At 49.6% G+C, this 136,861-nt stretch overlaps 8 protein-coding genes and 1 pseudogene across 21 annotated transcripts; 4 read left to right on the top strand and 5 right to left on the bottom strand.

Annotated features, from left to right (window-relative positions):
• Positions 1-2,799: 2,799 nt before the first annotated feature.
• Positions 2,800-13,019, top strand: SLC17A7 (solute carrier family 17 member 7; the record flags this gene model as incomplete). The annotated part of the gene is made up of 12 exons (XM_080829113.1): positions 2,800-2,861; positions 6,760-7,012; positions 8,040-8,158; positions 8,430-8,544; positions 8,623-8,710; positions 8,866-8,952; positions 9,045-9,187; positions 9,830-9,979; positions 10,151-10,283; positions 10,919-11,029; positions 11,255-11,382; positions 11,592-13,019. The coding sequence occupies 12 exons, from the start codon at positions 2,800-2,802 to the stop codon at positions 11,883-11,885; spliced, it is 1,683 nt and encodes a 560-aa protein (XP_080685239.1). The 3' UTR covers positions 11,886-13,019.
• A 310-nt stretch (positions 13,020-13,329) lies between these two features.
• GFY (golgi associated olfactory signaling regulator) lies at positions 13,330-15,632 on the bottom strand (the record flags this gene model as incomplete). Its single annotated transcript, XM_080829068.1, has 3 exons — positions 13,330-13,529; positions 14,011-14,184; positions 14,453-15,632. 3 exons carry the CDS (start codon positions 15,630-15,632, stop codon positions 13,330-13,332), a joined length of 1,554 nt encoding a protein of 517 aa, XP_080685194.1.
• Positions 15,633-18,168: 2,536 nt separating this feature from the next.
• PTH2 (parathyroid hormone 2) lies at positions 18,169-18,975 on the top strand (the record flags this gene model as incomplete). The annotated part of the gene is made up of 2 exons (XM_080828855.1): positions 18,169-18,293; positions 18,801-18,975. 2 exons carry the CDS (start codon positions 18,169-18,171, stop codon positions 18,973-18,975), a joined length of 300 nt encoding a protein of 99 aa, XP_080684981.1.
• A 3,320-nt stretch (positions 18,976-22,295) lies between these two features.
• KASH5 (KASH domain containing 5) lies at positions 22,296-46,383 on the bottom strand. 2 transcript variants are annotated; one of them, XM_080828784.1, is made up of 19 exons: positions 46,358-46,383; positions 44,167-44,304; positions 40,099-40,203; positions 39,426-39,612; positions 38,890-38,954; positions 37,635-37,701; positions 37,202-37,363; positions 36,634-36,751; positions 36,241-36,291; positions 30,968-31,045; positions 30,650-30,706; positions 30,358-30,417; positions 29,680-29,744; positions 29,429-29,516; positions 28,995-29,117; positions 26,393-26,451; positions 24,581-24,626; positions 23,654-23,718; positions 22,296-23,570 (listed from the first exon to the last, which is right to left on the bottom strand). In XM_080828784.1, the coding sequence occupies exons 2-19, from the start codon at positions 44,207-44,209 to the stop codon at positions 23,183-23,185; spliced, it is 1,827 nt and encodes a 608-aa protein (XP_080684910.1). In that variant the 5' UTR covers positions 44,210-44,304; positions 46,358-46,383; the 3' UTR covers positions 22,296-23,182. The 2 variants fall into 2 exon arrangements, with proteins under 2 accessions (XP_080684910.1, XP_080684909.1); XM_080828783.1 differs by lacking the exon at positions 46,358-46,383 and having other exon boundaries at positions 28,995-29,132; positions 30,650-31,045; positions 44,167-44,315.
• Positions 46,384-50,701: 4,318 nt separating this feature from the next.
• On the bottom strand, positions 50,702-54,882 carry DKKL1 (dickkopf like acrosomal protein 1). 2 transcript variants are annotated; one of them, XM_080828505.1, is made up of 5 exons: positions 54,695-54,882; positions 54,224-54,431; positions 53,587-53,727; positions 53,372-53,464; positions 50,702-51,098 (listed from the first exon to the last, which is right to left on the bottom strand). In XM_080828505.1, the coding sequence occupies exons 2-5, from the start codon at positions 54,410-54,412 to the stop codon at positions 50,787-50,789; spliced, it is 735 nt and encodes a 244-aa protein (XP_080684631.1). In that variant the 5' UTR covers positions 54,413-54,431; positions 54,695-54,882; the 3' UTR covers positions 50,702-50,786. The 2 variants fall into 2 exon arrangements, with proteins under 2 accessions (XP_080684631.1, XP_080684632.1); XM_080828506.1 differs by having other exon boundaries at positions 54,257-54,431.
• Positions 54,883-56,098: 1,216 nt separating this feature from the next.
• On the top strand, positions 56,099-70,858 carry TEAD2 (TEA domain transcription factor 2). Of its 6 annotated transcripts, none has more exons than XM_080829186.1 (13): positions 56,099-56,118; positions 57,814-58,051; positions 58,377-58,441; positions 58,898-58,960; positions 60,107-60,118; positions 60,343-60,450; positions 60,555-60,613; positions 63,547-63,611; positions 64,661-64,809; positions 67,651-67,824; positions 68,383-68,544; positions 69,237-69,389; positions 70,094-70,858. In XM_080829186.1, exons 2-13 carry the CDS (start codon positions 57,820-57,822, stop codon positions 70,205-70,207), a joined length of 1,356 nt encoding a protein of 451 aa, XP_080685312.1. In that variant the 5' UTR covers positions 56,099-56,118; positions 57,814-57,819; the 3' UTR covers positions 70,208-70,858. The 6 variants fall into 6 exon arrangements, 5 of the variants coding, with proteins under 5 accessions (XP_080685312.1, XP_080685314.1, XP_080685311.1 ...); XM_080829185.1 differs by having other exon boundaries at positions 56,109-56,158; XR_013968338.1 differs by lacking the exon at positions 56,099-56,118 and having other exon boundaries at positions 57,820-58,051; positions 70,094-70,266; positions 70,484-70,858.
• CD37 (CD37 molecule) lies at positions 70,635-76,572 on the bottom strand. Of its 6 annotated transcripts, none has more exons than XM_080829193.1 (9): positions 76,352-76,572; positions 75,611-75,685; positions 75,410-75,482; positions 74,378-74,502; positions 74,186-74,260; positions 73,570-73,674; positions 72,700-72,936; positions 72,236-72,319; positions 70,635-71,244 (listed from the first exon to the last, which is right to left on the bottom strand). In XM_080829193.1, the coding sequence occupies exons 2-9, from the start codon at positions 75,677-75,679 to the stop codon at positions 71,167-71,169; spliced, it is 846 nt and encodes a 281-aa protein (XP_080685319.1). In that variant the 5' UTR covers positions 75,680-75,685; positions 76,352-76,572; the 3' UTR covers positions 70,635-71,166. The 6 variants fall into 6 exon arrangements, with proteins under 6 accessions (XP_080685319.1, XP_080685318.1, XP_080685320.1 ...); XM_080829192.1 differs by having other exon boundaries at positions 75,611-75,766; positions 76,352-76,496; XM_080829194.1 differs by having other exon boundaries at positions 75,611-75,747; positions 76,352-76,496.
• Positions 76,573-94,020: 17,448 nt separating this feature from the next.
• On the top strand, positions 94,021-130,160 carry LOC308358388 (orphan sodium- and chloride-dependent neurotransmitter transporter NTT5-like; the record flags this gene model as incomplete). Its single annotated transcript, XM_080828572.1, is given in 14 exon segments — positions 94,021-94,031; positions 100,808-100,909; positions 102,654-102,880; positions 102,883-103,158; positions 103,530-103,687; positions 103,882-104,008; positions 104,218-104,390; positions 104,817-104,927; positions 105,090-105,331; positions 126,758-126,944; positions 127,279-127,480; positions 127,609-127,780; positions 129,534-129,726; positions 129,939-130,160. Coding segments are annotated over 14 exon segments (2,403 nt in total).
• On the bottom strand, positions 125,727-126,069 carry LOC308359018 (large ribosomal subunit protein eL30-like; annotated as a pseudogene). Its single transcript has one exon. The product of its transcript is annotated as a large ribosomal subunit protein eL30-like (transcript).
• Positions 130,161-136,861: the final 6,701 nt, after the last annotated feature.

The raw sequence follows: 136,861 nt of genomic DNA, 5'->3' as shown, positions 1-136,861 counted from the left end.
CTTTTTTCTTTTTTTATGAGAGAGAGCACAAGCAGAAGGAGGACTAGAGGGACTCCCTGCTGAGCAGGGAACCCAATGGAGGGCTCTATCCCAAGTCCCCACGATCATGACCTGAGCCGAAGTCAGATGCCCCTATGCCTCATTTTATTCCTATCCTTCCTCTCACTCAGTCTGTTTCCTCCAGTAAAACCCAGGAAATGTCTAATTGTCTTGCCCTCCCAGGGGACCTTTCCTGAGTCCGCTGGTCATCTGATGCGTGCCATCATCTCTAGCCTCTCCTACCTCTCATCCTGACAAGCTTCCTGTTCCTGGAATGGTGCTTCAATTCACAATCCCACCAAACTGTGTCCCATTTCCTGACTCTGCAAGTACTGTTTCCTCTCCTGTGGGCCCTCCGCCCCCTTCCAAGTCATCACTTTCATTGAGCTTTCTCTGGGAAGCTTTTCAAACTTCAAGCTTTCTCTGATCTCCCCTGGCTGAGTTAGAATCTTCCTCTGGCCGTGTCTGGCGTCCAGTGTTACCTCGTTGAATATATACCCCTGTGGTGTGATAATGCTTTAGAATTTGAAGGAACTCAATGAATGTTGAGTTAATGCATGATTGACACCTCTCTCCTTCCATGAGTCCTAGGAGGATAAGTAAGCAGAGGAACCTCAGTGGTAAATGTTGGAAGAACAGCGAGATTAGTGTGGTTAGAAAGGACTGAACTGGGTAGGGAAACAGGAACAGATGGATGGTGAAGAGGTGAAAAGGTAGGGGGATAACCTCCGATGTGGGGTCTTTGGACCTATGAAGGACCGAACGTGGCGCTTCGTCCACCAGAGGGCGTCTCGCAGCCTCGGCCTGGTGTCGCAGAAAACTACAACTCCCAGCGGCCCTCGGAGAGCGCGGCTCTTCCGAAGCAAACGGTGAGCTCCAGTGGCCACTGGGACTTGTAGTTCGCACGGGGACCCTCCGTGGGAGGCCGAGGAACTCATTCCCAGGGCCCAGAAAAGTGTGGAGCTGGGTCCTTTCAGCCTTCTTTGGTCTCCATGGTGATGATTCCGGCGAAGGCCCGAGATTTGGCAGCGGCCGGCGCCCCCCTCCTACTCCCTCCTCTTCACCATCTGCTCCACCTTCACACCTGGCCCGGAGCCGCGGCGGCCGCCGCCTCCGCACCCGGGTCGGGAATTCTGCTGCCACAGGGTGGTGCTAGTGGACGGCTCCGCGGGCTACTCTTGCTCAGACCCAGGAGTCCGGGTCTCCAGCCCCTCCTCCCTCAGACCCTGTGGTCCCAGCCCCCAACCTCCCCCTCCCCGGGAGTCCGGGGGTTCGCAAACAGGCAAATCTGAGACCCAGAGACCCAGCGGGACAAGGCGAGAAACGGGAGGCCGTGGCGGGCAGTGGCTGCTGGGCCACTGGGTCCGTGGCGCCCGCCCGCCGCGCCGGCTGCTCCCTCCCTACCCCCTTGAGAGCTTGTGCCACATCATGAAAATTTAATCCCAAATGCATTTGCGGCCCGACTCAGGGAGGCTGTGAGGAAAGGAGCACCCTCCCGGGGATTGGATCTGGAGGTGGACTGAGCGTCGGGGAGAAGGGCTGGTCTGGCGAAAGGAGCAGGGGCAGGACCTGGGCGGGAGAAACAGTCCGGGTTCAACCCCAAAGGGGCAGGGCTAGCAGAGATGGAGTAAGAAGGCGGGGACAGACCCCAGCAGGAGGGGACACAACTCAGGGGGCGGGGAAAGAAGTCAGTGGGTGGGGACAGAACTCCGACGGACCGATTCCAGGGGGAGGGGGCAAAAATTAGGGCAGGGACAGATCTCAGGGGAGGGGACCGAATTCAAGGGGCGGGAAGAGAACTCAGGGTGGGGGGCGGGGGCGGGGAGTAGGGACGGAACTCAAAGGGTGGGATAGATTCCAGGCTGGTTGGGAATTATGGGGGTCGCTACTGGGGACGGGCGTGTAGCTGTGAGAGATGGAACTCAGAGGGGAAGGAAATAAAGGATGAAAGAATCAGGAGGGGCGTGCGCCCCGAGAGGAAATAGAATTGGAAGGGGATAGAATTTAAAAAAGGAAAGATGGAAACAGTGGATGGCAGCCAAGAGGGAAGAAATCGGATGGGGGAAGAACTGGAGGGGACAATGGGTGGATCGAAATGGGGGTCGGAATTCAGGGGGAAAGAATTCCCTGAATGAGAAAAGCACCCTCTGAATGAGGAAGTTAGAACTGAGGATGACGAGGGATGGGGATGGAAATCGGGGGGCGGGATGTAGAACTGGAGGGCACAGAAACTCGCAGGGATGGGCTGGGAGGATGAAAACGCAGAAGATGGAACCGTAGGGGACGAAAAGCAAGGACGAAATTAGGGCGAACTAAAAAGGAGAGGGAAACCTCAGGTGAGCAAGAGAACTCGGGAAGAGAGAAAAGAAAAGGAGCTGGGGGGATGGAACGGGGAAGTAACTCTGGGAAGCGATAGAACTGGGGCGATGCAACTCAAAGGAGCGGGTTCAGAGCCCAGAGGCGTGGTCTTGGAATGAAAGGGCAGGGGCAGAACGGAGCTGGAGGGCTACGAAAGGGGGCGGGACTAGAACGCAAGAGGCGTGGTCTATCGGGGATGGGCGGGGCGTCTCCACCGCCCGCCCCGCCCCCGACGCTGAGTCCAGCTACAGCCCCTAGGCAGCCAGCACACGCAGCCTCCTTCCCCCCGAGCGGAGCTGCGGGGCCGGCCGGGCCGGGGCGGACCCCGGGAACCCGGACGCGGCCGCCCGGGCCCGCGGGCGGGGGGATCGGCGGGGGGGACCGGCGGCAGGGGCAGCCACCATGGAGTTCCGTCAGGAGGAGTTTCGGAAGCTAGCGGGTCGCGCCCTCGGGAGGCTGCACCGGTGAGCGTGGTGAGGGTCCTGGGCGGGAAAGAACCCGAGGGTCCGCGGAGGACGCACATTCCCACCCGGGCCTGGACGGACAGATGGACGGGCGATACCCGTGGGTTGGGGTTCCACCCATCTGTCCGGTTTTCTCCCTCCTTTTTCCATGGTCCCCTCTCCTTGGTCCAGTCTCATCCATCACCTCATTCATTTTTCTGTGCCCAACCCCACCCCACCCCAGACTTTATCCTTTTTTCCTCTCTTGGGTCTCTGACCCTCTTCCCCACTTTTGGTCTCCGTTCACTTATCTTCACTCTGCCTCCTTTCTTTGGATCTCTGCCCCCTTTTGGGTCTCTGTCCCCCACCCCCCAAGTCTCTGCTGCCCTCTCTCTAGGTCTCTGACTCTTTCCTTTTGGGTGTCTGTCCCCCTCGCTCTGGGTTTTTAATCCCCCATCCTGGGTGTCTCCATCTCCCTGTGTCTTCTCAGTTTCCATCTCTCAGAGAGTTTAATCTGAAGCTAAAGCGGATTGGGGCCCATTGGTCCTTGTCCTTGAGGAGAGCTAAGCTGGGAGGAGAAGCCAGGGTATCCTGGGTCTCTGGGGGGGAAAGAAGTTGCAGGCCAAAAATGAGGCTCCTGGGCGACGGGAGACTTCCCAAAGGATATAGCCTAGAGCTAGGAAGGACTCCCTTTCATCCAGGGAGATGACCCCAGTGACCTGAGTCTCTCCAGGGCAGTCTGGACACCTCCCCCCAGCCTCTCACCCCCAACCCCAGCCCTGGCTTCAAGTCAGAGAAATTACTCAGCTGCGGAGAAGCCTAAAAATATCTGGCCACATTGCGGGGAGGAGACGGCCCCATCAGCACCATGCCCCTGCTGCTGTTCCCTCCGACCCTGTCCCCTTAGCTCTGACCCTATCTTTAGTTGACCCTTAGCCCATCTCCTTAGGCTGTGCAAGTCCTTCTCTAAGATGAACACTAGTCCTGCTCGCCGCAGGTCACCTCCTAGCCCCAAAGGTCCCCCACCCTCTAGGAACTGGAGAGATGGGAATAAGGCTGGACAGAAGGGAGGGGGCAGGAAGATGGTGCAGTGGGGGGAGGGGGAGCTGAGATAACCTCACCCCTTCTTTTCCCAATCTTCCAGCCCCTCCCCACCCTTTTTCTCGCCTCCTTTCACGAGTTTCTCAAAATACATCAGTGCGAAGTCAGGAGAGGGAGAGAGACGTGCTGACGGAGGGGGCTGGAAGGGGGGGTGGTAGCAGGAGGGATGTGCTCCCCAGGCCCCCTCCCTCAGTCCCTGCTTCTCAACTTCTCATCTGTGTCTGGGTTTCTGTCTGTCTGTTCCTAACTTTCACCTCTCTGAGCTGCCTCCCGAGCACCCCCCGAAGACCCCAGAGCTCAGAGCTCCCACCAAGACACTCACCAAGGAGGTGGAGTTTGAGAAGATCACTGCATCTGAACCCTGGGGTTGCCCCATATCGGGCATAAACCCCTGATTCCATTCAATCCTTTAGACAAAACTGGGGAAACTGAGGCTCAGTTCGAGAAGGGGGAGAAATCCACAGATAAGTGCAAGTGCCATCATTTGAACCCAGGCCAGCCCCTCCCAAGCTGGGGATGGAGGCTACAGTTTCCTCGAGATGAGATGAGCGATTCTAGAGTGGGTGGGGAACTCCCTCAGCCCAGGAAACAGGCGGTAACCCAGAGTGACTTGGGGCAAGGACGCAGGAGGAAGGGGAATGCAGGAGAGACAGGCACCAAGGTGCCTCCTTCCTGAGAGCCAGGCCTTGGTTGGGGCGATCCCAGGGGGCCAGGAGATGATCAGGACCCATCACTACTCTGGTGTGTGACCTTGGACATGCTATTTCTGCTTTCTGAACCTCCGTTTTTCCTTAGCTGTGTAATGGGAAGACAGTACCAAGGGATATAAGGTTATAGAGGCTTGGGGCAGCAGGGGAGCGGACAGAGAACCCCAGAGAAGCAAAGACAGAGACACAGAGAGGGAGACTGCGACACCGGCTTCATTTTGGTGAACTACTTCCTAAGGGCAGCTTCTTCCTCCTCCTCAAGTCCTCAGACCTGAGTTCCAGGCTCCCAGGAAAGGGAGGAGGGTCTCCCTCCAGGCTCTCCCCTCTCTCTGGTGGGGAGGGGAAGCACTTGGGTCACGTCATCTCTGTGCCCCTGGTTCTCTTATCCTGAGAGGATCAGTATCACCCGGAGGTTCCCTCTCCGTAACCTCACGTTCTACCCCTGCTCCCATTTTCTGGATGTGGGAGCCCCCACCACACCCCATTTAGAAAGCCTTGGTCATGGGGCGCGTGGGTGGCTCAGTCAGTTGAGCATCTGTCTTCGGCTTCGTTGTGATCTCAGGGTCCTGGGATTGAGTCCCGCATTGGACTCCTTGCCCAGTCCCCACCACCCTGCACTGTCATTCTGGGGCATCTATTCCCTCTCTCTCTGCCTCTCATTCCTCTACCCTCCTGGGTTCTGTCCACTCCCCCAGGCTCCTTCTCCCACCCCCGTTTCTTAGCGCCCCCCCCCCACCTCCTTAAGTTCTAGGATGGGGAGGGCGGCTGTGTTCTCTCATCTCTTCCACCCGCCTCCCCCCAGACCGTCTGGCTGTTCTTTCCTCCCCCGTCCCAGTCTCCCTCGCCTCCATCTGTTCTAGCCCCTTCCTGGGATCCAGCCCGATCCCCTGGCTGCGTACCCGCCTCAGAGAGGGGCCGTATCTCACAAATCACGTCGCTTCTCGGTCTCCCGGTCTCTCCATCTTTCTCTCAACGTTCTGGTCTCTGCATCTGTAGCCTCTCTTTTGGGTTTCTGTCCCCACCTATGTTTGGGTCTCTGGGCCCCCTCCATCTCTGAGTTTCTGTCCCCTTCCCTCCTAGGGCCCCTGTTCTGTTCCCCCTTTTCTCTCTGGGTCTCTGTCCCTCCATCTGTATCTCTGATCCTTTTGTTTCTGCCTCTGTCCCCCTTCCATCTCTGTCACCCTCCTTTTGGGTCTTTGCACACCTGTCTCAGGGCACCTCTCTTTCCCGGCAACCTCTCTCTGGGTGTGAGGTGGCTCTCCAAATACGCTATCCATCATCACAGACTCAATCCCTGTTCCAGAACGGGCGGGGGCGAGAGCCACACTGGGGACTGAGCCAATCCCCCTACCAGGGCCATCTGTCCCTTGCCAGGACACCACCCGCCACTCCCCCCTCCCTATCCCCTAGCTGACAGCCTGAACTCAAGGTTCCCCAGGGATGACTGGCTGGGCTGCTGGATTCCAGGGACCCTGACTTCTCCTCCGCCCCAGGGAATGAGCTTCTGGTGTCTGAAGGGCATCAGCTGGACGTCAGCCCCACACCTGGGGCTTGGAAGCAGGGAAGGGCACGCCACTGGGGGCAGGGGAGGAGGGCGGGCGGTATATATAGCAGACGTGGCTGAGAAGCATCTGTTCTTTTGACACCTTTGCTGAAGCATCTCCTTAGCGCCTTTTGCTTCCTCAAATAGACTCATATCTGGGAGAGGGGGCTGGAAAGAGTCTCTGGGCCTCGGGGTGTGGGCTGGGGGCACAGGCTCTTGGATCACCAAGTGTAGTTTGGGGTCTAAAACTCCCGAGTCGAGAGATAATGGGGCTGGGGGAAAGGGGGTCTAAGGACCTCCACACCTGAGTCTGCAGGAGAAGGGGGCTGGCAGCGTGAATTTCTGGTCTGAAAGGGATGGAGAGAGGGGGTCCAGCTTCCTGGATCCCGGGTGGGGCGTGGGGGGAAGCTAGAGAAGTTCCTGGACTCCCGGGGGAGGAGGGAGTGCGGGCTTAGAATCCTTAGGGTCTTGAAAAGCAGCAGGTTTTGCCCTGGACTCCTGTGTCGTGGGGGAGGAGGTGGCCGGCGGACTGGACTTAAGAGAGTGTGGGACTCTTGCTGCCCCTCAGGCTTCTGGAGAAGCGACAGGAAGGTGCAGAGACGCTAGAGCTGAGTGCCGACGGGCGCCCAGTGACGACGCAGACCCGGGACCCGCCGGTAGTGGACTGCACCTGTTTCGGTCTCCCTCGTCGCTACATTATCGCCATCATGAGCGGTCTGGGCTTCTGCATCAGCTTTGGTATCCGCTGCAACCTGGGCGTGGCCATCGTCTCCATGGTCAACAACAGCACGACCCACCGCGGGGGCCACGTGGTGGTGCAGGTAGCTCAGGGGCGTGGCCTGGCACGTGGGCCCACCTAGCTCTGCCCACGCTCTCTGATGACGTCACGCTCCTCCCGGCCAAGCCCTGGCCAAGCCTCTTCTAACCCCAGCCTGAGCAGCCCCGCCCATCCGCGCGTCCCCTACCGGCTGGCTCCCTTCTGCCTCAGGGCTCTCCCCTTCCTAAGCTCCGCCCCTATTTAGTTCAGGCCCCTAATTTCTAAATGCAGACTCTGCGCCAGTACTGGGGTTCCTGCGTGTTGCCCCTGCTCCCTTGTAAGGCTCCTAGCAACTTTGCTCCACCTGCCACTCACGCCTGTCCCAGTGTCACAACCTAATCCCAGTCCCACCGCGGGCTCCACACTGAAGTTTGATCCTGGCTTTTCTGAAGTTCGGTCCCCGCTACATCCCGCTTCATCTGCTCTGGCCTTTACCTAAAGGCCGCCTCATCTCAGACTTTCTCCCTATTTTTTTTAAAAATATTTTTAATGTAACATTTATACTCAACCGGGGGTTCAAACTTACAACCCCAAGATCAAGAGTTGCATGCTCTACCGACCGAGCCAGCCAGGCGCCCCACTTTCTCCCTATTTTAACTCTGGTGTAGGCCATGCCCCTGCCTCCCTCAGGCACGGGTCTACCTCGCACCTTCGCACCTTCGGCTGCTTCTCATCCCTGACTAGACCCCACCCAGTCACTCCGCAAACAGTTCGTAGGTTGATTAAGAGAAGTAAGTGGAGACACAGTACCCACCCCATTGACGGGCCCCTAGACATTCAGAGAAGGGGCCCTGGAGCCGGGAAGCAGGCGGAGCGAGGGTTCCAGGCAGCGACAAGCCGGGTTGCTGCGGTAGTGCGGCCCGGCAGCCTGGGCAAGCTGAACCTGGAGGACGGCGTGAGCTCTGATTGGCAGGTGTTTTGTCGTGAGAGGGGTCCTTGTTGCTGATTGGCTGAGGGAGTAAATCTGTCTGTGCTGATTGGTGGAGGGTCAGAGCCTGGGCCACTGATTTGACATGCCTTCTGGCCCGCAGAAAGCTCAATTTAACTGGGATCCAGAGACTGTTGGCCTCATACACGGCTCCTTTTTCTGGGGCTACATTGTCACCCAGATTCCCGGAGGATTTATCTGCCAAAAATTCGCAGCCAACAGGTACATGGCTGGGGTCTCAAGGTGGGCGCGAACTACTTAGAAGGTGTGGCCGGGCATTTCCGGGCTGGGGGGGATGGGAGGGGCCTGGGTTGGGGGCGGGTCTTAGAGAAAGGCGGGGCTTGTGGTTGTGGGAGGTGAGGGTTGCAGAGAAGGTGGGGGCGGAAGTTGTGGGGGACCACAAGGCCTGGCCCTCCGTGGGCAGAAAGGACAGAATCCTAGCTTTGGTGGGATCGCTGGACCCTATTCTCGTACTATGGACTCTTCCCACCAGGGTTTTCGGCTTTGCCATTGTGGCTACATCCACTCTAAACATGCTGATCCCCTCGGCTGCCCGAGTCCATTATGGCTGTGTCATCTTCGTGAGGATCCTGCAGGGGTTGGTAGAGGTAAAGCCCTGCTCCATATGACCCTGTGCCTGTTCTCACTCCGCCTCTTCTCGTTGACTTTGGTTTTTTCCTTCCTAGGGGGTCACGTACCCTGCCTGTCACGGCATCTGGAGCAAATGGGCCCCGCCCTTAGAGCGGAGTCGCTTGGCAACAACAGCCTTTTGCGGTGAGAAGAAGGGGCTGGGATCCAGACATGCGGGTCTGAGGGAGGAGGGACTGTGGCCTGTACTTCTGTGTCCCCCGAAGGCAGGGCCTGGGAGGCCCCATTCCGGGATCTGAGGATAGATGAGCCTGGTCTACACATCGCGTCCTCCCCCTTAGGTTCCTATGCTGGGGCGGTGGTCGCGATGCCTCTCGCCGGGGTCCTGGTGCAGTACTCAGGATGGAGCTCTGTGTTCTACGTCTACGGTGAGGGGCCCGGACGCCTTGGTCTGGGTGGCGCAGGGGCGGAGCGAGGCCGGTCGTCACCTCGCTTCCATCCTTCTCCTGACCCTCCCCAGGCAGCTTCGGGATCTTTTGGTACCTGTTCTGGCTGCTCGTCTCCTATGAGTCCCCGGCTCTGCACCCCAGTATTTCGGAAGAGGAGCGCAAGTACATCGAGGACGCCATCGGCGAGAGCGCCAAACTCATGAACCCGGTCACGGTCAGGGCCCAAGCCTGCGGGGGCGGAGGCGCCATGGGGCAAGGAGAGATATTCAGGCAGGGAGGCAGGAGAAGAGGGGGCTTCAAACCTCCACAGTGTGTGGATCGTGGTGGGTTCCCCGAAACTCTCAGAGGAGACCAAACTGGGAGGTGCGCTGGGCGGCGCTAGAACCTAGGAGGCGGAGCTAAAGCGCGGGGAAGAAAGGATTCGCAGGTGCTGAGGACAGAACCGATGTGGGGCGTGGTTAAGCCAGCAGAAGCCGGATTTGAATGTGGAGGATTCACTTAGACCTTGGGATGAGTGAGGCTAGAATTAGGGGGCATAATGGAATGGAAATAGATTCCCGGGCTCACCTTTACGGGTCCCTGAGGGTCATCGTGGGGTCTGGACACCTATGCACCTGTGGGGCACTGCAGAGGCGGGACACCTGCCTCCCTGAAGTGTCACTGTGAAGCTAGGATGCCGAGGTCCCCACAGGGACATGGCCAAGTTGGCACTCCTGCGCCCCTGGAGGTTTTTGTGAGGTCGGGAAACCTGAGTCTCTGTGGGACTATGATTGGGTACCTGAAGAGACACGGAGAGAGCCCAGCCCTGGTCTCTATCTTAGCGACCTCTCCTCTCCACCTCCCCCCACCCCCACAGAAATTTAACACACCCTGGCGGCGCTTCTTCACGTCCATGCCAGTCTATGCCATCATCGTGGCCAACTTCTGCCGCAGCTGGACGTTCTACCTGCTCCTTATCTCCCAGCCCGCCTACTTCGAAGAGGTGTTCGGCTTCGAGATCAGCAAGGTTGGGCCCAGGAAGGAAAGGCTGGGGGCGCAGCGGGGGGAGATGGAGCAGCCGGGACTGGATCCCAAGAGGTTGGAACGAGGGGCAGGGAGGAGCCAAAGGTACAGGAAGCGGGTGGAGATGCCGGTTCAGCCGCCCCTGAGCCCTCGCTCTGTACGCTCTCTGGCGCAGGTGGGCCTGGTGTCAGCGTTGCCCCACTTGGTCATGACCATCATCGTGCCCATCGGCGGCCAGATCGCGGACTTCCTGAGGAGCCGCCGAATCATGTCCACCACGAACGTGCGCAAGTTGATGAACTGTGGAGGTGAGTGGGGCGGGGCCCTGCGCGGGGTCTGGGCCGCCCGGGGCGGGGCGGGACCCCGGGAGGACGGAGGTGGGGTCAGGGGCGTGTCCAAAAAGGCGTAGACGGGGCGAGGCCCGGCTTGGATGGAACAGAATCTCCAGCGGCCCTCTCGAGGCCCACCGGGTGGAAGGAGGACAAGGCGGGTGTGACCATCCCGGTGGAGCACCGGGGAGACCAAGTTCGGTCTGGCAGGGCGGGGCCTGCACGGGACTGGGCGGAGCAGGACGGGAACTGGGCGATCTAGAGGGGCTATGAATGGGGGACCTGGAGAGAGACGAGGTCTGGGGGGCGTGCTGCCTTAATCCGTGAGAACGGAAGGAAGGTGGGGAGGTGCATGGGTGGGGCTCGGACCCTGCGTCTTCAGCCCGGGGCCTAGGTAGGCAGAGGGGCCATGGAGGGCCCAGCCGGGGCCGTGGTGGCTCTGGGGCGCGTGGTCACGGACGTTAGGGAGGTGAGGTTTTGGTTGGGACGGGCGCCGGCGGAATGCGAGACAAAGAAGGCGGAACGGGACAGGCATGGAGGTGGCCGGGCTGGGGCTGGAGGGGCGGTGTGGCGCCGCGGACGCTCAGATGACACGGCCCTCCGGCCCTCCGCAGGCTTCGGCATGGAAGCCACGCTGCTGCTGGTGGTCGGCTACTCGCACTCCAAGGGCGTGGCCATCTCCTTCCTGGTCCTCGCGGTGGGCTTCAGCGGCTTCGCCATCTCTGGTGAGAACCGCGAGTCCGCAGCTTGGCGGACTCGGGACAGCTCTGTAGGGAACTTCCTGGCTCAGGAAGGGGACCTCCCAGCCTCGCCAAAGGCAGCCTGGAAAGAGCAGGAGGGACGGGGGAGGTTGCGATGGGAGGAGGAGCGGCTTGGCGGCGGGAGTCGCCCGAGTGAGGTTCAATGGGGAGTGAGTGATCTGGAGTGACGCCTTCTGGCTGCCTCGCCAGGGTTCAACGTGAACCACCTGGACATCGCCCCGCGCTACGCCAGCATCCTCATGGGCATCTCCAACGGCGTGGGCACGTTGTCAGGCATGGTGTGCCCCATCATCGTGGGTGCCATGACTAAGCACAAGGTCGGTGCGCCAGCCCCGACCCACGCGCCCTCCCAGTTGGTGTATGGGGCCTCCCTGACCAGCTTCACCGTCGCTGGGCTGCATCCCTGCCCTCTCCTGGTCTCTCCGCTTCCCTCTGGATCTCTGCCTGCCTCCCTGTGCACTCGGGTTCCCGCTCCACCTTCTGTTTCTCTGTCCTCTGACCTCACCTCCCCCTTGTCCCCCCACAGACTCGCGAGGAGTGGCAGTATGTATTTCTAATTGCCTCCCTGGTGCACTACGGGGGTGTCATCTTCTACGGGGTCTTCGCTTCCGGGGAGAAGCAGCCGTGGGCGGAGCCTGAGGAGATGAGCGAAGAGAAGTGTGGCTTCGTTGGCCATGACCAGCTGGCTGGCAGCGACGAAAGCGAAATGGAGGATGACGCTGAACCCCCTGGGGCTCCTCCCGCCCCCCCTCCTTCCTATGGGGCCACACACAGCACATTTCAGCCCCCAAGACCCCCACCCCCTGTCCGGGACTACTGACCATGTGCCTCCCACTGAATGGCAGTTTCCAGGACCTCCATTCCACACATCACTGGCCTGAGTGACTGTCAAGGAACCCCAGTTCTCTCTGTCCTGCTGCAGGCCTAAGAAGCACTCGCCCTCTTCCCCAGTGCTGTCAAGTCCTCTTCCCCTCCCAATCTCGTCTCTCAGGGGTAGTGAAGCTGCAGACTGGCAGTTTCAAGGATACCCAAATTCCCCCCAAAGGTTTTCCTTCTCCACTTGTTCTGCCTCAGTGGTTTCAAATCTCTCCTTTCAGGGCTCTATTTGAATGGACAGTTCAATCTTTTACTCTCTCTTGTGGTTTTGAGGCACCCTACCCGGCCCTTTCCTTTAACCCCCCCCCCCCGACTCTCGGGCTAACCCCCACCCCCACCCCCAGACTACTCAGCCTTCCTCGCCTTTCAGAAACATTCAAGGTCTTCCTCTAGAAGTTACAAACCTCTCCCCATTCCATTTTGCATTTTCCAGGTTGGATTAACCAATCGCCCATCCCCGCCATTCTAGGGATCGATTCTCACCAGCGTTTCTGAGGGAGAATGGCGGTTTCAAGCCCCCTCCCCCCTCCCCGCAACCCCCTCCCTTCACCAGCAGGTTCTGCTGAAGCACCAAATTCCCCCAAGACCTTCTCCCTAGCTTAGCACAATGTCTAGGGAAGCAAGATGATGGTTTTAACACTACGCCTCTCTCCACCCCCATGCACTTTTTCTGACATGTTTTCAGGTCTGAATAGTGGCTGCTCAAGACCATCGACTCAATGGTGTGAAGCCACCATCATTGAACTTCCCTATGGTGGTTTCCAGATGCCCCTCTCCCCCTTAATTCCTTGCACTTTATTCTCCTGGGTGGTTTTGAACTACTCTTGTTTTCTCAGTGGCCATTTGTTGTGTCCCTCAGGGGCTAAACGACTCAAAATCTGGGATCCTTCCCTTCTCAGACTCCCCTCTTTCAGCTTAGAATTTGGGGACCATATGCAGGAGGAGTCATGGAATCCCGGAAAGGGAATGGGGCTGGGAGAGAGGGGTGTTTTCCCCTGGAGCAGGGTTGTGTCTTTGTGTCTCCGTCTCTGTGACTGTAAACCCTGCCTCACTCCCAATAAAATGCTTTGGTGTACACACTCAGCCGTCATTGGCCTTGGCAGTCAGAGAAGCCTGGGCCCCCAGCTCCCTCCTGCAGTCAGACCCAGAGTCCCAGGGCCCCAGCCCCGTCCTCTCCCAGGAAACAGGCCAGAGTAGGGGTCTAGTCAGGGGAACACTTGATTTATTCGGCCTCAGACGGTGTTCTCCGGTCACAGCGAAAGCATCTCGGTGTGTTGAACGTCCTATCCGAGAGGACTACTATGCAGCAAAGCGTGCCGGGAGGAAAGGACCTCTGGGTCCTTCCTCCGTTCGGGGATGGCGCGGGTCTGGCAGGACGCGAGTGGGGCTCACACGAAATTGTTGGGGAGCGTGGCGGGGGAGAGCGGCTCCAGGCTCTGGGGGCGGTTCCCGCGCGGCGGCGGGGGCAGCTTGGGCGGCAGCGGGGGGGTGGGCGGCGGCTGTTTAGTGGCGATGTGTGAAGGGACCCAAGCATCCGGGGCATAAAAGTAAAGGTCGTAGGGGTCCTTCGGGGCTTCCAAATGCATAACTGTGGGAGCAAAGGGGAGAGGGCATCACTAGGCAGACAGGGGTCCTGTCCCCTCTGCTGCGCGGCTGGCCAGGGAGGAGGCGGGAAAGAGGATTCAGATTGTTCTCTGGGCTTGGGTTTTCAAATTAAAGGGCGATGCCCCCGAGAATCGAAGAGGGGGCGTGGCGTCGGAGCAGCGGGGCGGGGCCTGCAGTGGAGAGGGCGGGGTATATAGGGCTCCCCTGGGAGGGGGGAAGGGGCGGGGCTTGTGGGGATCCGCGGCTCCCAGCCTGTTGCCATTCCCAGCTGGACTGGGAGCTGCGCTGGACGTGTCGCCGGGAATTTCGGAGAATTGGGGGGCAGAATCATGGAAGGGTCGGGGCTTCTACTGACCTTGGTTGGGGGACCTGAGTTTTGGCAGGGCGCCCTAAAGTGCCAGGCGAAACCGCGTTAAAGAAACATGCAGTCATTCAAGGAGAAGGGCGCTGTGAGGGTCGCTCACCAGGTTCATCTCCGTCGTTTGGAAGCCGGTGGTGTGCGAAGGGCCGGTGTCGAGCCGCCCGGCGGTAGAGACACCAGAGCAGCAGGAAAATGCCGATCAGCAGTCCGGTCCCCGCGAGGAAGAGGCAGAGGGCCCCGCCCGTCGCACCCCGGGGGCGCCCCACCAGGGTCACGCCTGAAGGACCAGGGTTCAAGGATTGAGCAATCTAAACTCCCAGCCCCTACTTCCAGAGACCCAGGAGCCCCGGCCCCCGGCCCCCGGCCCCCCTCCACCCTCACGTCCCCAGACCATACCTCAGCCTCCTCCTGCCTCACACTCAGGAGCGGGGGCGGTAGGGGGAGGGAGGGGGGTGTTCCCTAGGCCGCCCTCCCTCAGACCCAGGAGTCCCGACCCCCAGCCCCCTCCTCCCTCCGACCCAGAAGTCCGGGTCCTGGCCCCTCACCGGTCTCCTCCACTCGTTCCACCACGATGATAGTGCTGACTCTCTCTCCTCGGCTGCGGCGCTGGGGGGCCCGCGGAGTGGCAGGGGCCGGCTGACTGGGGGAACCCAGAGGAGCAGGGGGGCCCGCAATCCGGGCTGAGGGAAGAAGGGCATCGGCCTCTTTAAGGCTAGAGTTCTGGGAGGCCTTCAGCTCAACTGTCCCAGGAGAAACTGAGGCGGGCAATTTAAGGGACTCAGGCTGGGTCACTGCAGGGGTTTCTGGTTTGGGACTCAGGGGCAGCTCATTTAGGGCAGTAGCTTTGACCTTGAAAGGTGCAGTCGTTTCTGGGTGAGGACTTGCAGAGATCTGAGGGTCAGAAGTCATGGGGTTCTCTGTGGCATCTTGGTACTGGGGTGTGGGGGATTCTGTTTGGGGCATTTCAGTGGGGCTGGGATTGTGAGTTCCATGGGATTCTGGGTGGGGGATCTCAGTAGAGTCGGGATGGAGGGTCTGGAGAAATTCAGAGTTTGGGGTTTCAGTGGTATCAGGGTTATGGGTTTCTGGAGATTTGGGGTGAAGAATCTTGGTGGGGCCAGGATGTGGGGTCTCAGGGACTTCTGCAAGTGAGACTTCGGTGGAGTTAAGTTTGGGAATCTCTGGGGATGCTTGGTGTGGAGTTTGGGTAGGGTCAGGGCTTGGGGTCTCAGGAAATTCTGGATATGAGGTTTTGGAGGGATTAGGTTTGAGGGTCTCAGGGGATTCTGGGTGTGGACTGTCAGTCGGGTCAGGTTTGGGGGTCTCAGAAGGTTCTGGATCTGTCATTTCGGAGTGGTTAATTTGGGGAGTCTCCAGGGAGTCTGCTATTGAGGTATTGAGTGAGTTAAATTTAGGGTTCTCAGAAGACTCTGGATGTGGGGTTTCTCGGAGGTCGTGGTTGGTAGTCTCGGTGAAGTCAAGGCGGGAGGGCTCAGGGGAAACTGCATGGGGTGATTTGGAGGGCTCGGGGTAAGCAGTCGCAGGGGAGTCTGGGTTAGGCAGGTCTCTAGTGGCATTCTCAGAAGCAGGAGGGGAGGTCTGAGAGGGGTGGCCCATCTCAGGGAAGTCGGAGTCTGTAAGTGGCGAGGCCGAAGGGTCGGCCTTGGAACCCAGCCGGGCGAGGAGGAAGACGAGGAAGAAGAGGATCGGGCTGGGGGATTTCATAGTTCTGGGAGACGCTTATAGCTGTGGGGGAGCGAGAAGAAAGGGGTTAAGGTTGGAAGCCTGCCGGGAACCCCGGCCCACTCCCAGAGGCCACGCCCACCTCGGAGACCACGCCCCGTCCCCCAGGTGGGCCGAGATCCCTCCCAGCTCAACGCCCAGGAAAGGGGAGGAACCCAGCTGCAACTCCCTGAAGGCTGTGGGGCCGTAGCCGCCGTGGCTAAGGGAGACGAAGGCGCGGGGCTTCTTGGGAGTCGTAGTTAATTTCCTTATCTGTTTCCCCGAGGGGGTCCCAGAAAAATTGGGAAGGACCTCAGACCCCACCAAGGCCTCAGACTTCCTCTCCTTCTATTTCAGAGGGTGTAGACCTCCAAGGGGACATAGGATCCCTTCCTCTCCCATGGCTCCGCGGACACCTTCACCGCACAGTTGTTTACAATAGAGGAGGCTTAGAAGGAGTGGCTGCGGGCTGGGGGCCCGACAGACCTGGATCTGAGGGAGGAGGGAGACTCCTGGGACCTGGGAGAGAAAGCTGCTGGGGGTTCACCCCCGTTTCCAGAGGGTGGATGGGCATTGTGGGTCTAAATTCCTAGTTCCTTAGAGAGGAGAGCCCTGGAGGTTCAGATGCCTAGAATTTTGAGGGAGCAAGATTAGGGGATCTGGATTACAGGGTAGAAAGGAGACAGGTGTCTTGAACTCTAGGGGACTGGAAACTCGAGTCTTTGGGCCTCAGCAGACAGGGGTGTAGGGTTCTGGAAGGGGCAGGACTCTGGTCACTCTGTTTATTGAGGATGGCGCTGGGATCCCAGACTCTCAGGACTGGTCTGGGGCAGACACCTAGGTCTGTGCTCAGGTGGAGGTGGGGGTGCCAGATACCTGAGTAGGACACGGTTATTTGGGGCCTGGGGTCTCTTACCTGCTTAGTGAGGTCCAAGATAACAGCAGATGAGCAGAGCTGGACGCAGAGATCGGTGAATGCTGCAGAATGGCTCCAGGAGGGGCAGCAGGAGGTAGGGTCCCAGGGGCGCAGGTGACGCACCTGACCCTGTCTCTGGGGATCCTGGGAGCCTGGCTACAGCCTTGTGCTCTTAAAGGGACAGAGATAAAGAACATCATCTCTGGAACGGGGAAGGGAGTTGGGGTTGGATCATCTATCTGGTGGAGGGATATGGCCCAACCAAGCTATCTTCTCTTTGAAACCAGGCGTCCAGGGGTGCCTGGGTGGCTCAGTCGGTTAAGCATCTGCCTTTGGCTCGGGTCATGATCCCAGCGCCCTGGGTTCGAGCTCTGAGTCTTGCTTGTGCTGTCAAACAAATAAAATCTTAAAAATAAAATCAAAAAGAAAAAAAAAATAAAGAAACCAGGGATCCAGAACATCTGCCATCTCCTGCATGCAAACCCAAGTCTAGAACCCTGGGTCTTACTTGAAGACCCAGGAGTCTGGGCCTCCAGCTCTCTCCCCGCAGATCCAGGAATCCAGGTTCCCAGGCCTCTCCTCTCTGGGGAAATAAGAGTCCAGGGTCCCATGTCTTGCCAGTCACGTACCCAGATTGCTACTGCCCTTTAGGACTTCTGCATCTTGGCCCACCTCCCCCCAGTGTGTAGAGAGCACCCTCTTAAGAGCCAGTGTGAGGGGACTGGGCCTTCACAACGCCCCCAAACTCCTCCCCAGGAAGGCTTAGCCTCATGCACAGGGTAGCCTGGGGGCCCTGGCCTGTCTTTCCCCTCTTTGCAGATTTGTCTGTCACTTCACCTGCCTTCACCCCACCCCCAGCCCCCATTACCTTTTGCCTTCTGCTGCCTTTCTCCCCCTCTATCTCGCACTCTATCTTTTTGGTTCTCTGCGGCCTGGATTTCTCTCTGGGCATCCCTGTGCTAGCTGGCTGTCTTTCTGTCTCAGGGCTTTCTCGGAGCCCCTTCCCTCCATCTCCAGCTGGCTCTTTGTCTCCCCGCTTCTTCTTCTTTCCTTCCTCCTCTGTTGCTCCCTTTCTTCCCCTCTGCCACTCTTTGTCCTTCCCTCTTATGGTTACTTCATCAATGTGTCTCTGCTTCTCCCCATCAGTCCCTCTGTTGCTTTCCCTGTCTCTTTCTCTGTGTCTCTGGCTTCTGCTCTGATGGTCCCTCTGCCGGTCTCTATTTTTATCCCTCTGACACACCTCCTGTGTCCACTTCTCTGTCTGTCTGTCTCTCCCCCTCCTGCTTCCCCTCAGGTCCCAGCTCCTGGTCCCAATTAGTTGGTGGCTGCCAAGGCAGAGGCAGGGCCCCCACTCCTGGCTCCTCATTACCGCTGGCGGCTCCTAATGAGCCGGGGCGGGGGGAGGGGGGGAAGCTGACCCGGCGCCCCCAGCCCCCTGGTCTGCGTCACTGCCCGCTGCGGGGGCTGTGGAGGCGATATAAGGGGGCTGCTGCCTGGCTGGGCGAGCCCACTGCGCGGTAGCGGGCCCTGCAAACGGGCGCAGGAGGTGGGTGGGTGGTGGGATCCGGGGTTCTGGGCCAGGACGTGGGCCTCACTGAGCTCTTCCCTGTCTCTCCCCAGGTGATGGAGACCCGCCAGGTGTCCAGGAGCCCCCGGGTGCGGCTGCTGCTGTTGCTGCTCCTGCTGCTTGTGCCCTGGGGCGACCGCACAGCCTCAGGAGTCGCCCTGCCCCCAGCCGGGGTCCTCAGGTACGCGCGGCGCCCGGACACCCAGGGAGGGGCGGGGATTCAGACAGGTGGGACCAGACCCAAGGAGAAAGGGGCACAGAGCAGAGGAGGATGGAGAAGAGGAGGACGGAGAGGAGGACGGAGACCAGGGTGGGAGAGAGGTGGAGTGTGGACAGGGAATCAGCGCGAGGAAGAGGTACAAGAAGATTCTGAAAAAAGCGTTGAGACGTTCGAGAGGAGCCGAAGCAGCAGCGATTCGTTCCTTGAGCGAAGTTTACTGGGTTCTTAGTGTGCATCAGGCCGGGCTCTGAGCGCTGGGGGTGGACACAGGCATCGACTCCGTCTCTACTCGGGGAGCTTCGAGCCCGGGGAATAGACAGAGACCCGTACAGAGGGAGGCAGGGGGACAGAGGACAGACGCCGAGCCACTCCACAGACAGTGCAGGGACGGGGCTTCGACTTAGACCGCGGGGTACAGGTGGTGGCGGTCGGGGATCGCGGTAACCGGCTCTTTTGGTCTCGTCGCAGCCTCCGTTCCCCCGGCCGGGCCTGGGCGGGAACCGCCACCCAGCTGTCGCGGCGGAGCCTGGCCCTGGCTGACGACGCGGCCTTCCGGGAGCGCGCGCGGCTGCTGGCCGCCCTCGAGCGCCGCCACTGGCTGAACTCGTACATGCACAAGCTGCTGGTGCTGGATGCGCCCTGAGCGCCGCGCCCGCCCCACTTGAATAAAGATCCCGCAGTGCGCTCTGGTCTGCGTCTCCTTCCTGCGCCCGGGGGGTGTGTGCGGGATACGCGGGCGGGGCTTGCGTCGCTACTCCGGTGTATCTCATCCCCTCAGTCCCCTCTCTCTCTTCTTCTCCCCTCCCCCTCCCCCAATCATCTTTCCCTCCCTCCACTCCTATTCTCTGTCTGCCTCCTGCTCTGGCCTCCCTTCATGCCCCAGCTCTGTCCCCTCCTCTCCCTCTGGGCTTCTGTCCCTCCCCACCCGCGTCTCTGCTCCCACCCCACTTGCGGGTCTCCGTCCTGCTCTCTGGGTTTCTTTCCCCTTCTCTTGTTCCCTGCAACCTACCAGGTCTCTGGTTTCCCTGAGTCCCAGTCCCCTTCTCTAGGTCTCTGTCCCTCTCTGGGTGTCTGTTCGCCATCTCTCTGAGTCTCTGCACTTCTGTCTCTTTTCATCCTCCCGGCTTCCTAATCCTCTGCCTCCTCTCTCTACTCTTCTTTTCTGCCTCTTAAACTCTTCCTTCCATTCCTAATCGCTTTCTTTTTTCTCTGCCTGATTCCCTCAGATCTTTTCTTTCTTCTGCTGTTTCCCTCTCTCGCTCTTCCAGCTCTGATGTTCTCCGAACGTTGCCTTTCCCGCTCTCTCCTCACTTCCCGACTTCGCCCTGGGCGCAGTGGAAAGATGGGGCGGGGGTTGCCTCTGGGGCGAGATGAACCTGCCATTCAAGACCGGGTTCCCCCAGACCTCGCTGTGTGGTATTGGGAAGGGCTGCTTAACCTCTGAGCCTTTTTCCCCTCATCTGAGAATGAACCGAGATACACCATGAGACTTCAACCCAGTGCCCGCGAAGCAAAACGCGTTTGTTAGAAAAGGGTTTCTGCCCCTCTAGCAGCAGCCTCCCGAAGTTTGTTCAGGGTTTTGACTGCGCCCGTCCCAGGAGACCGCTGGGGCGGGAGGAGAGGACAGAGGGGACCAGACGTCAGGCTCCCGGAGGCACAGGGCTGAGGCGCAGGTGAAGCGAAGAAGCAGCCAATCAGAATCCGTCTCCGCTTCTCTCTCGGTCTCGCTCCCTGGCTGCTCCCGCCAGCCTTCAGTCCCAGAGCTCAATGGTGACCATGGCAACCCGCTCCGAGGGGTACGCAGAGGGCTCCAAAGAGCGCGCCCTGGGCGCGGCTCGTGCGGATCGCGCGCTGATTCGTCTAGAGCAGAGGGCGGGGCTGGGCGCGTGGGCTCGCGGGAAGGGGGCGGGGCTGGCGCTGGGTGAGTGGCAAGCCGTCGTGTGGGTTGTCTGTCTGGGAGGCGGACCGCGCCCTAATTGGCCCTTAGGCTGTAGGGGTGGGCCTGCTTCTCTCACTCAGAAATACTGAATCACGAAGGGATAACTGTATTCCTCAACACCATCTGGAGTTGGCCAAATTTCTTAAGTAAGACTCTGAAAGTCAAGAGTAATTTCCCCAAGTTGCCGGCGCCAGGAAAGGACAAAAGGGTAACTGGAAAGCAGATCTGTGAGACTTCCAGTCTAGACCTTGCCTTCACTCTCCTGGAGAAATGGGAGCAGAGTTACGAGCAGTTACCACATGCCAGGCCCCCGTCTGAATATTGCACTCCTCTCGGCTCTTTGAGCCAGCCTCACAACCACCCCGTGAGGAGCTTCACTGGCTTTTGGCTGGAGGGCCTGCTAGCTGGGTCTTTGCCTGAACTCCTTCCATATTTCCTCCCTAGATGTCTTCTGCATGTTTGAGGCTTTTCATAAAATGGTGCCTTGAGGCCCTTCCCTCTCCACTCTACTCACCTCTCCCCAGGAAATTTCAGCAGTTCCCAACAGGCAGAACCCCATTTCCAGACTGTGGGCTCAAGCCTCGGGGCTCTGGCCACTTATTGGAACACTGACATTCACCCCATCCCATATGAGCTTGGTGTTTCCCCAAACCCACTATTTCTCATGGGTTCCCATTTTGGAACCAGTCACTGGGTCAGATCGACGTGCTGTCCTTGCCCCTTCCTTCATCATCCTCCTTCACAGCCATCAGTCTCTTGCTCTGACCTTCCTGCCCTGCCTCTCTCTGCCCTTCCTCTTCTACCCATCCACATGCCCAGCTCAGCTCAGGCCTCATCCTCTTCCACCTGGACCAAGCCCCAGCCTTCTCCCTACCTCCTGCCTTCTTTCATATTCATCCCCCATGCAGGCTCAGAAGCTCTCTTCCCAATCCTCCTTGCCCCAATCCTTTTTTTTTTTAAAGATTTTATTTATTTATTTGACAGAGATCACAAGTAGGCAGAGAAGCAGGCAGAGAGAGAGGAGGAAGCAGGCTCCCTGCTGAGCAGAGAGCCCGACGTGGGGCTCGATCCCAGGACCCTGGGATCATGACCTGAGCCGAAGGCAGAGGCTTTAACCCACTGAGCCACCCAGGTGCCCCTCCTCTTTTCTTTTTAATCCCAGCAGCATGGTGGTTCTATGGCTCTCTGCCCACAGAGGCACTTTCCCACCACCTGGTCTTCACACACACACTATTCTCTCTGCCCATGACACCCTCCTTTGGTCCCTGCTCAATGTAACAAACTTTACTCATATTTCAAGACTGCACACAGATGTTACCTAATAGGGACAAAATCCCTATCCTTCCAGGACAGGTTAAGTGCATTTTCTGGGTTCCCATGGAACCTACAGCTACCTTTATCACTATCTGCCTTTATTTTTTTTAAAGATTTTCTTTTATTTATTTGACAGAGAAAAGGAGATCACATGTAGGTAGAGAGGCAGGCAGAGAAAGAGGGGGAAGCAGGCTCCCTGCTGAGCAGAGAGCCCCATGCAGGGCTCAATCTCAGGACCCTGAGATCATGAGATCACGACCTGAGCCGAAGGCAGAGGCTCAACCCACTAAGCCACCCAGGTGTCCCCACCATCTGCCTTTAAACAGGGGTGACTCTGACCCTCCCCTGCCCAAAACTCTCCCAAGGAGAGTTTTGTGGTGCTGAAATTGCTCATATCTTGACCCGGGTTTTGGTTTTGTGGTTGTTTGCATATGTGAAAACTCATGCACCTAATACTTAAGATTTGTCCATTTATCTGTATGGTTCCATTTTTAGTGTATGCACTGCTGAAGCAAGCACGTCCATTTATCTGTATGCAAGCTGTGTCTCAATTAAAGCATAAATAACAAAAACAAACAAACAAACAAACAAGCAATAAAGTTTCTGAAATCTCCCATCATCCTCAGGAGAAAACCAGGGCTCTTCAGCCTGGCATTGGAGGGCCTGATTTTCTACAGCTTTATCTTCCTTTCTTTAACAAATAACTTAATGAATTTTTGAAAGATTTTATTTGAGAGTGAGAGAGCATACAAGCATGAGTGGGCGAGGGGCAGAGGGACAAGCAGACTCCCTCCTGAGTGGGGAGACCTTGCAGGGCCATCCCAGGACCCTGAGATCATGACCTGATCCCAAGTCAGACGCTTAATGGACTGAGCCACACAGACGCCCCCACGGCTTTATCTTCTAAGGTCTAACCGCAGCACATGAATGAGCAGTAAGTGATGAGTAAGCTAGTGGCACACTGGTCCATTTCCTGCCGGCTGTTTGCCCTGCAGGGGACATCTGTGATGTGTGCTCGGCCCATGTGTCTCTCTCCCTCTTTCTGCCAGGAGAGGGGAGAGGAGCTCAGTCTCCCAGCCTCTCTTGCAGCTAGGAGGGGTCATAACAAACACTTCCGGCCAATGAGACATGAACACAGGTCTGCTGCTGGCTCTGGGAAGGCCACGTCTTTTCTTTATAAAGAAAGGAAGCGACAAGTCCCCTCCTTCCGACAGATGTGACGTATGAAGCCACACCTACCGTCTCCGAGCAAGAGGGAAGGGCCGAGAGGATCACAGAGAATCATAGTTCCCTCATCCCCCAGGCTGTGGCGACTGAGCTGTGGACTCATAGCTGCCCTCCTCCAGACTTGTTTTAGGAAGAAGATAAACCCCTAGTATTTCACCCATTGTTGGGTGTGTTTTGCTATCCCTCAGAAATGTAGTCACCAGTGTTAAAAAACCAAAAAACTTCACATAAAAACCCAACACAGGGGTGCGGATCCTGGAGCACTGTATCTAGGGTCCCCAAACCGGAGCCCTCCCAGCTAACGGTACAACAATGGTAATAACAGTAGGATTCCCCGGGAATTCTCTGAGTAGACCTTGCTCTGAGCGGCTCACACTGGGGGGGGCTGGAGGTAGCAGAGCTGGAGGTGGGGCCAGGTGGGCGGCGGGGACTGGCCCAGCAGCAGGACGGACAGCAGCAGCAGCAGCAGCAGACCCAGGACAGGGGCTGGGATCAGCGGGGGCCGAGTGATCCCGGTGGGAGGCAGCCCAGCGCTCAGGGAGGGCCCCAGGGCGGGTGGCTGCTGGGGCTGTCTCAACAGGGGGCAGTGCCCCAGCGTGTGCCGGCCACCCTCATTCTGGAGATGCTTCGGGGCGCACCTGAGTGGCTCAGGCTGCAGGGGGGGCAGGCACAGCTGGCCCCAGCCCGGTCTCCTGATGGGGACCAGCTCTCTGGGCACAGGCACCAATGCTTGCTGTGGCTCGGGCTCGGTGGGGCTGCTGGACAGAAAGGAGGGCGAGGCAATCACGCTGACCCTTTCCTCCGCCTCCAGGCCCCTTCCAGTCCCGGTGGGTTCTGTTACCTCTCAGGAGGGCTTCCTAGAACATCTTCGGGATGTGGGTCCCCCAGAGGGCTGGGGAGATTGGCCTGGAGGGACAAAGGAAACAAACTCGAGACTGGGTCCTGGATTGGGAGAGGCCCTTGGTTCAAGCCACTGGACAGAAGTGACCCCATGGGAGGGGGTGGAGTGCAGTGTGACACCCCGCAGGGTTGGGTTCCCAGCTCTGCTGCCAGCAGCTCAGGAGAGATCATCCATCAAGTCAGCTGCGAGGAAACTGAGGTGGGGTCCAATCTCCGTGGAGGGAAGGGGAGGTAGGCTTTGGGGTCAGGCTGCTCAGAGAGACCCTCTTGGAGGGTTTGGACCCCAAAGGGGCCCAGATGCCTGGCACACATTTGGGCTCTCATATTCCTACCCTGAGGACCCCAGGCTTCCTGCCTCTCCTCCCCGAGCTTCCCTCCCTATCCATGCCTGAGAATGGGGATGGGCACCTGCACCACGCCTTGCGGCTCGGAGGAGCATAGCAGCTGGTGTGAGTGGTGCCAGGCGGGGGAGCTGTGACAGGCGCTGTGCTCCAGGGAGTTCTGGGGCTGGCTGGGGCCGGCCCAGCCCCTTCCTGTGTGTGGGTGCATGTGCGTGTGCATTTTCGCATTCCGGGGGTGTAGCCACGTCTGTGAGGCCTGGGGCTTAGCTGCTGTGGCCCTTTGTGTGTGCTTGGGGGGTCCCCCGGGAACATTCTGGCCGCCCACTGGCCCGCAGGCCTCCCCCCACGGCGCTGTCCGCTCTCATTAGCTGTAGCAAGGGCCTTGTTATCTCTCAGCCAAATGATTTTTCTGTCTGCTGGGGAGAAGAGGGGGTGTGGGTGAGGGCTGGGAAGAGCTGCCACTGTGTCACCCTCCTCAAGGCCCCGGAGTGGGTGGGGACTGGGAGGGGGTGCTGGGGACTGCCTACCATGATCTGGGGCACTGCTTCCTCCTCTTCCTCTCTTCTGGGCAACCTGAGGGGACAACAGAGTCACTGCAAGCATCTTGCTTCGGCCTGGCTCCCGTTTGCCCACTGTAGGGCTGGATGAGCCTTTAAAGCAGGGGTCTTAGTGGGGAGCAGGCATCATGGATGGGCCTGGGGGTGTCCTGGAGCCCCAGCAAGCTGCTGGGTGTAGGTCTGTTGTGCATATTTTGCAGGGGAATTGTCAACAAACTCTCAAAAGAGTGTGTGACCCCGAAAACGGGTAAGAGGGTCTTTTGATCAAACTGGTTTTCTCTTCCGCTATCTGATGCTACAGCTGGGAGCTGAGGCTTCTGCTCTCTTACTCTCCCAAACACCAGAGACTCGGAGCGGAGACTCAGGGCAGGTGTAGACTGGCCCCCTAATTGTGCCTGGGGGGTTGTGCCGCTTTCAGCGAGTGTCAGTCTTACTGGGTCTTCCTTTAGGACCGGGATTCCAGAAGCCAACTGTGTGAGCAAGTTCCCCCACAAATCATTTCTCTTCGGTGGGCAAGCCCTCAGCTCCTGCCCCTCTGAGGATTGCAACTGCCCAAGCCCCTGAAACACCCCTCTGGGACTCAGACCTCAAGCTGCCCAACCCAGATGTCCCTTGGAGACCTGGACGTCCATACCACAGGCTACCACCTTCACTGGGGACCAGGGGTCCAGCCCTCCAGCTGCCGCCACCTGATACCCTCAGGACACAACTGTGTCTTTAACTAGGACCCAAACAGGCATCTCGGCTGGTAAGCCCCTAGTCTCTGCCTAGTCAGCTGTCTCATCTCCTGGGATGGCCACTTGGGCCCCCGGAGGCTCCTCCCCCAGCGCCTCTCAAGGTCCAAGCCCTCACCCTGGTCAGCTTTAGGGGCCATGGGTTTCACTACCTCCTTTGCTTCCAGCTTCCCAATCTGTGGGTCATACTGCCCTGCTCCTGGGAAATTCAAATGTCCAGCCCCCACCCCCGCTGCTGCTCAGCCCCTTCTCCCTTCCCTTCCCCGGTGACGCGGGGTGGGGGGTGGGGTCATAGCTCCGGAGCCCCCCTCCTGCCCAATCTCAGCTTTCTCAGACAAGTCCAATTAGAGGCCAGTGGCAGGCGGCTCATTAGTTGTTGCAGCCGAGAGCCTGAAGGGGGGTGCAGCGGGAGGCATCACAGGAAACCACAGGCCCCGAGGCCAGGCCTGAGGAGGATAGGTCCAGACATCTCGTGCTTTATCTCTCCCCAGAGGCCTGCCGCTGAGCTTCCTAACAATCACAGGGCTGGAGCTCTGGACAGTAATGCTCACAGCACCCCTATCACGGGATTTGAACCCAGGCTGTCTGATTCCAGAGTCGCCGACTGTCTCTTAACTACCTGGGTGTTCTCCCTGGGCCAGTCTGGGTTTCCTTCATCCCAGGATTCCTTGGAGGCCTTGGGAGAGGTGTGTTCAGTGACACTGACCCAGTGACTGAGCTGTCCCATCAGCCAGACAGCTGTCTTCTTGTCTAAGAGTCTCCTATATGAGTACTGCTCCTATGGGACCCCATTCAAGCATCATGTCCCCAGGAAGCCTTCCCCGCCAGATGTCCTCCCAGAACCGGCTGGGTCAGAGTCTGTCTCCCTCTAGACCAGGAGATGCTGAAGGCGGGGGTGGCTCATCCTGGTTCACAGGCCAAGGGTCACTTCGGGGGGAGGGAATGATGTGCAACTCCCCCCAGGGCTTTTCCAGTCTTTGTACAATGTCCAAGAATGTGGTGTCACCCCAAGCCAGGGGGATGGCTCTGGAAGGAAGAAGCTTCTTACCACATCGATCGCTCCTTCCTTCCTCCCTGAAGGTGCGCTAGCTCTCCCTGCAAGTGTCTCTGTAGGAAAAGGCGAGGGTAAGTCTCCTGGGCTGTGACACATGCAAGAATTACCCACCTGCTTCTAAAGCCTGCCCTCCTCTTGGGTTCCCTCCCTGGGTCGGGGGACCTGGCTCTACACACATCCCCCCCAGGAGTAGAAGCCAGACTCCTTTCTCCTCAGCACCCAGGACTCCAGGTCCCCCAAACCTCTCACACTCCTACAAGCTTCTCTTACTCAAGTGGACCTAAAGGAAGCCCGGCATTTCCTTCCTGCATCCCCTTCTCCTCCCACGTTCCTGGTCTGGGGGCAGCCCCCCCGCCCAGCTGTTCTCTCTTAGGACCCAGGTCCTAGTTTCTCCTCCTTCCCTGCGGCCTCAGTCGCCAACCTGACACTGTTTCCTACATACATCCCTGAGCTCCAGGCTTGTGCACCCACTGACCCCAGGAAGCTCCCTGGCCATCCCTCAGGACCCCATCTCACTAGGCTGCAAGGTAAGTTGTTGTTCTTTTTGTTTTAAGATTTTATTTATTTGTCAGAGAGAGAGAATGAGCACGAGCAGGAGGAGGGGAAGAGGGAGAAGCAGACACCCCCGATGTGGGACTCGATCCAGGACCCTGGGATCATGACCTGAGCTGAAGGCAGATGCCCAACCCACTAAGCCACCCAGGTGTCCCTGCAAGGTAAGTTTGATGTCTCTCTGTCTTCTCCCTTCCTAGCACTCCAGACCCCCAGCCCCATCTCTCCTGCCCCATTTCTCTCTGCCCATCCCTCCTCCTCTATCCCAAGGCCCTGGCCTGTCTCAGGCTTTATCCTCTGGACTCTTGCCCCAGCCTCCTTCCTGGCCTCCCAGCGTCTAGTCAGTCCCCATGCTCTCCATATAGGCTCTCCCCTCCCCCGTCCCCACCAGGGATCTTTCTAGAGGGATCTTTCTATATTGAGAGCTGACCACCAACCCCTCCCTGCCCTCAGCCATCCTGGGACTCGATGGAGAAAAGTACCATCTCCCTGCTTGATTTACAGGTAATTCCTGTTGTGATCGGGCCCCATGGCTCTCCAGCCACCCGCCACTCCCTCTGCTGCCCAACCGTGTTCTATGCTTTCATGCCCCACATCCTCATGTGTGTGCTTTTCCCTGCCAGGAAGGCTTCTCTCTCCTGACACTGCTCAGCTTCTCTCTCTTCTCCGAAATAAACTCAAGTGTCGGTTTCCCAGTGACACCTCTCCAGTCTCCCACCTGACACAGGTCTTCCCTTTGCTGGGCTCCCTCAGGGCCTGGCCCCCACCTCTGCACACCCATCACTCTGCATGGGGATGGCCCATTCGCACGATCTCCCCACCAGGCTCCGAGGGGCTCTGCGCCTTAGTTCTAGGACCCAGAGCTGGTAGCACCCTGAGGCCTGGGTCAGTGCTCCTTTGGATGGGGTGTCGAGAGCTCCCAGAGGAATTCACTCTGACTCACAGCTCCTCAGAAGGATGTGACTCTGCCACCCATAGGCTATGTGACTGGGAACGTGTGACCTCTCTGAGCCTCAGTTTCCCATGGGTAACAGGATGAGGGGTGAGGATGCCTACCTTGCAGAGATACTGGGGGAGGTAAATGAAAAATCAGGGGCACCTGGGTGGCTCAGTTGGTTAAGCTGTTAAGCATCTGTCTCTTGGTTTCTCCTTAGGTCATGATCTCAGGGTGGTGAGATGAAGCCCCCTGTTGTCTCCGTGCTCGGTGTGGAGCCTGCTTGAGACTGTTTCTCCCTCTCCCTCTGCTTCTCCCCCAACTTGCGCTCGCACGAGCTCTCTCGCTCTCTCAAATAAATAAACAAATCTTAAAAAAAGAAACCAAACAGCACAGGCATTGAAGGGAAACGCAAAAGCTTCTCTCAACCCAGGGAGAAAATGAGCAAAGAAATGAGTTTCTCCTTTAAGAATGGGGAACCGTATAATTCTGAAGCTGTCTTATTTTCAAGACAATGTGTAAGCTGTTAGCAATATTTCCTTAAAAAAAAAAAAAAAAGACAGACAGAGAGACTTCTGGCACTAGTAGATTAAAACCTCACTTTTCTGTTGTGGACACTGAAGATGAGTTGTCTCGGTTGTTTCGAAGGATGTGGAAATACTGCTCAGGTAATTACAGAAGTCAGAAAACAACCGCCATGGCTGAGTTCAAGGTCTCCACATGGGCTTGCTAAGCTGTGCTTAAGGTATGTGCTTAAGGTGTGCTTTGTATCCCCAAAGTAAAAGCTGAACGTGTCCGGAGGAATGATTCACTTCGTGGCTTCCCCGCGCAGGACCATTGTAAACGCAGCACTTCCTGCCAGTGCTTTCTTAACGACAAAACTACCACTGTGCAGTTTGCATTCACTTTGTTTGCTCTTGTCTACTCGCCTGGAGGGCCATTCCCCAGAGGGCAGGGATGGTGTCCTGCCTGGCTTGGGCCTGTGTCCAGGAGGCCCTCGGTCAACGTTTGCCCATGGAATGGGCAGCAAGCCCGTGGCACATGGAGTCCCAGGCCCCTCGCCCAGCTCCTGGACTCTGGTGGTTTCGGAGCCCCCCCACCCATGCTCACCAGTGTCCCAGCTGGGGCTTCAGGCAGAAACTCCACTTCCTCATCCGTCTCAATGATAACCTCCTCCCACTGCCACACTCCACACAGAGGGCTGGAGAGAGCCGCAGCTCCCACTTCTTGTTTCTGGGAAAGCAGAAGCTGTTTCTGATGTCAGGAGGGCCAGGCGAAGGCAGAAGATGGGTCAGAGATGGGGAGGGACACATGCTGAGGCAGGGGGTAGGAGGAGCTGGGGGGGTGCGGCAGGGGTGAGGCTGGGCTGGGGAGCAGGTGGAGGCAAGACCTGGGAAGGGTTTGGCAGCAGGACCAAGGACTGGGGTAGGGATGAGGTAAAGGACTGAGATGGTCCTGGGGGGAGACGGGGTGGGTGAGAATCAGGGCTGCGTCAGAGCTGTGGCCGGCAGTGGGTTGGGATGTTCCCGAGGAGCCAGGCCTACCTGCCGAATGGCCTCGATCTCCACGCCCAGTGACGGGGGCAGCAGCCTGGTCCAGCCCACTCTTCTCGCCTGGGCCCCTTCCAGTAGCCTGGCCACGTGGTCAAGAAGGGACGGCTCTCTCCGCGCCTGCCCACTACGGGTCAGTCCACCCACTCTGGGGTGGCAGCTCTGCCCACCTTGTGGCTGGAGGTTGGGGGCCCCCTGCCTTTGGGCTCCCCTCCTGCCTCCTTTACCCCTGACGTTCTACTCACTCATCCGGCCCCTCGTGGGTCTGACTCAGTTGCTCCTCCAGATGTGAGATTTCCAGCCTCAGTTCCTGCAAAGGAGGGAGTGGGGGACCCCTGTCTTTCCGTTCTTCTGTATCTCCCAGCCTTGGGCTCCTCTTACAGTCAATTCCACTCCCCTGACTTCTTTGGGCTCCTCCAGACATGTATTGCCGAGGGACAAGGGGAAGAAAGCAGTGACAGAAACTTAGGAAGCCAAAGAGAGACAGAGAGCAGCAGGAACAGAGAAGGTAAGCCAGCAGCCCGGAAAACTGAGAACAAGAGACATGGACGGACACAGACTCACAGAGAGGCAAAGACATGCGAGGGGCAGGAGACTCCTAATGATCAGGGACCAACGGAGGGTAGAGTCACCCCTGGAGACAGACAGACTAAATCAAAGAAAGGCAGACGCACAGAGAGATGGGCAGGGGAAATGCATTGACAAGACCCCCACAGAGAATGAAAATGGACCGGAGGTGGAGATACATAGGGAGAGAGAGAGAGAGAGAGAGAGAGAGAGAGAAAGGAACAGAAGACAAGTGAAAAGGCCAGAGACACACACACTCCACAAGACAGACTGGGGCAGAAAGAGGCATCGAATCGCAGAGATGGCAGAAGGGCAGGGCCAGGCAGCGGCCCGAGGGCAGGAAGGCAGCAGGCTACCTGGGTGGTCGTTCTGTACTCCTCCAACGTCTTGGCCAGACTCTCCGCATGGCGAGTGCGCTGGGGAAGCCCAAAGCCCAGTAAGACGAGGCCCAGCTCCGCCAAGATGCAGAGGCAGGGGTAGGGGAGACGGGCAGGGTGAGCTTGGGGGAGGAGCTCTGGCCTGAGGGAGAACATCAGGTTTCTAGGTCCTGCAGGGACAGGCTTGCTGCTTATCCAGGGATAAGACCCAGACATTGGGGCAGGAGCACATGGAAAGCAAATGTCCCCTTGCCACCCCCAGGCCCCTCACCTCCGAGAGGACAGCATCTCGTTGGCAAATGAGGCGTTCACACTCATAGAGCTGCCGCTGCCGAGGAAGGAGTCCATCCATCCGTCCAGCTTTCCAGGACTGGCCTCGCCTCAGCTGGTGCTGTCCTCCCCAGCCCACCCAACTCTCCCGAGCCCCCCTCCTCAACCTCCCGTGATGTCTCTGGACATCAGCCACCCAGAGAGGGATTTCAGCCGAGCTGCCTGGAGCCCTGGGAGCCTGGCGGCTCCATGAAGTCCCCGCCCTCGCTCGGCTGGAGCGACTGAAATTGGTAGAAGTGACACTAGGACGGGGTGGCACCTTCAAAACTTCCTTCTCCGTGGCCAGCTCCTCACTCCTCCTTTTGACTCCATCCCGCTCCGCCAGCAGCTTCCCGTTCTGGAAGGAAGGAAGGACCACTTCAGCCAACAGCAATGTTAGCGCCCGCAGCTGACATTTCCTGATCACCTGACCGGCAACGACAAGCCTCGTGCTGAGCACGTTATGTATTTGGGCCCACTGAATCCCTCCACCCCGCCTACGAGATCTCAGCCGTGATTTCTCTGTGTGTCACGGGTGCTGGTCTGAGGAGACAGGACCCACTCATAACAGTATCTGCGAGCACGTCTGAGCACCTTGCACGTGTTACCTCGTGTCTCCTCCTGCATCGTGCAGATAAAGGCAAGTGTGGCACAGAAAGGTTGAGACCTTTACCCCTAGGCTCCTAGGACCTCCTGAATTACAGGAGGTAATTCATTGCAAACACATGCTACTCTATGTTAATAAGCACAGAACATTTAGAGCAGTGCCTGGCACATACCAAATGTTCAGAAAATACAAAATATATATTTTAAAGATACTTTCAAAACTTCTCATTCTAAATATTTCCACACACATGTGAGTAAAAATACCAGTATAATGGACTGCCACTGCCCACCAGCCAGCTTCAATAATTATTTATATTTTCCTAGTTTCTTCCCTATTCTCCAAGTTTGGTTTTTTTGTTTGTTTGTTTGTTTGTTTGTTTAACAGATGACTCTAAACCAAATGCCATGTAGCCTGTGATTTCTGCCTAGAATGACTCCGGCATTTTAATTTCCTACTTAAGGGACGCCTGGGTGGCTCAGTTGGTTAAGCGGCTGCCTTTGGCTCAGGTCATGATCCCAGGGTCCTGGGATCGAATCCCACATCAGGCTCCTTGCTCAGCAGGGAGCCTGCTTCTCCCTCTGCCTCTGCCTGCCTCTCTGTCTGCCTGTGCTCACTCTCTCTGACAAATAAATAAATAAAATCTTAAAAAAAGAATAATTTCCTACTTAAGGAATTTTTTACTTTACCAAACTCACAACACCATGATCACGCTTAACAAAAGTAATAATTCCTTACTATAATCTTATATCAAATTTGTGGATTTTTCTTTTTTTTTCCATTTTGCTTGTCTCACAAAGGTCTTGTCACATTTAGTTTGTTTGTAGGAGGATCCAAACAAGGTTGACTGTGGCTTTTGAAATGTCTCATTTCTTTTCCTCTGACAAATGGTCGCCCACTTGTCCTAAGCCAGGTACTTTTTGGGGCACGTCTTTTGGGGAATACATCAAGTTATTTGTCCTGTAGAATTTGTGCATTCAGTTTTGGCTTCCTGAGTTCTCATTCCCTCCACAGGACGTTCATCATATTTGTCCAACCTCTTCATTTCCTTGGAACTGGTGGGTAGATCCAGGACCCTGTCCAGGCTCCTGTTCAATTTTTTTGGGAGGAAGATTTCCCGGGTGCTGCTATGCATGTCACGTTGTGCCATTCGGGAAGAATGTCATGTCTGGTTGTTAATGTTTTCATTGGCTTCACCTTCTGATTTTACAGAGGAAATTGGTAAGTGGAGGGGCTAAGAAACTTGGCCAAGGTCACTTGGTGAGTGAGTGGACTCACCGAATCTGACTCTCTCTGGGGTGAGACGCAGCCCCGGGTGAGAATGGGGAACAGCTTCATCTCTGGCCTCAGGGAGCTCATCGCTAGAGGTGGGGACCGGTGCAGAAGCAGATGATAACAACTCAGGAGGCAGACTCTGATGAGGCCTAGGGCCTGGGCCCTGTGCAGCCTGGATGAGGGGCTTTCTGAAGTGGCAAGGCTGGGCCACCCTGAGTCCTCCAGGGGGAGAATTATCCAAGAAAACAAGGGGGCCAGGAAAGGGGCAGCCCATGCCAGCTGTGAAATGGGATCTGACAATAAAATGGCCCCAACTCCAGTCGAGACTTTCCAGGCACCAAAAACGTAGCAACTTGTGCTGACTTCGATGTGTAGCAGCCATGGGCAAAAGCATTACAGGGCCGAGAGGCAGTTGGAGTTCCCTTGCCACGCCCCTCCTCCCCATGCCCCTGGGGACACCACGGCCAGTTCCGCCCTCTCTCCAGCTGGCTGGGCTCCAAGTCCTCCATCAGCTGTCCCTCCTCCTTGGTCTCCGCGAGCCTGGGCTGCCAGGTGAAGGGCAGAGGAAGGACAGGCCAGGAATGCTGTGTCAACATCTGTCCACCTGGTGGGGATTTGGAGGCTGGATTCTGGGCTGCCCAGCAGGGAACCTGGTTACTCAGCCTCTCCTGCCTTCTTCTGCAGTAACCCGAGCCCTGCTCTGAAGATTCTCTATAGGAAAGCCGAGTATCCTGAGTGTCCCTTACACCAGCATTATTCTCCTGTAACTTGAGAACTCCATCTATAGATGCTCTGTAGGCTGCTGTGGGCAGGGGAAAGGTAGGGAGGGAGGCAACCAAGAATAGCTCCGGTTTATCGAGCGCCTAGGATGTCCCAGGCGCTGCTCAAGGCACGTGACCTGGCAGCAGGCCTTCTGCGCCGGGAGGAGGCAGAGATTGCTGGCTGCAATTCACCCTTCTTAGTCCTTCTGCTTTCGTTGGGGGTCCACTCTCCACGTGGGCAGGCGGGTCCTAGCCCCACTCTGGGGGGGGAAGATTCGGGAGGTCTCGGCAGATTCAGGAGAACTGACTGGACAGCTGACCCAGCAGCCATTCTCGCCCCCTCTCACTCGCTCATCTTCCAGTCCAGAGGCAGAGGAAGGTCAAATATTCTCCCAGCATCCCTTGCAGCTGGGGATGTCATGTGATCCGATTCCCGCCAGCGTGATGGAAGAGAGGTATGCTGGGATGGTGGGTATAGTGGGGGTGCTTTTCCTTCTGATGAAAGGAGAGCCATGGGAGGAGCATTAGCTGGGCCCGCTGGCCCCGCTTTGTCCTGCTTTGAATAAGACCACGAGGGTGGAGCTGTTGCAGCCATCTGAGATCATGAGGCCAACGAACAAGCCCGAGTCACCAAACCAATACAGAGAACTTCAAAGTCTCTTGTTAAGGAAGTAAGTGTCCTTCAGATTGAAGCCACCATTTCCTCAGTGTTCTCTTCCTTGGAGCTGGAAGTGTTTTGGCCCATCCAGGGTTGGAGTGCCCATGCCAGGGAGTGGTTTGGCTATAATCATATAATGTCACTTTGGCCAATAAGATATAAGAGGGAGGTTCTGCCATGGGGCTTTAGGGAAAATTTCTTCTTGTTCTTTCTTTTTTTTTTTTTAAGATTTTTTTTTAAAGATTTATTTATTTGTCAGAGAGAGAGCACAAGCAGGCAGAGCAGCAGGCAGAGGCAGAGAGAGAAGCAGGCTCCCTGCTGAGCAAGGAACCCAATGTGAGACTCGATCCCAGGACCCTGGATGGGATCGTGACCTGAGCCAAAGGCAGCAGCTTAACCGACTGAGCCACCCAGGTGTCCCATCTCCTTTTTCTTAAAAAGAGATGTTCTGGAAGAAAACAGTCACATCCTGCCTGAACCCCATGCCTCACACTGTGGCAGCCATGCCATGGTGAGATTCCCATCATCCCAGTGGACGGAATTTTCTTGGAGGAGCCAGAGAACAATAGTGGAAAAATTTTGGATTTAAATGTAAAACCCAGGGGTGCCTGGGTGCCTCCGTTTGTTGGGCATCTGCCTTTGGCTTGGGTCACGGTCTTGCGGTTCTGGGATCGAGTCCCACATTGGGCTCCTTGCTCTGCAGAGAGCCTGCTTCTCCCTCTCCCTCTCCCTCTGCCTGCCGATCCCCCTGCTTGTGCTCTCTTTCACTATCAAATAAATAAAATCTTTTTTTTTTTTTAATAGTAAAAGCCATAACACAGATGTAGGACAAAGCGATTTGGGGGGATCGGGCAGAATCAGTACCATTGTCTGGACTGGGTAGAAATCCTTAGGGCAGGGGAGGGGTGGAGGAGGGTCAAAGAAGAAAGTAGAGGGAACACAGGCCCTGCGCCAGCCCCAAGCCCCGGGTTAGCTGCGAGGGGTGGAGAGCAAGGTCGCAGTTGAACCACACTCCCGCTGGGATGTCTGGGAATCCGAGAGGGAGCATTTCTCAGCTCAGTCTCAGAACCAGCAAGGCCTGTGAGTAACAGAATGGAGATGGCTGTGTGAGGACTGGAGGCAGAGAGGCCCAACAAGGCCCCTTGTGGCCACAAAGAGTCTCAGGAAATCGGCTAAGCCTCCTCTGTGGCCCTGGAGGGGTGTGGGAGGGGCTGAGGGAGTACCCCAGAGGCCCTCGTGTCTTGGGGCTCCAGAGGGCCACCGGCAGCAGATGCAGTGAGGACTGGATGTCCAGAGACCAGAGCAATGCCAGCCTCCCAGGGGACGCCAGCGTGTGGCGGTGACTAAGGCTGAGGACCAGATGGGATGATGAGCGTCAATCTTGTGACCAGCAGAGAGAACAGACGTTGAGGGAGGACGGCAGCCTCCTGGAGCACTGAGATGCCGTGTGGGTCTTCAGCCACTTAGATGCCACCTTGCAGAGGGGTGGTGACGAGTTTCATTGACTGATGAGTTTCCACCTAAAAAGGACTAGGTGGGCCCAGATGCACTAAGATCATGTCCTCTGTGTCAGACAGAATGGGGCTCGAATCAGACATGTGGTTGAACTGGGCCATTTCAGACACTGCGCTAGGCCCCCGGCTGAGTGCTGTCATTTATTTCTAAGACAATCCTGCCGAACAGATAGTCTCCTCCCATTCTCAGAGAATAAAACAAAGGCTCGGGAAGGGGGAGTCACATGCCTGAAGGTGGCCTGTCTTGTAAGTGGCAGAGATGGGATGTGAATTCAGGGCTGACTTCAAAGCCTGTGTTCTTTCCACCATAAAAAATGCTAACATATGAGCAACAGGGGTAAACTTTCAGCAAGCACTGCCCATGGGTCCTGCCTCCTGCCCAAGACTACAAGCATCCCCGTGTTTAAATCCCACACCACCCAACGAGGGAGATTGTTATTTGGCCACTGCTACAGGCGAGGTACAGAGAGGAGATGGACCGACCCATGCTTACGTAGGCAACCCCAGCACGAGCCCAGGCAGTCCGCCCCATGCCCCACAGTCTTACCAACCAGGGCACGCAGCGCCGTGACCTTCAGAGACACTCGTACATTACTGAGATTCTGGGATCTCCCTCTACAGACTGTCAGGGTATTTGGGTGCAGGCTGCCGGAGGTGTTTGGGGGCAACAGGGGTAGGGCCGGAGATTGCCAGGACTGGGGAAGGAGTAGGGGTGGGGGTGGACACTGGGCCTCAGCTCACCTCCTCCTGCAGAGTCTCCATCTCGGCCACCAGATGCTGCTGTTCCTTTTCCTGAAAGACCCCAGAGAGAGGACAAAGGCTTCTATTTGGGCCTCCTGGGCCTCCTTGCCTTCTCCCTTCTCCCACACCTGGGAACCCATCCTGGGTCTGGGTCATGGAGGAGCAAGGCTGGGAGAATGGGTCTGGGAGCCCTGATGGCTCCTGTTGTCCCCTCTGTCATGAGAGGGGTGGCAAATAGGTCTGCACCCTGAGTCAGATCAAGCAGGACCTGGAGTCAGGGAGAAAGTCGGGGTAACCTCTGCCCCTTCCCATTCCACTGTCAGGCTCTGTTGCTCGGACTCCGAGAAAGGGGGAAGGGAGAGGGCACCTTTGTATCCCTTGCCCAGAACCCACCGTCTGCCGGGCCTGGGCCAGGAGGCTGCGATTCTGCTCCTCCAGGCTCTTGGCCAGAGTCTTCAGGTCCTCCAGCTCCTCGTCCACAGCCTTGGCACACTGCAGAGCCTGCTGGGTGCTGAGGGGGGCCGCACACGAGGGAAACAGAGACCAGAGAGACAGAGCCTCTCAGAGAGTCGGAAGCAACAGAGAAATCCTGACAGGGACCTGGGGGGTGGGGTGGGGTGGGGTGGCGTGGGGCACAGAAACCCAGAGGGACAAGCGGGGAAAGAACCTAGTACAGGACACAGAGACCCAGTTTCTACTTAAAAAACTAAGGGGGTGGGACAGAAACCTGGGAAGAGCAGGAGACTAAAATAAGGGGAACGTGACAGACACGAGAAAGAGCACAGGGCAGGCATAGGCTGCTGATATGGAGACGCAGAGAAGACTAGAGAGGGGAGTCTGAACCCAAGAGGCTGAGAGACGAGAGCCAGGGAAACACAAAAGAGAAAGAGGAAGAGCAGACGGGGCAGTGCAGGGTGGAAGACAGGGCAGGAGGGGCAGGGAGAGCACGTGGACAGCCCACCCGCGAAGCTGCTTGCGCAGGGCCGCGATCTCCTCCCCGAGGCGCGTGGACCCCTCCTCGGCGGTCTCCAGGCTGCGCTGGAGCTTGGCGTTCTCCCCGGCCAGCCTGCGGTTGCTGAGCTCCAGGTCCTCCAGGCTGCTCAGCAGGTCGGCGGTGGCGGGCCTGGGGTCAGGGAGGGGATGGTCACCGGCCAAAGCTCCCACCCGCCTCCGTTCCCAGGTGGGGGTGGCGGTGGTGGGGAAACAAGGCTCTTTTGGAGAATGAGGAACAGGAGAGAGACTGCCCTGCGCTCCCAGGCCTAGCAGCACGGGCGCCCCCACAGCCCATCCCTTACCCACCACCCCCCACCCCCGAAGGACCCCACCGAGCCCTGTGGCAGGGAGGCTGGAGGGCATGGGCTGTGGGGAAGGTGCGGGGGTTGGGGCATAGGTACAGCTCAGCTCTGGGGTCTTCGCCTCCAAAGCTCTCCAGGTTGGCTGGCTCCTCAGCTTCTGGGCATCCTGGAGGGAGAGAGACAGAGGGTGGTGGGCTCCCCGATGACCTTAGGTGTCGGGGAGCCCCAGGACTTGGGCTTGGCCTCCATTAGCCTCACCCTCGCCTTGGGTCATCTCCTCTGCTCCTGGGGGTACGATTATATCCACCGTCTGAAAGGCCTCTTGCTCACTGATACCCTGAGCTCAGGCTGGAACTCTCTCGAAGCCCTGAATTCATCACAGCACTGGGCAGCAGCACCTTAGCTACCCCCAAACCTGTTCCTCTTCCCGATTTCCTTCCCACCCACTCACCCGCTCACTGGGCTGTCCTGGCTCCCTTGTTCCTCCCCATCTCCACAGTCCCTCCCATCCCAGGCCCTGATCCTCCTCCCTGAATCTGCCCCACGCTCCTCGCTGTCTCAGCCAGTCCTAGCTCAGGCTTCTCCCTCTCTTCCCGGACCCTCACCACAACCTCATCCCCAGCCTCCTGGCCTCCAGCCTCCTCGTCCTGTCCCTTCCCCCACGCAGAGGGGTGTTTCCCTTGTCCCTTGACCTTGCTGAAAGAGGTCCAAGGGAACATCAAGAAAGCTGTGATTATTATTATTTTGCTTTGTTCTGTTTTTGCAAGGTGTAACAGGGACACTTTTTTATGGAGCACCTCATATGTGTGAGGTCCTGGGGATAAAATGGGGGAAAGGATCAACTAACCAAACAGCAGAACAGGGAACTGAATCAGATGGTCAGATTTCTCCAGGAAAGGAATGCGGGTCTGTGAGTGAGCCCGGACAGCCAGGGACCACAGCCCGGGGCACCACAGCCAGGTGTGGGAGGTTTAGGGTTCGGAAGAGCGTGGTGGGCAGGCACCTAGTGCATTCCAGGCTGAGCCAGGAGGCCTGAGGGAGCAGAGACTAGAGAGCAGGCAGGAGCCCAGTGATGGCTGACAAGAAGTAGGCAGGGCCTCGCAGGCCTCTATGATAGGGCTGCAGTTAGGAAGAGGACTTGGAACCAGCCCCTGAAGAAAAAAAAACCCCAAAGCTCGGGGAAGGTGGGGACACAGCCATGGAGGTGCCTAGAAAGCCAAACTCACAGCTCTAGGCGAGAGCAAATGTTCCAGGGGTCCCACCCAATGTCCCTGGCTCCCATCCCCAGGTGGGAAGTCCCTCCCACTGTCTGACCCTGGGCCTGCCTGCTTCATTCTATATATAGTAGTCTCACCAGATGGCGGTTGCTGGGAGGTCAGGGCCCCCTTGAAGGCTGTCTCCTCTTCCAGCTCTAATCCCCTGTATCAAAGGGATGAGGCTTAGAGCCCCCTGCAGCCACCCCCAATCCCGACCAGCCATGCAGGGGGATTGCTGGTGGCGGGAGGAGGGGCCAGGTCAGGTGAGAGCAGGAGCACTGACAACACCACGGTGGGGAGGACGGTAAGGCCAGATGGCAAGAGGCCTGAGCCAGATGGAAAAGCAGGAGGGGCAAGGACTGGGTTTGGAGAAGGGATGGGGAAGGGCCTCTGTCAGCCCCCCAACTCCCCCACATCTTCCCTTTCCTGCCCCTTTTACTTCTGCCTCCTCACCCCAGGAACTTTGTCTTCAGACCCTCCACCCCATCCCCCCAACCCCATCTCTTCACTTTTCTCTCATCCTTCAAACCACATTAGGTCCCTGTGCCCAAAGGATGCTGGCTGCGGTAGGCAGTCGTGAGGTTGGATCTTAGGAAGGACTTTCCGGGGGAGGGTTGGAGGTGCAGAGACCCACCCATCCAACTGACAGGTAGCGATCCAGTCCCTCATGACGGCCAGGAAGGTGTCCAAGTCCACGGTGGCCTGAGGGCCCTCCCCATTGGGGTCCAGGTTGCAGGCCAGTGTTTGGAGGCGTGCATCCTGGGGGTCCTGTCCTGTCACAGCCTCCAGGTACGCTAGTACGTGGGTCACAGCCACAAGGCCTGGGGACAGAGCATGCCGTGAGGGAGTCTGGGGCAGGTGGGGCAGGGGCAGGTGATGGCTTGAAAGTAGGACACCAGTGGCTGGGCTGGTGGCACCCCTGTACCACAGCTTAACCCAGACAGTTTGGGCAGGTCCTTCCCCTCCTCTGAGTCAGCCTTTTCACCTGGAAATGGAGCCCAGCCATCGTCACTCACAGGGTGGAGCACGAGGACCTGCTGTACCCCATCAGGTCCACAGTGGCTGCTCTCCCTCCCTCTCCCCAGGCCCTACCCTCTTCCATTAATGTCCTCACCCTGAACGGCCTCCATCCCTTTATCTACCTTCTTCCCAAAGCTTCCCACAATCACCCACCTCACCCTGCAGGCCCCCCAAGAAGAGCCCCTTCTCTACGGCTTCCCAGTTCCCAGCAGCCCCCTCTGTCCCTTATTACTCCTCATGTCTCCCAGGCCCACTGCTGCCTGGCCCCCATCCTGCCCCCCTCCAACCTGTCCTCTGGGTGTCACAAGCTTCGAATGTAGAGTTGAGTATTTGCTCCTCCAAGCTCAGCAGCGTCCCGAGGTTCCCCTCCTCCAACTGGTCCCAGAGGTACACTGGGGAGACAAGAGGGTCAGCCCCACCCATGAGAAGAGGGCCAAGAAAGAGTGACCCTAGGTCCCATGCTCCTGCAGAGGGGAGGGAATTTATTCTGAGCTACTTGGGAGTTGGGGCTGATGGGGAACAGCCAGGAAGCTTGGGGCGGGAGGGGAAAGCAACTTAAGGGTCTCTGAGTGGCTTCTGCACTCTGCACCCTGAGGATGTGGACCCCATCTTTCATGCCAGGAAGTGCCCCATGCTGTCTAATCCTTTGTGTCCAAGCCACTCAGGAGCCCAGAGGACAAAGGCTCTGAGATCACCCTTTCCTCTTCTCTTCCCCTGCCGCCCAGGCTCTGCTCAGAGGGGGGCTAGGAGCGGAGGAGGGCAAAGAAGAGAGGATTCTGGGAGGAGCTGAGGGTGAAGAGGGGCTCAGGAGCCAGGAACAATCCAATAAGGCGCGGGCAGCCTGGATCGATTCTGCCAGCCACATCTCCGGTCTCCCCGCCTGCATGAGGCGGGGGAGGGGAGGCGGGTCTCTCCTACCTGAATCCCCAGGCCAGGCTGGCATCATTGGCGCCCACAGCCAGGGGCCTGAGATGAGAGGGGGTGGGTGATCTAGGGAGGGCGGGGGGTGGGTGATCTAGGGAGGGCGGGCGGTGGGGGAGCAGTTAGGAGCTCAGAGCCCAGCCACATGACTATGGGCATGTCAATTCTCCTTTCGGAGCCTCAGTTTCCCCACCAGTAAAATGGGCAGGTAGTGATCCTTTCCTACCTTACCAGGGCTGGGAGGGCTGGGTTTGTATATGGGAACAGCCCTCCTGACACGAACACACAATGTGCGTGTCCCCGCAGCAGTTGGTTTACTGCTGTATCCACAGTGTCTGCATATAGTAAGCACTCAATAAATGCTCCAAGATACAGGAGATCCTCCATCCCAGGAGTCACTGGGACTGGAAGTGACCTTCCAGACTCCCTGCCCTGCCCTTGAACAACTTGGTATAACAGCAGGCCCAGCACAGACTGCGGGGTCTGACAGACCCAAGGGGAGGCCTGAGCAAGGAGCATAGACACTCTGAGCCACAGTTTCTTCCTCTGGAAAATGGGGGTGTTCCCCCCCTCTTACGGGAGAACTGAGATAAAATCTAGAAAGGCCTTGGGCCAAAGGCCTGGCAGGTGGTGGAGGATCAGTCACAGAGCTGAATATTTATCTAGCAGTTAGTAGATGCCCTTCCTCTTCTGGGACTTTTCTATGGACCATGGTAGCTGCTATTATTATCCCCACGTTACAGATGAGGAAACTCAAGGCACAGAGAAGTTAGGAACTTGTCCCAGGTCACCTGTTCAACATAGGAATGCTCTTTTTTTTTAAAAAAAAAAAAAAAAAAAAAAAAAAAAAACATGGGCCCGGGCGCCTGGGTGGCTCAGTGGGTTAAGCCTCTGCCTTCGGCTCAGGTCATGATCTCAGGGTCCTGGGATCAAGTCCTGCATCAGGCTCTCTGCTCAGCAAGGAGCCTGTTTTCTCCTCCTCTCTCTCTCTCTCTCTCTCTGCCTGCCTCTCTGCCTACTTGTGATCTCTGTCTGTCAAATAAATAAATAAAATCTTAAAATAAAAAAATAAAAATAAAAACATGGGCTCTGCGGGGAGCCTGGGTGGCTCAGTGGGTTAAAGCCTCTGCCTTCAGCTCAGTTCATGATCCCAGGGTCCTGGGATCAAGCCCCGCATAGGCTCTCTGCTCATCAGGGAGCCTGCTTCTTCCTCTCTCTCTGCCTGCCTCTCTGCCTGCTTTCGATCTCTGTCAAATAACTAAATAAATAAATCTTTAAAAAACAAACAAACAAAAAAACCCCATGGGCTCTGTTCCCAATGTGGGACTTGAACTCATGACCTTGAGATCAAGAGTCACACAGTCTACGGACTGAACCATGCAGGAGCCCACAGGCCCTCTATCTAATTCCTTCTACTCTCCGGGGTTCTTTGTAGAGAGCTAAAATTCAGCTCCCTCAGGTTTGAACGTTTGAACCCACGCTCTTAGGGAAGGGGGGAGGGGACCCACAGTTAGGGGACACCAGGGCCCCTCCTGGGGCTTTATCTCTTCTTGCTGTGCTCCCCAGGTTACCCAGGAGGACCGGGAGCCCAGTGAGCTCACTCCCCAGGGCTGCTCAGCCAGGGAGAGTGGAGCCAGAGTCAGCCCTGGACTGTCTGGTGCAGGGGCTTCACATGGGTCTACGGTCCCTTCCTGGGGCCCCTCAGGAACAAGTCACTGCTTCTCCTATTCTCTTTCCTTCATTTCCGTCCTCAGTGGCTGTACCTCTCTCTGTATGTCTCTGCCCTTCTCTAGTTTTCTCTCTGACTCCTCCTCTCCATCTTCCTCCCCATCCCTCTCTTTCCGGATCCCTGCCTCTCTATTTTCTTCGTCCTCATTTCTCCATCTCTGGGTTCTCCATCTCTGGGTTCTTTTCCCATATCTTGGTGACTCTCCCTTCCCCAAGCCTCTGTCTCCTTCCTCCGCTGTCTCCGCTTCTCTCCCTCCCACCCCCAGCCTTCCTCTGTCTGGCTCCATCTCTCCCCGGTAGGTCCTTCCTTTTCCTTCAGGAGCCTCCCAGAGCTGGCTCAGCCCTCACCCACGGGAACGGTGGCCGCACGCCCTCTGCTGGTGCCCACGAAGTTGCCATGTCAGTCACTCTATCCACCTGCCCTTGGGTCCTGACAACCAGGTGTCTGCCCTCCTGCCTTCCCCTCTGGAAGGCCTCCTGAGGCCAGAGTCCAGGCCTGTGGCCTTGAGAAAAGATGCAGGCTCTGCTGCTGGACACGGGGAGCCTTGAAAAAGCGGCCCTGCCTCTCCCCTAGGGTGGGAGCCTCCTCCCCCATCACAATGAGTTCTCCCACCTAGCAGGTGAATTTCAGAGAAGGCCACCCAGTGTCTTGTCTCCCTGCCTCTTCCTCCTGAAGCTGGTTTTCATGAGGCTTTGGTTTGCATCCATCCAAACAATCAGGGACTATAACTGAGCACCTACAAGTTGGACATTGTTTTAGGGCGGCCACTTGCCACATGCCGTTCTTGAGTATTTGAACTGTGGCACGTGTGAATTGAGATGCTCTGTTACTGTAAACTACATACCAGGTCTTGAAGCCCTGGTATGAAAATCAAAAGACTATCTCCAGTACATTCTTATATTAATTATACGCTGAAAGGTTACCATTTTGGATATAGTAAGTTAAATAAAAATCTATTGTTCCCATTTTGCCTGTTTCTTTTTCTTCTAAATGTGGCTACTTGGGGCGCCTGGGTGGCTCAGTTGGTTGGGAGGCCAGGTCTTGATTTCAGCTCCGGTCATGATCTCAGGGTCCTGGGATCACGCCCCGTGTTGTGCTCTGTGCTCAGTGGGGAGTCTGTTTGCAGGTCTCTCTCCCTCTGCCCCAACCCCTCCACTCTCTTTCTCTCTCAAATAAATATATAATTTTTTTTTAAAATAAAAAAACCCCTAAATGTGGTTACTAACAAAATTTAAAATTACATTTATGGCTGGCATGTGGGACAGCGCTGCTCTAGGGACCGGGAATACCAGAGTGAATAAAACAGACCCCACCTCATGGAACTCAAGTTCTAGTGGGAGAGACAGAGATGAAACAGACAAACAGATGTCCGTGCTATGAAGAGAGGCGGGAGAGGGGAGAGAATGTGAAAGTAACCTTTTCGAAGGAAGCAGAGATCTGAATGAAGTGAGGACCGAGCTGGCAGGTTGTTAGGGAAGGGTGCTCTGAGCAGAGGTTTCTGCTCTAGCTGCCCCAGAGCCAGTGAGATACACAGTGTCCAGACAGTTGGGACACAGCTCGCTCCCCCACTCCCACCCTGTGCCAAGGTGGAGGCTCAGACACCCAAGCCACCTCTCCCAGGTCCCCGAGGCACAAGCTGGCACCTGCTCCCCCACTGCTCCCTCCTCATCCTCCCACGGGGTAAACAGGGGGCCAAGCCACCTACTTTTTGCAGCGGGGCCACCTGCCCGACTCTCTGGCACATCCATGGGCCACCCTGGTCGTTCTGCAGCTGCTGGAGAAGCTAACAGCCTGCCTCCATCACCAGGAGGGGCTGACAAAGGCTCTCCGACTCTGAGCGCTCCTGGAAGGACAAACGGGAATGGCCTCCTCAGACCAGCCACCCTGCCCCACCTGTGCCCCAGGCCGCTCTGGGTTCTCAGAACCTGTTTGCCCACCCCTGCTGCGACCAGAGCAGCTCCCGCTCAGACCTGTTTTATGGATTGGAGGTGTGGGCTGGGAAAATGGGGGGCCGAGAAGCGGGCAGCAGAGATCAAAGAGGGGGGCTAGTGGATGGGGGTCATTGCCTCCTTGCTTCCCCCCTTCCACCCTTTCTCCCCATAGCCCGTCAAGTCCCCAACCTTGTCCTTCCTGCCCTATGACTCTACCCATCCCCTCCTCTCCTTCCCTACAGCTCTGGGCCAGGCCCCATCCTTTCCCCCTGGACCCTCATCCCATCCTCCTCCCTCGCCTCCCAGTCTCGAGGATCTCCCCTCCAGTCCATCCGTGCTGGGTCCCAGAGCTGACCTGCCCATCCCCTGCTTAGTGTTCTCCCATGGCTCCCCAGCACCCCAGGGACTGAGCCTAGACCCTGGATCTGGCCCTCCATGGCCTGGCCCTGCCTGCCTCCCTGCCCCAAATCACTCTTGCAGTTCCAGGAGCTCTGAACTACATGCTCTCTCCCAAACTGGCCTGCCTGTTCCCACCTCTAGGTCTCTGCCTGGGATCCTCCTTTTAGCCCTTCCAGTCTTGGCTCACATGTCCTCTCCTCTGGGAAAATGTTTCTGAATGAGCTGCTATCCCTGGGCTCCCACACCGCCCTGGGTGACAGACATTCTGCCGTATCAGCCTGTATTTGGAACTGTTGGCCTCTTGTGTGTTTGACCCCATCTTTCTCCTACTCCAACTCCTGCCATGGATCCCTGGTGCCCTCGGGACTAAGTCCCAGCCCCTCTGGCTCATATGGGACAAAGTGCTCCCTGCAATTCCTTGACTCATTTTGTCACTATTCTCCCCACTGGCTGACCTCCAGGTCCCTCACCCTCATCACAGCCATGGGAACTCTATATCTTTCCACGGTCTTCCCAGGCCCAAATCACATCACACACACCACCCTCACCTATGGCCACTTCCCTGGCTCACAGCCTCCCTGGGGAGCCTTCCTTGAGCCCCTGGACCAGTTAGGAACCCTCTCCTCTGTGCCCTAACAATGACCTGTCCTGCCTCCCTTATAACCGGGTTGACTGGTTGTCCAGTATGACTTATTGTCCCAAGTCCAGGGCACTTTTAAGGGTGAGAAGGGTGTTATTAATAATTACACTGGACAACAGTGCCCACTGGAGCTGAACTGGGCACTCTGCGGCACATGGTCAATACAGAGTCACCTGGGGCCTGTCTGTCCTCACCCCACCTGCTCGTCACCCCTTCCCTCACCAAGTCCTCCCTCGACCCTGATCTCCCTGGCACCTGCTGGGTCCACACTTCTTGGCAGCTTTTAGAATGTCCTAGAAAAAGCGGCCTTTGAAGGGAGACAGGACCAGGGTTTGGACAACGGGTGATGGCTGTGGGGCACCAGTGAGGGAGGGTCCAGCACTGGGAGTCCCTGACAGGGAATGGAGGGTAAACTCCTGGTGAGGGAGTGAGGGAGGGTCTTTGACAGGCAGGTTTGAGCAGGAGGGGGCTAGAGGCAGGATTTAAGGGGGTCTGGATCTTAAAGGGATCTCTGACCAGGTTTCTGGGGGTGTTTCTGGATTTCTAGGGTGTCTGGCTGGATTTCAGAGGTCTCTTGAGAGGATCCGGGAGGGGAATATGACAGGACTTTTGGCGGGTTTGACAGGCTTCTGGGGCTCTCTGAGAGGACTTCGGGAGAGGGGAGGGAGCATAACAGGATTTGGGGGGGTAGTCTGGCAGGCTCTGAGGGAGAAGTCTGACACAATTTCGAGAAGGTTCTGACAAGATTTCAGGGGTCATCTACGGACTTCTTGCTGAGTCCTTCTCAGTATTTCTGAGGGTATCTGGTCAGGATTTCAGGAAAATTTTAACAATATTTGGAAGGCCTTGATATTGGGGACGCTCCCCCACGATGAGGGGGCTCTAACAGGGTTTCTCTGGAGAACCTCGCCACAGCCAGGGCGTACCTGGGCCCGCGTCCCAGTCCCGGGACACCGCGGGGGACCACGACTGACCAACGGCAGTTGCAGGGAAAGAAAACGCGCGCGCGTCGTCCCCGCCGGGAAAAGACGAGAGAGCGCAGGGCGGGGCCGAGAGCGCGCGCGGCCTCTAAACCCCGCCCCACCTGGGCTCCTCCCCGCGACGCAGGCGCGCCCCGGGGAAAGGCTCACTCTAGTCTTGTCGGTTACCTGCCACCACGAGGCCGCGCATGCGTAGGGCAACAAGGTCGCGCACCTCGCCTAGTGGAGCGGGCGCATGCGTATTGGCCGAGCGCGCCAAGTCTGGAGGAACCTGGGCGGGTGGGGGAAGCGGGGGGCGTTCGCGTCCCGTGTGCTGGGGTCTTATCTCCCGCCTCAAGCTTGGGTGCAGTGGGCCCCAGCAAGGGAGATTTGGATTGAGGGACCCCTGGTCCATCCCCCACTTCTTATCAGCTACTAAGGCATGCCCTTTCTGCCGTTTGTTCCGTGCCAGGTCACCGTCACAATGATGTCCTACCCTCTCTTGCACTATTACTCCCACGCCCTCTGGCTCTGGTCCCGGAAAGATTCTTTGTCAAACCGTCTCAATCATTCCTTATAAGAGAGAGTGGGGGAAAAATATTCCCAGTTTTCCAGGCTAGAGAACTAATCCAAAATCGACTCCCAAGAATACGGATTTCGGGGGCGCCTGGGTGGCTCAGTGGGTTAAAGCCTCTGCCTTCGACTCAGGTCACGATATCAGGGTCCTGGGATCCGAGCCTCTCATCGGGCTCCCTGCTCAGCAGGGAGCCTGCTTATGCTTACCCTCCCCTCTCTCTCGGCCTGCCTCTCTGCCTACTTGTGATCTCTGTCAAATAAATAAATAAATAAAATCTTAAAAAAAAAAAAAGAATAGGGATTTGGGGCACAAGATGTCCCATCTCCTCTGCCTTTTTGCTAGCAGAGACACAGAAAAGGAGTCCTGCATCCTCCTGTTCACGCCACCACCATTCATTCAGTTTTCACTTCCTCAGAGAGACCTTCCCCTGGCACACTGCATTAGGCCCCCATCTCACTAACCACTTACTATTTCTTAGTGGTCCTGATGGGGTGTCTCACAACGTGACATGTTGTATATCCGTGTACTAACACCCCCACTGGAATGTGAGCTCTATGCAGTAAGAAGCTGCTTTGGGGCTAGGACGTGTCTGGCTCAGTGTGAGTGCTCAAAAAAAAAAAAAAAAAAAAAGTTGAATGAATGAACGAACCAATGGATGGAATCCAAACTGCTTAACTCCCGGGCAATACAGACTTTATGACAAGACTATGGGCCTGGCCTGGAGGCAGACGTTCTTGGGTTTGAATTTTGGCTCCATTTCTTCCTTGGTACAATGGCTCTCCTTCTCTGAGCCTCAGGTTTCTTCCCAGAAATGGAGCTAGTAATTGCTTCCTAGGTTACCTTGAGGACTTAAGGTGGTAATCGCTGCTAATTGTTATTATTATGGCTATTAGACGGTGACTTGTCATAAGGCCTGGGAAAGAACCTGTTTGACAGGTGATGTGAGCAGTGGTTAAAAGTGTGAGATATAGAATCAGACAAAACCAGTGCCATTGCTGTGTGACTTTGGCAAGTGACCCCACCTCTGTGAACTCAGCTTCTCTAAAATGGGAACAAATAGTACCCACCTAAAGGGGTCTTGAGAGTTCAATAAGAATGTTTGCCAAGTGTTTTCTAAGCACAGGTTGTCTAGTGGTGGACTCCTTGGCTTTATTAGTATAAGTTCATTCTTTCTGTTTATTTCTTCAGTATTTCTTATCCCTTCCTCCTTCCCTCCCTTTCTTTCTTCCTTTTTGAGGTGTGGATAATTTTGTAAGACCTAAAAATTTTTAAAAAAATTATAGTTGTAACATACATAAAGTGCTAAATCTTAAGTTATAGCTCAATTAAATCTGTATAGAGTAGGGCGCTTGGGTGGCTCAGTCGGTTAAGCATCTGACTTCAGCTCAGGTCATGATCTCAGGGTTCTGGGATGAGCCCTGCGATAGGCTCCATGCTCAGCAGGGAGTCTGCTTCTCCTTCTCCCTCTGCCCTTCCCACTGCATGTGTGCTTTCTCCCTCTCTTAAATAAATAAATAAATATTTAAAAAAAATTTCTATAGTGTAATACATTAATGGAACCACCCATATAAAGCAAGAGAGCACTCTCCACAACCCAGAAGCCTTAGTCACATTTCCCCCTAAGCATTACCTTCTAAAGGTAACCACTTTAGATTATGGTTTCTTTTGCTGAACATTATGTTTATGAGATTCATCGAATAGTAGTGGGTTATTCTTTTCACTGCTGTATAATTTTCCAGTGATGAATATGCCACAATTTTACCATTTCGCTTGATGGGCGTTGGGTTGTTCCTCCCTCCTGGTGGTTATGAGTATTGTTGCTCTGAATTATTTATTTAGATCTTCTTTAATCAGTTTCAGTAATGTTTCATAGTTTTCTGTTGAGAGACCTGGCAAATCTTTTGTTAGGTTTATTTCTAGGTATTTTATTTTTTTTATGCCAACACGAATCATATTTTTTAAAATTTCATTTGGATTTTTTTGTTCTAAATATTTAGGGGTATAATTGATTTTTTTAAAAAAGATTTTATTTAACAGAGAGAGAGAGAGAGAGACCGTGAGAGAGGGAACACAAGCAGGGAGAATGGGAGAGGGAGAAGCAGGCTTCCCGCTGAGCAGGGAGCCTGATGCAGGCCTCAATCCCAGGACCCTGGGATCATGACCTGAGCTAAAGGCAGCCGCTTAACCAACTGAGCCACCCAGGCGCCCATCCTAATTCTTTAAAAAAAAAAAAAAAAAGATTTTATCAGAGATAGAGAGAGAGCATGAGTGGGGTGAGGGGTAGAGAGAGAGGAAGAAGCAGACTTCCCGCTGAGCAGGGAGCTCGACACAGGGCTCGATTCCAGAACCCTGGGCTCATGACCTGAGCCATAGATAGATGCTTAACCAACTGAGCCACCCAGGCGTCCCAAAACCTAAATTTTCAAAAGAAAGTTCACTTTTTTTTTTTTTTAAGATATTGTCAGAGTAAAAAAAAAAAAAAAAAGATTTTGTCAGAGTGACAGAGTACAGGCAGGCAGAGTGGCAGGCAGAGGCAGAGGGAGGAGCAGGCTCCCCGAGGAGCAAGGAGCCCGAAGTTGGACTCGATCCCAGGGTGCTGGGATCATGACCTGAGCCAAAGGCAGCTGCTTAACTGACTGAGCCACCCAGGCATCCCCCTATGTGTCTACTTCATGAGAGGTCTTGTCTCAGAGGGAACAGGAGACCCGGTGGGCATGGGGGCAAAGTGGACAAGGCACCCAAGACAGGGTCTGTGAACTTCCAGGTTTGGCTGAGGCATCAGGCCTGGCTGACAAAGCTGGTATGTCAGGAGTTGGGCATGGAGGGACAGACAGAGGGACAAAGGGAGAGACAAACAGCAAGTCGAAGATGGAGTCAGCATGTAAGTCAAGAGTCAGGGAATGTTGGGGCGCCTGGGTGGCTCAGTGGGTTAAACCTCTGCCTTTGGCTCAGGTCGTGATTCCAGGGTCCTGGGATCGAGCCCCGAATTGGGCTCTCTGCTCGGCAGGGAGCCTGCTTCCCCCTCTCTCTCTGCCTGCCTCTCTGCCTACTTGTGATCTCTGTCTGTCAAATAAATAAATAAAATCTTTCAAGGAAAAAAAAGAGAGTCAGGGAATGAAAAGATAAAAATAAGAGTGTGCAGAGATGCCAGGGGGCTCAGTTGGTTAAGCGCCCGCCTTTGGTTCAGGGCATGATCCCAGGGTGCTGAGATCAAGTCCTACATCAGGATCCTTGCTCAGGGGGGCGCCTGCTTCTCCCCCTGCTTATGCTTTTTCTCGGAAAAAAAAAAAAAAAAGCAGATTCTTCCTGCATCTTCCAGATAAGAACCCAGCAGGCCAACCCCTTGATTTTGACCTTGTGAGACGCTGTGCGGAGGACCAGCTGAGGCATTCTGGATTTCTGACCTGTAGATCTGCAGGAGCATACATACCCATTCTCAGCTGCCTTGTGATCACTTGTTGGGGCAGGGATAGGAAACAAATACAGACATTGGGAACTGGAGGACAGACAGGGCTGGAGGTGACGAGGTTGGCAACTGAGGGGATGGATGGGGCTGGAGGTGACAAGAGTTGGTCGACGAGCAGGCAGACGTCTGAGTGAGAAAACTGAGCCTGGAGACCTTGGCGAGAGTCAGTGGCACAATCAGATGTTATTCTTAAGGCTGGGATTGGGGGGGACTTGCCATGACCCAGTCAGCTGAGGCCTGGGGACAGATCCTGAAAGGAGAAAGTGCTGCTAGATGTAAGAACTTTATTTCTATATGGTGCTTGGGGTGGGGCCTGGTGGGGGATACATGCAGGTGTTCCCCAGTTCCCACCCCTATAGCTGCTGGGAGGGCCTGAGGATGTATAGGAAGTGGGTCTTCCGGGCAGGCAGCTTGGAGTGGGAGGAGCCCTGGGTCCCCTCTTCGAGGCTGTCCTCGTGGGTCCCCTCGCGGAGCCCATCCCGGATGGCCTGCAGGCGGTGTCGCTTCTCGCTGAGCCAGTGGGCGCCCTCCTGAATATCCTGGTGGGACCTCCGCCTTGGCAGCTTCATGATCCAGAAGGCTACTCGGGGATGGGGTTCTGGGCGGAAGCTGTCGATGGCTTTTGGGAGTGGCACCAAGGCCTCCTTCTCCTCTATCTTGGGTACCTGGGGAGGAGGGACAGAGAGGTCTCAAACTCCAAATGACAATCCCAGGATGCTACAATCTCGCTGGCATACTCTGCCCAATTTGCCCCCTACAGGGCAGTTTGGGAGTTTAAAGCTCATTTTGTGGTTTACAAAGCACGTGGTTTACAAGTGCGTTAGAATAAAAAATACGGAGATTTATAGAGTACTCTGGGATTAAAAGCACATTTCCGAGGTTTCAAACCGTTTTAGGATTAAACATACTCTAAGGTTTAGAAAGCAATTGGAAATGTACAAATCACTTTGGGATTAAAAGCTCCTGGCTTTCCTAATGCATGACTACAATTGCAACATGGGATCCCAGATCGAATCTTGGATCAAAAACCAAATCAGCTCTTAGGGACAGCTTTTGGTCCCTCTTTTGGGACATTTGAGTATGGACTGAATGTCTGTTCGGTCCTTGCTACTCAAAGTCTTGGCTGTGGGCCAGTAGCATCAGCAACATTCGAGAGCTTGTTAGAATATACAAATTAGCAAATTAGACATCCAGACCTACTGAATCAGAGGCAGCATTTTTCTGAGAAGTCCTGTAGAAGATTGTTATGGGCTGAATTGTGTCTCCGCGCCCCCATCCTCATTCGTATGGTGGACTCCTAATTCCTAGTACCCCAGAACGTGACCTTACTTGGAAACAGGGTCACTGCAGACTTCGTTAGGACAAGGTCATTAGGATGAGCCAAATCTAATGCAACCAGTATCCTTATGTCAAGGGCAAAATTTGGACATAGAGGTGCACACTGAGACAAGGCCATGAAAAATGAAGGCAGAGATGGGGGTGTGGAGAATGCTTCTACATTGCAAGGAATGTCAAAGATTTTCTGCAGACCACCAGAGGCTAGGGGAGAGGCACGGGATGGATTCTTTGTCACAGCCTCAGAAAGAACGAACCCTCGTGACACCTTGACCTTGAATACCTTGAATGCCTCCAGAACTGGGAAGCAGCATTTCTGTTGTTTCAGCTGTCCAATCTGTTCTACTTTGTTAAGGCAGCCCTAGCAAACTAATAGAGACAATAGTGTGATTTTCAATGTTAAATTTCTTGGGTGTAAAAATGGTACCATGGTGGGGCACCTGGGTGGCTCAATGGGTTAAAGCCTCTGCCTTCCGCTCAGGTCATGATCCCAGGGTCCTGAGATCGAGCCCCGCATTGGGCTCTCTGCTCAGCAGGGAGCCTGCTTCCCTTCCTTTCTCTCTGCCTGCCTCTCGGCCTGTTTGTGATCTCTGTCTGTCAAAAAAAATAAAAAAAATCTTTTTAAAAAAATGGTACCGTGGTCATGCGGGAGAATGCATTATTCTTTGGAGATACCCACTGAAGGATTTAAGGGTGGCATGTCCTGATGTCCGTAATTTACTGTCACAGAGTTCAAATGTGAAAAAGTAAAGATAAGGTAAATGTGGTAAAATGTTCATAAGTGGTGTATCTAGGCCGGTCGTTCTCAACGGAAGTCTGGAGATGGTTTTGGTTGTCACAACTGGTGGGGGAGGGGGCACGACTTCCATTTGGTGGGTAGAGTTAGTATTGCTTATAAACATCCTGCTGGGCATAGGACAGCCCCTACAACCAAAGATTATCCAGCCCCAAATGCCAATGGTGCCAAGGTCAAGAAACCTTGCTCTATGGAAAAGGGAATACAGGTTTACTGCATTATGTCTTTTTTCAACTCTTCTATTGATTCGAAAATTTAAAAATAAAGACCTGGGGGAGTGTAGAAGACCCTTATGGGTTTGCCAAGTGCTTGGGGTTTCTCAAAACGTTTTAGGATAAGAAAATAAGCACTTTGTGGTTAGAATCTCCCTTAAGAAGTTTATAAAGGTGACCAACGCAAAGCATTTGGGGTTCATCAAACACTTTGGAATGAAAGATCACATTTTGAAGTTTATGAGAGAGAGATCTGCCTAGCCGTTTGGAACAGATTAAAAAATACTTGGAGGTTTGCAGAGTACTTTAAGATAAAAACACACTTTGGGGTTTACAAGGGTGAGGATGACCCGGCATGCGGAATTAAAGGCACTTCTTCGTTTACAGAACTCTCTGGGGTTTACGAAGTGAGTGGGAAATATACTGAGGTTGTAAACCTCATTTCTGAGAGCTCGTTGGTCCCTTTGACAGATGATAAAACTGAGGCTCAGGGAGAGGAAGTGCTGAGCAGTTGGAATGGGAGTGTCAACTCATCTTCTCCTAAACTGCAGAAAATGTTTGGGCTTGGACATTTTTGTCAGGGGCATGTCCTAACCTTCCAGTCACCCTCCAAACTCCCCTCTCCTGGCTCAATGGATGCCACCATCTGCTGAGAGATCAGCACCTCTCCTGTCTTGTTGTCTGTCACCTGTGAAGACAGGAGGAGAGAGTGAGAGCAAAACCGCTTCCTTCCTCTGCCCTCCTCCCCACTGATACTGCAGCATGAGGGATTGTGGGGAGACTCCAGGAGGGACTTCCTGGCACAGGCACCTTGTCAATCTGGAGGTGGCTGGAGAGCGTGTTATTCCCCAGCCGGTGCTCCTGGTTCTCTTCTTGGTGGTAGTTCCTGGGGAGGCCCCGGAAGTCCATGGGGGCAGAGAAGAAGCTGTCCATGCCCCGCAACAAGTCATCCTTGGGCCAGAGGAGGGACCATTCATCTGCTGGGCCTCAAGACTCCCCAGTAAAGCTGCAGCCCTACCAGGATGTCCTTGAGACTTGCCCCACGTACCACCCAGCTCCTTCTCTCTCTGTCCTCTGACCCTTAGGGCTTAACTAGGTCACCTTCTGCCCCATCCCCCACCTGTCCTGGCTCTGTCTCATTACCTTCCTATTTTTGCTCCCTCCTCCCGGCCGCCATCCTACTGTCTCTGTGGCCCCATCCCCTTCTCCTTCCGAGTCTCTCTCTCCATTAGTCTTTGTCTCTGTCCCATCTCCCTCTCTGCTTGATTTCCTCCCTCTTTTCCTATCTCTCGGTCTGCCTGTCACTCTCTATTGATCTCTCTTGGTCCCTTTGACTCCTTCTCTTCCCGTCTGTCCTTCTGCCTGGACTCAACCCGTCTTCCATTCTGTCTCTTCGGACCCCTTCCATCCCTCAGTCCCCATCTGCCCCCGTCCCTCTCCTCTTTACCTCTTCTGAGCCCCAACCCTTGCCATGGCTCACTTTCAGGAACAGCCGGGTGAAGCCTTGGATTAGGCTCTGGAGGCCTAGAAAACCTGAGGAGCCCTCCTGGGCATCAGCATCGCGGATCGGGGCTGCAGTGGAGGGGGGCACCAGGGCAGAGGGGACCAGCAGCAGCAGGACCAGAGGTTGCCACATAGCGGGGCGGGCCGGGAGGCTGTGGCAGCGGTAAGGGGTCAGAGTCCCCGCCCCTAAATGGTCACGCCCCCACCCAAGACAAGCGTCGCTTTCCCATCATCCTTGGCCCCAGCAATTCCTCACACCCCGCCCACAGCCCCTCTTCCGTCCTTCTGCCTCCCACCTCCTCCATCGCGTCAGGCCCCGCCCCTCCACCCAGGCTCTGCTCCTCAGGGCGCTGCCTCACAAACGGATCTCATTCCTCTTCTTCGCCCACATTCATACCCAGATCTCATTCCTCACCTTCTCCCACGCCCCGCCCCTTCTCCTGGGTCCCGCCTTATGTTAGACCACAGTCCAGTCACCGGACTCAGACTCCGGCCGTCGGTCCACGGACTGTTAAATCCAAACAGTTCTGGTCTCGAGCCCAGGCTGGGGATACCTGGAGCGTTGGGTGAGCTCCGCGAGCCTTAGCCTCGCCCCTATTATCTGACCACACCCCATCTGCTGACCTCACCCAAGAGCCGGGCCCGCTATTGGGTGGCCACGCCCTGTGACCACGCCCCCAACCGTTAACCACACCCCATCGTCCGACCACGCCCCTGCCGGGTGACCTCGGCCCTGAGGACTTAGCTTGGCCTGTATTCTCGGATCTTGGCCCTCGCGCCCCACTCCAGTTCAGATGGCCACGCCCTTTGATTTAGAGCCGTGCCCCCACACGTGGGCCACTCCTCTGTGCCGCAGGTCTCGCAGCCAGACCCCTCAGTTCCATTCTTAGGCTCCCAGTAGCCGAGTCCGAACACTGTGGTTCATCTACTCCTCGATTTGTATTTCTCTCTTGAGTTTCTCGTCTTTGGGATTTGAAACGATTTCTGCATTCAACAGAGTGCCATGTCGGGACGCTGAACGGGAGCCCTCTTCCGTTCCACTAAAAAGTCCACCCTCTCTGGAAACTTAAATCTAGCCCTGTGTTCCAATTTCCAAGGAGCCTGGAATCTAGGCTCCCTTCGCCTTAGGGTCCCACAGTCCGGACCCCGGGCCCCTCTACTTCCCTGAGTTTGAACATCCAACACCTCCTCTTTAAGGGACCCAGGAGTCGGGCCCTAGCTCCTCTCCCCTCTCCGCTCAGGCTTCGACGGTCCCTCCCGGTCTTGGGACAGCTGCCACCCCAGTCCACTGGCGCGTGTGTTTCCAAGAGTCTGCCCTCCCGTGGCTCTCCAATAAAGTCCCGGTCCTCTCGCCCGCCTCTCAACTCTGGCAAAGTCAGAGGAAACCCACCCTCACATACCTTAATCCTCAAAAGTATACTTGCGGCTGAACAGAAAAGATCTTTTGTGTTCTTATCACTCTCACATCCCCAACATACAAACACACTAGAGAGCAGTCAAAAGTCCAGGCTCCCAGACCCCAGCTCCTTCAGACCCAGGTTTCTTGGCCCCCATCAACCTCCTCCCTGGGACCTGGGAGTCTGGAGCCCCCATCCCTCCCCGCTCCAGGGACGCAAGCATCCGAATCCCGAAGTTCCTACCAAGCCCAAGCTAGACTCCACCTTTGCCAAAGCAAAAATCCTCGTCCAAACTGTCACCCTCGGATCCCCCTTCCCTGTGTCCGGCGCCCGGGCCCGCCCCCCCTCCGGTCCCTCCCACTTTTCCCAAACAAAGCTCCCGGGCAACTTTCTCCCTCGCAGAGCCCCGCCCGCCCGCGGCTCCCCAGCCCCAGGCCGGGAGGTAGGAAGGCGCCGGCGGGAGTCGGGGATCCAGCTTTGGGGTGTGTGAGTTGGGGTGGGAAGCTACGCGTTATGAGTTGAGGTGTTTGCGGGAGGGTCTGTGAATTGCTTGGCGCCCTCTTTTTGCCCGCGGGCCCGACTTTGAGCTTGGGACCGAGTCTTAGTGAGGTGTTGGAACTTTCGCCGGAGTTGGGGTGTCTGTTGCTGGGTCTGAGTTTGGGATTGTGCGCTCGGGAGTGGGTGAGGGCTGGGGACTTTGGCGGCTGTGTCCGGAGGGTGCGAGTGTATGCGGCGGTGTGGGTATGAAGTGAGAAAGGACCCGGGCGTGTTTCTGACCGAGTTGGTTTCTGTGTGTCATTTGTGGACGCCTGATCCTCCTAATGGAGAAAGGAGGCCTCCGGGTGGCACAGGGCCGGGCTACAGTGCTTTCTGGACCTTCAGTCTTGCCTCTTCGGAAGTTTGGGGCCTGGGGCGGGAAATTGTTGGGGATCTTTCTTACCCGGCTCCTTCGTCCCTTTGTCTGGCCACATGGGGGAGAGCTGGGCTGGGATTTGGGCCTACGGGGGTCCTGAACGCCTCAGCGCCACTGGACTCGGCCTGGGGTCTGGTCTTTGTCTGTCTCGGCCTGGGCTCCAGGGTCCGAGAGAGGAGGGGGATGGGAGCCTGGACTCTGGGGTCCTGGGAAAGCTGTGGAAGGCGTGGAGCCGCCTGGGAGGCGGGATCTGACTGTATTGGAAAAAGTTTTCCCCTGTTCCTGGCCTCCGGAAAGTCACTGGGAACTTGAGTTGGATCCGAGCCCACGGTGCAGGGGGAGGGGAGGGAAGGGGCGGGGCCGAGGGCCAGAGGGGAGGCGCCCTTGCCGGCCAGCCCCTCCCCAGATGGGGGTTGTGGGAAACTGGGGGAGGGGACGCTTGGGCCCTTTGTTCTGGCTCTCCTGATGGCAGGGCGCCCTTGCCCCCCAGTTTGTGGTTCTGTGGGTCTTTCCTGGTCTGGGCTTGAGTTTCTGCCCTGAGTCTCTGTCCCTCCTCTCTCTGGCTCTCTGTCCCCTTCTCTCTGACCCTCTGTCCTCCTCTTTCTCTGGGTCTCTCTGCCTCCCCTCTCTGGGTGTCTGGCCCCCGACACTGGATCTCTGTCTCCCCCTCTCTGGAAGTCTGTCTCGTGATCTCTGGGTCTCCGTCCCTCTCTCTCTGGACGCCCCCCTCCCCCTCAGTCTTACTAGGGCTGGGGCCCCTCCTCCTCCCTTTCTCGCAGCTGCTGTTCACATCCTAGCACCTGTTCTTGGGGTGGGACTGAGAAGATCTCATCCACAACTCCCTTCCCTGCAACTAGGCCCCGACTCCTGTCTTCTTTCAAACCAGTAATCTATACCCGAAGCTTCGGCCCTCATGTGCCATGCGCCCCAGGCATTACTCTGGGGTCTTCGGGACTTCACCACACCCCAGGCTTCCCTGGAAACACAGAGGACACTCTCACCCTCAGCTGTCCCAGAAATCGAGCTCCCTTCTGCAGGACTTAGGAGTCCCGGCCCCCAGCCTCCTGCTTCCCTCAGACCCAGAAATCCAGACCCCCTCGCCCTCTCCTCCCTCAGACCCAGCAGTCTGAACTCCCAGCCCTCACTGCCCTGCAGTCTCTCTGTGGGTGGGGGGGCGAGGGCGGGGTGGGGGGAGGCACCTTGCTGAGCTCTGTGTTCCTCCAGGCCCAGATGGGGGAACCCCGGGCTGGGGCCCCCCTGGACGATGGCAGTGGCTGGACAGGAAGTGAGGAAGGAAGTGAGGAGGGCACCGGCGGCAGCGAGGGGGCTGGGGGCGATGGGGGCCCGGACGCCGAAGGAGTGTGGAGTCCGGACATCGAGCAGAGCTTCCAGGAGGCCCTGGCCATCTACCCGCCATGCGGCCGGCGGAAAATCATCCTGTCTGATGAAGGCAAGATGTATGGTGAGTCCGCCCCTCTCTTTTGCCCTGGCCCCCACTGATGAAGACTGAGGTAGCAGCTGGCATCGCTGTTGGCACAGATGAGGAAACTGAGGCACAGAACGGTTAAGTGGTTTGCCTGAGGTCACAGAAATAGCGGAGCTGGGATTTGAACCTGGCAGCCCGGCTCCAAAGCCTGTGGCAGGAACTCTCCCACAGAGCTGGGATGATCTGCTGGCCAGCTTGCTTGCAGACCTCTGGCAACTGTTGCTTCTCGCTCCTTCCCTGGTGTTGTGTGTGTTGAGAAGTCCCGTGAAAGTCTAAAGCTGTCCCGTCTTTGACTCTTCAGGTCGGAATGAGCTGATTGCCCGTTACATCAAGCTGAGAACAGGGAAGACCCGAACTCGCAAACAGGTGTCAGGACTGACTTGTGGGCCTCTCTCTGGGATGGGCTTGTCTTCTCGGGGGGTGGGGTGGGTGGGCATCCTATGATGGGCGTGTCCAGGTTCAAGGAGGATCTGGTTCATGTGTTTTTGTCTGTCTTGTTGGCACCTCTGTGCGTTTGCTCTGCTGTGCCTGTTTTGGTCTGGATCTCTTAGCAGCTGTGTTAGCACCAGGGACTAAGGTAGAGAGACGGAAAGATCCAAAGAGAGAAGATGAGGAAGGGAAAGGAGGCCTGGATTTGCTGGGTCTGGGGGAGATCAGTTGTGTAAGTGTGTGGCTAGAAGGGACTAGCCTCTGTGGACACGCCTGTGTTAACATGTGCCTGAGATAGCTAGCTTATTCTGTGTGTTCGTCATCGTTCATGTTCTGGGAGCTCTGGGGGCCAGTGGCTGTGTCCTGAGTCTGCTTCTCTGTCACTCCCCGCAGGTCTCTAGTCACATCCAGGTTCTGGCTCGAAGGAAATCAAGGGAAATCCAGTCCAAGCTCAAGGTACGGAGTGAGGCAGACACCCAGAGAGAGAGGGCAGAGACCCTGAGAGTGGGGGACAGAGAGAGGGATACAGAGACCCAGAGAGAAGGGGACAGAGATCCAGAGGAGAGGTCGACAGAAATACAGAGAAAGGGGCCCAGAGAGGCCCAGAGTGGGTAGCAGAGAACCAGAGATGGGTACAGAGTCACATGGAGATGTAGACAGAATGAGGAAATAGAGATCCCCAGGTCAGGGTCGGGTGGGGGGGCGGTTAGTGGCCCAGCAGGCTGGGTGGATAGAGGTCCTGGGAGAGGAAGAGATTTGTAGAGAGAAGGGGACAGAGATTTAGCTCAGGACAGGCAGGAAGGCTAGGGTGTCGGGCCTCTCCTCTGGCTACTGCGGTCCTCCTTCCCCCCCTCCTTTCTTCTCCTCCTCCTGGTGTCCTCCCTTTCCCCTCTTGTGCTATGACGACCTCCTCTTCATCTCTTTCTGGCTCATCTTCTCATTTTTTTTAGTCCCCACGTGGCCTGCCTGTCATTTCTGTGTCCAGAAATCTTCATTTTGTTCGGAAATTTTCACATCCTTTTTCTTCATCCGCTGGATTTCCGGTTTCCTCTTGGCCCGAGACCCTCATTTTCTTCTCCACTGGGGTGTGGGGTCTTCTCTGTCTCTTCCTTCTCTTCTTTTGGATTTGGGGACCATGACTTCCTGTTCCCCCCCCTCTTTTGTTTAATATTCAGAAGCCTTCCTCTGCTTTCTCTCCAGATCCAAAAAACCTTCACTTCTGGTCTTTTCTGGACCTCATGGTCCCATCTCTGTCCTGTCCGGGCTAGGAAGTGTCCACTGCGTATCCCTCTGGGTCTGAAGTTCTCACTTCCTGTTGCCTGCATATCCGGAAACCTTCACTTCCAGCCCTTTTTTGGACCTAGAAACCCCTATACTGTATACTGTCCTTTATTCTGGCTATAGGAACTCCTTTTCCCCTCCAGGCCTGGGCCCCTCTACTTCCTGTTCCATATTCATCCTTGCTCCTCCTTCCTCCCCTTTTTCAGCTCAGGGTGGTGGCACTGTAGGGTTTGGGAGGGCAGGAAGGTGAGAATCCAGGCCTCACTTCCTAAGTCGTGTTTTCTTTCCTCCTTTGGCACCCTCCCCCACCCCCACGGGCAGGCCTTGAATGTGGTAAGTCCCCCTGCCCATCCTCCCACCCGCTGCTTTACCCCAGCCATGCCTGAGGGGGCCAGGAGGGGCAGGGGGCTATAGGAAGAAGGATTTGTGCCCTCCCCCAATCCTTTGCCTTGACTCCCCATCTCCGCATCTCCCCATGCTTGCCCTCCCTGGCGTTGACCCACCCTGCCGTGTCGACTGGGATTCCCCATTAACATGGACCTCAACTTCTCCTCCAGGACCAGGTTTCCAAGGACAAGGCTTTCCAGACCATGGCCACCATGTCCTCAGCCCAGCTCATCTCAGCACCTTCCCTGCAGGCCAAACTGGGCTCTGCTGGTCCTCAGGTGGCTGAGAGATTGTGGGGCTCAGAACTGGAGGGGGGCGGGCTGTGGTTTCAACGAGGCACTGACTGACCCCCACCCCACCCCCTTCTTTGTCTCTTTTCCAGGCTTCAGAGCTTTTCCAGTTTTGGTCAGGGGGCTCTGGCCCCCCCTGGAATGTTCCAGAGTGAGTACTCTCTGTTTTGGCTCATCACCCCCATTTCCCTCATTCCCCCTAGAGAGATGTTTCTTATCCTGCTTCTGTAGCCAGCTGTCTGGATTTGAATCCTGGAGAGAAGGCTGGGGGTGAGGGTCTGGAGAGGAGGACGAGGCTTGACTTGAGATACTCGGGGGGTGGTGCAGGGCATAGAGAGTCCAGAGAAGGGGCTTCACGGGCTGAGAAGGAGTGGGGAGGCAAGGACAGTGCCCAGGGTCTGGTGGTGGCTGGGGTTGGTGACAGTCTGTTGATGGGTGACCTGGGGGAGGAGCAGGTTTGGAGAAGAAAGGACCTTAGTGTGGGACTGGATGAATGTGCGGGGACGGGAGGATGTCCGTGGGGAAAATGGCATCTCAGTGAGATTTGGTGGTCCCAGAGGCTCATGGGAAGGCGTGTTCTCATCCTGTAGGGATGTTCTTAGGCCTGAGGGGAGAGCAGGTGTCTTCTCTCAGAGTCAAAAGGAAGGAAATGGGTCCCCGAGGTACATGGGAATGTCCATTTCAGCCCCAAGAGAGCCCTGAGGGTGACAGAATGTGTTTGTTGCCTGGAAGAAGAGAAACAGGCCCCAGAGACTCATGGGAAGGGCAGTTTTCAGCCCAGAGAGGAGCCAGTGGATCCAGACGGGGTGTTGGGGGGGCCACGTGGCCGCAAGACCGTGAGGAGTGGTGTTGGGGGTGACAAGTAAAGTGTCATGCTGTGGGATCCAGGCTCCAGGGAGGGAAGAAATTTCCCCCGTGAGGTGCTGGGACCCAGGAAAGGGTCAGAACCTGGGCGGAAGGAATTGGAGGCTTGCAGGGAGGGGGCTAAGCTGGAAGGAGGGGTGGGTCAGCGAGCACTGCTCTGGGCACTGGGGTCCCACCTGTAGGGGAGCTGATAGTCAAGTGGGGGAGATGAAGGTTAATTAAATCATAACCCGCCTAAACACAAAATGAAAGAGAATGTGATGTGCTCTGAAGAACTACAATAGGTTCTGGGCTAAGAGAGAGAGTCCTGGGGGTTTCTGTGCGGAAGTAATGTTGAAGGCAGAGTAGGACTTGGCCAGGTGAAGAATGGGGGTTAGTAATATTTTAGGCAGTGAACACAGCATGTGCCAAGGCCCTGAGGTAGGAAAATTTGGTGAGTTCCAGGAAACGAGAAAAGGTATTCAGCCACTGGCCAGTCAGTTGAATATTTATTGAGAAACTGTTAAGTGCCTCGTCCTCTGCTTACACTGGGACACAGGAGTAAACAAGTTAGACAGGATCCCTGCCTTCATGGATCTTTCATATTTGGAGCGGGGTCCGGGGAGGGGGTGGAGACCGACGATAAACATGTAAACATATATAAGCATTCATAAGAAAAGAATCAATGTGGGAAATAAAACAAGGTGTATGTGCCCTCTTTAGTCAGGGGTCAAGAAGGACTTCTCTGAGGAGGTGGCGTTTGGCCAGCAGCCTTGATGATAGGAGATTAGGTCAGTGGGTAGGGTCCTGGAATTTAGATTTCAGAACGGGGATGCTGAGTACGAGGGCAAGGCCCCTGGGAGTGGGGAGTCTGGAGGTCCCTGGAATTTGTGTCTTTCTGATTCTGGTCTTTTGACTCTTTTTTTTTAAATTTTTTTTATTTTTAGTGTGTTTTTTTTTTAAGATTTCATTTCGTTTTGTCTTATTTTTATTTATTTGAGAGAGAGAGACTCTCAGGCAGACGCCCCACTGAGCAGGGAGCCTGACGTGGGGCTCCATTCTATGACCCATGAAATGACGACTGGAGCCGAAATCAAGAGTCAGACACTTAACTGATTGAGCCACCCGGGCGTCCCTTAAGATTTTATTTTTTAAGTTTTTTTTTTTTTTTTTTAGATTTTATTTATTTATTTGATAGAGAGAGCACAAGCAGGGGGAGCAGTAGGCAGAGGGAGAACGAGAAGCAGGCTCCCCCTGCTGAGCAAGGAGTCAGATGTGGGGCTCGATCCCTGGACCCTGGGATCATGACCCGAGCCGAAGGCAGGCGCTTAACCCGCTGAGCCACCCAGGTGCCCCAAGATTTTATTTTTAAGTAATCTCTACTCTGTATGTGGGGCTCAAACCCACAACACTGAGGTCCAGAGTCTCAGGTGCCCCTGGTCTTTTGATTCTTGACCTCTTCCTGACCTCTGACCCCACGTGTTGTCTCCATGGCCTCTGACCTTTCAGTCTCAATCATCTCTTCGGCTACCCATGGCTAATTGGCCTCTAGAGCTGGGCTGTCAGATACCGTGGTCACTAGCCTCAGGCAGTTACTGAATTTTAAGTCGATTAAAATTAACTTAAAAATTCAGTCCCTTGGGCACTCTTAGCCACATTCGTGCTCGGTAGTCACGTGTCATGTGTTCGGTGGCAACATGTGGCTAGTGGCTACCGTACTGGACAGTGCAGATACGGAACATGTCCATCACTGCGGGAATGGATTGGACAGAGTCTAGATTGGACATCTAGACTCTGTTACACTGCTTCCCCCACCCCGGACATCGGACCGATGCCCCATCTCCTGACCCTTGGCCATTTTCTCCTTACCCTCCTCTTTCTCCACATTGGCTCTCCCTTGTGTTCTTTCCCCACCTCCCGAGATCCTGTTTCTCTTCTCTTTCTGCCATTTTGTGAGAGGCGCCGAAATGTTGTCAACAGGACCACAGGCTCTGTAGTAGGGACTGACTTGGATTTGAGCCCGGGCTCCTCTGTGCCCCAGCTCTGCGACGGTGTGTGCCTCAGTTTCCTCCTATGCAAAATGGGAAGAGGAGTAATTGCACCTAACCTCCTAGGGTGTGAGGATTCCATGAACTTTTTCACGTTACGTGCTAGCAAAGGGTCTGGCGTGACCCCTGGTAAACCTTAGCTGGTACAGTTATCTTTCTACCTTGCTGACCCCCAGCTTCCTTTCTCCCTCAGCGTGAAGCCATTCTCACAGACACCGTTCTCCTTGTCACTGACCCCCCCATCTACTGACCTCCCAGGTAAGAGTCTGCTCTGTACCTGCCTTGTCTCCCCTCTCTCCTCAACCCCAACTGGTTTTCCTTCACCTTCCACTGATCAGGGCACTCATTTCTACAGAGGTCCAGATCTGAGGCAAATCTTGCAGGGGGGATGGAAAGATGAGTGATAGAATTTGTAGTAGTTAAGATCATGGCCTCCGAATTCAGACACACTGGATTTGTGTTCTGCCACGTGCTAGCCTGGAAGACACGGGGAAGGTGTATTTGTCAAGATTCTTTCAGATGCAAGTGACAGAAACTCAAATCAAGCTCAGTGGCCAAAAAAAAAAAAGTGGAATTTATTGGATTAGGTAACTGATATTTCAGGAGTGGCTGGACGGCTTCAGGCATGGCTGGATCCAGGGGCTCAAATGGTAGTGTCAGATTTGCTTGGTTCTGCTTTCACCTGTGGTGTTTGGTGGCTTTATTCCCTGGCAGGTTCTGCCCATCCTGGCAGCAAAGATGGCTTTCATGCTGATATGGTCCTAAGAACTCACAGTGGTGAAAGAGAACTTGCGGGTTCCACAATTTCATCAATTCGCAGTGCTTTTGGCTGCAAGTAACAGAATGCCCAAAGTAATAGTGCCTTAATTAATAAAGGCCTTAATGATTTCATATAACAAAAAGTCTGGAGGCGGGGTGCTCTTATGCTGTCTCAGCAGCTCAGCAATATTGGGACTGGCATTTCTATAGGTCCCTTGGTCTCTTTCTTATTGTCCCAAGATGGCTGTTGTGATCCCAGGCATCATGTCTCAAGCAGGACTTGACCAGGGCCAAAAGCTTTCTCCTCCCAAAGTTCTGTCTTTTTCATTCAGGAAGAAACTCCTTCTCAGAAGCCCCTCAGCAGATTTCCCCTAACGTCTCATTGGCCAGGACTGTGTCACATGGCCATCTCTAGTTGCAAGGGAGGCTGGGAAAGTGAGTATTTAGCTTTTTTAGCTTCTAAGCGGAGGCAGGCAAGAGAGAAGAGTGCTCGATGTATTCAATACACGTTAAGGATTTTTGTTGTCCTTTTTTTTCTCTCTTTCTAGGGTACGAGCCCCCCCAAGCCCTGTCACCCCCTGCCCTGCCCCCACCTGCCCCATCACCCCCAGCGTGGCAGGCTCGGGCCCTGGGCACTGCCCGGTTGCAGCTGGTGGAGTTCTCAGCCTTTGTGGAACCCCCTGATGCAGTTGACTCTGTGAGTGCAATTTTAGATCGTCACTGGCCAGGGAGGGTGGGGGCTGGGGGTTGGAAGACAGAGGGTGATAGGAAGCGAAAGGGTAAAGCAGTGGTCCTCAAACTTTAGCATGTCTCAGAATAACACGGAGGGCTTGTTGAAACATAGATTGCTGGGCCCTACCTTCAAATTCTGATTCAGTAGGTCAGTGTGGGGCTTGAGAAGTTGCATTTCTAACGTGCTCCCAGGCAGTGTTGTTGCTGCTGGCCTGGGGACCACACTTTGAGAACTAGCATGGAGTGAGAACTGCTAGCATGGAGAAACTGGATGGTCGTGGGGTCACGGTTGGGAAGGTCAGAGAAACTTGCCAGGTCATTGCTTGTTCATTCAGCAAACGTTTTTGATGGCCTACTGTGTGCCAGGCATTGTGGTGGAGACTGGGAACCTGGAAGAGCAGATCTTGTTTTTTAGGCTTGAGCTTTTCCTGGGCTAGGATGGAGCTAGTACCATATTAGTCATGGTGGGTTGACTGTTCGCAGAAATAACCTTAACCTTCAGGGAATGAACGTAACACCAGTTTCTCACTCATGTCACATTTCCGTGTAGGTGTTCAAGTAGGAGCCTTCCACACAGTGATTCAGAGAATTCAGGCTCCTTCCGTTTTGTGGTTCTGACGTTTTCTGGGGCTTCAGAATCGGCTGCTGGATTCCCTGCATCTGGCCAGCAGATGGTGGAAGGGAGAGACCCAAAAATCCTGCAGAGTTTTTATGGGTCTGGGTTGGAAGTGGCAACTATCAGGTTCTGCTCACATACCATTGGCCAGAATATAGTCATGTGGCCCTACCTCACTGCAAAGGGGTCTGGGAAGTGTAGTTTAACTGTGTGAAAAGGAATGGGGAGTTTGTCAACACCTAGCAGTCTCTGCCACAGCCACGTAAACACCAATTGCTGTGTATGGTGGTCCTATAAAACCCAAGTTGAAACCCTCTCATTTCACTTGGAGCAAAGGTAAAGTCCTTTCAGTTGCCCACAAGGCTCTGCATGATCTGATCCCCATTCCTGCTCTGTCCTCACCTCCTGCCCTTATACCCTTGCCCACTCTGCTCTGGTCACACTGGCCTCCATGCTCTTTCTCAAACACACCAGGCCCACTCCTGCCTCAGGGCCTTTGCATCTGCTGTTCTTGCCACCTTGAATATGTTTTCCCAGATACTGCCACTGTCTCTCTCCATTCGTTCAGGCCTTTGCTTATCTTCTCAGATTGGCTTTCCCAGACCATTTTATGGAAAATACCCACTGCCATCATGCTCAACTGCTTTACTATTCTTTATTGGGAATTTTTTTCATAGCGTTCATCACTCTGAAATTTATATTATCCGTGGGTTGATTTTTATTAAAATTGTCTGTCTTTGCTAGTAGACTCCATGAGAACTCCATGATGCCAGGGACTTTGTCTTGTAGCCCGAGGACCCAAAATAGTGTCTGCACACAGTAGGTCTCCCAATAGATGTCCATTGAACAATGAGTATGTGCTGGAATAGGGGAAGCTCAAGTTTTTGTGGGTGTAGAGAGGAGTCATTTTTTTTTTTTAAAGATTTTATTTATTTATTTGACAGACAGATCACAAGTAGGCAGAGAGGCAGGCAGAGAGAGAAGGGAGGAAGCAGGCTCTCTGCTGAGCAGAGAGCCCGATGCGGGGCTTGATCCCAGGACCCTGAGACCATGACCTGAGCCGAAGGCAGAGCCTTAACCCACTGAGCCACCCAGGCACCCCAGGAGTAATTTTTTTTTGTTTTTAAATTTCTGTTTAATTATTTGTCAGAGAGTGCACAAGCTGGGGTGTGGGCAGAGGGAGAAGCAGGCAAGGAGTCCATTGTGGGACTCGATCCCAGGACCCTGGGATCATGACCTGAGCTGAAGGCAGACACTTAACCTTAAACTGAGCCACCCAGGTATTCCCCAGAGGAGTCATTCTGCCTGGGAAGTTAGTGAAGGCTTCCCTGAAATGACAACATTTGAGTTGGGCTTTGAGGGTTATGTAGGAGTTTGCCATGTGCCGAACTTCATGTTGCAGGTACAGAGATGAAAGCAGCGTGAAGTTTTCAGAGAAACAAATAGTCCAATAAGGTGTGGGAGCTGGTGCGGCTGCAGATAGGTGGGCAGGTGCCAGTTCTGGAGGAGCTGGCATTGCCAAGCTGAGGGATCTAGGCTTTGTCCTGAGGGTGATGGGGAACTATAGAAACGAGAAGTCCCGTCTGATTGTGATCAAGTGAGGCTTCCAGGAAGAGGCAGATTTGCATAGACTTGGGCCTTGGAGGATGGAGGGAAGATTTGTGATGCAAAAGAAGATGGGGAAGGTGTGAGGATTTCAGAATCTGGACAAAAAGTGATGAGAATGGGGACAGGTCGGGGGTCTTGATGTGGGCTAAGTGGATTCCATCCATCCATCTATCCATCCACTGATTGAACATTTGGGACCATCTATTCAGTGTAGGGCCAGGTCGAGGGGGTGTGGGTTTTGTCCTGGGTGCTCTGGGGAGCCACAGGGAGATTGTGAGCAGGGGAGTTCCACGGTCAGCTGTGGGGGTCTGTGAGGGATGACCGGAAGAGTAGAGATCAGAGCCTGGGAGGCCAGGGAGGAGGCTGGGGAGAGAGTGGAGAGGATGGGGCTGTGGAGCTGGAAAGCAGGGGACAGGACTTGGGGACTAAGGTGCCGTGGGACAGAAGGGAACAGCGACAGTGCTTGGGAGTCAGGCCTAGTGTCTGGGCGGACAGTGTGAATCTGCTCGTGGGAGCTGGGGGCAGTGAGCACCCAGGGTGCAGCCCATCTCCCACTCCTCACCCACGGCCCACCCTTCTCAGTACCAGAGACACCTGTTCGTGCACATCAGCCAGCACTGCCCCAGCCCTGGAGCGCCCCCCCTCGAGAGTGTGGACGTCCGGCAGATCTACGACAAATTCCCTGAGAAAAAGGGCGGCCTGCGGGAGTTGTATGATCGTGGGCCTCCTCACGCTTTCTTCCTGGTCAAGTTCTGGGTGAGTTCTGCCGCCGAAACAGAGTGCCTGCAAGTCATGTGGCCTCCCATGGAAGGGGATGCCCAGAGCGTAAGCCCCCTTTGGAACAGGGAACAACGAGCAGTTTTGCCCCCAGGGTGGGATGGATAGGACTTGGGCCTCCAGGCCCCTTTGCTAGGGAGTAGCCACTTGCCTTAGCAACCAGGCTCATGAAGGGGTGGGGAGGGGAGGGTTGCTAGGGAGTAACCTGCCTCCTTAGTAACCAGGCCCTTGGAAGGGGCTGAACTCCCGAGTTGGGGGCTTCAGGAGAAGAAAGTTGAATTCTAGGTCTCCTTTGTTGGGGGGACTGTTACTGGAGAGAGAGGGTCAGGACCATTTTAGGGAGCCAGGCTTCTCCAGTACCAGTTGAAGGGTGGGTGTTTTCCAGAAACAGGCCCATGGAGACACGGGGCTTTGAATGCAGAGGAGGGGTAGGCAACTGCAGGGCTGTGGGGGAAACCAGGCCATGGAGCAGAGTTCCCACTTGAGAAGAGTCCCCACCATTTATAAGGAATCTACCTGTGCCCCCCCACCCCCCAGGCGGACCTGAACTGGGGCCCGAGTGGCGAGGAGGTAGGGACCGGCGGCAGCGGTGGTGGCTTCTATGGAGTGAGCAGCCAGTACGAGAGTCTGGAGCACATGACCCTCACCTGTTCTTCCAAGGTCTGCTCCTTTGGCAAGCAGGTGGTGGAGAAGGTGGAGGTGAGGCTGGAGGGGTGGAGCTCTGGGCAGGTGAGCGCCCAGACACCTGCCACTTTTGGGGTACAGACTGAAGGGATCAGAGCCACAACAGCTCCTACACTTGGGTGTCTGTGTGGTGGGGTGGGGAGTTGTCCTATTATCTTTGAGGGTTTTATTCATGCATGGGCTTAGAGCTGATATTGTGTCCCCAAGTCACATGTAGGGGTTATTTTCAGGGTTCAGAGGTAATGTGTGGTACAGAGATTTATAGTCACTAAGATTCAAAAGGTTCTTATGCGTATGCAGGAATCTGTAGGGCAAGAAGGTTCGGGGGTCACACTGAGGGATTGCTGAGGGCCTGAGGGGTCTTGAACTCAGAGGTCATGTAGAGTTTGGAGACCTAGTGGAGGGGAGGGTCTCTGGAGGGTGTGAGGGTATCTTAGGGTCTGGGGGTCAGAGCAATCCAGAGGTCTCAGAAGGGTCAGAGCACAGTTTTGAGAGGCTGGAGGGGTCCCTGGTTTGCAGGCTGAGGGATCCCAAGTCAAGGACCCATGGGTCCAGGTCCCATCTCTGCCGCCCCACAGATGGGGTGATGGCGGGGATGACAGTAGTGGGGAGTAGGCGTGGCATTGGAGAGGCACAGAGTGCCTGGGGCAAGCCCTGTGTCTCTGGGTCACTGCCCTGCCCACTCTGTGCCCCCCACCCTGGTTCAGACGGAGCGTGCCCAGCTGGAGGATGGGAGGTTTGTGTACCGCCTGCTGCGTTCACCCATGTGTGAGTACCTGGTGAATTTCTTGCACAAGCTGCGACAGCTGCCCGAGCGCTATATGATGAACAGCGTCCTGGAGAACTTCACCATACTCCAGGTGAGGCACTGGGGCTGGGCTGAGCAGGGCAGCCAATGGGGTGGGGAGTGCCTACAACGGCCCCTTGGCCCGGGGACCCTTGCACGGGGGCGGGGGGCATGACACGGGGGAGCCTACAGTTGAGCCTTTGCTTAGGGGACCCCTTTAACCAGGAAACTGTTGTGGTGGGGAGTCCATAGCACTCTCATTTAGGGGGATCCCCCCTCACTGGGGAAACGGACTTAGAGGGCATCCCACGGTGGATCCTTGGTTTAAGGGACAACCCCCCCTTTCATAGGGAACCTAACCTTAGCCCAGGGGACATGATATGGTGGGATCCCCCTGAATTCTGGTTAACTTTGAAGATTTTGAGAGAGTTGAAGGGAGAGAGAATCTGAGGTAGACTCCGCCCTGAGCACAGAGCCCAATGTGGGGCTCGATCTCACAACCATGAGATCATGACCGGAGCCGAAACCAAGAGTTGGACGCTTAGCTGAGTCGCCCAGGTGCCCCTACTTTGGTTAACTTTGCTATGCCATCCGATGGGAGGCCCCGCACTGCCGACGCTCAAATGGGGAACTGGACATGTCAGGCATCCCCTAGACCTAGGGAATGTGATATGGTGGGGACCTCTTTCCTAGGTATCCCGTGGTACCTTGGGGAGGGCACAGTGGTCCCTGCTCTCCCTTTTGTGCACAAACCCTTTCTCTTGGCCTCCTTGGCAGGTGGTGACAAACAGAGACACCCAGGAGCTGCTGCTCTGCACCGCCTATGTCTTTGAGGTCTCCACCAGTGAGCGGGGGGCCCAGCACCACATTTACCGCCTGGTCAGGGACTGAAAGGGGACCCCAAAAGTGACTCACCCCCCAGATTACCCTCCTCCCAGGAAAGACCTCCGGCTTACTTCATGCTCGTTTGGGGAGGGGGCTGCTCTGTGTTAGAGAGGACCTTACAAGCTGGGTGGTGAATTGAAAAGATGCATCCTGATATTGGGACGTCACGGTGGTGTCTGAAAAGGACAGATCGCTCCAGAGCATCAGGGACTGGGGACAGAAGTGAGACAGCCCCGAAGTACAGCACTGGTTTCTCAGTCTCTAACAGGCCCCCTCCCGCAGCTTGGTTTTGGATGTTTTTGGATGGTCTTAGAAAGTATGTTGGTTTGTCCCTCTGTTTTTTCAGCGCCCCCCTCCCCTTTCCCAATCTGCCTCTCTTTACCAACCCCAACCCTGTGACCTTGAACTCAAATACTGAAGGTTAACCCTTTGTGCAGGAGCAGAGCCAGGTGGGCCCTGAAAATATTTTTTTTTAATATAACAAGAGATATTTATAAGTGGGTATTAGGGTCGTGACTTTTTCTCAGCTGGACAAGCTGTGGGGTGAGGCTTTTAAATCTCATCCTCTCTTCTCAACAAGACTATATACTGTGTTGCCTCCCCTCGCCCGCAAAGTGTGTTGGTTTGTGTTTTGACAGAGGATAAAACTATTTTACCAAAACGCAGGGGATTTATTTGGGGTTTGGGTGAAAATAATCCTGTGGGAGGTGGTAAGCCGAAAGATGAGGCAAGGAAATGAGGTATCTTTGGGGGCAGGAAGCTGGTGGCCGGAAGCCCCAGGTCCCGCGGGAGAGGTGACAGCAGCTGGGCAGGCAGACATCTGAGTCCCCCAGGGAAATGAGGAGGTGGAGGACTCAGTGGTTGGGGCGAACTGGGGATTGAACAAATATTTACAGACCACAGGGAAGCCCCTAGGGCACTTGAAGGGGACGGGACGGGGCGGGGCTTTGGGAAGAGACTGGGGCCTAGCGGTACCGAGCGAGCCGGTCGTAGACTTGGTCCAGGTTTCTGCACAGGAATATCGAGAGCGTCATGAAGCTGAGCTATAGAGAAAGGAGACCTGGTCAGAGAGGTCCGCATTGTCCGGCGAGGGGGACTGGGGTAGGGATGGTGGGTGTTCCGAGGGAGAAAAAGGGGTAGTGCCAGGGGAAGAAAATTAAGTGTGGAGATTTGGGAGAGGCGGAGAAAGGTGAGGTTAGAGGAAGAGCTTGGCCAGGTTGAGAAAGGGAGGGTCAGGGATGGGAATTTGGGGGCTTGGGGTAGACTACCAAATATGGGGGGGGGGATGGGAAGAAAGGGAACAGGGTGGGGTAGGGAGTATCCAGCTGCGTCTAGCGCAGGTTCAAAGTCTGGGAAGGAGTGAGATCAGGAGCTAGCCCAGGGTACTTTATTCTGGAGGCTCATCTTTCTCTCTCTCTGCCTCGGCCGCTAATTCCACCTCGACCTCCACCTCCTCTGCCGCGCTCCCGGTCTCAGGTTGTTCCTCGTCTTGATCCCAAAGCGGCCAGGGCCCCAGGGCCACGGGCAGCTTGCCCTGTGGGGACTTGTCCCCCCAGTTGGGACGGGCATCCGCCATGCCCCAGCCACCCCACAGACCGCCGCTACGCCCGCTGCTGCTCGGTACACCACAGCGCCCGCCGCCGCCATCAGCACTGGGACCAGGCCCGGGGCTCGAACCACAGGCGCCCGGCACCTGCCGCTGGCGTTCCCGGCGGAGCGCCCCGCGCAAGAGTAGCAGGCTCAGCCCCGCCACACTCACCTGCAGGGAAAGGGGAGGGATATTGCGGCTACGAGCAGGGGGCAGGAGCGCCAAGGAGGGCCAATGAGAGCGTCGCAAGGGCGGGAGGGAACGCCTACTTCCTGCGTGCAGCCAATCGGGGCTTGCAAGGGGTAGGTCTCCCGCGTGCCACGTGGGGAGGCCGGAGAACCGGGATGGGCTGAGGCTCTAGCAGGCTTGCACCTTTCCCAGGGGTTTGGGGTAGGGCCATCTAGGGATTGTAGGGTCAATTGCGAGTGGGGGCTGGACCAAATTACCTCAAGGAGACCGACACCTAGACAAATGCCCACTATGGAGATGAGGTTGTTGTGCAACCACTTTTGGAGGCTCCGCGCGCAGCCCTGGGGATGTGAGATAAGGTTAAACGTAGGGTCTTTCTGGGATTCGCCCTCAAGCCCGTGCCCACTGTTCTCCTTAGCCTAGCCTTCACCCCTCTTTCAGGCACCGCCCCTCATCCCTAGTTAGAAGGGTTCTCTAGTCTCTCCAACTTGCCCGGTCCCACCCTCCTCTGAGTCACGCCTTTTCTTTTAGGCCCCGCCCAAACAAACCGCGTCCCTTCTAGGGCCCCCCACCCCTCCTGATGTGCCCACTTTCTCGTAGCCCCACCCTTCAGACCCTTCCCCTGTCCAGCGGCTCCGCCTCCTGGGGAAGCAAGCCCAGACCGCAGCCCTACCCCCTCACAGGGCCCTCCCCTTTCTAGCGGGCTCCAAGCCCTCCCCACCTCGCTGTAGATATTGCTGTTTGCAGGAACCACGCAAAGGTCAGTACTGTGCCGGGGTCGCGCCCGCGGTCCGGGCCGGCTGAACTGGGGGAAGGAGAGCTTGTCGAAGACTGCGGAGTCATTGGTCGCCGATGAATTATAGCAGGAGCAGGGCACGCGATGCACCTCCGACTCGTTGCTGAGGAGGCTGGGGATACTGAACCAGTCCTGAGGAGAGTTCCAGCCGCAGCAGCGCAGCTGTGAAGAGGGACGAGAGTCAAAGGGACGGGGACTGGAGGGATTCAAGATGATTTGGGGGTTCAGGGGACTGGATGATGTGTATGAGGTCATGTTGGGGAGCAGAGGGCTAGATAGTGGGTGCAGGGTGGGGGATGGCGGGCTAGGCTTGGGGGCATAAGGGGAACATGGGGTTGGGAGAGACGAATCACGGGCCACCTGGGGCTGTGGGAGGAGCTGCAGAAGACTGGGTGGGCTGTGCAATTCAGCCTCAGGTAGGGGACAGGTGGATGGGAGGGCAGGGCCACGTGAACAACCAGGGAATGGAGTCTCACGTGGGCCGGGTCCCCTGGGGCCAGAGTCACTAAAGATCAGGGAGTGGGGTCACGCTAGGGCCTTGGGACTGAGGGCGAAGTCTTGTCGGGGCAGAAAACGGAGCCTCTCCAGGGTCTGGGAGCTGGAGGGAAATGGCCACACTGGAGTCTGTTCCGCTATCTTCTGGGGGCGGGGTGAGGTTGGGGGTGGGGTGGGGTTACCTGAAGGTAACCCCACCCCACCCCACCCCGCTTTGTTGGGGCAGGGGGCAGAGCTACGGTCAGAATCCCAGAGCTAGAGGGAGGGATTCGCATCTGGGCGAGTGGGGACCTCACGCACCTGGAACTGCACGTAGTCCCAACTCTCCTCCGCCGCCGACTCCTCCGGACGCGAGCGGTAGTTCTGGATGGTCTCCAGCACGATTTCCTTCACCCTCCGCTCCAGCTACGAGGCGGAGAGTGAGGCTGGATTTCTACCCGCGTTTGCCCCTACCCAGTCCAGCTACTCCCGGGCTTTCTCAGTCCCAAGGGGTCCCCGAGCGGTTTGAAGGCGCTCTCGATTTCTCACTGAATGGCTAGCTAGGTCTCTGTTCCTCAAAATCTGCCTGTTTCTAGCGTCTTTCTGTTCCCCCGCTATCTCCCACGGTCTCTCATTAGGTCTCTGTCTCTCTGGGAGTCACCTGTTTCTCCCCCCATTTCTTCTTCTTTTTTTCTGTTTGGATCTCTGTCTGTCTTGCTATGTCTTGTTTTCCTCCATCCGCGTCGTGATCTTGCTTTGAGTCTCCTTGTCTCTATCTTCCTGTGCGTCTTATCTGTGTCCCTGTCTCTCTCCGTCTTCCTCTGCCTGTCACTGTTATTTCCCCTTGTCCTTGTTAGCCCGTGTCTGCTTTTGTTTCTGTCTTTTTCCACCACCCCCATACATTTGGGGGGAGTGTGGGAGGGGAAGCCAAGCTCACCCGCATCCGCTGAGTGGAGATGAGGATTCCCAGGGTGATCTGCGTGGCAAACAGGAGCAGAAGTATCCCAAAATACTGGTGGGCAGAGTGGAGAGGTCAGACTGAGTGCCCCCCCACCAGGATACAGAGGCTGCCAGGGCTCTGTTTGCCCGGGGGTGGGGGGGTGGGGGGGGTAGTGGACAGGGGACTCACCAGGCCCAGGAGGCAGCGGAGCTCCTTCAGGGACCCCACACAGCCCAGGAGGGCAAGGCCCATGGTGAGAATTCCTGAGATGGCCAGGGCCTTGGACCAGATCTGCAGGGGCACGAAGGACAAGCCTGGGGAAGGTGAGAGGCGGTGACATTGGGCTCATGCCTAAGCTCCAGGGAGCCCCATTCCCCTAAGCTCCAGGGAGCCCCATTCCCCACCCACACAGCCAGCCACTCAACTGGGAAGCAGTATTCTGGGGAACTCTCTGGGTGTCTGTCCCTGCCACATGTTGAGCCTCTATTCCTCTCCTTCTGGGATTCTTTGTCTCCCTCTCCCTGGGATTCTGTCCCTTCTGAGTCTCTGTTCCCCAACCCCTGCCCCAGGTCTTTGTTTCTGCTCTGAATCTCTGTCCCCCTTTCTCTCTGGAGGCCATTTCTTCCTCTTGCTCTCAGTCTCTCTTTCCTCCTTCTGCTCCTCCTCACCCCCAACAGTTTCAGTCCCATGACTTGATCTGTGACATTGGATCAGTCACTAAAACCTCCCTGAGGGCCGGGGGGAAGGTATCTATTCCCTAGGGTTATTTTAAGAGACACATGGGAGGCACGCGTTCAATGCTGTCCTCAATACAGGGCAAACACTTATTAAATCTGAACCATTAGGATCGCGACTATTATTCTATTACGACTCTCCTATTATTATTAGTGTTCTCTCTGCTCTTCTACTTCCTTGCTGTGTAACATCCAGTAAGTGACATCCCCTCTCTGAACCTCAAGAGAGGGGAAGGTTTGTGGGAGGGTCTGATAAGCATCTGCATGAGCTCTACCGCCTAGGAAGTGCCTGAGAAATGGCTATTACCATTTTTATTATCATTCATATGCACAACTCATTTGCCAGAGGAAGACTGCAGGGGCTAAGAGCAGTGGCAGGCTGTGAAGCAGAACCTGGGACAAGGGAGACCCCCGGGACATCACCTGGGGGGCAGGCCAGGTCATGCTTGCTCCAGGAGGCCCTCCCCGATGGCCCTGGCCCCCTCACCTACAAAGGACACGAAGCTGGTCTTGTCAATGAGTATCCAGATGCCGAAGCAGAAAATAAGGCTGCCTAGGACCTGGCAAGGGGAGATGGGAATGTGGCGGTGGGCAAAGGCGAGGGGCGCTGGGGGAGGTATATCAGGTCAGGGGGCTGGGGCACGGGCTGGGGCTGGGGCCTGGGTTGGGCAGCCATGTGGTAACTCACGAAGAAGAAGAGGTTGAAAACGAAGAGGAGGTACTTGATGAGGCTGAGGCAGCTGTCCTGGGCCGACATCTTCACCTAAGAGGGGTCAGCAGCCCGTGGGAGGAACAGAAGAGAAGAGGTGTTGGGCCCGGAGGAGACTGAGCAGAAAGACAGAGGCTGTGAGAGACGGAGAGGGAGAAAGGAAGAACACAGAGAAAGAGGAAGTCTCTCCCCCCACCCCCCCACCCCCGCCGGCGGGGGGAGCCCCACCCCCTCCCTCTACAGGCAAGGTGGCTTTCTGGTCTGTTTCTGCGCCCCCCTGCCTCCCTCACCTGCCCCACTGGGACACACACCCGTACTGGAGGGGCCTTGGAGTTTGTGGGCACCAAGGACACGCTGGGTACTCCCTCCCAGGTCTCCATGGTTCAGGCTGGGGGACCCCTGAGCTCCTCGCATCCACCTACTCTGGGCACCAGGACCCCGGGCCAGCCCTGGACAGCAGCCGACCTCACAGACACTCTGACCTCACTGCCTGCTAAGCTCTGCCGTCTCTGCATCACTCTCTGCCCCCCCTCCCCCACCCCTTTCCAGCCCTCGGCCTCTCTCGCCCTCCCTTTTCTGGGTCTCTGTTCCCTTCTGTCTGGGTCTCTGTCCCTCCCTGCCCGCCCTTCCCCCCAAACCCCTGCATCTATCTCCTCCCTCTCCGGGTTTCTGGCCCCTTCTCTCTGCAGGCCGGTCCTTTCTCTGCTTATGCGTCCCCACCTTGTCATGGCCCCCCTCTCAGAGTCTGCATCCTGTTCTTGGCAACAAGTGTAGAGCGCGGTGCTCCCACATGCTGGGGCAGGGCTTGGGCACCTGGGGGAAGTGAAAGTGCTGCAGTGCCCCTGGTGGGAAGGTCCCTGGGAGTGAGGGGGGTGGTGGCTGGGCAGTGCCTAAACACCCGGAGAGGAAGCTGAGCCTCTAGCAGTACTTCCTGCATCTGCACTGGGGCCCCAAGAGGGGGAGGCTGGGGAGGAGTCAGGATTGAACCCGGGACCTTGGCAGTCAGATCTAGGTCCGCGCCTGCTTGCTTGTCTCCGGACCTGAGCTGCACACCCAGCAGCCTCTGAAAGTCTCCCCTGTTGCCCCATAGCCCCCACTCTCGCCAAGTCAGATTTCCACGTTTGGGGATGTTCCTATCATCCTGACATCCACCCAGGCCTTGGAAAACCGGCGCCTCTTAGACACTCACCACCCTCTCTTGCTGAGAGATCTCATCTACTTTTTTTAAAAAAAGATTTTATTAAAAAAAAAGATTTTAGCTCTCGGCCTTAGCGCCATCTTCTTGGAAACCTCTGCGCCATGAGAGCCAAGTGGAGGAAGAAGCGAATGCGCAGGCTGAAGCGTAAAAGAAGAAAGATGAGGCAGAGGTCCAAGTAAACCACTAGCTTGTGCGCCGGTGGAGCCACAGGAGCAGAAATAAGGAAAGCCAGAGGCCAGGGACGCTGGTACCAATTGTTGGGCTGCATGCCTACTCTCTAGAGCTTGATTCAATGGATCTAGACCATCCATCGCCATCAGGTCGCAGCTACCACCTTTGAGAGACCCACCTTGTTCATACCAAAACCGACTCTTTTGGCCCTTTGCCCTGGACCTGTGACTTTTCGGGACTAACTCTGTTTTCATTTGTGGCTGAATGTAACACGTGTACAATAAATCATCTCTTCTGCTGTCTTAGCTGAAGGAAAAAAATGAAAAAAAAAAGATTTTATTTATTTATTTGACAGAGATCACAAATAGGCAGAGAGGCAGTCAGAGAGGGGGGGGGGAAGCAGACTCCCCGCTCCATCCCAGGACCCTGAGATCATGACCTGAGCCGAAGGCAGAGGTCCAACCCACTGAGCCACCCAGGCGCTCCCAACACGATGATTTTTAAAAAATATTTTATTTATTTATCAGAGAGAGAGAGAGAGAGAGAGCACAAGCAGGGGGAATGGCAGGCAGAGGGAGAAGCAGGCTCCCCACTGAGCAAGGGACCCTGATGTGGGGCTCGATCCCAGGATCCTGGGATCATAACCTGAACTGAAGGCAGACACTTAACTGATTGAGCCACCCAGGTGCCCAACAGGGAGATTTGATAACATATACACTATGGAATGATTACCAAGCTCAAGAAAACACATTCATCATTGCACAGAGTTAACTTTTTTCTTCTTTTGGTGGTGAGAACCCTTAATAGATATCCTCAGCAACTTTCTAGTATGCAATACTGAATTATTGACTATAGTCACCATGCTGCACATTAGATCCTAAGAATGTATTCTTCTTTTAACTGAAAGTCAGTGCCCTTTGACCCACATCTCCCCATTTCCCTCAAGCCGCAGCCCCGGATAGGCACCATTCTACTGTGTCTATGAACTTGGCTTTTTAAATTTTTTTTTGAGACTCTACATTTAAATGATCCTGTGCAGTATTTGCCTTTCTGTGTCTGGCCAATTTCACTCAGCACAATGCCCTCCAGTCTCAACCATGTTGCAAATCGGAGGATTTCCTTCTTTTTCATGGCTGAATAATATTCCATTATCTATCCATCTATCTGTGTGTGTGTGTGTGTGTGTGTGTGTGTGTATATGTATTTTTTTGTATCATTCTTATTTCTTTTTTTCTCCTCTGACCGGATAATATCAAGAGATCTGTCTTCAAGTTCACAGATTCTCCCTTCCTTGGTGAGCCAGGCCCTGGGTGGCTGCCCTCATTCTCTCTCTCCCTCTTTCCCATACAGCCCGTCATTCCTTAATCTAATCCTTTCTGCCTCTTGATTCTCTACTTTCTCCACTTTTCTCTGTACTCTTGGGTTGGGCTGGCTCAGGATTTGTGCTCTCCCTCCTGGACCCAAACCTCACGCTCCTCCCTGGTCTTAGTTTTTGCCCCTCCAGTCCATTCCCCACATGGCCTGAAAGGGTCTTTTGAAACCGAGACTCGGTTTCTATAACTCTAAGTCCAAATCTCACTCAGGACACTGGTCCCTCATCCCTTACCCCTCAGCTCCCCTTCTAAGCCAACTTTAAGTCCTCTACGCTCTACTACTAATATACATTTCAGATCCACCCACCTGTCTCCAAGCCACCATCCTAATCCAGGCTCTCATCATTTTCCACACAAATAACTACCGTTGCTTCTGTACTGATTGTAGTGGGTTGAATGGTGATACCCTGCCCCTCCCCTCTCAAAAGTTATGTCCATGCTAAAGCAGTCTTTAAAAAGAAGTATCAAAATCTCAGATTTCAAGATACATTACAAAGCTGTAGTAATCAAAATGGTATGGTATTGGCACAAAAATAGACACATGGACCAATGGAACAGAAGAGAGAGCCCCTGGGGTGCCTGGGTGGCTCGGTCGGTTAAGCATTCAACTCTAGGTGTTGGCTCAGGACATGATCTCAAGGTTGTGAGACTGAGCCCTGCATTGGGCTCTGTGCTCAGTAGAGTCTGCTTGGGATTCTCTCCCTCCCCTCCCTCATGCTCACTGTCTCCCAAATAAATAAATAAATGGTCCCTGGGTGGCTCAGTTGTTAAGCATTGGTCTTCGGCTCAGGTCAGAGTCCTGGGATCGAGCCCTGTATTGGGCTCCCTGCTCAGAGGGAAGCCTGCTTTTCCCTCTCCCACTCCCCACGCTTGTGTTCCCTTTCTCACCGTCTCTCTCTCTGTCAAAAAAAAAAAAAAATCTTAAAATAAATAAATAAATCTTAAAAAAAAAAAAGAATAGAGAGCTCAGAAATACACCCATGATTATACGGTCAATTAATCTTTGACAAAGGAGGCAAGAATATTCAGTGGGGAAAAAGACAAATGGTGTTGGAAAAACTGGACTGCTTTCTCATACCATACGCAAGAATAAACTCAAAATGGATCAAAGACCTAAATGTGATTTCTGAAACCATAAAAATCATAGGAGAGAGCATAGGCAGTAATTTCTCTGACATTGGCCCTGCAACATTTTTCTAGATACAACTCTTGAGGCAAGGGAAACAAAAGCAAAAATAAACTATTGGTACTACATCAAAATGAAAAGCTTCTGCACAGCAAAGGAAACAATTGACAAAACCAAAAGACAACCTAATGAATGGGAAGAGATATTTGCAAATGACATATCCAATAAAGGGATAGTATCCAAAATATATAAAGAACTTACACCACTCAACACCAAAAAAAAAAAAAAAACAAAAAACCAAACCCAAAAACCCAATTGAAAATGGGCAGAAGACATGAAAAGATATTTCTCCAAAAAGACATACAGGTGGTGGCCACAGACATATGAAAAGATGCTCAACATCACTAATCATCAGGAAAATGCAAATCAAGACCACAATGTCATATCATTTCACACTTGTAAGAATGGCTAAAATCGAAAACACAAGAAACAACAAGCGTTGATGAAGATGTGGAGAAAAAGGAACTCTCAGGTACTGTTGGTGGGAAAGCAGACTGTTGCAGCCACTGTGGAAAACAGTATGGATGTTCCTCAAAAAAAAAAAAAAAAATTACCATATGATCCAGGAATTCCACTACTAGGTATTTACCCAAAGAACACTAAAACACTAATTCAAAGAGATATGCACCACTATGTTTATGCAGCATTATTTATAATAGCCAAATTATGTAAAGAGCCCAAGTGTCCATCAATAGATGAATAGATAAAGATGTGATATATAATGGAATATTATGCAGCCAATAAAAATAATGAAATGTTATTTACAACAACATGGAAGGATCTAGAGCATACAATGCTTAGGGAAATAAGTCTTATATGTGGAATTTAAAGAAAAAAGCAAACAAAGAGGAAAAGAGACAACCCTAAAAACAAACTCTTAACTATAGAGAACAAACTGATGGTTACCAGAGGGTAGGTGGGTTGGGGGGATGAGTGAAATAGGTCAGGGGGATTAAGAGTATGCTTATGATGAATACTGAGCAATGTATGCAATTGTTGAATGTATATAATTGTTGAATATATTGTATACCTGAAACTGATATAACATTGTATGTTAAATCTATTGGAATTAAAAAAAATATGTCCATGTCCTAGAATCTGTGAATGTGACCTTATTTGGGAAAAAAGGGTTTTTCACATGTAATGAAGGATCTGGAAATGAAATCAACCTGCATTATCTGAGGGAGCCCTAAATTTAATGAGTGTCCAACATTGTAAGGGACACACAGAAGACACAGAGAAAAGAGAATGTCAGGTGAAGGAAGAGGCAGATTGGAATTATGCAGCCACAAGTTATTTTAGGAAACTTTTTTTTAAAAGATTTTATTTATTTATTGACAGAGAGAGATCACAAGTCGGCAGAGAGGCAGGCAGAGAGAGAGGGGAAGCAGGCTCACTGCTGAGCAGAGAGCCCGATGCGGGACTCGATCCCAGAACCCTGAGATCATGACTTGAGCCGAAGGTAGAGGCTTAACCCACTGAGCCACCCAGGTACCCCGGAAACTTTTTTTTTTAAGTTTTTTTTTTTTTAATTTGACACAGAGAGAGACAGTGAGAGAGGGAATACAAATAGGGGGAATGGGAGAGGTAGAAGCAGGCTTCCTGGCGAGCGGGGAGCCTGATGTGGGGCTACGATCCCAGGACCCTGGGACCACCGCCTGAGCCCAAGGCAGACACTTAGTGACTGAGCCACCAGGTGCACCATATCTTAGGAAACTCTTTGACTGTGGCTCACAATTTGGCCTTAGTCTAGGGAACATAAGAAATCTGGAGTTTATTTGGCTCCTCAGAGGACTTAACTTTAAAAGGGGTAGGTTTGGGGCACCTAGGTGGCTCAGTTGGTTAAGTGTCTGACTCTTGATTTCAGCTCAGGTCATGATCTCTGGGTTGTGAGATCAAGTCCTGCATCCTGCTTACGATGCCAGCTCAGAGCCTGGTTGGGATTCTCTCCCTCTCTCGAGATGCTTCCTGTCCCCCAAAATAATAAAAAAATAAAAGGGGCAGGTTTTCATAGACTCAGGAGATGAGGGAGATGGAGAGAGTTTCAGGAAAAGGGAAGTTCAGTGGAAGAATTGGAACCAGGGAACAGTGGATATAGAGGAGGTGGGGACTGTGCAGAGGAAAAAGGCACCAGAGGCTGCCAAGTGTCTTGAGATAAATAGAGGTTGGAAGGGGCGTTGGGGGGGGAGGGGAGGAAAAAGAGGCCTGAGAAGACATTCTTCTTTCAGTTGTTCATTTGTCTCAGTTAATTTAGAAATAGTATTTTGAGGGGCACCTGGGTAGCTCACTGGGCTAAGTCTTCAGCTCAGGTCATGATCCGCCTTCGGCTCAGGTCATGATCCCAGGGTCCTGGGATCGAGCCCCACATCAGGTTCTCTGATCAGCAGGGAGCCTGCTTCCCCCTCTCTCTCTGCCTGCCTCTCCGCCTACTTGTGATCTGTCTGTCAAATAAATAAATAAATAAAATCTTAAAAAATATAGAAATAGTATTTTGCAAAGAGGCATATTTAGAATCCTGAAAACATTTGTAAGCCTCAAAGTACTGATTACAATAGGCATCTCATTCAGGTTTTTGTGTTTTTGTTTGTTTGTGTTTTTGAGCTGTAGCTTTCTAATTTAATTTTGACTAAAACAACTTTGGAGAGATTGGAAGTTCCCCATCATTGCTATTGGAGTTCTAAAACACTTTTGGTCAATTTAGTTAGAAGTGTGCCAAAATACAGGCCAGGGTCCCAGAAGGGGTAGAGCGGCCTCAAAGCATTTGGATGACTGGGAATCCCATTTCTTACAGGTTTCTCTTTATTTATTTATTTATTTTTAAAAGATTTTATCTATTTATTTGACAGAGAGAGATCACATGTAGGCAGAGAGGCAGGCAGAGAGAGAGAGAGAGAGAGAGAGAGGAGGAAGCAGGCTCCCTGCGGAGCAGAGAGCTTGATGCAGGACTCGATCCCAGGACCCTGAGATCATGACCTGAGCCGAAGGCAGAGGCTTAACCCACTGAGCCACCCAGGCGCCCTGAGGTTTCTCTTTAGAGCAACGAGAAAAATTCCTACACAACACAGTTGCAACAGGAAGCAGCCTAGTTCCAAACCAGAGTTGGAACAATGTCCAAATAAGTAGTCTTAGAGAGAACAAAGTCTTAAAACAGACCCTAAGTACTGCCTAGAGAACTGAAAACACAGAGAGTGGAGCTTGAAATCCAGGAGAAAAACTTACCCTCAAACTCCAGGGTCCTCAAGAAAGCAGTGAGCTCAACAGGCTCTGTGGGTACTGGCATGTGTTTGCTCACCAGCTTTGGAGTTGTTGGGGATGGGGTGGAGGTTGTCTTCTCTGGATCCCACTTCTGATCATCAAGTACTGTTAACCTTAAAGACAAAACTATCAGCGATTTTACCAGCAAAAAATGAGTTTTTTTTTTCAGGACAGTGAATTGCAATTCAGGACAAGCAAGCTATGGCAAAACCACAGACAAGTCCAAGAAAAAAGGGGAAAACTACTTTTTTATTTTTATTTTTTTTAAACGGATTTTATTTATTTATTTGACAGAGAGATCACAAGTAGGCAGAGAGGCAGGCAGAGAGAGAGAGAGAGGAAGCAGGCTCCCTGCAGAGCAGAGAGCCGGTCGCAGGACTCATCCCAGGACCCTGAGATCATGACCTGAACTGAAGGCAGAGGCTTAACCCACTGAGCCACCCAGGTGCCCCAAACTACTTTTTTATAGAGGAGGGGTAGGAGTTGGGGGTCTTTTGTAAATACAGATCTCCATTGGAGCCACCTGGGAGTTTGAAGTGTAGTGACTTTTCATTGGCTTAGTTGTGACAGTCTCTCATTGGCTGGGGTGTTGCTGGGTAGGAGAAAACTTTTCTTTCTTTCTTTCTCCTGGAGTGGTAGTCAAGTAGTACCCACCTGAAAGTTATTTTTCTTCCTGTTGGGTCTACAATTGACTGGGGTGGTAGGGTTTGAAAGCTCCCCTTTCTGGCCTCCAGACTCATTTTTAGTGGGGTTACACTTTATTAATATGACACAACTGCAATTCCAGTGGGGTTCTGAGCTCTCTGAAGGCAAAGTCCATGTCTGTCTTCTTGGACACATATTTGGGGTCTGGGTAGTAGCAGGGGAAGCGTAATTACGTACCAAAACTTTGATAACAAGAGAAATGACTGGGAAGAACAAGCTTCCCACCTCACCCCTCATCTCCACCTCACTCAGGGCAGTGGAAGCAAAGTGCATGCTCCAGACCCGGGATGCGGCTAAAAGCCTGACCTCAGAAGCGCGCTTAGGTGGAAGGGTGTTGGGCTCAAGGTCTACAGAGGTAACTGACGGAGGTGGGCAGACCAGGCCGCTCACACCGGAAACCGAGTAGGAAAAGCGCGCATGCGCAGTGTCGAAGGTTGTGTTGGAGCAGAGGGGCGGAATCCCCCGCTTGACCAGTAGAGGGCGCACCCAGGGCTGTAGCGCATGCGCAGAGGAACGGCGGGAAAGGTTACCCGTGAGGCGGAGGGCGGAGCGAGTTGTGAGCTGACCTGACGAGGCCTGAAGGGTTCGGTAAGTTTCTCAGTTGAGGCTTCTTCACGTTCATTTTTTATCCTAACTGAACACACAGAAGAGCACAGGGCCTCCAGGCTGGGAAGAGGGGGAAAGCCCATGGAGGCCTGGAAATTCATAGATATGGGGTGTGCGAGGCTGGGCGTCGCTCCTGAGCTGGGGTTCCTGGACGCCCCGGGATCTGCCGAACCGAGGGCTCCAAGAGGCCCCCCAACTCCCCGCCCTTTTTCTCCCCCAGGACCCAGCATACAGGTTTCAGCCCTGCACTGTCTGAATCTTCCTTGGGGTCTTGGCCGTGGGTTTCCGCCCTTGAGGAGGCCCAGCTGGTCAAGCGTCCTGGCAGCGGAGACCCGGGCGGGCGCCATCTTCCCTCGGCCTATTAGGCACAGTTCTCCTCTGCTCCTTGAACCTGACCCCGGCTCCCCCGTTTCCTCCCTGGAGGTTGTAGTTCCAGGGAAGGAGGTACACCGAGGGCCCCCCTCCCAGAGGTCGTGGGCCTGGGGGGGTGGTTTCTGGGAATGGTGATGCAGGTGGTCACGCATGGGGCCCACCAGCGCCGCTCAGCCTGGACGGAGAGTCGGCTGGGGGTCCACCGGGCTGTGTAGGGGGCACGGTGGGCGGGGCTGGGAGCAGTTCGCGGCGTCTCCGTTTGCCAGAACTCACAGCTTTCACGGAAGCGTCCGATTTATTACCCATTTGCCAGAAAACTTGTTTGAAGGAAGACCCTTCCGCAATGTGTTCTAGAAAGGTGGCTGTACTTTTTCCTTCCTCCCCCGCAGCTGGACGAAGAGTCGGATTGGGTGTCAACAACATGGGATGAGGAGAGTCAAGTGCTCCCTGTTATTTCTGAGGTATGTTACGTTTCAGCTGCAGGCAGAGTATCGTAGCAGTGAGCGTTTGGGCTTAGGTGGACTGCCAGCTCTTACAGAAACGTCTCCAGCCTCCTCCACTTGGTTGACCTTTTTTTTTTTTTTAAAGATTTTATTTATTTATTTATTTGACAGACAGAGATCACAAGTAGGCAGAGAGGCAGGGAGAGAGGGGGAAGCAGGCTCTCTGCTGAGCAGAGAACCTGATGCGGGACTGGATCCCAGGACCCTGAGATCATGACCTGAGCCGAAGGCAGAGGCTTAACCCACTGAGCCACCCAGGTGCCCCTCGGTTGACTTTTCAACGAACTGAATTAAAATACCTGCTTTTCTCTTTACTTCTTGAAGTTTGGGTATCTGGGTTGTGGTAGACTTGTAAAATGGTTGGGAAGTGTTTCCTCTTCTGCTTTACTGAAATTACTTATATAAGGTTGGTGGGTCTTCAATATTTGATATAATTTACTAATTGAAACAATTTGGACCTGGAATGTTCCCTGTGAGAAGGCTTTTTTTTTTTTTTTTTAAAGATTTTATTTATTTATTTGACAGACAGAGAGCACAAGCAGGCAGAGAGGCAGGCAGAGAGAGAGGAGGAAGCAGGCTTCCTGCTGAGCAGAGAGCCCGATATGGGGCTCGATCCCAGGACCCTGGGATCATGACCTGAGCCGAAGGCAGAGGCTTTAACCCACTGAGCCACCCAGGTGCCCCGAGAAGGCTTTTGATAAGGAATTCGACTTATTTAATAGACCTAGGACTATACGGATTTCCCATTTCATTTGATTTCAGTTTTGTTAAGTTGTATTTTTAAGAAATTTTCCCCATTTCATCAAAGTTGATAAGTTTATTGGCATGAATTTGTCATATTTTCTTATTCTTCAAATATCTGTAGCATATATAGTAATAACCCCACTTTTATTTCTGATATTGGTGATTTTACATATCTTTTTGTCTTAATCTGTCTAGGGGTTTACCAGTTTTGTGATCATTTCAAAGAATCAGCTTTGGCCTCTTTACTTTTTGCTGTTTTCCTGAGTCCTACTTCATAATTTCTGATTTTATGTTTATGTTTTCCTTTCTTCTATTTTGGATTTATTTTGTTTTTGTGTTTTTTTTTAAGATTTTATTTATTCATTTGACAGAGATCACAAGCAGGCAGAGAAGCAGGCAGAGAGAGAGAGGAAGCAGGCTCCCTGCTGAGCAGAGAGCCCAATGCGGGGCCTGATCCCAGGACGCTGGGATCATGACCTGAGCCGAAAGCAGAGGCCTTAACCCACTGAGCCACCCAGGCGCCCCTGGATTTATTTTGTTCTTGAAAGCTTTTTGTATGACATTGATTCGAAACTCTTCTTTTCTAATAACAGCATGTAAAGCTATAAAATTCTCTCTAAAATTGCTTTTGCTGCATCCCACAAATTTTGATATTTTGTAGTTTTGTTATCCTTCATTTAAAAATATTTTATAATTTGTGATTTAGTCTTTGACCTATGAGTTGTTTAATAATATATTCTTTAATTTCCAAGTATCTGGAATTTTCTTACACATCTTATTGTTACTGATTTGAAATTTACTTAAATCGCAGTCAGAGAACAGACTCTCTAATTTCAGCCCTTGTAAACTGATTGGTACTTGTTTTATGATCTAGCCTGTGGCACTGATGAAGTATGTATTCTGGGGTTTTGGGGTTATATAAATGTCAAGTAGGGCAAGGTTGAAGATAGTTTTTGGATCTTCTTTATCTTTACTGATATTTTGGTCTTCTTTTTTCCCATCGATCACTGAGAAAGAGTTTTAACTTTTACCATGATGGTGGGATCAGTTTATTTTTCCTTTAATCTTTGTAAATTTTTACTTCATGTATTTTGAGATTTGTTATGTTTGTATACATTTGTAAATATTGGCTTCATGATGAATGGACCTTTTTTATCATTAGTGAATATCTTTCTCTGTATCTGGTAATACTCTTTACCTCAAAGCCCATTTTATATTACATTAATAAGGCCACTACAGACTTCTTACGCTTAATTTGCAAAATAGATCTTTTTCTATTAAGTTAATTTCATTTATCTGTGCAGAATTAAGGTGCATCTCTCCAGAGGCTTATAATTGGGTCTCTTTTATTCATCCTGACAATCTTTGCCTTTTAACTGGAATGCTTAAATAGAAAACATTTCATGTAATTATTGATATGATTGGATTTGGGTCTCCAGTTTTTGTTTTGTTTTCTGTTAATTTTTTTGATTCCAGTTCTCTTATCTTTTTTTTGGATAGCTTGAATAATTTTTAGTATCCATTTTAATTTATTGTCTTGGTAGCTATAACTCTTTTCAACATTTAGCAGTTTTTCTAAGGATTGCAATTCGTATTATTAACTTTTTATAGTTTATTTAGTATTTTATCAATTCATATAAAAATGTAGACATTTTACAACCGTGTAAGTCCAGTATTTATACCACCTGCTGCTTTTAATAAGTTTCGTTAAAACCTACAACTTATAATTTTTATTTTAATATTCATGTTTTAGAGAAATTAAGACAATAGTTTTTTGACAATATAGTTTTTTTTTTTTTACAATATAGTTTTTTGTATTCACCCACATATGTACCATTTCCTACTCTTTGTTCCTAAAGATCCAAGTTTCCCTCTGATGTCATTTCCGTCAGTCTCAAGAACTTCTTTCTTCATCATTTTTTTGTAAGGTGGGTCTTCTGGTGATGAATTCTCTTTGTTTTTCTTTATTGGCATAAGTTTTTATTTTATCCTGTTTTCTTGAAGGATATTTCTGTTGGTTATAGAATTTCTGCTTTTCTTTGCTTTAAAGAAGATACTCATCTCTTGGCCTTTGTAATTTTTTTCTTTTAATTAATTATTTTTATTAACATATAATGTATTATTTGCCCAGGGGTACAGGTCTGTGAATCGCCAGGCTTACACACTTCACAGCACTCACCATATCACATACCCTCCCCAAAGTCAATTGGCCTTTGTAATTTCTGTTGACAAGTATGCAGTATTTGGTCTTGTTCCCCAGTATGTAATCTGTTCTTTTTCTCTTCTGCTTTCAAGATTTTTCTCTTTATCTTTGCTAGTTCTTTCATTGATACCTTTTTTCTGTTACAGGAGCTGATCAACGATCTGACATCATATTTAGTTGTTATATCTCCTTAGTCTTTTCTGCTCTGTGAGTTTTTTAGTGTTTCCTTGTTTTTCTCGACTTTCAAAGTTTAGATGGGCGCTGATCAGATAATTGGCAGAGTCCCTCAATTTGGGTTTGTCTCATGTTTTGTCATAATTAGACTGGAGTTAAGGGTATTGGAAAAATACCACAGAAGTAAGTCAGTGATAAGGTCAGTGCCCTTATCACATCACATTAGACTGAGATTCTCTCTCTTCCTCTGCCCCTTCCCCTGTTCTCTCTTTCAAATAAATAAATATTTATTATTTTATATGTATTTATTTGAGAGAGAGAGAGAGCACGAACAAGTAGGGGGAGGGGCAGAGGGAAGAGGAACAAGCAGACTCTGCACTGGGTGCAGAGCCCATTGTGGGGCTCAATCCCCTGACCTGAGCCGAAATCAAGAGTTGGATGCTTAACCGACCAAGCTACTCAGGCCCCCACTAAATAGATCTTTAAAAAAAATTTTTTTTTAAAGATTTTATTTACTTATTTGAGAGAGAGAGCCAGTGAGCACAGGAGTGGGGGCAGGAGCAGGGGCTGAGGGAGAGGGAGATACAGGCTCCACACTGAGTAGGGAGCCCTGACTCGGGGCTCTATCCCAGGACCCTGAGATCACTACCCGAGCTGAAGGCAGACACTTAATCAACTGAGCCACCCAGGGGCCCTGTCAATAAACAAATAAACCATAAAAAAAAAGACTCATGATATCTACATGACATCACTGGTAATCTTAACACTGATCACTTAGGAATTGTTTGCCTTGTTTCTCTACTGTATGCTTTGCAGGAAGTTTTCCCCTTTTTATATATATATCACAGGTTTTCAAGCTTTATAGTATAATGATTAGAACTGATGTTTAATGTAACTGTTTGGACTGAGTCAAGGGAAGAGACTGGAAACAGAGGTCCAGTTACTATGGCTATTGTAGTAGTTCAGGTGAGAGATGACAGTCATCTGAACTTACAGTGGCAATGGCAGTGATGCATGGAACTGGCAATGGAAGGATGCATTCAAGCATTTCTGGGCAAATGGGTGGCTTATGGTAGCCTTAAAAGAAACAGGGCAAGTCAAAACCATAGTGAAATACTGCTTTACACCCATGATGATGACTATAATAAAAAATTCAGATAGTAAGTGTTATTGAGAATATGGAGAAATTAGAATACTTGTATACTACTGGTGAGGTTAGAAAATGGTGCAGCCACTTTGAAAAACAGTTTGTCAGTTCCTCAAAAAATTAAACTTAAAAAATTTTTTTAAAAAAGATTTTATTTATTTATTTGACAGAGAAAGATCACATGTAGTCAGAGAGGCAGGCGGGGGGTGGGGGGCGGGGAAGCAGGCTCCCTGCTGAGCAGAGAGCCTGATGTGGGGCTTGATCCCAGGACCCTGAGATCATGATCTGAGCCAAAGGCAGAGGCTTAACACACTGAGCCACCCAGGTGCCCCAAATTAAACATTTTTATCATTTGACACCGCAATTCCATTCCTAGGTACATACCCAATAGAAATGAAAACATACATACACAGAAAAACATACATGAATGTTCATAATAACATTATTCATTATAGCCAAATAGTGGAGACCACCTAACGGTCCACCAACTGATGAATGGATGAACAACATTTGGTTTAGTGGAATATTATTTGGCCGCAAAAAGGGATGAACTATTGATACATGCTACAGTATAAATAAACTTTGAAAATATGCTAAGTGAAAAAAGCCAATCACAAAAGACCACATATTACATGATTCCATTTATATGAAATGTACAAAATAGGCCTATCTGTAGAGGCAGAAAGTAGATTAGTAGTAGTGGTTGCTTAGGGCTTGGGGGTAAGCAGTGGTCCTGGAGGGATTAGGCCATGATGAGCAGATGGTGCAGAATTTCTTTTTTGGGGTGATAAAGATGTTCTGAAATTGTGATGGTGGTTGCCCAACTCTGTGAATATACTAAAGGCCCTTGAATTGTACAGTTGAAATAGGTATATTGGATATATGATCTGTATCTCAGTAAGATTATTACCAAAAAATCAGGGACCATATGGCAGGGGAGCTACACTAGTTCAAACCGCACTTGTTCAAATTGAAGTGCTGGTAGGACATCCAGGTACAGATGTTGTGCAGCTGAGAAGTGAGTTGGGACTAGACATATGGTACTATAAATCATTAACAGAAAGTATTCATTCAACAGAAAGCAAGATAATCTATTCATTTGGTCCAATTTACTAAACGTGGTAGCTCAGTGGAGGGTTTCAAGCAGGCACTTTTAATATTTAATCACACTGAGTTTGCAGTGTAACTGAGGACTGATCCCTTCTGTGGCATTTAAGACAATAGTAATAGTATGTTATTGGTGCTAGCTGATGTCCCTCCTAAATTTCAGTTGAATTTCAGTTTAAACGACTTCAATAGGAATTGTTGTCACTTCCTAAAATAGAAACCTTTTCAATAAGTGGCTATGCCAGTATCCCTTGAGTAGTTTGCAGAGTATCTGGGGATGATGAAAGTTGAAATTTAAGGTTATATTAATTTAAAATAAATTATTTTGGTATAATTTACAATCTAAGTGTATTTAGAATTAGTTTACCTCCTCACTGAAGGTAATGAGTCAAGCCATAAAACCTAACTGGCTATACAGTTCATCACAGCTATTATGTATCACCCTCTGTCTACACTTGCCACATCCCTCCCTATCAACCCCCAAAGATTACTTTGGGGTAAACAGAAATTCCTCAGTAAGGAAAATGACTGTCGAAAGGGAGAAAAGAGTTAATGATTCCAGTAACTTTTAATGATCATGTATCCCTTGTTTAGCGTTAATAAATGCTTAGTTTTAAAATCCCCTGAATGAGATACTTCTTAAATTACAGAAGATGTTGGGCTCTGTTTGCTCTTTTAATTCATCAGAATATATGTATTTTTTTTAAAGATTTTATTTATTTATTTGACAGAGAGAGATCACAAGTAGGCAGAGAGGCAGGCAGAGAGGGGAGGGGGAAGCAGGCTCCCTGCCGAGCAGAGAGTCCAACGCAGGGCTCAATCCCAGGACCCTGGGATCATGACCTGAGGTGAAGGCAGAGGCTTTAACCCACTGAGCCACCCAGGCACCCCAATCAGAATATATATATTTTTAAAGTAGGCTCCACACTCAGCATAGAGCCCAAAACAGAGCTCGAACTCACGACTGTAAGATCAAGGTGTGAACTGAGATCAAGAGTAGCACACTCAACCGACTTAGCCACCCAGGCGGCCTTTATCAAAATCCTTTCTTGTAGGAAGTGTCAAAAAAGTAATTAATATGGCATACCGCGAGATAGCTAGTAAATCTTTAATACAATTGACCCAAGGTTTCATTTGGTATGTCTAAGACCTGAACTTATGGCTCTGAAATTCCAAGTTTGAACTTGATTATATGCCTAAACGAATAGGCATTGACCAATAACAATGACCAGTAGGCAATGACTATGACCAATAGTATGTACCACTTAATTATTATTAATAAAACAGAAAACCAAACTCAGAGTTTGGTTTGTTCTTATATCTAGTCTGACCATATACGGGGGAAAGGATTCTTTTTATTTTTTATGTTGTTTTATTTGACAGAGATCACAAGTAGGCAGAGGCAGGCAGAGAGATTGGGGGAAGCATGCTTCCTGCTGTGCAGAGAGCCTAATGCGGGGCTCAATCCCAGGACACTGGGATCATGACCTGAACCGAAGGCTTAGGCTTAACCCACTGAGCCACCCAGGCACACTCCCCCGCTTTTTCTTTTTTAATTTATTTATTTGACAGAGATCACAAGTAGGCAGAGAGGCAGGCAGAGAGAGAGGGGAAAGGATTCTTTATGAGAGAACTTACATGAGAACTATCAATACATCTGGGGGCACCTGGGTGGCTCAGTGGGTTAAAGCCTCTGCCTTCGGCTCAGGTCATGATCCCAGGGTCCTGGGATCGAGCCCCACATCGGGCTCTCTGCTCAGCGGGGAGCCTGCTTCCTCCTCTCTCTCTGCCTTCTTGTGATCTCTGTCTGTCAAATAAATAAATAAAATTTTAAAAAAAGCTGCTGACTGAGATATCTAAAATTAGGTAAATGAAATTGTCAAAAAGCAAATTGGGGCATCTGGGTGGCTCAGTTGTTAAGCATCTGTCTTCGGCTCAGGTCATAATCCCAGGGTCCTGGGATCGAGCCCCGTATCGGGCACCCTGCTTGGCAGGTGACCTGCTTCTCCCTCTCCTACTCCCCCTGCTTGTGTTCCCTCTCTCGCTGTCTCTCTCTCTGTCAAATAAGTAAATAAAATCTTAAAAAAAGAGCAAATTAAATATTAGAAACTATAGAACTCTCTCCCTCAAAAATCAGGATCCTTTTAAAATAGTTTTCAACATAGCTCATTGACAATCAAGATCAGTCATATTGTACCACCCCCAGAGGAAAAAGCTGAGAGAACTCATGGGTAATTTTCAGTTTCACTGTAAAGTTCAAGATCAAAAGGATGGCTGGTTATCTTTTTAAACTGGACATAAGACACACACATGACAGTTGCTTTGGCTGTTATTCCAACTAATTCCGTGATTCAAGAGATTTCTTCATCCTGGGGCTCTATCAATTCAGCGTTTCTCCTTTTTCCCAGTGGGTGTATCTTTCCCAAACTCCAGTGGACCAGCTGATGAACTGAGCTGGAGTGCTGGCGTTGATGCAGGGCATGAGCAACTCCATCACATCCGCCATGATTGTGATGGAAGCTGTAGCTGGTTTGAGTAGGGTTTTAAAAATACTATATTTGTTGCTAGTAAGTTTAGTAGACAGTCCCTAAATGATTTCTATTAGTATTTTTCTGTGCTTACCACCAGGACATTTATGTCCTAATTATTATTTTGCTTGATAGCTTAGTTGACTTTGTGATTTTTTTCTTTTTTCTTTCTTTTTTCTTTCTTTTTAGGAAGAGTGCATGTACATTAAGATCCAAATGTTTCTTTCTTTTTGTCTTTGGATAAGACAGATTAGTTCTACATTGCTTCTGGTCTAAAATTGGTGTGGCATTACATTTCTTTCTGCACTGCTGTTGATCATCTGATTCTTGGTGTAGAATTAGCTCTTCACAGATCTTAAGCTTGAAGGCTTGCTAACTGGATTTATATTACTGTCGAGTAATTTAGGTGCCTGATGGAGAGGAGGGGGGAGTGGGACCATGACTAGACTTAACTCTTCATCTCTATAATGTTTCCCAATTTTTTTTCCCTTTTAACTAAAAATATTGTGCCAGAGACTGGTTTCTTTACCTAATTTTTTCTTCATCTCTGAACACTGTGGTTCAAATTAATGCTCTCTCCTAATGCTGTAGCAGCACAGTTTGTCTCAGGGAGAGACTTACTATCTCTTTCACTTTTTCTTTGGAGTGGCTCATGTATCTTTGCACCTTCTGGGAAACAGCTTCTGGAAGCTGTTGGTTAACTGGAGCAGAAAGGCTCTGTTTTATTTCTCCCACAAGCTGCCTGGAAAATTATAACTTACTTCTTAAAACATTGAACAACTTTAGGAAGGATCGATGTGAATTAATTCCTTAGTGACTACAGTTTGGTTCTATCTATTGCATATATAGCAGAATTTTCTCCACTTTTGACATGAAGATGGAAACTATTTTTAGAAATGATGCAGATATCCCCATTTTAAAAAAAGATTTTATTTATTTGAGAGAAAGAGAGCATGAGCAGGGGGAGGGGCAGAGGCAGAAGCAGACCCCTGCCTGACTCCGGGCTCCATCCCAGGACCCTAGGATTATGACCTGAGGTGAAGGCAGATGCCTAACTAACTCAGCCACCCAGGCACCCCCAATATTTTGAAATCATTTACTTGTTTTTCAGGGGGGCATGGGGAGATGGTGGGTAAGTGTGGACACTGGTGTTCATGTAACCAGGTCTCATAGAAGGCACTTCTTTTGTTTTGATGGTAAATGGTAGGATTGGCAGGGAGCTTGCCAGTATTTTTCTTTTTTCCCATATGTAAGACTTTATTTTTTAAGGGCAGTATTAGTTTCACAGCAAAACTGAGAGGCAGGCACAGAGAGTTCTGATACACTCCCTGTGCCTACACGTGGATAACCTCCCCCATTAGGAACCTCCCCCCATCAGAGTGGTACTTTTGTTACAGTTGATGGAGCTACATTGGCCCATTATAATCACTCAAAGTCCATCATTTACATTAGAGCTCATGCTTGGTGTTGTTCATTCTGTGTGTTCAGACAAATGCACAATGACATGTATCTACCGTAATATTATCATACAGAGCTTTTCACTGCCCTAAAAATCCTCTGGGCTCCACCTGTTCATCCCTCCCTCAGAAACCCCTGGAAATTACTGATCTTTTTACTGTCTCTGTATTTTTTCCTTTTCCAGAATGTCATATAGTTGGAACCACACAGTATTTAGCGTTTATGGGTTGGGCTTATTTCACTTAGTAATATGCATTTAAGGTTCCTCTATTTATCTTCAGGCTTGATAGCTCACTTCTCTGTAGTGCGGAATATTATTCCACTTGGTTGTACCACAGTGTATTTATCCAACATGATGAAGGACATCTTGGTTGCTTCCAGGTTTTGGCAATTATGTATAAAGCTGCTATATATTCATGTGCAGGCTTTTGAGTGGGCATTAGTTTCAGCTTTCTAGGATAAATACCAAGGAGCACAATTTCTGGACCATATGGTAAGAATATGTTTAGTTTTGTAAGAGACTGCCAGACTGTCTTCCAGAGTAGCTATACCATTTTGCATTTCCACCAGCAATGAATGAGAGTTCCTTTTGCTTCACATCTTTGTCAGTGTTTGGTGTTATTAGTGTTTTGGGTTTGGTAATTCTGATAGGTGTATAGTGCTATCTCGTTTGAGTTTGCATATTTCCCTGATGACATATGATGTGTGGAGCATCTTTTCATACTGCTATCTGAATATCTTCTTTGGTGAGGTATCTATTAAGATCTTTGGCCCGTTTTTAATCAGGTTGTTTTCTTACTGCTGAGTTTTAAGAGTTCTTTACACATTTTGGATAACACTCCTTTATCAGATGTATCTTTTCCAAATATTTTCTTAGTATGGGACTTATCTTCTCATTCTTTTGATAGAATTTTTCACAGAGCAGGATTTTAGTTTCAAGGAAGTCTGGCTTCCATATCAAGACATATCAGTTCTTTTGATTTCTCTACATAGATGATCATAACATCTGTGAATAAAGACAGTTTCACTTTTTCCTTCCAAATATATATGCCTTTTATTTCATTTTCCTGTTTTACTGCATTAGCTAGGACTTGCAGAATCATGTTGAAAAGCAGTGGTGAGAGCAGACATCCTTGGCTTCTTCCTGCTCTTAGTGGGAAAGTTCCTAGTTTCTCACCATTAAGAATGACATCAGCGGGGTGCGTGGGTGGCTCAGTGGGTTAAGCCCCTGCCTTCAGCTCAGGTCATGATCTCAGGGTCCTGGGATCAAGCCCCGTATCGGGCTCTCTGCTCAGCGGGGAGTCTGCTTTTCTCCCTCTTCTCTCCCTCTGCCCTGTCTCTCCCGCCCCTGCACTTGCACAGGTTTGTTCTTGCCTCCTCTTTCAAAATAAATAAATAAAATCTTAAAAAAAAGGAATGACGGGGCACCTGGGTTGCTCAGCAGGTTAAGCCTCTGCCTTCAGTTCAGGTTGTGGTCCCAGGGTCCTGGGATCGAGCCCTGCATCGGGCTCTCTGCTCCGAGGACGGCCTGCCTCCTCCTCTCTCTCTGCCTGCCTCTCTGCCTACATGTGATCTCTCTCTGTCAAATAAATAAATAAAATCTTTCAAAAAAAAAAAAAAGGAATGACATTAGCTGTAGGTTTTTTGTAGGTATTCTTTATCAAGTTGAGGGAGTTGCCCCTCTATTCTTAGTTTACTGATAGTTTTTATTGTGTTAGATTTTGTCAAAAATTTTTTTTTTGGATCTTTGATACAACTGTGATTTTTCATTTTTAGCTTGTTCTGATGGATTACATTAATTGATTTTTGAATGTTGAACCAGCCTTTCATATTTGGGATAAATCCCACTGATCTTGGTCATGTTGTGTAATACTTTTTATATGTTGTTGGATTGGATTTGTTAATATTTTGTTGAGGATTTTTGCTTCTGTGTTCATGAGAGATAATTGATCAGTAGTTTCCTTTTCCTGTAATGTCTTTATCAGGTTTTGGTATTGGGCTAACTCTTGTCTCATAGGATAAAGTAGGAGGTGTTCCCTCTGCTTCTATCCTCTGCAAGAGATTATAGAGAATTGGTGTAATTTTTTCCTTAAATATTTGATAGAATTCACCAGTGAATGCATCTGAGCCTGGTGCTTTCTGTTTTGGGAGGTCAGTAATTGTTATTTTTTAGAAGGTTATTAATTATTTTTTTCAATTTCTTTAATAGAGACAGGCCTATTCATAATTCTTCTTGTGTGAGTTTCAGAAGATTTTATCTTTCAAGGAATTGCTCCATTTCATCTAAATTATCAAATTTATGGACATAGAGTTGTTCATGGTATTCCTTTATTATCTTTTCTTATGTATTTATTTATTTATAAAAAATTTTATTTATTTAATTGACAGAGCAAGAACAAGCAGGGAGAGTGGCAGGCAGAGGGAGAGAGAGAAGCAAGCTTCCCTCGATTCCAGGACCCTGGAATCCTGACCTGAGTCAAAGGCAGACGCTTAACCCACTGAGCCACCCATGCACCCCTTTATTATCCTTTCAGTGTCCATTATGGAGACTTTGTGGGGATTTATAGTGATGTCCCCTCTTTCATTCTGATATTGATAATTTGTGTCCTTTTTCTTTTTTCTGAGCCTGAGTGTAGACTTATCAATTCTATTGATCTTTTCAAAGAACCAAGCTTTTGATTTTAATGATTTTCTTTATTGACTTTCTGTCTTCACTTTTTGCTCTAATTCTTGTTATTTCTTTTCTTCTGGGTTTAGTTTTCCATTTTTCAAGTTTCCTAAAGTAGTAACTTAGATTATTGATTTTAGAGCTTTTTTGAAAAATAATATATATATATATATATTCAGTGCCATAAATTTCCTTCTAGGCATTGCTGTTGTTGCATCCCACAAATTTTGGTAAATCTTGTTTCATTTTCACTTAGTTAAAAATATTTACAGATTTCTCATGAGATTTCTTCTTTGACCCATGTATTATTTAGAAGTGGTTTTTTGGGTTGGTTTTGTTTTTTTAAAGATTTTAAAATTTATTTGACAGAGAGTGAGAGGGAACAGAAACAGGGGGGAGGAGCAGAGGGAGAAGTAGGCTCCCCACTGAGCAGGGAGCCCAATGTAGGCTCAATCTAAGTACCCTGGGATCACGACGTGAGCTGAAGGCGGATGTTAACGACGGAGCCACCCAAGCGCCCCTAGAAGTGAGTTGTTTAATTTCCATATATTTTGGGATTTTCCAGTTATCTTTCTGTTAGATTTCTAGTTTAATTCAATTGTGGACTGGCTCAGACTTTGTATGACTTTTTTTTTTTTTTTTTTTAAGATTTTATTTATTTATTTGTTAGAGAGAGTGAGCACAGGCAGACAGAGGCAGAGGGAGAAGCAGGCTCCCTGCTGAGCAAGGAGCCCGATGCGGGACTCGATCCCAGGACCCTGGGATCATGACCTGAGCCGAAGGCAGCCGCTTAACCAACTGAGCCACCCAGGCGTCCCTTTGTATGACTTTTTGTTTTTTGAGTTTGTTAAGGTGTTTTATGGCCCAGGATGTAGTCTTGGGAAAGATGTGTATTCTGCTGTTACTGGATGAAATAGTCTGCAGGTGTCAGTTATATTCAGTTGATTGATGGTGTTGTTGAATTCCACTCCATCCTTAGTGATTTTCTGCCTGGTGATGTTCAGTCTTCGTTGTCTTTGCTTTTTAATTTTGAAGGTTTCTGTTGAGATACCTCAAACTCAGTGATATCTTCCTCAGTGATTCTTTCCATGTCCAGTCTGCTAGTAAGCCCATCAAAGGTATTCTTCGTTTTTGTTACAGTTTTTTTTTAAAAATATCTTTCAGGGCTTTTTGTTTTTTTCTCAGGATTTCCATCTCTGTTTGCATTGCCCATCTGTTCTTGCATGCTGTCTACTTTATCTGTTAGAGCCCTTAGCACATTAATCCTAGTTCTTTCCAATTTCCAGTCTGATATTTCCAGCATTCGTGCCGTGTCTGGTTCTTATGCTCACTCTGTCCCTTCAAATTACGGTTTTTTCCTCTTTTGGTTTGTCTTGTAAGTTTTTCTTGAGAGCTGGACGTGATGTATTGGGTAAGGGAACTGCTGTAAACAGGCCTTTAGTAATGTGGTGGTATTAAGGGGGGCAAGTGTTCCATAGTACGTCTCAGTCTTGTTAAGAACAGAGGGCCCTGGAGTGTTTCAGTGTGGTTCCTGGAGCATGAAGGGATTTTTATCTGATAATGCTGTGAAAAACTGGTCAAGCTCCTGGAGGTAACAAAAATGTGCTCCATCCTTATGACTGGGTCTCCCTGAAGTTTTTAACTCTCAGATTGTCTACACTGAGCCTCCAGCAATTTGTTAGTTACAATTGAGCTTTTCCTTCTCTGGCACTGGTTCCATGGTGGTTTTTCCTCCTGAGTATGTCTGTTCTGATAAGTCTTGGATTTGCCGTCTGTCCGTCTTGAGGGCAGTGGTTTGCCCCTACCTCCTTTAGGGATCCAAGAAGAGTTGTTGATTTTTCAGTCTGTTCAGCTTTTTACTTATTAGGATGGAGTGATGACTTCCAAGCTCCTAGCATGTGAACTGGAAACTGGAAGTCCAACCCAGCTGTTTTTCAAGTTCCAGTATTAACTTCTTATTTTCACATAGGTTCAGACTTACAATTGTAATTTTAATCTTGGCAGTTCTTCCATCTCTCCTTTTCTTCACAACTTTGTCATTCTTAATGAATACAAGTTTAGTGAATGCAGGTTATTTTATAGAATGTCCCTCAATTTGTGTTGTCTTATGATTAGATTCTGGTTGTACACTTTTTGCAGGAATATTACTGAAACGATGTTGTTCTTTTCCGTGCATGGTATCAGGAGATAAATGGTATCAGTAGACTTTCATTACTTGGCTTAGGTAGTGTCTAACATGATAAAGGTTCTATTTTTCTGTTTTTTTTTTTTGGAGGAGAATATGTTAATTAATACTGGGCAATTATTTATCCCCACCAAACTTTCTTGTGTTAGCAACCATTGATGATTCTTGCTTGAATTAGTTACTATCAATGGCTTCCAAATAATGACTTTCTAATTCCATCGTCATCTCATATATTTATTAGCTTGTATTTTGCTGTGAGGCAGAAATTTTCCTTTTGCTTATTTATATCACTATGGATTCATGGATTCCTGTTCTGTAGATTCTCATCTGTTTCTGTTTTTATGTATGTATGTATGTATGTATGTATGTATGTTACTTATGTAGAGAGAGTGGGCACACAAGTGAGTGGAGGGAGGGGCAGAAGGAGAGGGACAAAATCTCAAGCAGACTCCACACTGAGTGTGGTGGAGCCCATACCAGGCTCAATCCGTCCCCCGCCCCCAACCCTGAGATCATGACCTGAGATGAAATCAAGAGTCAGTTGTTTAACTGAATGATCCACCCAGGTGCCCCATATTGTTATTTATTTTGATGCTTTAATTGTCCCATATATGGGTGAAAGGAGCTCCTTCAATCCAACTTCTGTGTCTAGTATTATTTTTTTTGTTTTTAATTTTTACCTATCAATACATATTTTTTGATTTTTTTGAAGTTAATACTTCTTTCAGACAATTGAATAAAATAAAATCAGAGAGAAAGATATAAAAATACCTGTATCCTGTTATCGTCTGTGTATTGACATATTGTCTTTCAGCTTTTGCTTTCATTACACTTTTCTTTAAACAAATATCTATATTTTTAAGTTTTTATTAAATTCTAGTTAGTTAACATAGAGTGTAATATTAGTTTCAGTAGTAGAATTTAGTGACTCATCCCTTACATACAACACCCAGTGCTCATCATAGCAGGTGCCTCCTTAATACCCATCACCCATTTAGCCCATCCCCCCCAGCCACCTACCTTCAGCATCACTCAGTTTGTTCTCTATAGATAAGAGGCTCTTTTATGGTTTGCCTCTATTTTTCCCTAAATGTTCATCTGTTTTGTTTCATAAAGTCCACATATGAGTGAAATTGTTTTTTCATATGAGTGAAATTATGTGGTATTTGTCTTTTCTGACTGACTTCGCTTAGCATAATAAACTTTGGCTCCATCCACGTCGTTGCAAGTGGCAAGATTTCATTCTTTTTGATGCCTGAGCAATATATATACACACAACAGAATATTACTCATTGCATTTTTAAATGTAGTAGAGTTGGAACTAAAGACAGAAGATTTGCATCTCAGTTTTGTTTTTTTTTTTTAACTTGTCATTTAATTAGAAGCATTTCTTGAGCTACTAAGAACTCTTTCAAAACAGTATGTCTCATAACTGATTATCTCTGTGACCCAGATGCACCAGCGCTGCCCTGATGCTTGCCTGTTGCCTCTGCTTTTGGATGGCATGTTCCTTCACCGTCTGGAAGAAAACTCCAGTTCCCTCTCTCTTCCCCTCTTCCACATCCTCTTTGTTTTTTTTTTTTTCTTTTTCAGCACACCCCTTGTCCATTCTCTTGTAGAGCATTTGGGGAGCCAGCAAAAGGTCAAAGTGGCAGAAGCACAGAGAGCAGAGAGGAGAGTGACCCCAGATATGAGGTAGAGCGCTGTCCTCTTGCTGGGGATAGAGCAGTTGGTGGTGGGGTGGAGGGCGGAGATAGACAATGACTAGATGCGAAATCAGTAGATAATCACACCAGGGGGTAGAAAATGAAAGGGAGTAGAATGGAGAGAATATTGGGGGTGGGTAACCACTATTTTATTTTTTAATTTTGTTTTTATTTTTATTTTATTTTAAAGATTTATTTATTTGAGAGAGAGAGAGAGCACAAGTAGGGGAAGGGGCAGAGGGAGAAGGAGAGAGAGAAGCAGACTCGCCGCTGAGCACAGAGCCCAGTGCGGGGCTGGATTCCAGGGCCTGAAGATCATGACCTGGGCCGAAGTCAGAAGCTTAACCAACTTAGCCACCCAGATGCCCTGGTGGCTGCTATTATAGATAGGCAGGCAGGGAAGACATCTCTGGGGAGGTGATATTTGAGCAAAGACCTGGTGGTTTATAGATGAGAAAATTCGGAGAGGTGAAGCAACCTTCCTAAAGTTACAAGGAAGATGTTGTATTAAATTTCTTTCTTTCTTTTTTTTTAAAGATTTTATTTTTTTTTTTTTAGGATTTTATTTATTTATTTGGCAGAGAGAGATCACAAGTAGACAAAGAGGCAGGCAGAGAGAGAGGAGGAAGCAGGTTCCCCCTGAGCAGAGAGCCCGACGTGGGGCTCAATCCCAGGACCCTGGGATCATGACCTGAGCCGAAGGTAGAGGCTTTAACCCACTGAGCCGCCCAGGCGCCCCAAAGATTTTATTTTTTAAAGTAACCTCTACACCCAGTGCTCAAACTCACGACCCCAAGATGAAGAGTCACATGCTCTTCTGACTGAGCCAGCGGGGGGACCCTGTTTCTTATTTTCTTTCCTTCTCTTATTTGACAGAGAGAGACACAGCGAGAGAGCGAACATAAGCAGGGGGACTGGGAGAGGGAGAATCAGCTTCCTGCTGAGCAGGGAGCCCAGTGCAGGCTCAGAGAACCCTGGGATCCTGACCTGAGCAGAAGGCAGACACTTAATGACTGAATCATCCAGGCGCCCCTCTTTCTTTATTTTGTTAAGTTTTTTTTTTTTTTTTTTTTTTTTTTTGTTTTTTTTTTTTTTTTACTAATGTAATCTTTACATCCAGCATAGGGCTTAAACTCACAACCCCGAGATTAAGAGTCACACGCTCTTCTGACTGAGCAAGCTAGATGCCCTTAACTTTGTTTCTTGATTCAAAAGCCCACTATAAAGGGTACTTCCCTCTGTAGGGAGTATACCTCAGTGTTTCCAGAAGTGCTTTGAGTACAATTCCCAGTTGTTCGCTTGGCTATCTCTACCTTATCCCTTGCACCAAAACATTTCTAAGAGGCGAAACTTACAAAGATTTTATTTATTTATTTATTTATTTGTCAGAGAGAGAGAGAGAGAGAGAGAGAGAGCACGTGCACGCGCGAGCGAGCACAGGTGGGCAGAGTGGCAGGCAGAGGCAAAGAGAGAAGCAGGCTCCCTGCCAAGCAAGGAGCCTGATGCCGGACTCAATCCCAGGACATTGGGATCATGACCCAAGCCGAACGCAGCCACTTAACTGACTGAGCCACGCAGGTGTCCCAAAGAGGTGAAACTTATTTATGAGATTGTGTGCTTTGAATTTCAGTGGTGGTAGGATCAGAAAGGTTTGCTTTAAGGATGTGCTGAGGATTGTTTTGGAAGTTCTTTCTTAACTCTGAAATCTAAATCTAGGTTTTGGTGTCCTTAAGGTCTACTCAAGAAGGTGAGTACTCCTTTGAAAAAGCTGGAGCTGCTCCAGAGAGTCTGCCTGAAATGAAGACAGAGGCCCAGGCTTCAAAATCTTTGCTGACAAACGCCTTATCTGCTGAGACAGAGCTTTCTGAGGCTTCCCTCGGAAGCCAGACTTGGGAAGATAGGAGCACAGCTAACTGGCCTCCGATGGTCTGGGTTTCAAAATCCCAGGATTTGGAGGCCAGGCAAAGGCTCTTGCCTGGGAGATTCAGGCTGGTGAGGGCCAGCACAGAGCCAGCCAATGCAAGCCAGTCAATGGACTGGAGGTGGAAGCTACCCAGGCCCTGAACCAGAAACCCTTACGTGAGAAGGTGCAAGTTGCAGAGAAGGAAAAGCGTGAGGTCCTCTTTACCCGTCCATGCTGGTCCAGTAAGGTTGAGTACATCCTGACTCAGGTGGGCTACTCCATGAAGATAAGCAGTCACTGGCGTTTTTTCCTCCTGTGGCTTCACAATGGAGGTTGTAAGTCTGGGGACCAGGAATCATGGATCCACAGGGGGCTTTAAACTCTAAGGACTGTGGGATTTGTAGAGGCTGGAAGGTTGGCGCTATGAGAATAGGAGTCAGGTGCCTGAACACCTAGGATCATGAGAGCGGGAGAGGCGCAAGTTATCAGAATATGAGGCTGGGGGTGGAAACTAGGCATCTGGGTCTTCCAGGAACGGAAGGTGACCCAAGGGACACCTGGGATTGTAAGGGATGTGGAAACAGTTGAGCCCTGACGCGGCCCTGAGGGAGGTCACTGGTGGGGAATGTGTTTTCCCAGACCCCAAGGAAGTCCAGGCACTGAAGAGCCGGATGGTTCTCAGAGCCCCTTCTGACCCCCTGCACAGGCAGTTTTCTCATCATCTACATCCTCATGCTGTTCTTGGTCGGGGTTCCTCTTCTGTTCCTGGAGATGGTAGCTGGCCAGAAGACACGTCGGGGCAACATTGGTGCATGGAAGGTCAACAGCCCCTGGATTGGTGGTGTGGGGTACAGCAGCTTCATGGTAAGGAGTCCTGGGCTGCCCAGGCCTACCCTTTATGCCCCTCTCCCACCCCAACAGTTCCTTGTCCTGGGAGGGGTCCCATGACTTCACTTCCATGGGTTGAGTCCCTTCAAGTCCCCAGTCCTCTGTCAAATCCCTTCCTTTTGCTTCTCCTAATCCTTCCCCCTGCCAGCCACCTCCTCCTTGGCCCCCAGGTGTGCTTCATCACCGGCTTGTACTTGAATGTGGTCAATGCCTGGACCCTCCTCTACTTGGGCCAGTCCTTCCACTCTCCAGTTCCATGGGAAAAGTGTCCCTTATTGGAGAACTCCAGTGACTTTGGTGAGGAGGAAGCGAAAGAGGAGGAGAAGGGGAAAGCAGCTGGAGGGGAATTTGGAAGAGGAGAAAGGAGTGAGTAGGGTTAGAGAAGAGGAAAAAGTAGAAAAAGAAGAAAGGGAGGGGTAAGGAGTAGCGGGAAGTGGGAGGAGGGCTAAGGAAGAGGGGAGGGGTCGCCCTGTCTAGCAGGCATGTCTAAGGCCAGGTCCCCTCAGATCCCGAATGTGTTCGGACGTCACCCTCCCTGTACTGGTACCGGCTGATCTTGAAGGCCTCAGACAGAATTGAGGATGGTGGCTCACCAGTCTTCAGTCTGAACCTGCCCTTATTGGTGTCCTGGTGTCTTGTTGGTGCTTTCATGATTAATGGGCTCAAGTCTACAGGAAAGGTAAGTCTTGGATGCCTTCAACCTCCTCCAACGTTGTTCTCACTGATCTCCCAATGTCTCATTCCTTCTGGTCTTTGGCTCCCACTAGCCCTTGACTGTTGCTGAAAATTTTCTTCTAACTCTTCATTTCTGACTCACCCTAAAAAAAAAAAAGGATTTATTTATTTTAGAGAGAAAGAGAACACATGAGTGAGGGGAGGGGCAGAGGGAAAGAGAGAGAATCCTTAGACTCCCCACTGAGGGTCGAACCAGATATGGGGCTTGATCCTAGGTCCCTGAGATCATGGCCTGAGCTGAAGCCAAGAGTCACATGCTTAAGCACTTAACTGACTGAGCCAGCCAGGCACCCCCAATTCAGCACTTTTGACTGACAGTTGGTGGACCCCATTGGTACATGGTTGGTGATATGCCCCATTCTCAATTCAGGTAATGTGTGTCCTAGTGCCAGCCCCCTATTTCGTCATCCTCTGTTTCCTCTTCCGGAGTCTACTGCTGGAAGGGGCAGCTTTTGGCTTTCAGCATTTGTTGCTTGCCAAGGTAACGTAAGTCTCCCTCATTCCCCTACCAGGCCTTAGGAGACACCTACTGTCTTTTGTTAGGGCATCTTTTCCCCATTACTTACCCGTGTCCTTCCCCCCATTTCTGTTAAGATTCTCCTCTCCTTTGACATTTCTCCTTATATTGTCTTCTCCTTTTTAGATCTCAGCTATGTACAACGTGAGTGTGTGGTATCAAGCAGGAAATCAAGTCTTGTTTGCCTTGGGTCTAGGCTTTGGTCCTGTTGTCTCCTTATCCTCGCATGTGCACCCATCCATCAGCTGTCTCAGTGATGCCTTTCTTGTGGCTCTGGTCAACCTGTTCTCCATGCTACTGGTCACTTCTTTTGCCTTCTGTATCGTGGGCTACTGGGCTACAGTCATCACGCACCACTGCAATGAGAAGTAAGGCCAGCCCCTTAGGGAGGGTCCCATCCCCAGGAAACTACAAAACTCACAGACTCTAACTTTCAAGGTGTTGCAAGACTCCCATTCACACTCGACAACTCCAGATGCACTTGCAAGCCTCTACTGTCCCCTGGAGCAAAGAACAGACACAGTAGAATCCCTCTCACGTATTTTCTTGCTCTGAGCCCTTTCTGGCCCTAGAAATCTTTAAACCCGGAGATTGCTACTATCCACTTCAGATTGCCAACCACAAAGATAGGTTAAAAGTGGCAAACATTTGGGGTGCCTTGGTGGCTCAGTGGGTTAAGCCTCTGCCTTCGGCTCAGGTCAAGATCTCAGGGTCCTGGGATCGAGCCCCGCATCGGGCTCTCTGCTTATCGGGGAGCCTGCTTCCCCCTCTCTCTCCGCCTGCCTCTCTGCCTATTTGTGACCTCACTTTCTGTCAAATAAATAAAAAAAATCTTAAAAAAATAAAGTGGCAATCATTCAAGATCTGGAGAACTTTCCATTTCCTGAATGCCCTCACTTGTAACTTTCATCTCCTAAATTTAGAGATTTTTGTCAATCTATCATCCTTAAGTCCCAAAGAGACTCTCAGAACTAGAATCTTTATGGTCTGCTTACCCCTGTTTTTCATTCTTTAGGCATTAATTTCAAAAACACCTATTGGACATTTAGAAAGTATTCTTTGTGTACCACAGAGATGTGGACAGGTGAATCAGACCATAGTTCTTGTCTTCATTGAGTTTTCAGTTTTTGAGGGGAGGGGGCAGGGGAATTACATAATTGGACAGTTGTAAACTCATGGCAACTAATAGCAGGGATGTTGAGGAAGACTGAAGACGGAGCCATTAATTCTAATGGGGCCAATCAGAGAGAGACTCCCAGAGGCGGCACACCTAAGGCGAAATTTTCCTGGTAATCCTAACCTGTGTAGATAACCACCATTTTCTTCTAGAATACACCTGGGCATATACATGTGCATATGTATGAGAGTTCTCTTAGGGTGTATACTCAGGAATGGGATTGCAGGGTAGAGGGTCCACACCTTCAGTTTTACTGTATGTTGTCTCATTACCAAAGTGGTTTATGATGTGTGAGGATTCCGTGTATTCTACTTTCTGCACATTTGATTAGACTTGGTTAGACTTTTTGCCAGTCTGGTGGAGGTATAATGGCACTTTTCAATGTTCAAAAACATTTTATTATGACATATTGCATATATACAGAAGCACACATAAAAAAAAGTGCAGCATAAATAACTATAAAATAAATACCCTCCATGTTACGGACTAGAATGACCCTAGAAGCTCGCTATGTATCTCTGATTATAACCTCTTTCCTCCCAACTACTATCCTGGCTTTTATGATAATTAGTTCTTTGTTTTTCGATATATTTTATTATCTATGTATGATATCTAAGCAATATAGTTTTAACTTTTTTTAAAAAAAGATTTTATTTATTTGAGAGCGAGACAGAGATAGCTATAGAGAGCATGAGCCAGGGAGGAGAGGGAGAAGCAGGCTCCCCACTGCAAAGAGCCCATTGTGGAACTTGGTTCCAGGACCCTGGGATCATGACCTGAGCCGAAGCCATTGGCTTAAGTGACTGAGCCACCCAGCTGCCCCTCTGAGCAATATAGTTTAATTTGTACTTCTGTGGGGCTTGAACTCATGACCCTGAGATTGAGCATTGCAGGCACTACTGACTGAGCCAGCCGGGTGCCCCTACAATATAGCTTTTTTTTTAAAAAAGATTTTATTTATTTGACAGAGAGAGATCACAGTAGACAGAGAGGCAGGCAGAGAGAGAGAGAGAGGGAAGCAGGCTCCCTGCTGAGCAGAGAGCCCGATGCGGGACTCGATCCCAGGGCCCTGAGATCATGACCTGAGCCGAAGGCAGTGGCTTAACCTGCTGAGCCACCCAGGCGCCCCGATATAGCTTTTTTTTAAAGTAACTTTTTTCTTTTTCTTTTTTAAAAATTTTATTTATTTAAATAATCTCTACACCCAACGTAGGGCTCAAACTCAAGACCCTGAGATCAAGAGTTACAGGTTCTTCTGAGTCAGCCAGGTGCCCCTATAAAATAATATAGTTTAGTGTGTCCATTTATGTAGTTTAATTTTTTCATTTATATGTACATTCTCTTGGTATTCTTTTGTGTTTTTTTTCTTTCATTCAACATATGTTTGTAAAATTCATGTTGTGTGTAGCTCTAGTCTGCCTTTAATGCTATAGAATGTTTAGTATATTAACATGTCACAATTTATTTATCCATTTTACTGTGGAACATTTGGAGTCTTTCTAGTTTTTGGCTATTAGAACAGTTCTGCTCTAAACATTTGTTTTTAAAGATTTTATTTATTTATTTATTTATTTGACAGACAGAGATCACAAGTAGGCAGAGAGAGAGAGGGGGAAGCAGGCTCCCCGCTGAGCAGAGAGCCCGACTCAGGGCTTGATCCCAGAGTCCTGAGATCATGACCTGAGCTAAAGGCAGAGGCTTAACCCACTGAGCCACCCAGGCGCCCCTGCTCTAAACATTCTTACACATGTTGCTCATGTCCTACGTGTGTGCACGTTTGTCTAGGGTATACGTCAGTGGGTGAGACTGTTGATGCAGTTAGTTATTACTGTGTAACAGAGCATTCCAAAAGTAACTGGCTGAACCCAAGAACAATTTCTGATTTCTTATGATTTTGTCGATTGGCTGGAAAATTCTTCTGTTGGGCTTGCACAGGTTACCTCACAGTCCTGCATGTAGCCGGGCCCAGCTGGCACTGCTCTGCTCTGTTACGTGCGGGTGTTGGCTGGCGCACCCAGTGCTCCAGTCAGCTGGCGGGTCTGCAGGGGCTGCTCTCTTCCAGGAGACCTCTCCATGCGGTTAGCTTGGGCTTCCTCACGTGACGATTCACGAACACAGATGGAATCCGTAAAGTGTCGAAAACCAAAGCATGGGAATGCTCCTGTTGTCGCTGCTGCCACAGTGCTTTACCAGAGGAAGTCCCAAAGCCACCTCAGGTTCGCAGGGTGGAAAAATAGACTTTACCTCTTGATGGGAGGAGCTGCAAGATACTACAGCCGTGTTTCTACTGCATGTATCTGTAGCTTCACTAGATCCTGCCAAGTTACTTTCCATAGTATTTTTAGGATTGTAGTGATCTCTTTTTCCTCTTTTTCTGTCGCTGTTTCTGTCTGTCTGTCTCTCTCTCTCTCTCTCTCTCTCTCACACACACACACATGCATAATCTCCATGGTAGAATGCACAGCAAATAGTTAAAGATTTCTTAGCTCATACCATTGCAAAAACAAACATACTAATCCCAGGGTTCAGTATTTGTTGACAACTTTTGTCTTTGTCCTGAATTTTATAATCAAAATACTGTATTCAAAAATCACTTGGGTTAGTTCTTTTTCTTACATTCAATATGATTGGTACTCACCTGAAATACAGTTACGTTCATTTATTTCTGTTTGTATGGAATTTTAATATCTCTCCACACTTTTATTTTAGTGTTAAACATTAACATGGTTTCAAAAGACAAAATTATACAAAAGGATACTCAGAGAAGTATCAGTCCTCCACCATCACTTCAACCCAGTTCCTGTCCATCCCCTGTAGGTAACCAGTCTCATTCTTTTTTGGTTTATCCTTCTTGTGTTTGTAGAAATAAGGAGAAAGATGTATATTTTCTTATTTAGCCTTCTTTCTTACAGGGTAGGTAGCCTTTTCCTTTTTCATTTAATAATATATTCTGGGAATCACTCTTCCATATTCATTCCTTTCTTAGATGTTCTGCCTTAGGCCTGGTGGTAGTGCCTGCCATTCTCTGTATCTGTGGTTCCTCCGTGTTTTACAGTTCTCATCCCCCTTAGTAGGTGAGCCCTTGTTATAGTTAATAATTGGGTACCGCAGGGCACCTGGGTGGATCAGTCGGCTAAGAGTCCAGTTCTTGATCTCGGTTCAGGTCGTGATCTCAGGGTTGTGAGTTCAAGCCCTGCACTGGGCTCCCTGCGGGACATGGAGCCTACTTAAAAAAAAAAAAAATTGGATGGGGCACCTGGGTGGCTCAGTGGGTTAAAGTTTCTTCCTTCAGCTCAGGTCATGCTCTCAGGGTCCTGGGATCGAGCCCTGTAAGGGGCTCTCTGCTCAGCAGGGAGCCGGTCCCCACCCCATCCCCCGCCAGTCTCCCTGCCTACTTGTGATCTCTGTCTGTCAAATACATAAATTAAAAAAAAAAATTGGATGCCTTAAAAATTCAAACCATTTTTTCTTTGAAAAGATACACTCATTAAAATAATGAAAATGCATGTCCCAAAATTGGAGAAATGTATATATCTGTACATTTATATTCAGAATACATAAAGAACTCCTAAAACTCACTTAGAAAACAACCCAACAAAAGTGCACACTTAACTTTCTACAGTTTACTTAGAATTTTTATTTTACACTCTAAGTGGAGTATAAAACCTTTCCACCCCACATGGCCCTTTGTCCTCCAACCCTTTGTGATATAGTTGCCATATGTACTACATTAACTTATATAAGTTAATATTATAACTTATATTAACTACATTAACTTGAAGACCCCATCAAACAATCTTAAAACTTTTGCTTCCGATTAACATATGTTTTCTTTCAACTGACACATATTCTAAAACTTAAAGGTAGGAAAATATTCTATTATTTTTATCTAGAAACCTAGCATTTTTGTTGGTCTTTCTTCATTTCTGAAGTTTGAATTTTCCCTCCTGTATAATTTTTATTCCATCTGAAACCTTCAACTTTTTTTTTTTATATTGGCAGTGAATGTTTGGAGTTTCCTTCATCTTAAAATGCCTTAATTTACGTTCATTCTTTTTTTTTTTAATTTAAATTCAATTAGCCAACATAGTACATCATTAGTTTCAGATGTTGAGTTCAGTAATTCATCAGTTGCATGTAACACCCAGTGCTCATCATATGACCTGCCCTCTCTAATTTACCTACATTCTTGAAGGATATTTTCTTTGGATAAAGAATTGTAGGTTGACCGTCCATTTCCTTCAGCACTTAAGAAATGTACTGTTCCTGCTGGACTCCTTTTTTTTTTTTTTTTAAAGATTTTATTTATTTCTTTGTCAGAGCATGAGCTATAAGCAGAGGGAGAGGGAGAAGCAGGTCTGAATCTTTGTGTGTGCCAAGAGTTTTATTTATTTATTTTTTAATTGTATCTGGCACATTGTAGATGTGGTGTGGAGACTCTGGATTTTGTTATGTTTCTCAAATGTGTATTGGTTTTGTTGTAGTTGTTTTACTAAGCAGGCAGTTAACTTGATGAAACTCTAAGTGGAAACTTTCTTCCCTGTCGTATGTACCAACTGAAATTTTATTTCAGCATTTTTATCTTCCATTGGACAGCTTGGAGTTATTTAGAGGTCAGCTGGAGATTAGGACAAAGCTTATACGGAGAATTTGGGGCTCCCTTTCTGGCTCTCTTCTTCCCATGGTCTGCAAACTTTCATTGTGACTGTTAGGCATTCACTTGTTGGTGTGGAGGTAATCTGTCTTTTCCTCAAGCACGTTTTAAGATTGCTGCTCTTTATTTAGTTTTCTGCAATTTCATTATAATCTCAAGGGGAATTCTTCAGTTTTGCTTGGGATTCTTTTGGCTCCTTGTATCTGTGAATTACTGTTTTTCACTACTTCTGAAAATTTTCCACTTTTACTTGTTCACATATTACCTCTGCCTCATTGTCCATCTTATCCCATTTGTCAGATTTTCCCATCATACCATCCAGCTCTCTTGAACTCTCATATTTTCCATCTACGTTTTCTGTACCCTGGCCCCAGTCAATTACTGATCTGTTTTGTATCACTATGGATTATATATTTCTTTTCTAGAGTAAATGGATTCATAGTGCATTCTTATATCTGACTTACTTTACTTAGCATAATATATTTGTCTTTTTTCATCTATATTGTTGGAGAGGGGCGCCTGGGTGGCTGAGTGGGTTAAAGCCTCTGCCTTCGGCTCAGGTCATGATCCCAGGGTCCTGGCATTGAGCCCCGCATGGGGTTCTCTGCTCAGCGGGGAGCCTGCTTCTCCCTCTCTCTCTGCCTGCCTCTCTGCCTACTTGTGATTTCTGTCTGTCAAATAAATAATAAATAAAGTCTTTTAAAAAAATATATATATATATATAATTGGAGGTGTTTTGGTTTGTCTCTTTTTATTGCTGAGTAACTATTCTGTTTTATGAATATACCACAATTATGTTTAATCATTTTCCTGTTTATGGGCATTTGAGTTGGTTCTGATTTGGGGCTGTGATGAGTTGAAATGCTGGGGGCATTCATGTATAAGACTTTGTGTGAATACATTTTCATTTCCTTTGGGTGAATACTTAGGAGAGGGTGATATGGTTACTGTATGTTTAACTTCATAAGAAAACTGCTAAATTGTTTTAAAAGTTGTTTTTACCAATTTTACATTTAGTAGCAAGGTATGGGAGTTCCAGTGGCTCCACAACCTTGCCAATACTTGATAACATCAGTTTTTTAAATTGTATCCATTCTAGTAGATGTGTACAGTGCTGTGTCATTGTGATTTTAACTGCATTTCCCTAATGACTAATTATGTTGGCCGTCTTTTTTTTTTTTAAGATTTTATTTATTTATTTATTTGACACAGAGAGAGAGAGAGAGAGAGAGAGAGAGATCACAAGTAGGCAGACCAGCAGGCAGAGAGAGAGGGGGAAGCAGGCTCCCCGCTGAGCAGAGAGCCCGAAGTGGGGCTCAATCCCAGGACCCTGAGATCATGACCTGAGCCGAAGGCAGAGGTTTAACCCACTGAGCCACCCAGGTGCCCCGATCTTGGCTGTCTTTTAAAGTGCTGTTGGCATTTTACATTTCTTCTGGCCTCTCTTTTCAAATCTACTGCCTATTTTCATAAACTTCAAAAGAAACCCCATTAGCTATCATGTCCATTATTCTCCTCTGAGCCCCTGGAAACCAGTAATCTACTTTCTGTCTCTATGGATTTGCCTATTCTGGACATTTAGTATAAATGGAATCAAACAATATGATGGGAGCTTTTGTTTTTGGATTCTTTCACCACACAGCCTTTTTCATTGTGTTTGGTGTTTTTTTTGTTTTGTGTAGTGACTATGGCAGCATTTCTTTTTTTTTGTCATCATGGTAAGTATACTCCTTAATCTCCATCACCTATTTCACCCGTCCCCCACCCACCACCCCTCTTGTAGCCCTTAGTTTGTTCTCTATAGATAAGAATCTGTTTCTTGGGGGTGCCGGTGGCTCAGTGGGTTAAGCCTTTGCCTTTGGCTCAGGTCATGGTCTCAGGGATGGTATTGAGCCCTGCATTGGGCTCTCTGCTCCGCAGAGAGCCTGCTTCCCTCTCTCTCCGCTTGCCTCTCTGCCTACTTGTGATCTCTCTCTGTGTCAAATAAATAAAACCTTAAAAAAAAAAAGAATCTGTTTCTTGGTTTGTCTTTTTTCTCCTGCTTGTTGTTTGTTTTGTTCCTTAAATTCCACATATGAGTGAAATCATATGGTATTTGTGTGTCTCTGACTGACTTAATCTCGTTTAGTATTATACTGTCTAGTTCCACCCATGTTGTTGCAAATGGCAGGATTTCACTCGTTTTTATGGCTGAATAATATTCCTGTGTGTGTGTGTGTGTGTACATGTACATGTGTGTACGTACCACATCTCTGTCCATTAACCTCTTAAGAGACACTTGAGCTGCTTCCATTAATTTGGCTTTTGTAAATAATGCTGCAGTAAACATAGGGGTGCATGTATTCCATTTGAATTTGTATTTTTGTATTTTTTGGGTAAATACTGGTAGTGCATTTACTGGATCATGGGGTAGCTCTATTTTTAACTTATTGAGGAGCCTCCAAACTGGTTTCCACAGTGGCTGCACCAGTTTGCATTCCCACCAAAAATGCATGAAGGTTCCTTTTTCTCTGCATCCTCGAGGACATCTGTTGCTTCCTGTGTTGTTAATTTTAGCCGTTCTGACAGAGGTGAGGTTCTATCTCACTGTAGTTTTGATTTGCATTTCCCTGATGATTAGTGATGTTGAGCATCTTCTCATATGTCTGTTGGCCATCTGGATGTCTTCTTTGAAGAAAGGTCTGTTCACGTCTTCTGCCCATTTTTAGTAGCATTTTTTGATTAGAAAAAACACGTAACATGAAAGTTACTAAACCATCTTTTAAGTCTGCAGTTCAATACTGTGAAATACATTTACATTGTTGTGAAATCGATCTCCAGAATGTTTTCATTTTGCAAAACTGAAACTACACCATTTAAACAACATACTCCCTTTCCCCTCTCTCCTCAGCCTCTGATAAACATCTTTCCACTTTCTGTTTCTATTAGTTTGACTATTTTAGTTTCCTTATATAATAAGTAGAAGCATGTGGTATTTGTCTTTTTTCATGTTCTTCTAGGAGCTTTACAGTTTTAGCTTTTTTTTGTTGTTCACATATCTTCTATTTCAAGTAAATTTTTGTACAAGGTGTGGAGTAAAAGTCAGGGTTAATTATTTTTCCCTTTTAGATACCCATTTGTTCCAGCATCATTTGTTGAAAAAGACAATCTTTTCCTCATCAAATTGCCTTGTTACCTTCGTTGAAAGTCGATTGACCATAGATGTTTAAGTCTGTTTCCAGACTACCCTAGTCAATTTGCCAATAGCATCCTGTTGTGATTACTAATATATTATAGTAAATCTTATTTATTTATTTATTAAAAGATTTTATTTATTTATTTGACAGAAAGATCACAAGTAGGCAGAGAGGCAGGCAGAGAGAGGTGGGGGGGGGAGCAGGTTCCCTGCTGAGCAGAGAGCCCAATGTGGGCTCGATCCCAGGACCCTGGGATCATGACCTGAGCCAAAGGCAGAGGCTTTACCCACTGAGCCACCCAGGCGTCCCTATTACACTAAATCTTAAAATCAAGCTGTGTAAATTCTCCAATTGTGTTATTATTTTCCCAAATTGTTTTGGCTATTGTGTATCTTCGCTCTGCATGTAAATCTTAGAATTAGCTTGTCATTTTTTTTTACAAAGATAAAATCCTACTATGTTGTTAATTGGGATTGAATTATTGATTGGATCAACAGATCATTTTGAGAAGAATGAATAATTAGCAATACAGTGTCTTCTGATTCAGGAACATGGTATATCTCTGTTATTTGGATGTTCCTTAATTTCACGCAGTAATACTTTGTAAGTTTCAGTATATAAAATGTCTTGCACATATTTTGTAAAGTTTATCCCTAATGATTTCATGTTTTATATTCTATTGTAAATAATATCCTTAAACTTTAATTCTCATTCTTCATTGTTTAGTATATTGAGGTACAACTGATTTGTGTATATTAATCTTGATAAACTCATCTTTTTGTAGCTTTTAAGTTTTTCTACATATATAATCGTGTAGATTTGAATGAAGATTTTATTCCTCCTGCTTATCTTTTAGAGGTTATTTTATTTGCTTTACAGCATTGACTGGAATCTCCAGTATGTTTTTGTTTTTGTTTTTTTTAATCTTTTTTTTTTAAAGATTTTATTTATTTATTTGACAGAGATCACAGTAGACAGAGAGGCAGGCAGAGAGAGAGAGAGAGAGAGGGAAGCAGGCTCCCTGCTGAGCAGAGAGCCCGATGCGGGACTCCATCCCAGGACCCTGAGATCATGACCCACTGAGCCACCCAGGCGCCCTTGTTTTTGTTTTTTAAAGATTTTTTATTTTATTATTTTTTTTGACAGAGATCACAAGTAGGCAGAGAGGGAGGAAGCAGGCTCCCCGCTGAGCAGAGAACCCCATGCGGGGCTCGATCCCAGGACCTTGGGATCATAACCTGAGCCGAAGGCAGAGGCTTTAACCCACTGAGCCACCCAGGTGCCCCTCCAGTATGTTTTTGAATAGAAGGAGTGAAAATGGACGTCTGTGCATTTTGCCATTTTCAAGGGGGATGAGTGATTCCATTAGATTGTTGCCCCAAGATTGTTATTTCTTCTTCAGAAATTTGAGAGAATATATCAGTGAGTCATCTAGGCATAGAATTTTCTTTGTGGGTCACCTGGGTGACTCAGTGGGTTAATTAAGCAGCTGCCTTTGGCTCAGGTCATGATCCGAGTCCTGGGATGGAGTCCCGGATCGGGCTCCCTACTCCTCAGAGACCCTGCTTCTCTCTCTCCCTCTCCCTGCCGCTCTGCCTACTTGTGCTATCTCTCTGTCAAATAGATAAATAAAATATATTTCTTTAAATTTTTCTTTCTGTGTTTTTAGTTATACTTAAGTTTATCTAATAAATCGTAGGGCTCTTTTTTTTTTAAGATTTTATTTATTTGACAGAGAGCATGAGCAGGGGGAGCAACAGGCAGAAGAAGAGGGAGAAGCAGGCCCCCCGCCCCAACCTTCGGCCCAGAGCAGAGCTCAATCCCAGGACCCTGGGATCGTGACTTTAGCCAAAGGCAGAGGCTTAACTGACTGAGCCACTCAGGCACCCCTTGTTTTTGTTTCATGTATTAGTTTTGGTAATTTCTGTGTTTGAGGGATTTTTTTTTTCATTTTATTTAAGCCGTTAGGTATGTCAGTACAATGACATTCATCATACTTCTGTTTTATCCTTTTAAGAACTTGTAGTATTGTCCCTCTTTCATTGCTAATGTTGGTGATTATCACCTTCTCCTTTTTTTCTTCAATAAATTTAGTTAGAGGTTGTATCAGTTTTAAAAGTTCAACTTTTAGTTTTTGTTATTTTCTCTATTTGTTAATTTTCTGTGTCATTGACTTTGCTCTTTAATATTTCTTTCTACTTTATTGTTTTAGCTTTTTTTTAATTTTAAAGATTTTATTTATTTATTTGACAGACAGAGATCACAAGTAGGAAGAGAGGCAGGCAGAGAGAGAAGCAGGCTCTCCACTGAGCAGAGAGCCTGATGCAGGGCTCAGTCTCAGGACCCTGAGATCATGACCTGAGCCGAAGGTAGAGGCTTAACCCACCGAGCCACCCAGGCATCTGTTGTTTTAGCATTTTAAGGCAGAGGCTTAGGTTGGCTTGGGGCCTTTCTTTTGTCTAATATAAGCATTTATAGCTATGCATTTCCCTCTAGGCATCACTTTAGCTACATCCCACAAATTTTGATATGCTGTTTCATTTACTTTCAATTAAAAAATATGAAATTTTCTTTGTGATTTCTTTGACCCTTGGTTATTTAGAAATGTTTTTTAGTAGACTATTTCCTAGAGCAATTTTAGATTCACAGTACATTTGAGCAGAAGGTACAAAGATTTCCTATATTCTTTGCCTCCACACGTGCGAAGCCTCCTTCATTACCAACATCCCCCACCTGAGTGGTACATTGTTACAACCGATGACCTACATTAATACATCATTATTACCCAAAGTCCATAGTTTACATTAAGGTTCATTTTGGTGTTGTACATTCTGTGAGTTTGAACAAATGTATAATGATATGTATCCGTAATTATAGTATCATACAGAGTATTTTTACTGCCCTGAAAACTGTCCTGCATGTTTATTGCTTCCCCAAGCCCTGGCAATGAATTATCATTTTACTGTCTCCATAATTTTGCTTTTTCCAGAATGTCATATAGTTGGAATCATACAGTATGTAGCCTTTTTAGATTAACTACTTTCCCTTAGCAATATGCATTTAATTTTTTTTTCATGTATTTTCATGGCTTGATAGTTCCTTTCTTTTTTGGACTGAATAGTATTCCATTGTCTGAATATACCACGGTTTATTTATCCAGCCTCCTCTTGATTGCTTCCAAATTTTGGCAATTATAAAGAAAGCTATTATAATTGTTCATGTATTATAAATGTTCATGTGCAGTTTTTTAATGAACATAACTCTCTAGGCTAGATACCAAGAAGAACAGTTGCTGAATTGTATGGTAAAAGTATGTTTACTTTTGTAGGAATCTGCCAAACTGTCTTCCAAAGTAGATGTACTAGTTTGCATTCCCACCAGCAAAAAATGAGAGTTCCTTTTGATCCACAACCTCACAGTGTGTGGTGTTATTAGTCTTCTGGTTTTGGTTATTCTAATAATAGTGCTAGCTCATTGTTGTTCGAGTTTGCATTTCCCTGATGACATATGATGTGTGGAGCATCTTTTCATACTGCCATCTGTATATCTTTGGTGAGGTATCTATTAAGGTCTTTGACACATTTTTAAATCAGGTTGTTTTCTTATTACTAAGCTTTAAGAGTTCTTTACGTATTTTGGATAACAGTTCTTTAGCAGATGTGCCTTTTGCAAATATTTTCTCTCAGTCTGTGGCTTGTCGTCTTCTTTTCTTGATAGAATCTTTCACAGAACAACTTTTAATTTAATTTAATTTTTTAAAAGATTTTATTTATTTATTTGACAGAGAGAGCACAAGTAGGCAGAGAGGCAGGCAGAGAGAGAGGGGGAAGCAGGCTCCCCACCTAGCGGAGAGCCCAATGCAGGGTTTGATCCCAGGACCCTGAGATCATGACCTGAGCCGAAGGCAGAGGCTTAATCCACTGAGCCACCCAGGCACCCCACAAGTTTTAATTTTAATGAATTCCAGCTTATCAGTTATTTCTTTGATGGATTGTACCTTTGGATTTGTATCTAAAAAGTCATTGTTGGGATGCCTGGGTGGCTCAGTCATTAAGCATCTGCCTTCGGCTCAGGGCATGATCCCAGGGTCCTGGGATTGAGCCCCTCATCAGTCTCCCTGCTTGTGTTCCCTCTCTCGCTGTGTCTCTGTCAAATAAATAAATAAAATCTTTAGGAAAAATAAAAGGTCATTGTCATAGTCAAGGTCATCTAGATTTTCTCCTGTGTTATTATAGGAGTTTTATAGTTTTGCATTTTACATTTAGGTTTTTGATCTTGTTTTAATTTTTGTGAAGTGTATAAGGTCTGTGTTTAATTCTTTTTTGTATGTGGGTGTTCCTTTGTTCCAGCACCACTTGTTGAAAAGACTATCTTTGCTCCATTGTATTGCCTTTCTCCTTTTTCACAGATCAGTTTACTATATGTGAGTCTATTTCTGGGCTCTGTTCTGTTCTATGGATCTAATTGTCTGAGGTGTTTTTTTGTTTTGTTTTTAGTTTTTTTTTTTTTTGGCCAATACCATATTTCTTGATTGTTTCATTTTATAGTAAGCTTTAAAGTCAGATAATGTCAGTCCTTCAACTTTGTTCCCAGTATTTTGTCGGCTATTCTGGATCCTTTGCTTCTCCATGTAAACCTTAGAATCAGTTTGTCAGTATCCACAAAATAACTTGGTTGGATATAATTGAAATTGCTAGAAGTATGTTTTAAAATTTCCAAATATTTGAGTTTTTACCAGCCCTATTATTTTTATTAACATATAATGTATTATTTGTTTCAGGGATACAGGTCTGTGATTCATCAGTCTTACACAATTCACAGCGCTCACCATAGCACATACCCTCCCCAATGTCTATCACCCCACCACCCCATCCCTCCCACCCCCTTTCATTCTAGCCTTATTTTTATATTTAATGATTTAAAATTCTATGTCATTATGGTCAGAGAACATACCCTGTATACTTGGAATTGCTTTACTTTATTGAGAGGTTTTTTTTTTTTTTTTTTAAATAGCTCAGCATGTGGTCTGTCTTGGAGGGCATTACATATGTACTTTAAAGATTTTTTTTTTTTTAATTTGTCAGAGAGAGTGAGCACAGGCAGAGAGAGAGGCAGGCAGAGGCAGAGGGAGAAGCAGGCTCCCTGCCGAGCAAGGAGCCCGATGTGGGACTCGATCCCAGGACCCTGGGATCATGACCTGAGCCGAAGGCAGCCGCTTAACCAACTGAGCCACCCAGGCGTCCCCATATGTACTTTAAAGTAATGTGCATTCTCATATTATTGGATACAGTATCCTGTAAATGTTAATTAGGTGAAATTGGTTGATGTTTGGTTCAAGTCTGTATTATTAGTGATTTTGGATACTTGTTCTGTCAGTTACTGAAAGGAGTGTGTTGACATCTTCAGTTGTAAGTATGGATGGATTTATTTCCTTCCAGTTCTATCATTTTTTGCTTCATGCAGTTTGAATTTCTGTTACTAGGTATATAAACATTAGTACTATTATATCTTTTGGATGAATTGACCCCTTCATCATTATGAAATATCTTTTCATCCATGTTATATTACTTATTTTGTAGACTGCTTTGTCTTAATATAACTGCTCCATCCTTCTTATGATTTGTGTTTGTGTGGCATATATTTTTCATCCTTATCCTTTAAATCTATCCATGTCTTTTTTTTTTTAAAGATTTTATTTATTTATTTGACAGAGATCACAAGTAGGCAGAGAGGAAAGCAGAGAGAGAGAGAGGGAAGCAGGCTCCCTGCTGAGCAGAGAGCCCGATGTGGGGCTCGATCCCAGGACCCTGGGATCATGACCTGAGCTGAAGGCAGAGGCTTTAACCCACTGAGCCATCCAGGCGCCCCAATCCATGTCTTTATAATTAAAATATGTTCTTGTAGCCAGCATATATAGTTCTTTTTTTTTTTTTTAAAGACTTTATTTGTTCATTTATTTGACAGACGGAGATCACAAGTAGGCAGAGAAGCAGACAGAGAGAGAGGAGGAAGCAGGCTCCCTGCCGAGCAGAAAGCCCGATGCGGGGCTCGATCCCAGAACCCTGGAATCATGACCAGAGCCGAAGGCAGAGGCTTTAACCAATGAGCCACCCAGGCACCCCAGCATATATAGTTCTTTCTTGATTTTTTATTCATTGTGATATTTAGGCCATTTATATTTATTGTAATTATCCATAGAATTATGTTTAAGTCTAACCTCTTGGTACTACTTTTCTTTTTGTTGCATCTCTTGTTACTTTATTCCTCATTTTCCAACTAGATTAAGTCTTTAAAAGAGATTTTTAGGATTCCATTTTTATCTCCTTTCTTGGCTTCTTCCGTGTATCTCTTTGTTTTATATGTTCAGTGATTGTTCTAGAGCTTATAGTATACATCTTTAACTCATCACCATCTTCTTTCAAATAATATTAAATAATTTCTCACAAAATGTAGGAACATTACAACAATGTATTTCTATTCCCTCCTCCTGTCCTTTGTATTATTGTAACACATTTTTCTTCTCAGCACATTATAAACGTAATTCATTGCTACTATTTTTGCTTTAAATTATCTATGTATTTAAAAGAAATTTTTAAAAAAGATTTTATTTATTTATTTGACAGACAGAGATCACAAATAGGCAGAGAGGCAGGCAGAGAGGGAGAGAGGAGGAAGCAGGCTTGCCGCGCAGCAGAGAGCCCAATGCGGGGCTCGATCCCAGGACCGTGAGACCATGACCTGAGCCGAAAGCAGAGGCTTTAATCCACTGAGCTACCCAGGCGCCCCTAAAAGAAATTTTTAAATGCGAAAAAATGTGTCTTATATTTACCCAAATATTTCCCATTTCCAGCACTGTTTATTCCTTATATAGATCCAGGCTTCCATCTGGTATTCTTTTTCTTCCATTTAAGAACCTCCTTTAGCATTTTTTTGTAATGCAGACCTGTCAGCAATGAATTTTCTCAATTTTTGTTTGTCTGAAAGTCTTTGCTTCACCTTTAGTTATGAAACATATATCCGTATAAATATATGAAATATATGAATCATATATATGAATATATGAAATATCTTTAGTTATGAAAGAATATTTCAGTGTATAATTTTGGTTTGACAGTTTTTTTTTTCTGTTATTTCTTGTCCTCTTGCTTTTATACTTTCTGGCGGCGTTCCTGCATTCATTCTTATCTTTGTTTTGTTGTATGTGTCTCACTTTTTCCCAGGCTGCTTTTAAAATTTTCTGTTTTTCAGGAATGTTACTATCAGAGTTCTTTCAGTTTTCTTTCTATTTTTCCTGTTTGGGCTTCATTTAGGTTCTTGGAACTTGGAACTGACGGTTTACAGTTTTTATCAAATTAGGAAAAATTTAGGCCAGTATTTTTTCAATATCTTTCAGTATTTCAATATTTTTCAAATATCTACCACCCCTTCTTTTCCTGGAACTCTGGTTACACATCACTTATTTTGGAGTGTTTGGTATTACCTACAAGTCATTGAGTTTCTGTCTTTCTTCAGTATTTTTTCTCTGTATGTCCTTTTTAAGTTCTGATACTGTTTATTTGGGTTCGTTGATGTTTCTTTCTACATTATCTAATCTGCTGTTAATCTAATCTTGGGAATTTTTAAAAAGATGTATTTATTTATTTGAGAGCACACATGTGAGGAGAGGGAGGGGCGGAAAGGGAGAAGAAGGAAGCAGACTGCCAGAACATGGAGCACAGTCCCACAACCCGGCTCTCCTGACCTGAGCTCAGATCAACAGCCAGACACTCAGCCTACTGAACTACCCAGGCACCCCAGGAATTTTTCACTTCAGATACTATAGTTTTAATTTCCAAAGGTCCCACTTTTTTTTTTAATCTTCTGTTTTTCTACTTGTCAGGTTTATTGTTTTCTTTAAGTACTTTAACATAGTTTTATTTATTTTATTTTAATTTTTATTTATTTATTTGACAGACAGAGATCACAAGTAGGCAGAGAAGCAGGCAGAGAGAGAGGAGGAAGCAGGCTCCCTGCTGAGCAGAGAGCCTGATGCGGGGCTCGATCCCAGGGGATCATGACCTGAGCCGAAGGCAGAGGCTTTAACCCACTGAGCCACCCAGGCGCCCCTTTAACATAGTTTTAATAGCTGTTTTAATATCCCTGATTGCTAATTCCATCATTTCTGTCATTTATTGCACTATTTTATTTATTGTTTTATTTACTGATTTTACTCCTGAGTATAGATCACATTCCTTCCGAAATTTGTTTACTAATTTTTGACTGGATGCTGGACTTTGTAAATTTTATGTTTTTGAGTGTCTGGCTTTTGTTGTCTTCCTGCAGTGAGTATTGAGCTTTTTCCTAGCAGGCAGTGTTACTTGTGGTTTACTTTGATCCTTTTGAGGCTTGATTTTTTTTTTATAAACATTTTTTTAAAATTTATTTATTTGTTAGAGAGAGAGAGCGAGCAAGCACAGGCAGACAGAGTGGTAGGCAGAGGCAGAGGGAGAAGCAGGCTCCCCACCAAGCAAGGAGCCCGATGTGGGACTCGATCCCAGGACGCTGGGATCATGACCTGAGCCGAAGGCAGCCACTTAACCAACTGAGCCACCCAGGCGTCCCTTGAGGCTTGATTTTAACCTTCATTAGAATGGGTCTAGAGTAGTTTCTTCTCCAGAAATAGTTCATTCCCGTTGCTAAGGGATGTCCTTCCTGGGGTCCCTATGGAATACCCCATCCAGGACTTAGATATTTTCCAGTTACTTTTTACATGGTCTTGTGGATTTTCACCCTACACACATGCATCTTAAAATTCAGCAAAGACTCAAGGGGACGCCTATGTAAACTTTTTCTTTTTCTTCCCAGCTGCCTCTCCTCCAGAATTCTTCCTTGAAACTCCCAGCTGCTTCAGCCTCTTTGAACTCCTTTGCTTCTTCAACTCAGTGAGACTGCCATGCTTTGCTTGCAATCTTCTTCCCCGCTCTGCAGACCAGAATGTATTTTCAGGCAGAAAACCAGGCCCGTTGTATGGCACACCTCATTTGTTTCCCTTCTCTCAGGGATCAAAGTTTTGTGCTGCCTATTATTTAATGTCTGAAGACAGTTGTTTTACAAATTTTGTCCCATTGTCTGGTTGTTTACAATGGGAGGGTAAGTTGTACCCCTTTTGCTTCATTGTGGCTGACAGAAGAATTATTCACACTCGATTTTAAGTTTGTTATTTTTTTATTTCAAGATGTTCCATTTAGTTTTTTAAAATCCTCATGGTCAGTTTATAGTTTATTTTTCCTTTCAAATATTCCTAAGCTTGTCTTTTATTATGTTAGCAAATATAGTTGTATTATAATCTTCCAAAATTCTAATATTTGGAAGTAACTTTAGGTTGATTTTTACTGTGTTGTTTCTGATGGTTATTGCTCATGGTGTCTCTTTTTGTTTACTTCATTCTCTCTGTGTCCTATTTATTTGATCATTATTTATGGAAATTCTTTTTTTTAAAAGATTTTATTTATTTATTTGACAGACAGAGATCACAGGTAGGCAGAGAAGCAGGCAGAGAGAGAGGAGGAAGCAGGCTCCCTGCTGAGCAGAGAGCCTGATGCGGGGCTCGATCCCAGGACCCTGGGATCATGACCTGAGCCGAAGGCAGAGGCTTTAACCCACTGAGCCACCCAAGCGCCCCTCTTTTTTTTTTAAAGATCTATTTAGGGGGACCTAGGTGGCTTAGTCGGTTATATTAACGTGTCTGCTTTTGCCTCAGGTCATGATCCCAGGGTCCTGGGACTGAGCCCTGCATCAGACTCCTTGCTCAGTGGGGAGCCTGCTTCTCCCTCTCCCTCTGCTACTCCCCCTGCTTTTGCTCTCTTCCTTTTAAAAAAAAAGTTCTATTTATTTGAGAGAGAGAAAGACAGAATGTGAATGGAAGGGGGGGGGTAGAGGCAGAGGAAGAGAGAATCCCCAGCAGACCCCCATCCTCCGTGCAGACCCTGACAAGAGGTTTGATCCCATGGCCCTGAGATCATGGCCCAAGCCAAAATCAAGAGCCGACATCTAATCAACTGAGCCACACAGGTACCCCTATTTGTGGGAATTCTTAAGGCCTAGAATGAAGGTGCATTCATCCAAATAGGACTTCTGTTTCTACCTGATGCAGGGGGACATTAGAAAGAAACTACTTGAATCTCAGTTCTCAGCCTGAGTTCTTGAGATGACCAGAGTCAAATATTTGGGCTGCAAATCCAAGGTAGGGCTGGCTTGTGCTTATGACATGCCAGGAACTTTAAATATTTCCTTCATTTTGCTCATTTCTTTTTTTTTTTTTTAAGATTTATTTATTTGACACAGAGAGAGCACAAGTAGGCAGAGAGGCAAGCAAAGAGAGAGGGGGAAGCAGGCTCCCCGCCAAGCAGAGAATCCGATGCGGGCCTCGATCCCAGGACCCTGAGATCATGACCTGAGCCGAAGGCAGAGCCTTAACCCACTGAGCCACCCAGGTGCCCCATTTTGCTTATTTCTGAAGCAACCTTCTTTGCATTCCCTGTTTTGTGGAAGGCTTGGGTGTGAGTTTCTAGTTCTTTTTTTTTTTTTAAGATTTTATTTATTTATTTGACAGATACTGTGAGAGAGGGAACACAAGCAGGGGGAGTGGGAGAGGGAAGCAGCCCCCTCCCGCCAGACAGGGGGGGCCAATGTGGGACTTGATCCCAGGACGCTGGGATCATGACCCAAGCTGAAGGCAGACGCCCAACAACTGAGCCACCGAGGCGCCCCTCTAGTTCATTTTTATACTGAAGGTGTAGCCCTTTGAGGTGTGAAGTTTAAGGGAAACTTTTAGCCTGATTCTTATTTGTGCAGACTCTGGTGCTTTATATCTGACCTCCATGGTCTTTTTATTTCTTAAAGATCACAAAATTGGAAACTACAGGTATAGTTTGCTGTATTTGACTTTTACTTCAGGGAAAAGTTGTTTTGGATTTCCCCTTTCCCCATTGTTTTTGTCTGTACTTCAATTTTTGTCTAATAATTCCTCACATTTTCAATATTTTAATTCTTTTAAGAAGATTTAAAATATCTTTCAGACTTTTAAATTACATACAGTGAGAGTGAAATAAGTCAAACAGAGAGAGTCAAGTATCATATGGTTTCACTTATTTGTGGAGCATAACAAATAATATAGAGGACAAGGGTAGATGGAGAGGAGAAGGGAGTTGAGGGAAATTGGAAGGGGAGGTGAACCATGAGAGACTATGGACTCTGAAAAACAACCTGAGGATTTTGAAGGGGCGGGGGGTGGGAGGTTGGGGGAACCAGGTGGTGGGTATTAGGGAGGGCACAGATTGCATGGAGCACTGGGTGTGGTGAAAAAACAATGAATACTGTTACGCTGAAAATAAATAAATAAAAAAAATTGCCTATTACCAAGAGGACATATTTTATTTTCTAAGATGTGATCGAACAATAATTATTTCCCTGCACCTTGCATTTTGCTCTTATCACTAAGTATTTGGTATAGAGCAACAAGCCAAGTTGTTTTATTTTTGTTTTTTATTAAACAAGCTGTGGCTAGTTCTTTTTTTTTCAAGATTTTATTTATTTATTTGACAGAGATCACAAGTAGGCAGAGAGGCAGGTGGAAAGAGAGGGGGAAGCAGGCTCCCCGCCAGGGCTTGATCCCATGACCCTGAGATTGTGACCTGAGCCGAAGGCAGAGGCTTTAACCCACTGAGACACCCAGGCGTCCCTGTGGCAAGTTTTATTAAAGAAAAATTCTGCATGATTTACTTTTCACCGGTCTGTGTGGTATGCTTCTAATGTTATCAGAATCACCTGGATCAGTGATAGTGTGCATACTCTTTAGTAGTTCCCACATGCTGTGCCCAGTTCAGTATTATTGCCACTCTAGTGATGGACACCAGTTTTGGCCAACATGGCATAGTATTCTATTTCAGATTTCCTCAAGGCTGGGCAATTGTTGGTGAGGATGACCAGTTTTGCTTTGCCATGTCTGATCATTTTCAGAGTCTGCTTGTACCCCAGCATGTACCTTCCACTTTTTATAACAAGCTGGAGCCTAGAGTTGGTCAACTCCCACGACTTTTTCATCTTCTTTGGGGCCACCATCTTCCCACCTTAGGTGCGGATGGTTCCAACCAAGAGCAACTGCCAAAATGGCCAGGAGAGAGAAAGGCTGAGCTGAGTTTTTAAGGATTTTTAGGAATTAGTCAAGTGCAGAGTGGTAGCAGGGGTAGGGTTGGTCTTGGGCATGAGAGAGCATGGCCAACCCTGAAACTGTAAGTGGTTGAGTCTGATTAAAGCATGAAATGTGCAGAGGGTCATGGGAAGAAGGTAAAGTTAAAGAGGTCAGCAGGGCTTGGATCTGAAGGTTTAAGAAGCAGTTTCTCTCACATAGCACAACTCCATGGGAGCATTATGTAGGTGGTAATCTAAGTAAATGGTGCTCACTGACATTCGTAATGCAAATCCTAGAAGATTGCCTTTTATCCACTAGTCTAAGAAGACAGAAAGGGAAGAGGTAGGTGGTGAATAAGAGACCCCACCACTGCAGCAGGTACCCCAGAGTCCCCGCAGAGACAATAGAAAACACTTCTTCCGGGGTCACAAGTTCTCCAGGCTCACACAAATTCATGATCATGGAGGTGGGTACCTTCTAGGTTTTATCCCAGGCTCTACCTTACCTAGATCGGTAGTGCTAGGTTAGTGGTATACTTTGTTTTCTAGAAGATAAGGAAAAAGGAGACAATCTCTTAAGGAGCCAAATGTTCTATGTGATTCAGCTCCTCATCCCCAGGAATGCTGAAGCACTTGCGAAGCTGGTAACCCTGGGGAAACTGCCTGTTGCGGCCCATCCCCCTCCAAACCTGGTTGATAACCTGACCTCCATCTCCAGCTCCTGGCTCAGCAGCCTTCCCCAGCCCATCAAGAGCATGGTCCTTAGCTATGTGACTGAATGCAACTTAGAGAAGCAGTTTTCGAAGGTCAGTAAAAATAGGTGAAGAGAGCCTAGAGTTACTCAAAGCCTTCAGCGAAACAGAAATTTCAGCTTTTGTTAGCACTAGAAAAAAAAATCACAGAAGCAGCAGGATAACCTACAGCCCTGGTAATGCAAAGAACTATAGCCTGCAGAATGCCTTCTGTGGATGCTGTTAGGTGGATCGGTTTTCCTCATCAGAGGGTCAGCCTGGAGATCTGATTTCCTCAGTGACCCGCAGCTTTTAGAGAGTTTCCCAGGGAAGATAGATAGTATCCTTGTCTGTATGTTTGTGTTAAGTTCAAGGACACTTTAACTCCTGCCCTCTCTCTCCTCAACAGGTTAAGGCGGGCCCAGTCATTGCATTCGTGGCCTTCATTGAAGCCATGTCATTCATTCCTTGGTCTGCCTTCTGGCCCATCCTCTTCTTCCTACTTTTGCTGACACTGGGGCTGAGCAGCATGATAGGGATCATGCAGGCCATCCTTACCCCACTCCAGGACACCTTTTCTTCTTTCAGGAAGTATACAAAGCTGCTTACAGGTACTCTGACCAATGCCCAACTCCCACCAATGGCCCTGAGTTCTCTGAGACTTTTACCCAGTCCAGGTGTATAACCTCTGCTTAGCCCTTGTCTCCCAACCAGACCTCTGACCTTGATCCGGATTCAGTGTTTCCTCCAGTGGTTGTCTTTGTGCTCATGTTCCTGTGTGGCCTCTTCTTCACTCCACCTTCAGGCATCTACTACATGAGTCTGCTGAGTGAATACTGGACGGTCTTCCCCATAACCATCATCATCATACTTGAAAACATAGCTGTGAGCTGGGCCTATGGGGCCAGGAGGTGATAGCTTGGGTCTATAGGGAAGGTTGACCCCTTTCTTATTGCCTCTCTTGTCACCCAGCTAGAGTGGCATAGGGACTCAACTTCAGGGCCTTCTGAAAAACCTGTTTGTTCATTCATTCAATACTTAACATACTTATTGAGTGCTTATTACATGCCAGGCACTGTTTTCCTTACCAAGGTTATTGAATAAAACAAGCATCCCTGTCCTCAAGGAATTTATATTCTAGGGGTAGTAATAAGCAATAATCAGATGAACATATAAAAATATCAGGTGCTGATAATCGATAGAAAATCTAAGGGTAAAGTAAGATGATCAGGAATGGGAATATGCATGGGTGTTAATTTAGATAGGACTGCGAGCAAGGCCTTTCTGATAAGGTGACATTTGAGCAGACTCCTGAGTGAAATGAAGGAAGGAGCCATGACAGATTTTGAGGAAGTGTTCCAAGCAGAGGAAACACTTAAGTGCTGAGGCAAGAGGAAGCATTATGCCTGGAATTCCTGAGGAAGGAGGAGATCAGGTTGGAGTAGAATGTTGGTAGATGAAGCCAGAGAGAGAACAGGAGATCATGTAGAACCTTCTAAGCCATTGCAGGAGTTAGCTTTTATACATTACTTGAGGGGTGGAGGCACTGGAAGGTTTTGAGTAGGGGAGCGGTATCATCAGATTTATTTATTTACTTTTAAATACATAAGACTGCTGGGTGGAAAATAGACTTGAGGAGTCAAGAGCGAAGCAAGGAGAACAGTTAGGTGTTATTGTAATATTCCAAGTGAGAGCTAACAATGGCTTGGGCTAGGGTGGTACAGGTGTAGGTTAAGAGATGTCTTCTAATGCTGCAAGGAAAAGCCAGCAGAGAAGAGGGAGCAAGATAATCAGGGACTGATAGACATAACTGTGCAAGGAAGAGTGGGAAAATCCAAATAAAACACAAAGGACTCCTGAGCATGGCTTTTAACAGGCTGGTGTGTGGACATCCAAGTGGCATAATTCGGAAGCAAAAGGCTTAGGTGGCAGCATTTTCAGGTGAGAGTAATTCACACATTCAAAAAATTTTCTTGAGGCTTTCTCTGTGTTGGGAAGGCCTTGTCATTACTGGGATACAAATAAATTAGAGTGAGTTCCTTCTTTCGAAAAACAGACACCAAAGAGGAAGACATATATAAGCAGATAATCCCAGTCCAGGTGGTAAGTCTATAGTCAAGGTAGCCAGGGACACTCTAGGGGGACCTGGAGAGACTGGGAAGGCATCCTAAAGGAAAAAGTAACTACTCGTCCAGACAGATGAATAGGTGGACAAAGAGAATGGCATTCTAGGCCAGAGAACCCACTTGGATATTTATTATGATTGAGAACCTGCAGTAGAGGACGCTGTATCCATGGGCTGGAAGAAACTAAGGAAAGTTCCTAGAGGGTCAAGTGTTGCCTTCTTTTTTAGTTTGCATTGTTCAGCATGGATACCCAGCATGTAGAAGAGTCCCTCACACATCATAAACACTTTCATACTCATGGAATGAATGAAAGGACTAGACCTTTATCCTGAGGGCATTGGGTACCCATGAAAGGTTTTGAGCAGTAAAGGGAGGTTTGAAAATATTTTCTTGGGTTGGGTTGCAGGACTGACAGCATAAGAAGATAAGAGAGAATGAGGCTTGAGCTGAAGCAGAGGTTTGGAGGTGAAGTAGAATATTTGAAAGATGCTAAGGTCAGGCTGGCCTCAACCTCCAAGGCTGGGTGAGGCCTGACTAGGCCTCCCACAGTCTTGTGGCCCTTTCTCCCTCTCCTTGAAGACTTGGTAATCATGTGGGGACCTCCTGCTTCTCTCATCATTTGTTGGCTGTGGTGGTTTCTGTCTCCAGTTGTGCTGCTAGCCCTGTTTGTGATTACTGTGATTCATCTGTCTCAGAAGACTATCACCTATGTGGCCTGGGACTCGAACAGTGTGAGCCTCCCTCCCCTGACACCAGACCTTCCTAGGGAGTGGGGGCTAGATCTTTCAATCTACCCATGGCCTAAAGACCCTATCATCTCATTCCCTGACTCCCTAAAGACTCCTTAGTTCTCTGCCTTCCTTCCCCTCCCACCCTTCCCTTCTACAGTCCTTCCTTTTCTGGGAACTTTGACATTCTGAGCCCCTTTCCCATCTTTCCACAGTCAAAAGAGGTTCTTCGACAATACCCATCGTGGGGGCTGCTTGCGGTTATTGCCGTTTTTCTCATGGTCATCCTCCCCATCCCCACATACTTTGTATACTGCCTCACCCAAAGGATTTCCTTCAGCTCCACAAGCCAGGGCAAGCCTGTGATATCCTCCAAATCCTTACCCTTAATCCATCCAGCACCTATTACAGAGGTCCAAAAGGAAGAAGTCCTGTAAGCTGATAATCAAGTTGCTGGTCAACCTGTTGGTGATTGCCTAATTTCATTCATTTGACATCACACATTCCTTGAAACAGCATAATGGGCAACTCTTAATACCAATGTGCAACTGTTGATATCCCTAGATGCAGAACTGCTTTTACTCCCAAGAGAAAGGCATTAATTTGGTTGACTCATGGGGCCTGGATTTGCAGCCCCCTCCCAGACCCCATCCTCCCTGATTACCACTGTTACTATGTTTTCCCCATCCCCTTCCTCAGAGAGAGAGAGAGAGAGACTGTGTGTGTGTGTGTGTGTGTGTGTGTGTGTGTGTGTGAAAATACACACACACATTGTCAGTAATGCCTAACAAATCTGCTTCTTGACTTGTCTGTTCAGCTCCTGGAAGGGAGCTGGAGGAGTAATGCTGTTGGTCAATAAATCAGTCCATTGGGCTTCAAGTACTGGGTGTCAGCAGACTTTTTTTTTCTATAAATGCCTTTTCCCCACGAGTTCTTTCTTTTGAGAGCCAGATGTCCAGCCCAGAGTTCCTGCCTTCTCCTTACCATGGCAAATTCAGAATCTCTGTTACTAAGCTTGCTTTATCCAGGGATTGGCCTTTAGCCTAGACAAAACTGGGAAATGGTGGCTTCAGCAAGGTTGGAAAGAATATTAATGCATTTGCTAATGGGACATGGTAATCCTATAATGAGTCTAAAAATTGAAAAGAGGTTCCAAGACTGTGAATTGACACACACCAGTTTAGGGAACTACCAGTCTATATTGCTGAGCCCACCAGGGCCCCATGTCTGTGTGGTAGAAGACATGGCAGGTTTTTTTGTTTTGTTTTGTTTTTTTAAGATTTTATTTATTTGACAGAGATCACAAGTAGGCAGAGAGGCAGGCAGGGGCAGTCCCGGGGGGTGGTGGTGGAAGCAGGCTCCCTGTTGAGCAGAGAGCCCAATGCCCTGAGTGGAAGGCAGAGGCTTTAAGCCATTGAGCCACCCAGGCACCCCTACATGGCAGGTTTTACTGCAGGGCTAAATCGAATGAATTTGCCTAGTGGGTGATGACTGAGTAGGGATCGCGGGACTTGTGGGAGGGACCACTTTACAACTGAGCTGAAGTATTTCCCAAAAGGAAATGGGGTCCGTCAGTTAGCGACTGGGGTTGGGACCTGTGGCTGAAGGTGGTTTGGATTCCAGAAGATCCAAGGAATGTGTTTTCAAATGCTCAGAGTCCTCCTTATCTTGGGTTGCTTAGCTACCATTGGGTGGCTGCCTCTGCATAACTTTCTGTTACAAAAGAAAAAGCAGACATCCCAACCGTTGGGGGGTGGGACCCTGAGGATGGGCCGGTTAAGTGGGAAGAGGTGAGGTTGCAAGTCTCTGGACCGCTGAAGTTTCTCGCTGGGCAAGCTCTGGGGGTTGGAGGGCTAGACTGGACGTGAACCTCCGGCTCATCGCCTATTGGTTCCTGTGCCTTATAGCCCCGCCTCTCACTCTCATTCGCCCCACCCCTCCCATCCAAACGATCTGTCCCCCGGAAACCCGGTGCTATTGAGTCCGGTAAGATGAAAACCCGAGAGGAGGCAGCCACCTTCTCATTACCAGATGGTCTGTTTTAAACCCCATTCCTTCAGGGAACGCGGGTGTTCATCCTCCTTTCTGCCTCCCCGTCCAGTTTCAGCTTTGGGAATGGAACCTGTGGGAGAGGGATTGAGAAGAAGGGGCTTACTGGGTAAACCGATGGGAGTGGAATGATGCTCTTGGTTTGTCTCCTCCCACTCTAAATTTTTATCTTATCTGGACATTGTTGAATGTCCTTTGGCGCCTAACTGCAAGGCTGTTTGAATTGCGACTGTCTCACGTTGCTGTGGGGATACTGGTTGTAGATAGAAAAACCGATTACTGTTGTAGTTTCTTCTCTCCATAGCTCTGGGGGTCCTTACTGTCTGAAGTCCGGTTTGGTAGTCCCTTTGTGTGTGATGAGCAGATTTTCTTTTGCACTGCTCTTGGGACTCTCTGGCCTTGGACAAAATGGAGCCCCGTCCCTTGGTAGGGTACCTTACACATATCTTCACTTTCCTCACAAGAATGGCACGAGATATGGCTCTTGTCATCCTTAATTTTCATCAGGAGACTGGGAAGAAAGAAGGGTTCCCACAGTGAGTCAGGGGTAGCTTGATAAAGATTCTCGTCTTGTGGCTTCTAGCCCTTTTATTTCAGAAATGTTGAAATACATAACGAAAGAATAACAATGAATACCTTTGTATTCATCACCTGTCTTGTAACCAACTCATGACCAGTCTGGTTTCATTTTCCCTCCTCCCACTGCAGACCTCCCCATTATTTTGAAGCAAACCCCGAATTTATCCTTTTATCTGTAGATATGTCCATACTTACCTCTAAAAAATAAGAACCCTTTAAAAAAAAACTGACAAAACTATTATCACTATTTTTAAAATAAGTAACAGTAGTTCTTTAACACCATCAAATAAATACCCAGTCAGTAGTCAGATTTTCCTGGTTGTCTCTCTCTCTCTTTTTTTTTTTTTCCTGGTAGCTTTATCTTAACAGCTTTGTGGCTTTCTTTAAACTTTGATGTATTTATTTTTTTTAAGTAATCTCTATACCCAGGGTGGGACTCAACCCATGACCCCAAGTTCAAGAGTCACATGCTTTACTGGCTGAGCCAGCCAGGTGCCCCTTAACAGCTTTGTTGAGATACAAGTCACATACTATCCAATTCACCCATTTAAAGTGTGCAGTTCAGTGGCTCATAATATCACAGTGTTGTGCATCCATCCCCACAGTCAACTTCAGTACATTTCCGTTACACTTCGGTACATTTCCATTACCCTCAAAAGAAACCCCTCTCCCTTTTGCTGTCACCCCAACTACTCCAGCCTCCAACCGCAGCCTTAGACAACCACTAATCTACTTTTGGTCTAAGAGATTTGCTTATTCTGGACATTTCATATAAACGTGATCATGCAACATGTGTTGCATGCAACGGCATATTTTCAGGCTTCATCCATGTGAAACATATATCAGTATTTTATTTCTTTTTATTGCTGACCATTCCATTGTAGAGTTCTACATTTTATTTATCCAGTTACCAGTTGATGGGCATTTGGGGTTGTTTCCACTTTGGGGCTATTATGAATAATGCCGTTACGAACATTCATGTAAAAGTTTTTTGGGTGAACATATGTTTTTATTTTTCTTGGCATATACTTAGGAGTGGAATTGCTTGATCATATGCCAACTCTGTTTAACTATTTGAGACACTGTCTCATAATTCTTTTATATTGTTTAAATCATCCTCCAAATAAAATTTGTATGTTGCAGCTTGTTGCTCTATCCATTGGGGGACCTTTTAATCTATAGATCTCCCTCTCTCTTCTTCCTCTTGAGTGCATTTACTGATGAAACTGAGTTATTTGTCCTGTAGTTTGTAACCATCTGGATTTGCTGATAGCCTCCTGGTGGTGTTCTTTAAGATGCTCCCTGTTTCATGGATTTCTTTTTTTTTTAAATTTTTTTATTAACATATAATGTATTATTAGCCCCAGGGGTATAGGTCTGTGAATCGCCAGGTTTATACACTTCATAGCACATACCTTCCCCAATATGTTTCATGGATTTCTTATAAATTGGTAGTTAGGTCAAGAAGTTGATTAGTTTTAGGGTCAATATTCTGACAAGAATACTTCACGAATGGTATTATGTACTTCTAGCATGAGGCAAAAGATATTCTCTCTTTTTGTGATTTGAGCAGCCATGGATGGTTGTTCACTAGATATTCATACTCATTAGAGTTTATAAAGTGATGGTAGTCTAACTTTAGCATTCCTTCTTTTTTTTTTATTAGCTTAATACTTCTAGAAAGAGAAATTTCCAATGACCAAACATTTGTTACCTGAGTAAACAGTTTGTATGAGAAAGGCAAAGTAAACTTTGATTCTTTCCGCTTATTTATCAGAATTAATTTGTATATTTCATACCTCAGATCTGAAATCAGCTATTTTTCCAAGGATATCTAGTTCCTTTTGATGGGAAATGATATTTAGAGATCACAGTTTTGTGCTAGGGGTGTTCACTGCTACTGTCATTGTTCCTAGGCCTTTTTAATTGATAACAGCTGGGAAGTTCCCTAAGATGAAATATATTATAAACTCATGTTCATTTTTTCAATTGAAATTCAGGATTATGGGGTTTTTTACTTAGCTTCTCAGATCTCTCATTTACATATTTTTCTGTCATGTGGTCTGATGCTCTTGGTGTTCTTTTCTCAGCTAGAAGTTGGTGCCCATAAGCCCTCAGCCTCATTGTTTCCCAGAATGAGCTCAACACTGTCTCCCATCAGTTTTCCCATCCCCAAGCCTACACATCATCTGTGTTTCCACCTAGGGCATAGGACAGGTGAACCTAGAGTCTAGGCAGGCAAACCGAAGCAAAACCTCGGTCTTCGGAATTTGTGCGGTAGAGTTTGTAGACATCTGATATGGAAATGCCCTCATGTCTTCTCACTGATTTAGGTGTCCATGGCAGCATAATCCCAGACCCACTCAGTGGTGTAAGTATCGTTATAGCCTCTGTTTTAAGGGGCTTCTTGGCCCAGTGGGAAGAACATAGCATCAGAGACAAAGAATCTTTTGTTTTTTTTGTTTTTTAAAGATTTTATTTCTTTATTTGACAGAAGGAGAGATCACAAGTAGGCAGAGAGGCAGGCAGAGAGAGAGGGGGAAGCAGGCTCCCTCTTGAGCAGAGAGCCCGATGCGGGACTCGATCCCAGGACCCTGGGATCATGACCTGAGCTGAAGGCGGAGGCTTTAACCCCCTGAGCCACCCAGGCGCCCCAAAGAATCTGTTTTTATTATATCAAACCCTTAGGTAGTTCTGTGACCCTCAGCAAGTTACTTTCTCTCTTTAGCCTTAGCTTTCGTATCTGTCAAATGGAGATGGGGAAATAATCCCACAAATTTCTTGGGCAATTAAATTGTTAAGCATAAGGGAATGATTCTAAGATTAAAGAGCTAGTATAGATGATAGGGTACAAAGATTCTATAATTTTTCTCTAAATCTATGCATTTACCCAAATTTCATACACAGATGTTAGAAACTCAAATATTCCCCACTATATAAAATATTTTAAGTTACTGAATATAAGCTTTACTAGAATGTAGGCTTTAAAAAGGCAGGAATTTTATTTGTTTGCTACTGTGTCCATATACCCAGAACAATGTTATATGTGCTTCCAGGCCCAAGTGGGCAATCAAATATTTGTTCAATGGATAGATTAATCCAAAAAGCTGCTATTTAATTTATTTTTATTTTGTTAAGAAGTTGAATTTTTAAATAGGTAAAACAATTTTATTTTAGGTCTGGGTGTGAGAATTCTCCACTTCATATGTTATTTCTCCCTTAATTAGGAAAAAATGCCCAGGGCACCTGGGTGGCGCAGTGGGTTAAGCTTCCGGCTCTTAGTTTGGGCTCAGGTGATGATCTCAGGGTCGTGAAATCGAGGCCCACATGGAGCTCTGCCTTCAGTGCAAAGTTGGCTTGAGATTCTCTTTCCTTCTCCCTCTGCCCCTCCCACTCATGCTCTCTCTCTCTCTTAAATAAATAAATAAAAAGAAATACATGTTAACCCACACACAACCTTCAAATAGTCTGACGTGGTAGAGCACAGATATGAACAGCTTTGTTTTTCCCCCAAGCTCTGTGCCTGCCTTCATATTATTGACTTTATCTTGCCGAGTTCTAGATGCCTTAACTTCTGATCATTTCCATTCATTAAAAATCCAGTCTAACATCTACTTCAAAATTCCAATCTCATCCGATTCAAAACTGCTTCACTCCCATTCCTGGACAAGCTTCTGTCTCAAGGGACCTGAACTGGAAAAGAGGTGGTCTCTCCTTTTATTCTTCCTTCCCCTTTGACTCATCTCCTCCCCACTTTTCTTTTTTTTTTTTTTTTAAGATTTTATTTATTCATTTGACAGACAGATCACAAGTAGGCAGAGGGGCAGGCAGAGAGAGAGGAGGAAGCAGGCTCCCTGCTGAGCAGAGCCTGACGCGGGGCTCGATCCCAGAACCCTGAGATCACGACCCGAGCCAAAGGCAGAGGCTTAACCCACTGAGCCACCCAGGAGCCCCCCTTTTTTTAAATTTTATTTATTTATTTGACAGACAAAGATCACAAGTAGGCAGAGAGGCAGACAGAGAGAGAGGAAGGAAAGCAGGCTCCCTGCTGAGCAGAGCCTGACTCGGGGCTCGATCCCAGGACCCTGAGATCATGACCTGAGCTGAAGGCAGAGGCTTAACCCACTGAGCCACCCAAGCACCCCTCCTCCCCCTTTTCTAAACCTGTTTCTCACCACAAGTGCTCCAGTGTTTTCAAACTTAAGACCCCTCCTTTCTTCAAGTCTAAGTCTTCATGGAAGAAAATAAGGGACAGTCATCTCCAACTTTACTGAAGATGTAACTACAATTGTCCCTTGGTGGTGGTCTCTGCTTCTCTGGGGCACACAGCCTCGCCTTGTATTCCCTAGTGTGTAGGAGGAATCTGAACGGTGACTTTCTTGTGGAGGCTTATGTGTGACTTCTCCCTGGTCAGCATGATTCGCTGACACAGGAGATTTGACTCTAATATAACCTCTTCCACCTCTCATATCCTCCTTCACAAGTCAGCCTCCTTAAGTAGTGTACCTGC

The sequence above is a fragment of the Martes martes genome (genome assembly GCF_963455335.1).
Source record: "Martes martes genome assembly, chromosome: 17".
Classification (NCBI taxonomy): Eukaryota; Metazoa; Chordata; class Mammalia; order Carnivora; family Mustelidae; genus Martes; species Martes martes.
Note: the sequence above shows the minus strand (reverse complement) of the source record. Positions and strands in the feature narration are given on the sequence as shown.

Excerpts from the sequence above, each read along its gene's own strand:
- KASH5 (XM_080828783.1), bottom strand. The coding sequence starts at position 44,209 with ATGGATGTGCCAGAGAGTCGGGCAGGTGGCCCCGCTGCAAAAA. Across the intron at positions 30,418-30,649 it reads GAGATGCTGTCCTCTCGGAG|CGCACTCGCCATGCGGAGAG; the intron begins GTGAGGGGCCTG and ends GGGCTTCCCCAG. Across the intron at positions 29,745-30,357 it reads AGTACAGAACGACCACCCAG|GAACTGAGGCTGGAAATCTC; the intron begins GTAGCCTGCTGC and ends CCTCCTTTGCAG.
- DKKL1 (XM_080828505.1), bottom strand. The coding sequence starts at position 54,412 with ATGTGGCAACCTCTGGTCCTGCTGCTGCTGGTCCCCTCTGCCCTGGTG. Across the intron at positions 53,728-54,223 it reads AGGGTTGGGGCTCAGAAGAG|GATGACTTGTTGCGGGGCAT; the intron begins GTAAAGAGGAGA and ends CTCTGGCCCAAG. Across the intron at positions 53,465-53,586 it reads GCCACCTCCAGATTGACAAG|GTGACAGACAACAAGACAGG; the intron begins GTGCCTGTGCCA and ends CTGTCTTCACAG.
- TEAD2 (XM_080829186.1), top strand. The coding sequence starts at position 57,820 with ATGGGGGAACCCCGGGCTGGGGCCCCCCTGGACGATGGCAGTGGCTGG. Across the intron at positions 58,442-58,897 it reads AGACCCGAACTCGCAAACAG|GTCTCTAGTCACATCCAGGT; the intron begins GTGTCAGGACTG and ends CACTCCCCGCAG. Across the intron at positions 69,390-70,093 it reads AGAACTTCACCATACTCCAG|GTGGTGACAAACAGAGACAC; the intron begins GTGAGGCACTGG and ends CCTCCTTGGCAG.
- CD37 (XM_080829191.1), bottom strand. The coding sequence starts at position 74,440 with ATGGGCCTTGCCCTCCTGGGCTGTGTGGGGTCCCTGAAGGAGCTCCGC. Across the intron at positions 73,675-74,185 it reads TCTCCACTCAGCGGATGCGG|CTGGAGCGGAGGGTGAAGGA; the intron begins GTGAGCTTGGCT and ends TCCGCCTCGTAG. Across the intron at positions 71,961-72,235 it reads TAGGTGTCGGTCTCCTTGAG|GTGAGTGTGGCGGGGCTGAG; the intron begins GTAATTTGGTCC and ends CTTTCCCTGCAG.